Here is a 103,873-nt window from a genome sequence, read left to right as displayed (position 1 = left end):
TATAAAAAGTCAAAATTTCTAAATATTATTTTTTTTCTATTGCTAACATCCTTTTGTCCAATCTGTAATCACATTTTCAAAACACTATACACAATTATAGTGTATACACTATATTGTTTTCACACAATATTCAGTAAATTAACACATTTCTAAAATGCTTAGTTTACCCCATACCAAAATCATAGATCTTTCTTATCTTTTTTAACACAGCATGACAGAAATGAAGACCTAATGTTCCAAACTTTAAATACAGTGTAAAGCCTCTCTACTTCTGCAACAACAGCAACTCAGAAGTATTGAAAAATATCTCTATATAAAATATTGTAACAACTGATAAGCATTTTTAATTAACAGATCACTAAAATATTTAGAAATAGCTGATTCCAGTCTCAGTTGGAGGAATAGTCAGGTGTAGATTCTCTTTCCATTACATCAACACAGTAAAAAATTCCTCTTTGAATTGGTTTTGTGGATGCAGAACAACACAAAGAATCAAAGAGAGTAAAAAAAAATGCCTGGGAGAAGAAGAGGAATAGTTGTAGGAGGGAGAGGAGTACTTGGATCAGAAGAAGATAGGTAAGAGAGAAGAAGAGGTAAGGGAGGGTGTAAGAATGTGTGCTGGACTGTATATTTTTCGGTTTGTTTGTTTCTCTCTCTTACACATGTGGAACCTCTGAAAGCTTATTTCTGCTATGGAATATAAAGGGTAATTATGACACAGTTGTCTCACAGTTCTGACTTTAATTTCTTGCCATTTTGAATCTGATAAAGTTAGAATTGCAAGATGTAAACTCGTAACTCCAAGAACAGAAGTCAAAATTGTGAGATAAAAAGTTTAAAATTACTGTTTTTTTTTTAAATCCTGAAACAAGCTTGCATAGTAACTAAAGGCCATGTATGCTGTAATGTTGACAAGAACGAACACATTCAACACGTAAAATTGTTTTAGTTGAAGGTAACTACATTACTAAAATTGAATTGAATTTTTGAACAATGAAACATTTTTCTATTGTCTATGCAAGTAGAACTGAAACGTCTATGTAAAACATGGAGAAGAAAGCAATGCCGTTTTTGTAAAGCCATCAACTGTAGTATTTTGACAGTCAGTGTTCTATTATTGATGTTCCTATTGGATAGAAAGTAGTGCTAATGTTTTTTCCAAATGACTTGATTTTGAATTGGGTTTGCTGTGTTTTGATAGAGTTAGCATATGTAGAAAAAGGTATTCAGCATTTTGAAATGTAGAGTTTGTATTCATTTAACAAAATGTGGTTTTGGCCATAAAATTAACTATTTGGCTAAGTGTGTGATGTAGTTGTGTTGCTGTGTTAAGAATTTAGAAAAAGTACTTTTAAGTAATGGTAAACACTTGTTAATTGAAAAAAACTGTAATAAAAAAGACATTAAAAAAAACAACTAAATTAATTGAATCTATAAATGAAAACATTTAATAAAAAATTTACTTTATTTACTTATTTACTAAAACTAAAACAAGGAAAAATATAAATTCAAAATGTGAATTTAAAATACACTTAAAAACATTCAAAATATCTAAAAACTGCAATAATATCTCAAAGATACTAAAATAAAAATTATTAGATACTAACAAGATCTTCTTTAAATGAGGAATACAAATCTCAGGACTTTTTATATATAGGAGATTAAAATAAATAAAGGCAATTGAATTAAATATTATTTTTGTGATAATGGTTAAGTGATCATCTCTGACTCATTTCGAAGTGGAAAACTTTTTGGTGTGTTTCTCAAGAATCAGTGCTGGATTAAAAAAAAGAAAAGAAAAAAAAAAAGCTCTTTGTAGTAGCAGGATGTCACGTGTCCATAACACAACACACAAATGAAAACCAGCCTGAAACCAGACCTACCTATAGACAACATAAAAGAGATTTTACAGATCCACTTTGCCTTGAGGACATTAAATGTGAAGTCAGTGTTTCTCAGATGTTTCCAGCCCTCCTTGTGTTTAACTGGTTACAATGAAGCTGGACTGTCCCTGAACCTCATTCTGTTTAAACAAAACAGGATTTATCTTAGAGTTTTGGCTGCTTCATTTCCCACAATTCAGCGTTAAATCAAGGGGAGTTTTTGGCTGAACGGCACCGGACTGAAAATTTCATCCAATTGAAGGCACATGCTGAATATAAAAATGATATACTTCAATGCAGGAGAACATGCTATAAATAATTAAGTCACATGTACAGGGCATGTATTGTTACATACCAAGTATGCACCTTCAACACAAAGTATAAGCAAGAGTAATCATAATACTTGGCTCAGCAAACATGTCATGTAGATAACAGATGTTGAAATATGAAGTCTTACCAACTGATAAGATAAAACTATTAAAGATATCTGCACGGTGAACTTCGAACAGTTTCAAAAGATTTCATTCATTTCTGTTTTGAGCTCATTTACAGCAAGAGCAGAAACATTACAAAAGATGCTGTACAACTTTATTATTATTTATTATGAACTGTATAAACAAATATAAAACATACCAAGAAAAGAATATATATATATATATATATATATATATATATATATATATATATATATATATATATATTATGTGTGTGTGTGTGTGTGTGTTTGTGCATCAGTTAAATGCTATACACTCAAAACTTCTTATAAAGTCACGGATGCCAATCAATACAAAATAATAATTGGCCTAAAAAATAATTGGTTCATGTAAAATATCTGGAGCTCTAAGAATTATAAGTGGTTCAAAATGATACAATTTAGAAGAAAAAGTTCAGTAGCTTCAATTTAATCAGACGATATTTTTTCCTTTTGTCTTGACATATATTGTACGATGTTCATTTATGCAACTTAATGCACATTATTTTTTTATAATGCATATTTCACAACCAGTTTTATAAAATGATGTATTATTCATGATGAGGTTGTGTTCTTTCTCTCTCTCTCTCTCTCTCTCTATATATATACACACACACTCTCTTAAAAATAAAGGTCCTTCACAATGCCATAGAAGAACCTTTTTGTCTAAATGATTCCATTAAGAACCTTTGAAGAACCTTTCTGACAAAAGGTCCTTGTGGCAAAAGAATGTTCTTTAGATTATAAAAAGGTAAGAAATAGATGGTTCTTTAAAGAACATTTGACTGAATGGTTTATAGTTAAACCAAAAATGGTTCTTCTATTGCATTGCTTGAAGAACCTTTTGAAGCAACTTTATTTTTAAGAGTGTATATATGCACAATCTTACAGCAATCCTCCAAAAATACTCAACATTGCTCTGGAACATTCCACTAAAAACAATAGTTGCATTTCACACACATTGGCAACAGCATATAGGTGTAAACATGAGCCACAATCTTCTTCACATTCAGTGTGCAAGTCACTCTATGAGCTCAGTCCTCATTTATTTTAAGGCCATCCGGTTTTCTGTGACTCAATTAGAGTCACAAGAGAGTCTCTGTTCCACATAGAAGCAAAAAACAGGGAGACATCATTCATTTTCACTAAATATGTCCATAAAAAATGGCAGCATTAGCAACTCACAGTAGACAGCAGGTTCTGTTGTACAGGGTTCAGATGAGCGATTGTCAACAACTTGAAACTAAGAAAGGAATGTATTTTTCAATAAACAACATGTATGAGAGGGGAGAGAAAAAAAATTAATTAAAAAAAAGGATTGGTTTTCCTCCATTAATAATGAGCGAGTTGGAAAACTTTTATTTTTAATTATTAAAAAGTTTGCGCACATTAATAACAAAAAAGATGAGAGGGGACGTTAAAATATGTGCCAGATTACATTATTTATTTTCAAAGAGGAGAAATATTTGACGTTTTCCTTTTTAGCGGTAGAAAAATATTGAGAAAAGACAGTTCTTAAGAGTCTACGTTAAATCTAAAGATAATAATTCATTTTAAGATAAATAATTCAGCTCATGCTAGTGCAAATTGTATGAGGAATGCGTTTGTAGGATTTTAAGAAGAGATAGCACTACTTTTTCTTCACAGGAAAAGTACAGACACTCAGTAATTGTATTCCAATTTGCATAGATATTATTATTAAAATTAATATTTCAATGTCACCTGCACAATCAGTCTTAACGACTTGGTGATCAATTAGATTTTCAGCACTCAATGCTGAATTTCGCTTCGAGCTCCGAATTAACATAAATTAGAATTAGATAAAACAAGGTAAATTAGAGTAAATAATAAGTGTAAATTGAGACAAAATCCCAGAAAAATTTTCTTTGGAGAGATACAGGTATAATGGTTTTAATGGACCAATGATTAAAACGCACCGTCCGATTAAAACAATTTTCTCATACGCGAAGACGCGTCGTGAAGAAAATAAAACTAACCTGATTCTTGAATTCACTGGTGATTTTGAGAGGCGTTTTCCACTGTAAATAAAACTAAACAATCATGATACTGTGGAAACATTCATCCCGATAATGTAGGTACAACATTTTCCAAGTCCATTGTAATCTACAATTGTCAGTTTCTTGTCATGAAGGGTAGCTCCGCCCCTTGAGAATCCTCATTGGTTCAGAATCAGCATATAGCTTTACGATTGGCTGGGATTTTAACATTACAAGCAGCATTTTCATGTTCTAGTAATGGGAAGTTCGGATCATTATACTGACTCGGACCTTTGATTCTCGTTCAGCAAAATGAACGAATGCTTTTTCAAGTCATTTAGTTAATTTCGTCCAATTCAGCAGAATATAATTAAATTGATACATGTTAATATTCAAATTCCCCAACACATCGAATGCAAACATTGACAAAAGATTGAACGACTCGGACCCCAGGACTCAGAAGATGAACTAATCATTTCTCTTTCCGGTACAGATTGCGTAGCCTCTAGTCAAGTCTATGGGGTTGTCACGTGATGAACGAACAACTCGAACCCGAAGACTCAGGAGGTGAACCAAAGCCACTAGAAAGCAAGCCTGCAACCTTTAGCCAAAAAAGCATAACGGCTAAAGATAAAGCTTCCGGTTTGCCAGTACATGGGAAAGGAGACCAGAGGCCTTTTTTTATTTTTATAGGAAACAGCTGATCATTTAATGAATCGACAGCCTATCAGCTAATCTCCAACATATTTTACACTAAACAATACTTCTGGATTGAACTATTTTTTGAGTTTACACCCCAAAAAAATAAATTTTATAAGAGAAGTCACTGACTATTTGGGACAGGTGGGATACAGCTTTCAGCATTTCTCATTCATTCCTATGGCATCCGTAAACGACGATTGAGTGTCGCACAACTCTGACTGAAATTCTGTCTGTAATGTGATTGGTTAAGGCATTGATATTTATATGTAGATGCCTCATTAGTGACTTTTACCATGGGCCACTAAACGCAAGCCGTCTATTCTAAACAAGCTATTGGATGTTGCGCATGCACGGTCAACACGAAATAAACAAATCCCTCGCTCAGACAACTCGTCGCGTAGATCCCGAATCATATTAAAGATTCATTCAGCCAAGAACGATCCATCACTATGACGTTCAATTGGTTAAAACACAGGTGTGATAATATTAATTGATAAACAGCTGTTTAACGTATTAAATCGGATAGTTAACGTTTACTGATCCTTACTGTTGGACGGTTAGTAAGACTCATTTTCATGAAATATACCGATATATATGTGCCTCGGTTAGCTAGTGGTTTTCAGAAAATTGCATCTTTATAAGAACGAGTTATGCAACGAAGAAATTACGAGTTTTCACGGTAGACTTAAGTAAATTAAACATAAAAAAGTCATATTTTATAAAAATGATTCATGGTATACAGAATTTCTTCTAGATGTGTGCGGATATAATAACTAGTTTACCAATATGTTAAGTTTAGAACAGTCCCTAAACCTACTGCCACAGGAAAATACAATTTCTTATATATATAATGAAGTCACTTTAATTCTGACAATGTGAGAAAGACCTGTTTTGCCAAATGTTCCATGCTTTGACTTCCCTTTCTGGATTTCTTTTTCAGAGAAACATTAACTCTTGTCTTTTGATGACTTAGAAAAGTTCACTTTCTTTCCCATGCCTAAAGAATCGCTTCCAACAGCAGAAGTACAGCTAGTCAGTAAATGTCAAGCGGTGGTTTTGAGGTTGTCATGGAAACAGACCAGTTCCCCTTGGAGAAGTTCGTCTTTGTGCTCGGATTACAATAAAGTCCCTCACGGTTCATCAGATGTCAGGTGATCTGTGCACTTGGCGTATATGAGCATGCATAAGACAAAATCTGGTATAAAGCACGATCTGTAGAGAAGTTTAAAATCGAATATTAAGTGTTAGTTGATGAATTCACTCGCTGTCTCTCTGTGTGTGAAATGGGAGCATTATCCTGTGGAAGAGAGCGCAGTCGGAGCCAGTGTACAGTGTGTGTGGCTGTCTGTATGAGACGTGCTGCAGCATCCAGTGCTTCTGTGGGACTGCTCTCACAGGTCAAAGGTCAGGCTCATACTGGCCCTCTGTGGGAGTAATGGTTTCTGTCTGTGTCTGTGATATGAAGGCTGGGCTTGCGCTCGCTGTCTTCGTTTTCAGCGTTTTCAACATCCTGGCAGAGAGGGGGGCGCTCTTTAAAGAAGTCCGAGATGTATCGCACCTGTGAGGAAGACGAGAAAGTCCTTATGTAGCTTGTAGATTTGAAGTACAGTGAAATAATAATAATAATATTTTAAATATCTATTATGTTTTATAATTATATTTTATTATTTATTAAAACATATTCTTTAAGGTCCTGCAGATTCTTCAGTTTTCCAGCATCTTTGCATATTTGAACCCTTTCCAGCAGTGACTTTACGATTTTGAGATACACCAAGTTTTCACCCCCAGCTCTTCATGCATCTTGTTTCCTTCTGGAGCATCAGTGAATGTTTGAATCTTTTTAAATAGTTGTGTTTGAGTCCCTCAAATGTCCTCGGTGTGATAAGATGTAACTCAAAATCGTAAAGTCACTGGTGGAAAGGGTTCAAATATGCAAAGAAGCTGGAAAACTGAAGAATCTGCAGGAGCTTAAAGATTTTTCTGAAGAACGCTGCTCAGTTTAACTGTTCAGAACAAACAAGGGACTCATGCACAACCATCACAAAACAGAAAGACAGTCGAGGATCATCAGGTAACAGAACACAGTACTAAGAACCAAGGGTTCCCAAACTTTTGAGTGGGGTTATTTTAATAATTTCAGCATTTTTTTTGTCTTGTGGAATAAATGTAAAAATATTTTATGTACAATATCTTACCCAGGACAGTACTAAATAAAAAATAACATGCATTTAGTATGATCTCTCATATTTACACAGATTCTGCAAGGGGTGCCCAAACTTTCGATCCCCACTGTATATATATGTGTATATATATATTTAACCTTTAACCAGGTAAAACGTCGATAAATAAATAAATAATACTATATTTTATTATAATTTTTTAATAAATATATTATAATAGATTTATTATTACATATTATATTTTATAATTATATATTTATTAAATAATATATTAGATCTATTTAACTTTTAATCAGGAATATTTATAAATACACACACACACTTCATTATATTATATATATATATATATACACTTTGTTTTATTTTCTCTGTTTAATCAATTAATTAATTTATAATATTATAATAGTTTATTTATAATGTTCTTTTTTTATTTTGTAGTTTACAAGACAGGCAGCACAAGTAGTTTCATATAAATAAGACCAATTTTGACTGACCAAAAACCAAATAATTTGTAATTAAATTGATTTAGAAAATTAGTAATAAAAGAAAAAAAGAGCATGTTTCCAGTATATTTAAGTTCATTATGATTTTTATAAAACAATTTGAAAAATAAATTAATTTCCAGATTCCTGGTGAAAGACTATAATAAATATTAAAAAAATAACATAAAATAAAGACCTGTTTTTTATCCCTATGACAGGTGTATACAGGTGCTGGTCGTATAATTAGAAAATCATTAAAAAGTTGATTTATTTCACTAATTCCATTCAAAAAGTGAAACTTGTATATTATATTCATTCATTACAAACAAACTGATATATTTCAAATGTTTATTTCTTTTAATTTTGATGATCATAAGTGACAATTAAGAAAAATCCCAAATTCAGTATCTCAGAAAATTAGAATATTGCGAAAAGATTAAATATTGAAGACACCAGGTGCCACAATCTAATCAGCAAATTAACTCAAAACACCTGCAAAGCCTTTAAATGGTCTCTCAGTCTAGTTGTGTAGGCTACACAATCATGGGGAAGACTGCTGACTTGACAGTTGTCTAAAAGACGAGAATTGACACCTTGCACAACGAGGGCAAGACACAAAAGGTCATTGCAAAAAAGATTAGCTGTTCACAGAGCTGTGTCCAAGCACATTAATAGAGAGATGAAGGGAAAGAAAATATGTGGTAGAAGAAGTGTACAAGCAATAGGGTTAACCACACCCTGAAGAGGATTGTGAAACAAAACCCATTAAAAAATGTGGGGGAGATTCACAAAGAGTGGACTGCAGCTAGAGTCAGTGCTTCAAGAACCACCACACACAGACGTGTGCAAGACATGGGATTCAGCTGTCACATTACTTGTGTCAAGCCACTGTTGAACAACAGACAACGTCAGAAGCGTCTAAAGACAAAAAGGACTGCACTGCTGCTGAGTGGTCCAAAGTTATGTTCTATGATGAAAGTAAATTTTGCATTTCCTTTGGAAATCAGGGTCCCAGAGTCTGGAGGAAGAGAGGAGAGGCACACAATACATGTTGCTTGAGGTCCAGAGTAAAGTTTCCACAGTCAGTGATGGCTTGGGGTTACCATGTCGTCTGCTGGTGTTGGTCCACTGTGTTTTCTGAGGTCCAAGGTCAACACAGCCGTACACCAGGAAGCTTTAGAGCACTTCATGCTTCCTGCTGCTGACCAACTTTATGGAGATACAGATTCTTCTTCCAGCAGGACATGGCACCTGCACACAGTGCCAAAGCTAACAGTACCTTGTTTAAGGACCATGGTATCCCTGTTCTTAATTGGCCAGAAAACTCGCCTGAAAATCTATGGGGAAATGTGAAGAGTAAGATGCGATATGCCAGACCCAACAATGCAGAAGAGCTGAAGGCCACTATCAGAGCAACCTGGGCTCTCATAACACCTGAGCAGTGCCACAGACTGATCGACTCCATGCCACGCTGCATTGCTGCAGTAATTCAGGCAAATGAGCCCCAACTAAGTGTTGAGTGCTGTACATGCTCATATTTTTCATGTTCATACTTTTCAGTTGGCCAAGATTTATAAAAATCCTTTCTTTGTATTGGTCTAAAGTAATATTCAAATTTTCTGAGATAACGAATTTGGGATTTTCCTTAGTTGTCAGTTATAATTATCAAAATTAAAGGAAATAAACATTGGAAATATTTCAGTCTGTGTGTAATGAATGAATATAATATACAAGTTTCATTTATTGAATGGAATTAGTGAAATAAATCAACTTTTTGACGATATTCTAATTATATGACCAGCACCTGTATATATATTCTTCATACAAATTCTTTGAAAATTACTGTAACATGGAGGACATTTTTTTGTATATTTATATACTCATTATTATTTTTCCAGTATTTTTTGTGTAATTTGGGCTTAATCATGGACATCATTTCAGAATGCAAAAAAAAAAAAGTAAAAAGTACTCCCAGTGTTTCTGAAACAGAATTTATTTTCTTTATATTCACACTATAATTTGTCCTGTAATTCATGAGATTCAGTGCACTCACTGTGAGGACTGCGACCAGCGCCCCTTGCAGGAGCCCCACGACCACATCGCTCCAGTGGTGCTTGTAGTCAGACACACGCGTGTATCCCACATAAATGGCAAAGGCCACCAGGAAGAACTGAATTGTGGGCCTGAGGAGGCGGGCCCACTTGGATGCCATACGTGCCTGGACATACAGCTACACAAAAAAACAAGAAAGGATTACACAATAAGTTACGCAATAAAAGAGAATATGGGAAGAAAATGGAAAATCAGTTTTGAGGGTTCAGTAGCAGGAAATTAAATGCAAAGTTATGGGAAAGCACCTTGTGTGAATATGACCTGACAACAACAGACACGTCTGAACAAGAGTGAAGCAACCAGAACACTATTAATTCTCCCTCATGTCACTGCAAACCTTATGCCTTTTTTCTTGTTTCGAACACTTCATAAGAGTTTTCAAAAAAGCAATCATGCTGTAAAAAAAGGCACACAGGTTTGAAATAAAATGAGGGTGAGTAAATGATAACGGAGTTATAATTAGTGGGGCACTGCTCCTTTAAGCACCGTACACTGTCTTGATTTAAAGTTGGAGACTGGGAATGTGTGCGGTCGTAGTTTAATGTCTCAGTGGTGCTTCCTGTTGCTCTGAGTGCTGTTCTTTATCTGTCTGTGTCAGCATGATTGCAGGAGAGGAAGACAACTGTGACAACTCACCGCCAAAAACAACATGCAGTACATCCCGAAGGAGGAGTGACCGGAGTAGAACGACAGCCTGGCGCAGCACAGTCCACGGAAGAAGGGCAGACCGGACAGGTACAAGACAACGACATAAGGACAAGGGAAAAGGAATCATTTAGAATGACACATTTATGGGTTATTCTTCACTTTCATACGGTTTCATCAGTGTTACAATATTTATTGCATATTCATAACAGCTTTGCAACAGCAAGTGCCTTTTAGTATGATGTGCAATGATTAGATTTTTTACTGATTGGTTTTGTAATAGGGATAGTTCAACCAAAAAGGAAAAATTCTGTCATTAGTTACTCTGAGATAATCAGTTTAGTGATATGTGTAAAAATCTTTAAGAATAAAATTTTTGATCCTGAAAAATTTGATCTTTGATCTTCACTTTTCTTATTTATATAGTAACCAAATATTATTATTATAAGCGTTATTACAACAATATTAATAACAGCAATTCTTGGTCAAAAGTGTTAATGTATTATTCAATACATTTTATTATTTTAATATAAAAATAATAATTATTATAATTATTAATTTATTATATTTATTATATTATTAATAAAAAATATATATTTTCAGATTTATTTATAATCTTCATTCAAGCAAGTCTAAGTAATTTTGTTATATGCTGTTTTTCTTTTTTTCATCTAATACTTATATTTTATTTTATTTCATCATTATTTCAATTACCAAAAACATTTTTTTAATAGTTTTAGTTAACAATAACATTACTGCGTGGAATAAAGTATAATTAAATAATTATTAATTATTTTTAATTAAAAATTATATAAAAAAATATATAAATAATATAAGTAAATAGACAAAAACATTTGAAATATATTTTAATCTATACTTAATAATAATAATAATAATAATAATAATAATAATAATACATTTAAAATTATAATTAAATAATAATAATAAATAAAAAAAATTCACCTTATTGACAAATCAGCATTACAGAACTCAAATATATCCTTACAGAAAAAAAAGTACTACAACCTTTCTAGTACGTGTACAAATCTATAATTATTTCAGGTCTCATGAGGACACGAGGCCTTTGAGAGCTCGAGTGAGACCTTTGAACTGTAAAGGTCAAAGCCTAAGAAAGCACAAATGTACTGGTCAAACAGGAAGTGTAACAACAGGTGACGAATATAAACAAATACAGGAAGTGAGGTTATCGGTTTACGACCTCTTTCACCGGCCCTTCCTTTCCTCTGCTTCTGTACCTGGATTCGGTCACATTGCGAAGGCTTCCCGTGCAGTTGATCACCAGAACGTAGCCCTTGCAATCTTCTGGAGCACACACCGCCATGAAGTTGGGCCGCAAGCGTCCGATGGTGTACTTGGCCATATCAGTCAGAGACTGGCTCACACACGCGCCGAACAGAAACGTCCCCACCACTTTATAGAGCGCCGCTGCGTACTGGTTAAAGTTCGAATTGGAGTGGAGACGTTTGGTGTAGACCAGGTAGGCCTCTCCGGAAATGATCTGCAAGTGAGAAAACAGCAGTGTTTAGGTTTAAGGTTTCTTAGGGTGAATGAGTAAAACACTTCAAAATAAAGGTTCTTCATTAGCATCTATAGTTACATGAAAAAAAAAATTATATTCATGGATGGAAAATCAATTCCATCCCACAATATGTTCTTCACACTCTTAAAAATAAAGCTTCTTTATTGGCATTGATGGTTGCATGAAGAATCTTAAAAATCCATTGAATCTTTCCATTCTACGGAATGTTCTTTATATTGGAAAACGGTTCTTTAGATTATTTAAATATTCTTTACACTGAGAAAAAGTGGGAAAAATTGCAATAGCTCATACATTTTTTATAATTTTCTTATGCACCTATGTGTTATGTAACATGCTTTTGAATTACCATTGTGTATCCGATGTGTTAGATGAAGATTCATTCTTAGTAATGAGAGTAAATGAAAGTCAGAGTATGAGTCTGTGTGATGTAGATGACTCATGTTTTGAATTGTATTCTCACTGATGAATCATGTTGAACCTATCACAATGTTCTTTCAGAAAAAGTGGACACAATACTGAACCAACCTGTATGTTTTTGCAACCAAATTACGCCATAGAAAATTCATTTCAGAATGAACGCTACTGGTTGGTTCTCAAAAGTAGTTCAACATCAAAGTGATCCTAATCCTTTTAGCCAGTTAAGATGAAACTAAAATGAATAGTTCACACAAAAATATGATTTCTGTGGTTATATATTCACCCTCATGTTTGGAACATAAAGGCCAATATGTGGTCACTTTGAGCTGAAGTTACTCAACAAAAGTAGCTCCTATTGAATTGTGCGCTACATTCTAACAAATTCATACAATAGCTCTGTGTGAAGAAAAAATGAAATCTTCCTCGTCAGTGAACCAATAACATGATTCAGTGAGTTGAACTCATGAAACAATTCAATTCTTTTGGTCTTCTAGATTTATGGTACATTTTTGTTTTTTTGGAGCTGTTCTTTCCAACATAGGCTCTGATTTCCAACAAATGCATCAAGATGTTTTGTTTCTTCTGGCCATATAACCATAATCTATAATATTGATTCCTCCAGAAATATGCACAGATCAAGCATCATTTAAAAGTGAAAACATTCAAAAAAAGGTTCTTAACAAATATGTGGGTGGATTTTGATGTGTGAGAACAACAGGAAATTGACTTTTTCACTAGAGGACGCATTATTATGAATTATGTACTTATATTTTGCCTGAGGGTGAGTACATTTCATATTCATTTCAAATGGAAAAGATAATGTGATACATTATTGGGTGGACTATTCCTTTAAGGGTTTGCTCAGCTGATTGGACAGTGGAGACTCACGATAATGATTGAGCAGGAAATGGTAACGGCCGCCATCATTTTGTGAGAGATGGTGTCTGGTCTGTAGGGATAACGGATGGTCTCGTCATCACAGTAAACGCCACGCAGGTACGGCTTGAACCTGATGGTCATTATGATGAACGGCATCGCCACTGAAACACAAACAACAGTGTTATTACTGGCCTCTGATGGCTGGCTTGGTAACACACATCAAATCAAATCAAATCATCTAGTGCATGTCTTTTGTTGAACAAAAAGAAAAATTATTATTTTTATAATAGGAAACAGAGAACATGCAAGTCGATCAGTATTTCTGTGATGCATACAGATATGAATGTGAAATCTGAAACAGCTAGTGTGCAACACGTCTGAAGGATTTCCACATCAAGAGACAAAGACTAATCATAAATGTCAAACACAACGCTGGATATTTCGGACACAGGAAGTCAGTGGGAATTATCGGCAGGGTCACGGCACCAGATGTGATTTCAACAGATGCCCACAACAGTATCTAGTAACCAGGAAAACATTGATTTATGACTCCAACGTGTGGAATTCCACTATCTTTTCTATCTGAAGTCATGAGAACCAGGAGAAGAAATATTTATAAACCCTAGCAGTTTCTCAAAGCCTGAATATTCCACACAGCACTTTTTCCACATCGAACAGTGAAGATGCCAGTCAGATTTATCACGGATTGTCGAGGGAAAATAACTCAGAGTTAAATATTTTTACTTCATCTACATATTTTTTATTCCCAAAACCATGGTAACTTTCCCAGGATCAAGACCTTGGAGTCCAGTCATTTATTATATTACTTGGATCCACACACAATTACTGAAGCAAATGTACTTAACCGAAAACAATATTTTTAAGTTTCATACTAAAGGCAATTATGCTATAGATTTATGCAGCACTGTTTTAAACACAAAGGTAATTCAAAGTGCTTTACAAGAGCATAAAAAAGGATGGATGAGAGAAAGAAAAAAAACATTTAAATATTAAAAACATTCTAAAATCATTCAAAAATATAAAATGAATTGGAAAATTGTATTATAAATTAAAAAATATAAACAATTAAAAACAAAGCTCTTGAGAAAATAAATTAAATTAAAAATTTTTTAAATGCTTTTAAAATTTAAATAAAATAAGAATAGAATTTTAAAATATTGTAACATTTGAGTGCAAGCTCTAGGATCATTTGTTTGCAAATTTCACTTCACATTCAGAAGAGTTTAAATACTTTCATAACTACTACACGTTTGTGTCGGAGAATGCAATTTTGGGGTTTTCTTATATATTTAAAATAATTATTCATTTAAATGGATAGTTCACCCAAAAATGAAAATTATTACACCATGCACTAATTCCCTCATGCTGTTTCAGTCCAACCCAAATGGATTTCTTTCTTCTGTTGAACATAATATTATTGAACATAATAGTATTTTAAAGAAAGTGGTTGATGGTCCCCATTGACTTACATAGTTTTTTTTCTTTTTGGGGGGCAAACTATCCATTTAAGAAGGATTTGGGGATTTAAGAAGCATTGTTAGGTCATCTGTGCACCCATAATCTATTTCCAACAAGAAAAATTCCCATTTTAGTTCCAACAAGAAATCCCAGGTTGTGTTGAGCAAGCAATCATTGTTTTCAGACATAAAAAACACAAGCTTTTTCTTGCACAAAAAGAAGTGTCCATAAACCCAGACAGGGCTGTAAAAAGCAAGAAAAAAAAGGTCCTACATTCATAACATTGACAATGGCACCAGCAGACATTTTAACAATGACTTTGACTGCAAAGCTGTCTTTTTAAACGGATGCAAAGAGATGACAATGAGCTTTGGGGGTCGTCTGTTGGGAACTCATAAAAGTTTAATTAGAACCTTACTGTGCCATTGAAGGCAGAGTCATCAGTTACCATAAACCTACAGTAGCCGTTTACTGCCTACATCAGCAGCTGCCATGTGAGATCATTTATACATGCACTACCAGACTAAAGTTTGTCATACTTAAGATTTGTATTTGTTTTAAAAGAAGTCTCTTAAGCTCACCAAAGCTGCATTTATATATGATTTTGTGAAATCCATGATACATTTTTTTCAGGATTTTTTCAGAACTGTTTCAAAATTTATCATGTGATACTGAAGACTGGAGTAATAATACTGAAAATTCAGCTTTGCATCACAGGAATAAAACACTTAAAAAAAACAACATTTAAATAGAAAACAAAAATCCACAATATTACTGTTTTTCTTCAAATAAATGTAGACTTGGTGAGCATGAGAGATTTCTTTCGAAAATGTTTGATTGTTTTATTTATTCCAAACTTTGACCAGTAGTGTACTATATAAAGAAACACTGATAACTCATGGTGAATTAGACTTCTGGCTAGTATTTTAGAAAGCAGTATAACCAGACTTTCACTAGGAGTGTTCGTAACATGCTTCTTACGTAGTTCACTAGATTTTAGACCAGAGCCACATTCTGACTCAGACAGATAACATTCAACTGAGTTATGAAAGGTCTGAACCTCAAGTTTCAGTAATGCAGCCCTTGATTTAATCAAGTTAAATGTTACTTCACACGAGACTCTCAAATCATGTGTGTGAAGGTCAAACTGTCCATTAAGAACACAACCGTCCACTACTACAGGTTATTCAGAGCCTTAAAGATTCACAAAGGCAGGTAAACTGTCTTTATCAGATCTCTATCTGAATGCCAAGACTGTAAAAACACAGAAACAACCTTTAACCTCATCTCAAGTATTTTCGCTCCCTTCCTTCTTTTCATTATCTGCCTTTTGCACATCTAACACTTCCTTCTTGTTTGAAGAGACCGTATAATTTGACTTTCCTCAGTTTAAAAAAATCACGTCATCTACAGCGAAACGTTCCACCTTTATAACAAGTTCAAGATGAAGATAACTAAGATGAGGGAAACCTGTTTGAAAACAGTCATTATTTTTCCATTTCCTTTTGTTGAGGTGATAAAGTTTGTTTAGTTCAGGCAACAGCCTCTCATTTATTTCCAAACCTTACGTACACATTACGATAGCACTTACTCACGTAAAGCGATATTGGCAAATCTCAACAGCATGACTGCTTTTATTTAACTATATTATTGCTCGTAACGAAAGCATTAAATTTGCACATAAATTCACATTAAATACAGTCAAATAAATAAACAAATTTGATATTTAATATCATTTTTTAAATCAGTTTACTGAAAAACTAACCATCCAAAGAAACGTCCAAAACAAAATACAATTCAAAACAATAAAAAAATAAATGAATCAACCTATATAAAACGACCAGTGTTTACTATTATTAAAGGGTTACATTAAGGTGTTTTTACAACAAATTATAAAAAGTGCTAATATAAAAAACTTAGCATACGACCTTGAATAAAAAGAAGGCTTAACATGCACTAATCATGGTACATGTAGACATTTCTAGAGCAGCTCTGATATTTAGCATGAAGGGTCTAAATGTCAGCATGGGAAAGAAAACTAAAATTCTTCAAGTAGGGTCTATTCTTCCTTTTGCACCCTGATGGTTAATGTAACATGGTTGAGCAGTCTTAGATCGGCACGTTCACTCTTACAGCTTGTGCTGAATACTGGTTTAACCTGAAGGATGTGAAACTTTCAGAGAAGATCACTGATGCAGTTTAGAGAACTGAGATACGAGAGCTAAAGATTTCAAACTGAATACTTTAGAAATAAAGGGTGGGATTTGATGGAGAACTGCAGTCAGTTGGCAGAGTTCAAGCGTTTTTTTTTTTTAGTAAGAGTGCAGCCAACTCAGAGGAGGCGGATCGCAGCACGCTCAGACTGGACAAACTAGAGGCAAACTACACTGTAAAAGTCCGTTAAAGAAGTTGCTGAAGTTACTTAAAGAAGTTATCTACACTGAAGTGATTTAAATGGGCTGTAACATTTTAGACTGCACAATTCATGTAAATAACAATCAGTATTTCCGTGGCCTAAAAACAATGAGGATCTCAACTGAAGTGATGCTTAAATTGAGGTCGCTTTAAAAACATATTGTTAAGGAATATATAAATGTATAAAATTTCACACGAAATACAGTCAAGCAATTTACATAACGGTGTAAATAAAGTATTTAACAAATACAGTGTTTGAAAATAAAAAACAACAAAATTATTCTCGGAACATATTTTCTGGGATCAGTTTATGGAAAACTTGTTGCTCACAGTTGCAAGGCTTTGTCCAAAATACAATTTTAAGCAAAACTAATAAAAATGATTTTGTATTTTAAAATAAAAAATAAGATAAAATAGTTTAATGTAAAATAAAAAATGTAATGAAAATGAAATATATTAAGCTTTATATATATATATATATATATATATATATATATATATATATATATATATATATATATATATATACAAATTATAACTAATAACAATTATTAAAGAATTATTATTTTTTATTTATTATTTAAACACCTTAAATTAAATCAAAATATTAATAAATACTATAAAAATGTATTCTAAAAAAATACTAAAATGGTATGGTAATCATAATACATTACTTTATTTTTTCGACCATCTGTAATATCATAAAGCATGCAAATGGTTCATTAATATTGCATGGTTATTCAGTACCATGATACAAAACAAAAACCATTGCACTGCCATAACACCACGGTACATTTCTATTTCTTTTCTACCAGCTCCACAGGGCTAATGGTTCCTAAATGTCCAGCACGAATATATGTGTGTGTGTGTGTGGGGGGCATACACATTATATTTGGAGGAACATACCAGCCACATGAGGCCATGATGATAAACAAACGTCCAAGAGAACCAGAGCATTTCAAAATGTCAACAAATGATGACATTCGGCTTACAGAAGTATCTTTGTGGCATCAGGAAATGTCTGTCTAGTAGAAGAAAGACAGGTTCCTGTCTTGCCATCTGAACAGGTGTCTCACTTAATTCGTCCTTTGTGTGTGTGTGTGTTTAATGTCACCTGAAACAAACACGCACCAGATGGGATCTTTTTTTAATTTCTGGACTCTTATACTACTTTGTGAGGGAATTGTGTTCCAGCTAAATACAGCTAAATTCCCACTTGTGTCCACACTTAAATCTCCGGGTTTAACCACAGGTCAGAGTTAGTCATTAATGGGGGAGATCACCCATGAGTTTGTAGATGAGTTTGTTTCTTCAAGCGAAAAATTTTGGAGAAATGTAGCATTCCATCATTTGCTCACCAATGGATCCTCTGCAGTGAATGGGTGCCGTCAGAATGAGAGTCCAAACAGCTGACTGAAACATCTATCTGTTCCTATGAAGAAACAAACTCATTTACATCTTCGATGGCCTGAAGAGGAGAACCTTTTCATTGAATGTTCATTTTTAGGTGAACTATTCATTTAATGGTATAAAGTCCTCATGCTGCATTAAAATACTGCTAACTGTTTAGGCTAATTAAAATGCAGTGCATACTTGTAATGCATTATGATTGGCATTCTGCTAATGCATGCATGAAAATCAAGGAATCATATTTCTGCATACAGTTTTGGTTCTTGGTTCTTTAACATTTATAATGAGGATGGTATGATGGAAATTTTGGTCCACGCATCATTCTTGGCTAAAACACACTGTAAAATAAATCCAGATGAAATGTAGCTTACACAAAACAAAACACACCTCACGTCTTTTCAATCTGAACATGATATGGGCATCTCAAGTCATTTACTGTAAGAGGATGATTCTGAACTCAGAACATACATCTGTTTTAACTCTTTCCACAGAGAGAAATAAAACCTGTCCATTCACATTACATGAAGACTGAACTCCTACAAGCAGCACTCATTAAAGAACTACTTCAAGATTATATAGGCAAATATATCACTGCAGCATATCTCAAAAATGAAGGCCTAAACATATATTAACAATGTAACCTACAGTTCTTAAGTCTGGAATTGCTATGATTTTAATGCTTTTGAAATAAGTCTCAAAAATACAGTAAATATTGTGAAAGATAGTTGCAATTTAAAATAAGTGTTTTCTATTTGAATACATTTTAAAATGTCATTTATTGCTGTGACCAAAGCTGTATTTTCAGCATCATTACTCCAGTGTCCAGTGTCACACGATCCTTCAGAGATCATTTTAATATGTTGCTCAAGAAACATTTCTCATAGTTGAAAACAGTTGTGATGCTTTGTGGAAATCAAGATAAACATTTTTCTTTTTCAGGATTCTTTGAGGAATAGAAAGAACAGCATGTATTTGGAACAGAAATATGTTGATCAATTTAATGCATATAAAAAATTAAAAAAAATCGTGTTGACCTCAAACTTTTGAATGTGACTGATTGCATACTTGTGTAAATTCTTTGTTTCTGGCATAGAAGTTATTGCTTGTTATTTCTGCATGTCTTGTAATGAAATCAGTCCATCCAACTCCAGTCAGGGACTTTATCAAAATATTCTCAAACTGTCAGTAAATTTATCTAAATGTCATTCCTGCAAACAAAACAAACGGCCCTCCCCTGTAATCAGAAGAGATTAGCTTGTTTCTTATTTGCTGCAGTGGTTTGTCCTGAAGGTCAGGGACGCACTGAGTTCCCATAAGTCCTCCCCGGAGAGCAAAACTCACACACCGCTCCGGCCATATAGTGGATCGACTGCATGGCAGGCATATTTTGAGGTTATTACAGTGCCGAGTGATCGGGAGCTACGCCAAAGGATCATTTGCCTTTGCGGTCTCGTGGGTCCCAACTCACAGAATAAGAAGTGCTATTGTATTAGGGCCTTTCACAATGCCATGAGGTCTTCGTGTTTTAGACAGGATGGAAAAACAGCCAAGAATTTACAATTGGACAGAGTTTGCTCTCCTTTTGGCCTTTGACTCTGTTCTGCGTTTCCCATGGCCAGAGAAATTTGAAATTATATATGTTATTGGTCTTCCCAGGCTCAACAAAGCCAAAATACACGGCATATCACAATAGTATCCATGTTCAACAGCAGCCAAAGAGAACTTATTTTAAAAGACAGCTGTTCAGGAGAAATCGTTTTCTTTCACAATCGCTTGAAGAATGTGGCTGCATTCAGCCAAAATGAAGGTTTTACAATAATGGAAAACTAGAGAGAATGTGCTGCCACGCTGGAATGAAGAAGAGATATGACAACATTTCAACAGTAATGCTGGCTGAGACAGAGATGATAAAAATCTTCCGGAAGATTGCAAAAAAAAGCTCTTGCATCAGCTTCTAATTTCCTTAAACTCATTTACTGAACATTTTGGAATGTCTTTGATTTAATAAACACTAGGTATTATTATTTCTTTTTTTTTTGTATAAATTAATGCTTTTGTTCAGGAAGAATGCACTGATCAAATTAATCAAAAGTGAGAGTAAAGACATTCAGAATGTTCTTTCAAACTTTTTATTCATTAAAAAAAATCCCGAAAATGTAAAAATCATGGTGTATAAAAATATGAAGCAGCACAACTGTTTCAACACCAATAACAATCGGGAAATTCAGTATATTAGAATGATTTCTGAAGAAGTAATGATGCTGAAAATTCAGCTTTGATCACAGTAATAAAATATTTGAAAATATATTCAAATAGAAAACACATTTTAAATTGTAATAATATATTACTGTTCTGCTGATTTTACTGTATTTTTTTCTTTTTTTCTAAGAAAGCAAAATTAGAGAACAATTACCTGACAACATTTAAGAGACAAGCAGAAAGAAGAGCTGAGGTCAACACTCATCATACACTATTATGAACCCTATGGAAGATTTTCTGCTGGCTATTCAATGCCAATTTACAGTCTTTAACATTTGCATATTTAATTATTAGTTAGCCAAACCCCAAAGCACTTCTCAATCAATCTGTGCAACTTGCATCATGCTGACACACTGTGCAACTAACAGACACCCTTCAGAGTCTCTAGTTAGCACCAATCAGAGAGAAGGGGTCACTAAACAACAAACATTGATCAGTGTCCCTGGATAAATATTAGCCATTTTGCAACTGTTGTTTAGCAAGAAGAAAATAAGCTGTGAGGCTGTGACTCGCTTCAGCACAGTTTAGACTGGATGAAACAAACGTAAAAAACATTTCACTTCTGCTGTTTCAAAGAGTGAAAGATGTTAAAGGAGAGGAAATCTTTCAGGATTACTGCATAAGAAACTGCATTCACAAAGAGTTAACAAAAAATACAGTTAAAACTGTAATATTGTGAAAAATCATTAGAATTGTAAAAGGTTTTCTATTTGAATATATTGAAAAATGTATTTCTGTGATCAATGCTGAATTTTCAGTTTTTAGTGTCACATGATCTTTCAGAAATCATTCTAATATGCTGATTTGCTACTCAAGAAAGATTTCTGATTATTATCAATGTTGAAAACATTAATTTGTTTTGTGGAGACCCTCATATTTTCATGATTCTTTGATGAAAAAGAAATATTTATTTGAAATAGCTATCTTTAATAACATAAAAAATGCCTTTACTAACTTTTTGATCAATTTAATGCATCTTTGCTGCACAAAATCAGTAATTTCTTTACAATAATCATAAAAATAAAATACGATAAATTGAAAACAAAAAGAAACGTTTATATATATATATATATATATATATATATATATATATATATATATATATATATATATATATATATATATATATATATATATATATATACATATTAAATATATAAATAAATGTATTCAGTTCTCACCTTTGAATTTGCAGGGCTCTTCATCATAACAAACACAACAGAAATATAACAACTATACACCCCCAAAACCAAATGAATAAACACCCGATAGAAACGTCAGATCAACCTTAGAAACACTGTCGTTTGCCAAAAGAAGTTCCAATTTAAACCAAAGACACACAAACCGTCTAATTCCAGTACCTTTTAAAGTTCCACTAATAACTTTCTATCCCAGGTCTTTAGAAGACCATCTACTGTACATTCTGGTGCTTTAAAGAACCTAGAAACCAAAACACTGATCAACAGAACTTGTAATGAGACATCAAGAACATCTTTGAAACTAAAGTTCTGTAAAGAATCTTCAGGACTCAGGAGAGCTGTATTCAATAGTTCTGTTCCAACGTTTTAACTTGAGCTTTCTAAACACCTGGGTTATGATGTTCTACAATTCTGCCTACACGGGACGCTCACTAGGTTTTAGAACAGAACTAGTTCCTCAACAGTTAGATTCAAACGTTCCTTTCAGTTCTTGAACTGCTCACGCGTGTGTGTGAGAGTGAGAGTGAAAGTGTGTGTGTGTGTGAGTAATACTCGGTGGTATGTGTTCACAGAACTTGGCGTTAAACCTGACACATCTAATCCACACAGGAAAGGACAGAGCCCGTTCCCTCTTCCAATCCTCCTTTCTTTCCCTCCTTACCTCATCCTGTTCCTTTCTTTCTTTCCCTCATCTCCAAATATCGCCATCCACATTTCTCCAGCTCTCTTCTGATCCCTCGTTCAATCTGTCATGTGGTGTGTGGTTTTTGTTTCATGCATTCCGAATGTTCAGCAGAGTGAACTCAGACTGATTATCAGATTCATTCAAATTACTAAACAACACACACACACACACACACACACACACACACACACACACACACACACACACACACACACAGAAACACATGTTCTTTAACATTCATTCTATACTACACATTCATGTTACTTCTGTGATGTCAGCTGGTCTAGCTGGTCTGGTTGGCTAGTTTTAAAATAGTTTTGGCCATTTGTTAGCCTGAGAAACAAGCTGTCTAACTAGCTAAACATCGGTTTGGTCAGGCTAGGAAACCGGTTAATACTTGTTAACCAGCTTAAGCTAGTTTAATCACTTCTTTTAGCAGGGAGTTTGTAGTATTTGAGAGATACGACCACATCTTGAGATCACAAATTCCTTGGCTATGAACTATTCACATTAGCTTTGTTAACAAGTTCACATCTAACTAAATTCATCATCTTCAAATGTACTTTTAATTAAAGCAACACTCCACCTAAAAAAAAAAGGCAAATTTTCCAACTCCTCTAGAGTTAAACAGTTGAGTTTTACCGTTTTCGAATCCATTCAGCCGATCTCCGGGTCTGGCGGTAGCACAATTAGCTTAGCTTAGCATAGATCATTGAATCTGATTAGACCATTAGCATCTCGCTCAAAAATAACCAAAGAGTTTCTATATTTTTCCTATTTAAAACTTGTCTCTTCTGTAGTTACATCGTGTACTAAGACTGATGGAAAATGAAAAGTTGTGATTTTCTAGGCTGATATGGCTGGGAACTATAGTCTTATTCCAGCGTGATAATCAAGGAGCTTTGCTGCTGTACCATGGTACCATAATATTTAACAAAATTAACATTGTTTAACATTTTTTTTTTCAATTAAAATAAATGATACCTTGTTGAGCATAAGAGCAAAACATTTAAAAATCTTACCAAACTCAAACTTGTATTTTTCATGTAATCAGAACTAACTATTTACTTCCTTAAAACCTGTTCCTGGTCTTATTGTGTACGATTCATTAGTGTAATGAGTTTTTTTTTTTTTTTTTGCAAAAAGGATGCATGGATGTACACTTCAAAAATATGGACATAATACATCATCTGAGCACCTTTGACAATCTATTTTTAACATACTATACTATAATGCAGGAATCTTAATTCTGTAAACTTAATATAGTATTAGTGCAAAATTTGGAATAAAACCAGAAACCTTCCATTATGTACTATACTGTTATTTTTGCCCACAAAGATACTGTAATTGCTTGAACATTTAAATGAAAGAATAAGAACCGATCTGCAGACTTGCACAGATGTGGAGGGGAAATTGAAGCATGGCTTAAAAGTAAAGGAAGGAAAGCATCTGATAAGCATTAAAGATGGAGCCTCTAATCGCACAGCACAACAGTTTCTTTGAAAATCAGAGGATTTTGCTTAAATCAGTTTGGCATGTTTTATGATGTTATCTGGCCGGGCCGACTCAAACTAATTCAGAGAGAGGAGAACAAAACACTCCAAATCAAATGTTAGGAGCGTGTCCTCACTGCTCAGCCTCATGTGTATAAAATAAAACTAAATATTTGATTCAATATGCTGATGACAAATTGTACCGGACCATCACAAACAAACCTTTCTCACAGATATTCACAGGGTGTGTACAGAAGAGGAATGCAAACCTTCTCAGGTCCAGATCACGTTTTTTAAAGTATTAAAGGGACCAGAAGTGAAAATGTCACTATTTATTCTTACGTCATTCAAAAATTTTAAATGACCTTCTTTCTTCAGCAGAACCATATTTTAAAAGAAAGTCACCCAGATTTGGAACAAAATGAGGGTCAATTTTCTTCTAATCAAACTCTATAGTCCAGATAGTTAGTTCAGAAATCCTGTGATTAACATTTCTTAAGGAGGCTTGGATGTATGTGAATTCTATTCATACTTCAAGTAGATGGAGCATTTCCAGTAAGTCAAAGAGAATCATGGGACATGGGAAACAGAGAGACAAGAGAAGAGACTCAACCTCTGCATCCAGTGACGGACTTTACGAGTCAAACACTAAAACTGCTGATGCAAAGGACAGAGGACATACGGTAATAAAGCTTCTTTATTGGCATCTATTGTTCCATTAAGAACCTTTAACATCCATGGAATCTTTCCATTCCTCAAAATGTTCTTTATATGGTGGGGAAAAAGTATCATGTGTTTTCAAGAACTATTCATTGAAAGGTTCTTTTGGGAACCCAAAATGGTTCTTCTATTACATCGCAGTGAAAACCCCCTTTAGTTTCAGAGTGAGGCTTTAAGACACGATTCAGGATTTGAAATCTGATATTTTGTCTTCCAGTTTCAGTATGAAGAGCTTTGAAATGTTTCTACAGCCAACGATGTGAGTGTAGAGGTTCTGAGGGGTGTGGACGTCTGAGAATTTACTCAAATGTCACAAACAATGCAAAGTGCCAATCCAACCGCTGCAGATTTTCCACTACCAAATCCCACAAAGGCCTACAAATGAGCCGTGAACTAGAAACAGAAAGGCTGGTAGAGCAGAGATACATCATTTTCATGGATTATTAGCACCTGAGCTGGGCTACAAATAAATCTTCCTGCCAAAAATGAAAAATATCCTTCTGATCTGAAGGGAGAAAGTTCCACATACATCTCCTATTTCGGAAATGTAATAGTCCAGCCCCAGATATCTAGATTTTGCTCAGATATATGGATGCATGATTTGGGGAAATAAAAACTCACACCAAGTTTCTGTGCTTGTTTGTAGGGCCTCACAATTTGGCAAACAAATGTTGTAATTATACATCAATATTATGTTTTTTGTTGTTTTAATATTTGTACTACATAATTATTTATTATTATTATTATATGGAATAATAAAACAAGAAATATTACAATTACTATTACACTAAAAAAATATAAATGTTATTTTAATCATTAAAAAAATATTTTTACAGTACTGTAAAATTACAATACCAATATTATCACCGTCATAATGTCTTGATTTTCAAAAGCTAAAGCTTTTATTTTTGTGGAAAGCTGTATGATTTATAAGTACTTCTTATTTTAAATTTGGGATGATAGTGTTATGTCCATCTGAGACACTGAAAACACTGGATCACAAGCTGCTCGGGTGTAAAAACACGCCATGCTTCGCTTCACTCTGAAACAAGCAGCACATATATTGATTTAATTAAATCTCACTAAGCCATATCACAATTTCATTTATAATAATTGTGCACACCTACTTCAATATAAGCATACAATGGGTTTTTGCATTAAACTGCACACAGTCCGCATAATCAGACACATGCACAAATATTTGCAGTGGTCCGGACAGATGTGTAAATGGGCACGAGCAGATCTCCAGTGCTGACAGCAGAGAATAGTGTGAAACTCTCCTGAAGCTGAACTTGCACAGACCTGATTCTACAGCAAGCCCTGACACGCAGAGTCGCATCACAATTACAGATGCAAACTGCACAGCAAGAACGCACAGACAAACAAGCATGGGATTCACTGCTTTGGTCCACATTGTTTGAGTGTGTCTTTCCTGTCAGTGCATGTTGATGTCTTCCCACTGAAAGGCACAGGTGGGCTTTACCTGTAAGCCACACCCACACTGACAGGAAATGTCCTTTACACAATCAACTCTGCTCTCTAAATAGAAATGTGTCTTGTTTACACTTGTTTTAAGGTAATAGTTCCCCCAAAATGTTTAATTTTGTTGTTATTTATTCAAATAAGAGAAATAGATAAATAAATAAAAATAAAGACTAAAACTGCAGCAGTATGGTTCTGGAAGCAAAAAAAAAAATAATCACATACATTTTCTCTGCATGGGAATTAATTTTTAACAATAACTTACCTATAACAACATACCTTTTGTGAGCTACAAGGTTGATCATTTATGGTAAATGCTTTCGTTGAAGCTGTCAGTCTGCATTATTTCAACAGGTTTTTTCTTGCAATAGAGTATTATGAGGCAGCCGCATCCTTTTAATTTTGTGCCGCTGTTGATATTTCACTCATATTATGTGTTCATAACCAGCCCTGTCTCATCTGAAGACAAGGTACCATTAAACTTCCTCATTCTGTTCTTCATTTGCATGAAGCTAATAAACATGCAATTACTATAGTATATGGTTTGCATGTGATTTTCCTGAAATGTGGGGTATTTTCATAACAATAAAAAATGTTTACTTGAGGAATATTAATCAGGTGTAAATATAAGCTTAGAAGAAAAGAGCCCCTTTTAGCTGTCATGTTGTATTTAAATTGATGTTCAACTGGTTTGTTTTTGTCCAATTTATCAGCTTTTTATAAACATTTTCTTCAATCATCTAATTATCAGAACACCTAAAATACATTGCATGTAAAAAGCCAGTTGAAGGGTGGGTTTAATATGTGATTATGATCAGGATGGACCACCTCTGCCTCATTTCCAACTTATTAAAGCATTTTTTGGGGGGAAATATTGAAAAAAAAACATCTGCAAATAAATCTCTACCAATCAGAGTACCCCAATGAGAAAAATCACATTCAAATAAATCATTAGTTCGAGAAATCTTAGACTCGCTATGCTCTCAACTACTTAAATATTTTCATATATTTCCACATTTTGCAATAAACATAAATATCTTATTTAACATATTTAATGGGATAGTCCCCCCAAAAATGAACAGTTAATGGTAGCCACTGACATTCTTTTCTTTTTTCTCTCCCATACTATGGAAGTCAATGGCTACCGTCAGCCACTTGGTTACGACATTCTTCAAAATATCTTCTTTTGTGTTCTCCAGAGAGAGAAAAACTTGTACAGGTTTGGAAAAACTTGAGGGTGAATAAATGATGAGAGAATTTTCATTTTTGGGTGAACTACCCCTTTAAATCAATAGTTATATGCAATGCGTGCTGCATTGTAGGTCTTTCCTTCATTAAAACCATAGTCTTGTACCTTGATTTTCAAGTTTTCTGCTTCAAGTGAAAGTTTGCAATGTTGTGATTCACCTTGTAGTTTGGTGCTTATAACTCTGTAACAAAGACTTGTTTAAAATCCCAGTTGAAAAGGACTGCAAAAATACTTCCAGAACCAAGTTTGCTGAAAAGTGTACTGACAAATGTTGCACTCCGTATAAAAGTTGTTCACTCAATTTAAACACAAGTCCTTGTAGCATTTTGTTTGCTTCGTGTGAGGTACACAACTTGGGAACACAATTATCCACAATATTGTGTGCAAGACATCTGTCTATATTTACTGGCCTATTATTGTTCTTTTTTTGTCACATTCAAACGCAAATAATGACAGAATTGCCATTTCCACGTGAACTATAGCTTTAACTGAACAGATCCCAACACACCAATCCTGGCACTGAAATCATGATCTTGAAACTCATCTGTCCTCATCTGTCAGATTTTGCTGTGTCAGCAGCTGTTAATGAACACTTCCTGGATGTATATCTCAGTCACGCTAAAGTGAACCAAGTGAGACCGATTTACAAATGTTCTTCACTCAGTGCTGAGTCATCTGGACAGACCACACAGATGAACTGGAGCATATACTGTATGAGCTGGAGTATGTAGACGCCATTGTTCACTTCACCTATAATCATGCATTGATGGAGACACTCCTAAAGGTCGCCATTGTTACTGTGATATTTTATGCTTCAGAGGATACAGCTGAGTGCATCAGATAATGCTTGCATGGTTCAATTCACCGGTGTAACATTACAAGTGTTATTATGTGCTGCCTCATAATAGCTAGTGGGGAAATATAAACCTGAATCTTCAAATCAAAGACATACCAGCATAGGCATATGAAAAGAAGAAGTGTGAAAAAGTGAGGAGAATATGTCATCCAGAGTTATGATTGCTACAACTGAACTAATCGTTACGGAAATAAAGATTTCCAGTTCTTTTGTAAGACTGATTCATTTCCAATAAAGCGCTGCTGCATGTGTGAACAAGCTCTGAACTTATGAAAAGCTCCATGGTGTAATGATCTATAAATACATTTTTCAGAAGGTAAAATGACTGATAGATGAAACTCTAGTTTTGATGTAAACTGAATGGTTCTACCGTATTTCTAGGTCACTAAACAAGTAAACAAACCAGTGACATTGATCATGTTACTCAAACTAATTTTCTTGATTCCACCAAAGCTCAATATGCTCTTTGGAACAACTGAAATCATGATCATCATGCCATAAATCATTTGTAATGAAAATGTTAGTATTAGGTTATGTCAAATAAATGCATTTTCAAAAGTGACCCCAGACTTTTGGACTCCACTGTATACCATGGTACTGAATGATTCTCATAATCACATACCATTAACACATTATTACAAAGTTAAAAAAACAAAAACAAAAACAGCATGTAACCATCTTATAAATTAGTGAGGGAGTAATTTTCAATGTCTGATTTCTTTTATCTTGGTCACATTCTTGGTATGTTTTTTGTGATTTCTTCTTTTGTTGCTCTCTGGGACGAAATAAATAGTTGTCATTTATGATACACTTGGGAGGAATGTTGCACTAGACCTATAAATGTAACACTTCAGGCAATATACTGCTCTGCATTTACCTCATACAGTAAATACACTAAGGGTAAATTAGAGAGAGACAGTTTAAAATAGACCTATACACACACACACGCACGCACACAGGTGGAGGATACACACGCACACACGCACATAGGTGGAAACACTCACACACAGGTGGATTTCACAATCATCTGATCAGATCATGTAAGACAGAAATGCAGATGTACCAAAAGATCAGACTTACCCACGAGCACACACAAGATATCCATCAGCACCATAAACAACTTGTTCTTCTTGAGGTCTGGCATGACCGTGATCTGCTTGGCTCTTCTGGGGTTGACTGAAACTCAAGAGACTCGTGTGATAGTCAATGTTCTTCCGGGTGTCCTGTCACCTGCGTTAAGGTGCGCTGATGATGTAACGCGTCCGCGCTCGCGCTGCTTAATTTGACGGACTCGAGTCAACTAAACGCGTGAGGAGTGTGAAGTAGAACCACTAACAGTTTGAACTGACTTAACTCGCCCAGGTACACGCCCACCGCTGACGTCATCCGTGTTCTATCTCGTGCTCACACATACACAGACACGCACACTGTAGTTAGAGATATAATTCAAGATTAACCCGTTCAGACTAGAATTGTGTTACAAGCAAAAACAAATGTGACAGTATTTATGTATGTTATTTCTAGCGTCAATGTATCCTCAAATGACAATCACTTTTTAATTGTTACATGTGATGTCCATTATAATTAATATATTGTATAAGGTATTTTAAGAAAACCTTTCATAAATCAATAAGTATTGCAGTATTTGAGACACTGACCATTGTTACGCGCAAGCTGTCTGCCATTGAACAGTTTATTATAGGCTAAATGTAAAGACTAAAACAGTTATATAATAATTCAACAAAAAAATTGTAAGTAACAATATTTTGGCTATTTATTCTGAAAAATTGTTATAAAATATTTAAACTGCAGCTTAAATCTGAAAAGCATTATTTTCCCGATAACAAAATCCAACCTTTTGCTTTCATTTTGTAGGAAACCCTACACAATGTGTATGTATTTCAGTTGTGATTTTATTGTGATTACTTGTTAACGCAACAGCTATAGCAATAATGGGATGATATTTTAGTTTGAAGGACAAAATAAATAAATAAATATATTATTGTGCCCTTGTGTGAACCTTCTTCCTTCTTCCCAATGATGTTTTGTCAGGTTGTGCTATTGTTCTATTGACATTAGGGAAGTTAAATATAGAAATACCCAAAGTTAACAAATGTGTACACAAAAGTCTTTTACATTCATTTCTCCATGTATAAAAGATCTCCACTGCAGAGCAGAGCAGGCAAAGTGCAAAGACAAATTCACCTATGATCAATCGCCCCACCCCAGAAATATCAGTAAAAGTAACCAAAGTCCAACACATGCTGGCATTTCAAAGCGCTCAATACAGGGATGACTTCTATATATATATATATACTTTCAAATATTAACCTTCTTGACTTGAGATAACAATAACACAAGGTGATTTTTTTTTATTCACTTTATTAGACAAAAAACATGTGCTTTATCAGCATATATACATTCAGATCCTTGAGTTCCTCAATATCATTACAGGAATGACAAATATTGTGCTAAGCATTAATCCATTCCTTTTTTGAGCCATATTCACAGGCTTACACATTCCTGATGGAATGGTGGAATGCAAGAAGCATGTTAACGGTCTGCAGAGCTCTGGCAGGTCAGTGTGAATGTCCATCTATCGTCAACATTAGCACATTTCATCCACAATAAATACTGCTGCACTAGGTCTAGCACACGGCTGTTCTGCACCCGTCACCAAAGATCAACTCTCTGGAGCCGAATGTATGTGTGACACTGCCTCTGGCCCGTCTCTGTCCAAACAAAGAGGGACTTTATCTGGAATTCCATTTGCATGAAAGATTGTCCAGCGGTGGTGAACTCTGGACCAAAAAGCTACAGCATTCCCAACTTTCCATGTTCCCGATGCCGAGTGTCCCTCTCACTGTCCTTTCCTTTTCCACAGAATCTGGTTTATCTTCAGATACTGTTCACAAAAATAAACCTCTGACGTTATTTTGGAATTGCATTGCTCAAATCTTTTCATTAGGAAATGAAACAATGTCTATATAGCTCAGATCAGATGGGTTATGTTGTTTTTCACAGCTTTCCAGGTTACCATTCTGTCTGACTCACAGGCTAAAATAGCTTACATTCATACGTAGGCTGACAACACAAGTTTGGACATTTCATCAGGCAAAATAGATGTCTTCTGATGGGATCTTGTAAAAAGACTGGATCTAACATTTCAAGAAAGGTTCCAGTTTTTCTCTGGAATCTGTAGTTATGTCCAATATCCAAAACCAGTAAGATGTAGTTTTGTCTGATGTCCAAACCCAGTTAGAATTTAGTTTTGTCTGATATCCAGAACCAGTTTAAATCAAGTTTTCGTCTGATATCCATACCCAGTTAGAATTTAGTTTTGTCTGATATCCAAAAAGGCCAACAGAGGAAACTTGGACAGAGCAGAAAGCAGGAGATGACAGGTGTAACACAAGCAGCAGAGCTACATCAGAAATACACAATATAAAAACTAACCTAGGGAACGTGTTGTCACGTATGGAGCTGTTTGTCCTTTATCGTGTCGACAGAAATGGGAGGGTTTAAGTTGACTAATTATGTAATAAAAATTTAAACCAAATATCACAATATGAAACTAACATAATGTGAATACTTGTATTTTTCAAGCACCATTTGCTTATAAAAAATGAGAAAAGCTGTATTACGTCACCAGTAAAATTGCACTGTTTTTTCTCAGGAATAGCAAATATAGGCCAAGTTTCCATGCAATGAAAAGAAATATTCCAACACGGCACATTTTCTCCATGCATTTGGCAAATGGGTATCAGTGGTTAATGCACATTTGACTCGAGACCAGAGTGGTTTTGTGAGAAAGGTGTCATGTGGAAATGACTAGCGGTCCTCAGGCAGTGCCTTTACCTGTTGGATGCAATTGAATGCAAATCCTGTGCAATTGTTATTATTAACTGCAGCTGCCTACATTGGACACAGTTTATGCCGTTTCAACTATATGTCAATCAGGAAGCACACAGAGGGCTCATGTTTTGTTGGGCTGGAGAGAGTGGGACTGTGACACCCCAGTGTCGCACGACTCGTTATTTATGCTGCAATGAACCATAGTTGTGCTGGTGTCCTTCGGTAAAACCTGTAGGAAATGCGGACACTCATTCAGATCAAGAGTCCTGTACGTGTCTATGGTCTTAATGACCGGCGTGTAGGTCTGGGACACGTGGATGTAGCCACATAAATCAGCTTCATTACTTTTGCAGGAGAAGAGTGAATCAAACAAGAGATGGTCAGATGAAGGCTGGGGATCTTCTTTATATCCAGCAGGAATGACGTGGTCTGGTTTGGTGTAGCTCTGGTTGAGGAGATGTGTGTGGAAAGCTTGAGCTGGTGAGAGTTTGGGGTCCAGGAATGTTATAGCAGAAGTGCTGTCGTAGGTCTTGGCTTCAGGCTCATTGCTGTCATGTGGAGTGTGGGAGGTGAACACCTGGACAGGGACGTAGTCTTTCTCAACATAATCCTGATAGATTGTAGTCCAATCCACAGGGAGGATGGAGCTCATAGTGGACGTGGACGGTAGGTTATGCTGTTAAACATTGAAGAGAAAACTGAATTACACTGATCTTGCTGTCGTTTATATATATATTTATATATATATAGATTGACTTTCTGTAATACTGTACGAGATTCCCATTTGAACTGAGAGCATAAATTAAAATGTTAATTTTAGCATTGTATTTTTCAAGTGTACTATAATATAACTGTAATAAAAAATAATAATTTAAAAATATAATAGTATTTATATATATATATATATATATATATATATATATATATATATATATATATATATATGTGTGTGTGTGTGTGTGTGTGTGGGTGGGGATAAATAAACAAATAAGCTTTCCATTGAAGTATGGTTTATTAGGATTGGACAATATTTGGCAGAGATACAACTTTTTGTAAATCTGTAATCTGAGGGTGCAAAAAAAATACTGAGAAAATCATCTTTAAAGTTGTTAAAATGAATTATTAGCAATGCATATAGAAAAATGTAACTTATATATATATATATATAGATATATTAACAGTATTATAGCATTAAGGAAAAAATTCTGTTATTTTGACCCATACAATGTTTTTTTGCCTATTGTTAAAATATACCCCAGTGACTTAAGACTGGTTTTGTGCTCCATGGTCATATATTTTATATATATATATATATATATATATATATATATATATATATATATATACACATACATACATACATACATACTGTACACACACACACACACACACACACACACAGTAATCTCAATAAAATATAATATAATGACAATCCATAAAGCGCATTACTCTGAAATATAATTAATTAATTATTATCATTATTGATTAAAAACTGTGATTGATTGTGAATAAAAAAAGAAATACCAGGGTTGCTGGGATTGTTTGCAGCGCTGGACAATTTGGCCAAAAATATTTGTAATTACATATTTATACATATATTTGTATTTTATAATATATACAAGTGATATTTTAACCAGGATTTTAATTCTTCTTTTTTTTTCTTCCATACATCACGTGTGCTGGTTATTTCATGTCATGTATGCTCTTTTCTGACAGTTGTCTCTTTTTAACCAAGTCCATAATCTTTATTAAGGGGAAAACTGTTTGTAGTAGTGTTAATGATGCCAACTGAGCATATATTTTTAAAATTGTAAATAATGTAATAGCATGGAATAAAAGGAATCTAAATAGTATAAAACAATCTTTCCTGATAAAACAACTCCCCCTGCAGGCAGCAAGAGAAACAATTCAGTCACCAAACACAGCATTATTGATGCAATGAGGTATATGTTCCTCCTCCTAACAGCACGTGGGTTTTAATGCATTTCACAGACTAAGCTAAATAAATACATAACTATATTTGATATTACCTGATACAGTTTAGTGTTGGACCAGATGGACAGGCTGCTTTTTGAAGGGTCTGGTACAGTCGGGCACAGACACTGTTTAATCCTAAAACACAACAATAAACAGTGACTAGAAGAATGCATGTTAGTGCATGATGTCATATTAAACATACACTGAAACAGGGCCGAGTAGAGGTAATCCACATCCACTGAAAACGGACCACATTATAATAAATGAATAACTGAATCATAATTTGACATTCTCTTACCTCATCCTCAGGCATACTGGGATGATTAGAATCAGAAAGCACAGCAGAAGTGCACACATCAGTATGGGAATCACTTGTACATCCTCAAGCCCTGTGGGCACACACAGACAGGTTGAAAGATAACACTGTGTTTATATGGCAAGAATGTTGATAAATTCATCCAAATGGCATCATTCTTACCCACAACCACCATCTGACAGGGTCCCGCGGCGGCCCCTACTGCAGTATGAGCCATTACACAGATGTTATAGGTTCCTTCGGTCAGTTCACTGAGATGTATCAGTTCAACATGAGCTTCTACCTTCACACCTTCACAAAATGAGGCATCAAACTCAAACATGTTACTTCTTTCATCCTTTACCTGCCCTAATTTAATCCCACCCTTTTGATAAAATTGCTTTCCAAGATTTCAACATTGCTTTTCGCATCTTACTTTTTTCTTTGCCATGTATGCTGTAGATTACAGTATAGCTGTGGATGAAGCCATGAAGTTTCTCTAAAGGAACAGGGTCCCATTTCAGAAGCACACCACTGCTGCTCGTCTTCAGCACTGTCACATCTGGACCGACAGAGGGCGCTGAAACACAGGAACACAGCGATCACTGCATCCACGTGACAAACCTTTAAAGGGACAGTTCACCCAAAAATGAAAATGCAGTTGTTCCAAACCTGCATGAATTTCTTATTTGAACACGTAAGAGGATGTTTTGAACAATGTGGATTACCAAAGAGTTTACTGTTGGTTGCAATTGACTTACATGGTATTTTTGTCCATACTATAGAAGTAAATGAGTACCGTTAACTTTTTTGTTACCCCAAGAAATTCAACCAGGTTTGGAACAACTTAAGGGATAGTAAATGGTTGTTTTTAATGTGCCTTTATTTTCAGACAAACTTTAATTATGAAAACTTGGTAATGTTGTTATGTATGCATGTATGTATGTGTGTGTGTGTGTGTGTGTATTTAAATACATGTATGCCATGAGCTGGACTGATGTGTACATTGAAACATTATGCAAATCCATGAGCAGCTAGACATATTTTGTTTGTTAGTTTTTTGTTATTCATTATTATATTGACAGCCTTTGTGTAGTTAAAAACTTGTTCTTGTATCTTTGCATCTTAATGGGTAAGAAAATATCAGAAAATAAAATAAAAATAATACTGGAAAAAAAAGATTATGCATAATGGAGACTGGGGCACGTTGTCACATTATATGGGGTAAGTTGTCACAATGAGAACCTGCAGTCTATTGACAGTGATTTGAGATTAATACCTTATATGACATCAGATATACTAAATAAAAGCATATTTAAAAATATATAATATAATTTTTATAGACACAGACACATATCTTATCTTCCATGACATATTTAATCACAACTGCATGAAATATATTACAATGTGCCAGTGGTATTTGGATATTTTATAACAAAAATACAAAATTCATACATATTGTGTCTTTAAATACAATTAATAACTAATCTTAAAATACTTTTAATAAACAAACAAATTGTATTTAAAAAAAGAGGAAATCTAAGTGAAATATTTTTGATTGCTTTGTTATGTAAATCAATTTTAAAATCTAAAAAAGCAATATATCGTTGGTAATTATTTGTATATTTTTTAAGTCTATTTAAAAATATAGCTCTTCAAGTAGAAGGATTATGCTTAATGAAATTGTGCAATCATTTGACATACAGGTCAAACAGTATTTATGTACTGTAGCTAGAGTACAGTATATATAGATCTACTGTAACATGTGTGACAACTAGCCCCAGTCTCCCCTAAAGATAATGTTTCTCTTTGAATATATATATATTTTTTTTGTGAAATTTTTTTGAGCATGGCTTATGGCAAAACAGCAGATGAATACTACTGCATTACAACCACACCTTCAGTACCAATAAATGCACTGAATATTTTTCAGTGTAATATCTGACCTCCTTCCCGTGTGAAAGCAATGACTGACATGTCACTTCCTGCCTGTCGCCCATGCAGACTCACGACCGACAGATTATATGGGATTTCTGGCAGAAGACCTGAAACACACACATACATGGACTAACACACACACACACAATAAGAGACTTTTCTGTAGGAAAGAAAGGGATTTTTTTCAGACCTGTGAGAATAAAACTTCTTGCAGTTTCATTCATATGTTCCCAGTGCAGACTAGTTGGTTCAATGTAAGGCACAGAAGTCCATTGCACCACAAAGCCGCTCTCTGATTGGTTCGGTGCAGCTCTCCATTCCACCTTTATCTGAGTGTCGTCCAATGGGGTTACGCTGATAATCCGAGGGGGTGGGGGTTCTTCTAGGACAGGAAACAGGAGAGTTTGGGATAAATGACCACATGGTTTCCGATAATTCTGTTGTTTTTATGAACCTTTGTGTAGAATTCCCATGAAGCATCAACAACCAAAAGGAATTTGCTTTGTATTTTATGCAGGATGTTAGTCTTACATTCTGCTTGAAAACATGACTTGACCTGCCTGATGATTTTTTTTTTTTTTTGCAGAATAATAGAGAGAAAAAGAAGTAAACAAAGATAACTATAATTATATTATATTATATTGCATTATTGTCATGGTTTGCTATGGTGCAGGAACATGGAGCGATGGACGAGGAGACCAGGAGTACACAACCAAGGAATTTATTCATCGTGGGGAATCACACGTAGCACAAGGAGTTGACGTCAACAATACCGGACACTGGACTAAAGACAGGGAACACCATTTATACACTGAACTGGAGAATGGGAAGACGAGACACAACTGGGATCAATAATCAGCATGAGGACAAAAACTGGGTCACAGAGCACATGGGGAACAAAACACAACCAAAACACAGAACAGAGTCTGACAATTATATTATATTATATTATATTATATTATATTATATTATATTATATTATATTATATTATATACAGTAAAATGTATTAATGGAGCAAGTTGCATCAAGACCAGCCTGGACCAGCTAGAAACCATGTCATCAGTTGTTATAAGCTGAATTTGAATTCCACTGAAAATCCTAAACACATTGAAGCATGCCATCCGTGATTTACCTGCTTGTGTATGTGCAGGTATGGAGATGTGAGCTGGAGGTGACGTCCCGGCAGAGTTTGTCGCCGTCAGGCTGCAGTGACAGAGATCGTCAGAGACAGTGAGGACGCAGGAGTGTCTGGATGCGTTTACAGTGCCACAGGTCCACTGTGATGAACCCAGATCACTGCGACAGGACGCCGAGTAACTGAGCACAACACCATTGACCTCAGGCCAGGACACAGGCTGAAACAGACAAGAGATATTAGATGTTATGAATAATTAGTCATGTTTTAAAACAGGTTAAAGGAGAAAGAACCTAACTGCAGTCAGATGGTTAACCAGGCAAACCTTGAACCACACACAGTTGTATATCATATTTTTCTACTCGCAAAAAATAGTAATCAAATTATTTTGCATTACATTTGTTGAAAATATATTATAATCAAATCTTACTGAGTGTTTCAAGTACAAAAAAACAAAAAAACAAAAAGAAATTATGGGAAAAAAAATCACACACAGTTTTTAATATGTACTGTAAAAAACTAAATTAAATCATTTGAATTAAATAACAGTGACTAATAATTTCCAATCAGTATTTGTAAAACAGAATGGAAAATACATTTGCAATATATATATATTTTTTTATAATTAATCGCATTAAACATATTTAATAAAAAATGTTTACGATGACAACCCTTACAATTAGGTGAACCACACAGTAAATCAGCTTTATAAAGACTTATTTAAACATGACCGTAAATAAAAGTTTACTTTTCAGTGAGTATAAAGCAATGGAAATATCTAAGAATCAGTGTTACTTTAGTTTTTATATCATATTTTATCTTTTATTAATATTTTGAATTCATATTTTCCATTTTCCATTAAGTGTTTCTAGTAATATGGTTGTGTGTTTTTGTATTTTATTTATTTAACATCTCTGAATATGCATGAACATGCAAAGCAATGAATATAGATGAATTTAACTGGCACACAGTTAGTTGTGGGTTCTGTGTTCATTTCCTGTTCCAGATGTTCCAGCAGCTGTAGGCCAGGAATCATTACAGGTTGATTATGTTTTCAAAGGATATTGCAAGCAGTGACAGTATGGAGACAAAATGGCTTATTAAAACCTATTAAGTTCAGCTGAAGCCGCAGGTGAATAATTATTATTCCATCAAACTCAATAAATGAGTGAGGAGACGAACCAGCCAAAGGAATTAATTTCGGTTTATGATCATCTCAAGTGTGTGTGATTGTGCGTACAGAATAAATCTAACACACAGTAAAACCACAAATTCAGGCCCTTGATGCTGATTGTTCAGCTGCACTCAAAAACATGATATAGTATCAGCTGTGAAAGGAAGATACCACACCACAGCATAAAATATATTTCTTCAGGCCAAAATATTTTTCAAATATATACTAAATACACTCACCTAAAGGATTATTAGGAACACTTGTTCAATTTCTCATTAAGGCAATTATCTAATCAACCAATCATGGCAGTTGCTTCAATGCCTTTAGGGGTGTAGTCCTGGTCAAGACAATCTCCTGAACTCCAAACTGAACATCAGAATGGGAAAGAAAGGTGATTTAAGCAATTTTGAGCGTGGCATGGTTGTTGGTGCCAGACGGGCCAGTCTGAGTATTTCACAATCTGCTCAGTTACTGGGATTTTCACGCACAACCATTTCTAGGGTTTACAAAGAATGGTGTGAAAAGGGAAAAACATCCAGTATGCGGCAGTCCTGTGGGCGAAAATGCCTTGTTGATGCTAGACAGTTGAAGACTGGAAAAATGTTGCCTGGTCTGATGAGTCTCGATTTCTGTTGAGACATTCAGATAGTAGAGTCAGAATTTGGCGTAAACCGAATGAGAACATGGATCCATCATGCCTTGTTACCACTGTGCAGGCTGCTGCTGGTGGTGTAATGGTGTGGGGGACACTTTTGTGCATCCCACAAATCTCCATCAACTGCAAGATGCGATCCTATCAATATGGGCCAACATTTCTAAAGAATGTTTTCAGCACCTTGTTGAATCAATGCCACGTAGAATTAAGGCAGTTCTGAAGGTGAAAGGGGGTCAAACACAGTATTAGTATGGTGTTCCTAATAATCTTTTAGGTGAGTGTGTATCTAAACAGCATGACTTAAGGAAGTATATTTATTTACACCTCCAAATGCCAAAATATATTTAAAAAATTACATCAATTTACAAAAAATATACAATCTTTAAATATATATGGGTGCATAATTAAATGAATAAATTAATAAAGTTTGTCCTTTATGTACATTTAAAATATCCAATCTCAAAATAAATTTTCCAGCAGAGGGGTGATATTTAATGAAACTGCTTAAAGGGCTAGTTCTGTTTTAATCTTCTCACCCTTGAGTTATTCCAAACCCGTATAACTTTCTTTCTTTTTGTGGATCCTCCCCCAAAAAAAAAAAAATATTTTGAGGAACATCAGGGTCCAAACAACTTTTGATCCCTTTGACTTAAACTGCAGGGGCAGTCATGGTCTAATGCTTAGAGAGTCAGACTTGTAACCCAAAGGTTGTGGGATCAAGTCTCAGGTCTGGCAAGAATTGTAGGTGGAGGGAGTGAATAAGCAGTGCTCTCTCCACCTGCCATGACTGGGGTGAGACCCTTGAGCAAGAAGTGAACACCTCTGCTCTGGGTGTGTGTGTGTGTGTGTGTGTGTGTGTGTGTGTGTGTGTGCGTGCGTGTGCACATGTGCATGCATGTGCGCGCTTGTGGATGGGCTAAATGCAGAGCACTAATTCCCAGAATTGTCATTCATCAGAACTTTATTGTTTCCTGTCATTCTTTATGTTCCACAGAAGAAAGAAAGTCATACAGGTGGGATGTGAATGACATCATACAGGTGGGATGTGAATGACATGAGGGTAAATGATGACAGAACTTTAATTTTATTTCTGGGTCAACTTTAAAACTTAAAAATTAGTCAGATATGCAGATGGTTTAATCAGTAAATCAGGTGCTGAACTGAGGTAGGTGGTAAGTGTTGAGTGAGTGCAGAGAAAGGATGTGGTCATGCTGTTTGTCAGATTTAAGCTCAGAGGAAAATCTCAAAGAATGTTATTAAAACAGGAAGCAAAATGAATCTATTTACACGTCTATGTTCATGTTGTTGCTTTGTTTTTGTTCATATGTGGCAGGTAGAAACTTATAGTAAACATTTATTAAATATTAACAGTTATGTTCTTGTTTAGTTTTAATATATATTTTTCCAGTAACTACATTGTGACTGTGTCATCAAAAAGGAAAGAAAAAATACAAATGAGATCACATTTCAATGACATCAATTCACCTGCGAAGAAGTCCCTGATAATCTCACATGTGTTTCATCAAGAATTTCAGAAGAGATTTTGTTTAGACTTGACAAGATAACAAAGTCTGCGGTCAAGAGTCAGAGATCTCAGACAACTCAACTCAGACTCATGTCTGTCTGTGTTTAATTCTCAACTCATGATTTTAGCTGAGCCATTATTATTTAAAGCTGAACCAACATAACGGAGAACTACAACAATGCTCTTGGCAGAAAAATATGTTTTTCTGTTGGCTCGAGTCGCACTACCATCCTTTGAATCACATCCTCATTGTGCATATTTAGAAACAGTTTTCTATAGAGCATTAGCAAACCTTCCAGAGCAGGGTGAGGCGTCTCTTTCCAGCTTCTTCTGCAGGTTGGATGAGTCTCCAGAGCCGAGGAGCCGCAGACGGAGCTGAGGAACGATCAATCCAAACTCATCTTCATCCATACAGCCACATTCAACAACACTAACAAACTCAAATCACTCAATCAGACATCTCACTTGTAGTGTACTTCAAATCTTAAAAGTATATGTTTTTTTTTTTTTAAAAACTGTACTTGCAGAAAATATCATATAAATAAAATAAAAGGTATTTAAAGAGTACACTTTCATGACTGTTTCTTAACTGCTACTTTTTACTTAAGGGGTAAAATTAAAGAATTTACTTTAAAGTACACTTAAAATGTTTACGTTTTAATAATCTTTTGTCTTGCTTTGAAGTACACTTGTTTTGATGTGTTGACTAACATCATAAAGCACAGGTAAAGCACTTGATGATTACTAACTTTAGTGAGTTATTTGATGTTTAAGTTAATATGTTTTCAATATACTAAATTGCAAATCCTTCATTAGCAATGTGTAAGTAAAATTAAACCTTACATTAATACAAACTTAAGTATTTTCTTTAAAAGTATATTATTACCACATTAGCACTCTTTTAAGCATATGCTAATGTAAACTTATTTTTCACAAAATTGATATATGATTGAATAGACCATTAGGCCCAACTGCAGTCTAATGCAATATTTTATGTTATAATATCAAGTTATAGTTATTATATCTTTTATGTACTGCAAAATCATCATTTGAAATGTACGATTAAAAACAGATTTAAACACGACTTCAACAGAAATTATATTAAAGTATATTTTAGTATATCATAAATGCTTGTCAGTATATTCAGCAGTACACTTAACTTTGTACTTAAAAGTGTCAACAAAAAAACAACACTCTGAAGTTCAACTAATCGCATTTAATATAAATTTAAAACATAATATATTTTTATTTAATTGTAAATAACATGCAATTACAGTTAGTGTGCGAAAACGCTTAACTGTATTATTTCCGTAAAAAGTAGCTACTCTTTTTTCTAAGTATGCATGAGGGTACTTTTTTTCCCTGAAAGTTAGTACTGTTTTTACTAATTGTCTGTTCGGTAGCATGTGAAAATGAATACTCATTTTAAGAGTTAGTAAAGAGTCTCACCTTTCTCCGCTGTGGTTGTGTCTATAGAGGTCCACGAGCTCCAGTGAGCGTGTGCTCGACTGTCCTGAGCCCTCAGTCTCACTGTATACTTGGATCCTGGGTGAAGGTCACACAACTCCAATGTCTCCTTGGAAAACGCTTGTATAGTCTGGGATCGGGTCTACAGGAGAGAGTTTTATTAATAGTCTAATCTTATATATGGTCCAGCTATATCTCAGTTTTGTTAAACCTTGTGAAAAAGAAGTTCACTTTAGCATATTTAAAAAAAACTGAAATCTTTATATTTTAAAAGAATTTACTGAATGTAATGTTTTCGGACAGTTAATTCCATGCTATTTACAGTTATTTTAAAACTGTTATTAAATGCAATTATTTGATCTTAAGAGTGTTGTTTTGTCCTTGCATCTTCACATTTCATAATTACTTCCAATATATTAAAATGTACTGACAAATGTAATGAAACATGAATGTCATCTAATTAAATAAGCCAATATTTTTAATCAAACATTTGTAATGAAGTTTAGTACAGTTTGAATGTAAATTCTTCAAATGTAACTTCAAATGTAAATTCAGTAAAAAATAATAATCAATTTTGTGAGTGATTTAGTATGTTAGTCAACTCATCCTAATGAGTGTGCCTTTAAAGCATTATAAATGATTATTAAAACAATAATTTAAAGGGCAGTTGGAAGTAAAAGTATTAATTTAATACTTTTTAAAAGTGTACTTAAGTGGGTAAAGAAATACAGTCGTGAAAGCAAACTCTTTTTAAGTGCACTTAAGTAGTCTTTTATTTCTTTAATATTATTTTAACTAAAAGTAGTTAACTTTTTAATGCTTTTAAGACTTGTGGTACAGGTACATAACAAGTGCACATTCAGTACAGTTAAGTGCATTTCTTATTCAAAATGAAAATTCTGTCATTGTTTACTTTCTTTTTTCTGTGGAAGAAATTCTGTGTGAGATGTTTTGAAGAAGCTTGTAGAGCAAAAACACTACAAAAATGACTCTGAGGTCAAACAACAGCTTTGTGAGAGAAAAAGACCAATATATAAGTAATAATTATAAGTTTAAGTTTGAAGACATGAGGGTGAGTAAATGAGGAGAGAATTGTAATTTTAGGCGAATTTCAGGTGAACTATCTCTCTTATAGCTGTAATATTTTAGTCATATATGTACAAACCTGGTTGTGTGTCGTGTACTCCATTTGGAGCAGTATGTAGACTTTCTCATTCTTGGGAAAGATCTCAGCCATTCTCCAGTCCACCTGCAAGCACCCAGGCCTTCTCTCTGCTGGCTTGAGATCTTTTATCTCTGGAGGAGAAAGTTTCACTGCAGTAGAGAGAAAACATCATGAGAAGACAAGCACAAAGTACGATGAAAAATGACTGTAAACATCACAATAGATGGAAATTTACAGAACATTCTGTATGGTGTGTGTCACCAATATCGAAGCAATAAACAAAGTTTTCATGCAAACTTTTATTCTCTTTATAGTCGTTTTTTGCATTGTAGTAGTATGATTGTATGCTATTGCGAACACAGCTTCTACAGTCTGCAAAGAATTTGTTGGATGCACATTAATGTTGTTTCTTGATGTGTAGTACCTGCATTGACCCCCTTGAAGAAGTATGGTTGTGAGTGTATGGATCCATTGGGTGTGGACGCCAGCACATCTACGCAGAAACAGTGAAATGCTGAATCGATGGGATGAACGGAGCAGTTAGAGCCTCTGGTATTACAGACACCAACCGAGATGAAGCTGTGTTTAGTCTCACAAGAGGCTCTGGACAGAATAAGACAGGAATATTCACACTTACATGCTTGCAAATAAAAATAACCCAGAAAGCAAAACACTGATCTGAAGAACCTATAGTGCAACATCAAGAACTTGTTTAATCTGCAAAGGACTATATAGCAAATAAAGCTGCTTCAAAAACCATTGCAATGAGTCAATATGAAAACTGGCACTCAAACCACTCAAAACCATGCTGGCAGATTGCTAACTACTTTCAAATCAAGATAACAAGTTGGTTGGTTACTAGACTTAAACTAATAAAAAGATCAGTTTGTAAATCCCCTAAAAATAACAAAAGGGTGTTAATTGATGTATATGTAAATGAATTATAAATGAAAATCCAAATTAAAGGTGAAGTGATTTCCCATTGAATGTGACTCAAGTTAATGGTACTTTAAAATGTTTCCTGCTTATCAATTCCTTAACATTAATGCTTATCAATTATCAGTTTCATTGATCGGTACAAATTTGCATGTTGGTTGACAATAGTCACACAAGACACCTACTGAATCAATCGTCAGCAAAAGTAATGTGCAAAGTGAATTCCCATAAATATATTATTATTATTTAAAATGTATTACAATATAGTGTATGATTTATATAAACAGATACCACAGTATTGATGTGATACTTGTCCAAAACCCATGCAAATACATGATGATTTGGATGATTTTGTTAGTGTGAAATGTGGCTCACTTGTTAATCTGAAGTGTGTAGCTGCTGATGTTCAGGTGGTGGTCAGCTGTTTTCCAGGAGCAGGTGATGCTGGTGTATTGCATGATCACACATTGAGTGATTAACAATGCTGCTGCTGCTGTGGAGACAGTCATGTACAAAGAATTTAGTTTTTCTGAACACAAACACGTTTCACTGCTAATTAAAACTGCATACCATAACAACTTACATGTGGCCAGCCTGACATTTTTGAAATGCACTTGACATGGGAACATGGTTCAAAATCGTTTAGTTAAAATCTATTATATTATTAAGCATTTGAGTAATGTATCTTTCAGATTTAGCCCTCGGTGTGACAACCAACCCCATTCTGTCCTATACAGCCCAATTCAACACTGATTAGCAGAAGGCTGTGTGTGAACTGAACTATAACGTAAACAAACATACAGATCAGATTTCAGAAAAAGGGCAAGACATAGTCCAGTGCTGGGTATTGTACAGAAACTATTGACAGGACGCATATGTCTACAACATGAATTGAGGGAAGTATGTATGGTGTTTAATTTTTTACAGCTGTTTCACAACTGTGCACAACATTGTGTTGTTGTTTTGGGTAACAGAGATGACTCAGTGAAACACATTTCTTACAGTATCATATGGGGGAAACCTGAGCTACGGTTTTCACACATTTTGAAGAATCTTTTCTAATTAAATCTTTTTCTGTTAGATATTGCGTCAGGTTTAATATCAGTTAAGTTTGTGTAAGAATGTTACTGACCTCTGTTTGGTGGAGAGGAAGGATTTCAGTGAATAAATCAGTTTAGATCTGTTCCTCGCACAAAACTTATAGCTAATGTAACACATAGTAGCATATGCCTCGTATATTATTCAGCTGACCATACTTCCTCTTTTTCGGTTTTCTAAATGGCGTAAAATGTCCGAATTTTCTCTTTGTTTCGAACAGAGACTTGTTTTCATACCTGCTTAGATTAATGACTATAAAGTAGATTGACCAATACAGGCATAGTAAATAATCGAGCGATCATTGTGTGACAAATCAACTGTCAACCTGTTGTATATGAACTCCTTTATGGTGCTTTCTGGTCAATAAACTTTGTATAAAAATAAATAAAATAATAATATTCGAGAGCTTATTCATTCACTTCCTACAGGGGCTGTCCCTCCAACCTGTGCATTACCAGCCCGGGACGCTTACCTGTGTCCAGGACCCTGTTCATTACACACATCCAGAGGACAAGTCCAGCTTGGGGCAGCTTCATTTGGCTCATTTCTGACTTGAAGACTGTCTGCAGCTGAAAAAAATAAATACAAATCAAAGACATTTCAATTGAAATATTCAATTCACCGCTGATTCAAAGCCAAACTCTTGAGCAATGTTCCCCATTAAAACAGCCTCCTACGCAAACACATTGTCTCCAAATATCGCCGGCTGAAACCTGTATTTTTAGAATCTAAAAACATCTCAATTAAAAATGTTTCATAGGATTTACATTTAGTCATTTAGCAGACGCTTTTATCCAAAGCGACTTACAAAAGTTTGCTATTTATATGCATTAATATATAAATACATATAAGTAGGGTATATGATTTAAAATAGACAGATAAATAATATACTTATATTTAAATAAAGACAGTAGTATACACATAAAGCGCACCCATGCCCATCACTTTCAAACACTTTTTGGACAGATACGTCATAAAAATAAGCTCGTTTCTACTTTTTCTATTCACTAAGTCAAAGCACATTCTAAACCCACATCTGGCATGAATGAAAACGCAAATGATGCAAATCAAATGGAAGGACGGATCAGAAGCGTGAAGTAGACATGAACTCGTGAGGTACCTGTGCTGGATCAAGTTGAAGAAGCAGAGAGTTGGATTCTGTCGAATATTTACAGCCTTTAAGTGTCCGGAGATGCTGATGAGTCTGACATAGTGTCGACAGATGATCTGATCTGTCTCGCTGTTACGGTCTCATCCAAACACGGACATGCGCGGTGATGCGAAAAGCGCGTGGTTCACTACACGGTGTAGCTAGTTACATTTCATCATATTCTGTAGAACTGATAGAGTCAGTGTCAGTTTGATGTTATTTTGTGTCAATAAATATTTATTTTTATGTTTCTCATGCATCAAATAGTATAGTGCGATTGCAGTGAATTTGATTATGTCTGAATAACAATAATAATAATACGTTACATTGCTAATATTAATTATAAAACGGATAGTTCCGGTCCTTGATTCTGATTGGTTGAGCCACGTTCGAATATGTTGCAACCACTTCGTTGCAACCACAACTGATTCTGAGGAACCACATATTGTTTGGTGGAAGACCAGTGTTTTTTATGAATAAAGTTACACTTAATTTGCTCTGTTTTATTTTGTGAAACCAAGCTACTTATATGGAATAACCGTTTTATAAAAGCACTAAGCCCCGCGCAGCTGTGGTTAACAGTGAATTAATAACAGCTAAGGGGGTTTAGTCACTCCGCTTCACGTCGAGCCTAACAACACCACTCAGCTGTTATAAACTCACTGTAAACCACGACTTCTTGGGACTTCTTGCTTTAATAAATATCTTTTATTTTTCTATATAACATTTTATATAAACAATAAAAAAAATATTTAAATAGTTATGCATCAAATAGGCTACAATAAAAAATTGTGCGTATCTATTTAGGCTATTTCATAAACAGCTGAAACAAAACTGAGATGCATTTGTAAAATGCTCAAACTATAACAAAACTGCTCTTTTTTACACTGTAATTTCAAACTTTTCCTTCAAATGATTCACAAAGCCATTCACAGATACACTAAATGCTCATTACACACTGTACGATTATTAAAAAGAGTAGGCCTATACTGAAACATTTGATGCAATTAAGTTTTTCAGTGCAACTTCTTAAACATTAGTGATTATAATTTGGGGTCTTATAAAATGAGTCTTTCTGTTTGAAAATGCAATGGTTTAAGATATTTGACTAATAGAAAGAAAAAAGGAGTCTTAATTGAATTAAATTAGAATGTATTGAAAATGTTCAAATGAAACCTAATCCTCCTACGGGCAGGTAATGTTTAGAATATTATAACACGTTTTGCAGGAGATTTGTAACAGATCAGATGGGGTTTAGAGCCATGTTTAAATTGCTCAGACAGAGAGAGACTATGTTTGTTTTCTACTGCATCAGATGAAACACATTCATCATGGAGTTGCAAATCCCACTCAGTCAAAGCAACCTCAAAGCACCCTTGTGGAGATTCAAACACCACACATAATACAGTGATGAGGGAATATTTCTCACACTGTTATTATCCATGAACACACAACACTGGCACATTCTTTTATTTATATAAGAGTTACAAAACGACATGCAAAGCATACAACAACAGCAAAGCCTGAACAATATATCAGAAAAAGCTGATTCAAATCATACCTTATGGTGTAACTTAAACCAAACATTTGCATAATAATTGTCATCAGCTGATCAAAACAATTAAAAAAGAAGAAAGTGTTATTATGGACAGCAGTTTAGCATTAAAATGTCTTGGATTTGTTTTTGTTTTTTACAAACACACAGCTTTTCACTTCTCAAGACATTAATCACTAGAGTGATGTAGATTACTTGTGGATTATTGTGATGTTTAAATAAAAGTACATTTTTTATTTTTGGGTGAACCATACTTTTAAAAGTGCAAGTTGACTGCAGTCATTCATACAGTAACACACTTTGTTTCCTTGTGGAGTGATAAAAACAGTAAAAGTATGTGCTAGACTGACTCTGAATCAAATGAGTTATGCAACCTACCTGAAGTAAAATAACGTTGCCAAAAACTTGGAGTTTAAATAATCACAATGGCTCAGAAGAAGCAAGCATTTCAGATATCAACTTCCCTAAAGTCCCATTAGAACAGGTTATTGGAATACATACAGTAGGCTGTGGATTCTCATTCATTTACATGCAAATGAATGTTTTACCTCCCTCTGGGGTGTTGCACAAACATAATTACATTAACATTTGTAATGTGGTTTTAGGAACAGGCAGGAGAAACAACACAATTATTGCTCATCAAATACAACAGTACTTTCAACTTAGTAACTTGTAACATTGCACTGTGCAAAACCGATCCACAGATTGCAAATTTATATAGAAAGTTAGTATAGTTGATAATATTTATAGGTATAAACAAAGACTATTTGATATAAAAACACTTACAAATCTAAACTCATATGTAGTCATGTTTAAAGCTACGTATTCTAAAACACATTTATATTGAATATCTTTGTTTATTAATATTCATGTAAAATAATCTTAATAATTATCATTATACTAAACTGGCTTGTTTAATGGATTATAATAATTATATAATTATATAAATTATATAAATAATTATAATTAATAATCATCTCTAAAAGTCAGATGATTTTTATCTTTAAAAAATGTATTACTATGCAGTTTCCTTTAATTTGGAGCAAGATAAACTGGGGGAGTGACTTAAATGTGTCAGAGATGTGTCACTTTGCTCGAAGCTGATTGGTCATATTTCAGTTTGAGATCTCTAAACCAGAACATAACCTGCACAGCGTAAGTTACTAAGGTGATGAACACTGATTAAAGCACAGCTACCTTCATTATAACTAAAACTCAGAGTTGGTGCAAACTAAACATACACTCATCTGATTAGCCAGTTGAACAGGCTTCATAATGCAAGACCCTAAAATGAGTAACTTCCTGCTAAATGACATCAACAAAACCCGTTCAGGAGACAACGGGTAAAATAAGTTACAGAGGAATCATGCAATTCTTGCTTTGATGCATGTGATGCAACATTAATTTTCATGTTTAAATTATCATTTCTAATGTATGCTACAGTGCCTGTACACATATCACATAATTGCCAATTACTCACTTGCTTGATCGCTTAAACCAAACATAGCAGCAATATTCCAAGTCTCTCGTGAGTTCAGTTCTGATGAAGAATTAATGGGGAAGAATTTAAGATGACGTAAAAAAACAACAACATACAATCATCCTCAAGTAAATACATTAAAATGAGTCATTTGTTGTTTGATGAATACCAAAATGAATCATTTGTTAAATTGATATTGCATAGCTGAGTGGTTTCCAATTTGTAATAATAAAATAAATGTCATTTAGAATTACACATTGGTCCTTTTGGAAAGTCAATTGTCCAACTGCACACACAGCAAACAGAAACAATATGTGCATGCTGTAACTTACTAACTTTACATGCTGTAATCTGTAAATAAGGTTTCTTTTGTTTGGTATTTGGTAGCAAACAACACTGATTCTCATCATTCACTGAGTAAAAAAATAATAATGTTTTTAAAGTATTTTATGCTCAATAAGGCTTCATTAATTTGATCAAAAATACATTAAAAATGAAATATGATTACAATTTGAAAGTGTATTATAATTTATAATTACTCCAGTCTTCATGTATGAATGATGCTTCAGAAATCACTCAAATTTGCTGATTTTCTGCTCAAGAATGACTTCTTATTATGATAGAAAACAGTTGCATGTGCAGGTACATTGCCATTCAAACGTTTGGAATGCATTATACTAATTAAACATGACAGTAAATGAATTTAACAAAATATTTGTATTTCAAATAAATGTTGTTCATTGAACTTTCTATTCATCAAAGAATCACAAAAGAGCATGTATCATGATTCCCATGAAAATGTGAAGCAGCATAACTGTTTTCAACATTGATAATTGTCAGAAATGTTTCTTGAGCAGCAAATCAGCATATAAAAATTATTTCTGAAGAATCATGTGACACTGAAGACTGGAGTAATGATGCTGAAAATACAGCTGTGAATCACAGCAATAAATTACATTTTAAAATATATTCAAATAGAAATCAGCTAAGAATATTTCACAATATTACTGTTTTACTGTATTTAAAAAGTAATTTATGAAAATGTACTGAAAGAGCTTCATTAAAGTTGGCGTGATGGTGGCTGATGGTCCGTCACAAAAACCCATAGAGCACTGGTTACTTTCTGAGCTGTTGCAGACTGTATATGCAGTAGATGATCATTAACAGTATGAAAAGAGCAGTGACGCTTGAATCAGCGCTGCAGTGTCTCAACAGCAGTGGCTGTTTTAACTTTTAAGACCACAAGAACGCAGATGTGCCATCTGTCAAGCAATTTAAAAGGAAAAGCACATTTTGCAGAATGTGTTCGAGGGCCATATAACAGTCTGATGCAACGTTTTAAACTAGTAATGCAATGCGATAGACACAGTACTAAAAATAAATCAGGTGAACGATGATGAACATTAGAAGCCAGAAATGACCAGTCTGGAGATCTAACAATTTGAGTTTAGTTTCAGCGCTAGTTTAGTAGCATACCATATATTATTACAGTTTATGTTCAAATATTAAATTTGATTTCACTTCAGTAATTTTGCATTTCTTTTATACATTTCTTTGCATTTTCATACATTTTTTATATTTTTACATTTTATTCAGTAGTTTTAGTTTATTTAGCTTTGGTTATTTTAGCACTTCAACTTAAAAAAAATATTTTTTAGAAAGGTTAAAACTATGTACTTCCCTTGTGATGGGAATGGTTATAATTTGAGCATGTGGTAACACAGCATACAAATATCTGGACACACTTCCATAGCACAGATGTCATATCAAGTAATAATTTTGCACAGGCATGTTTTAGTTTCCTGTTGCATGAATTTGTCAAAGAACCCAGGACATGGCTCAATGAATGTCTGTAATGTACTTCATATTGAAACAGAAAGGTGTGGTGGGACACATTGAAGGGATTGTCCCAGTGTAAACTTGATTTTATCTCACACCTAATTAGGGAACATTGGGCCAAAAAAACACACACCTACTCCCTTTGAAAATTCACTACAAAGAGTGTAGTTTGCAAGAGGCCTCTAGTGAAATTACTTCTAATTTTACTAATTTTATATTTATTTTTAATGATTAATAATTTTTCACTCTATCTAATCTCCCTGCTATTTTCAATTAAATATAGAAAATATGTTAACGGCTCATATTAAAGCATAACCTTCTTTTCTTACTTCAAACTGTTCTAACTGGTAGTGGTGTAAAAAAAAGTATTTGCCCCATCTAAATTTTTGTGTTGTCAGATTGTGAGTTGTGGTAGTACTTAGACAGTGGTAAAGGTATTTGATCGGAGTTTTCATTGTCTTTGGGGTTAAAGCTTTCAATGACATAAAAAAAGACTCCAAAAGTCAATGAGGTGAAGAAGTTCAGCTAAGAGAAGTGGAACTCACTTCACAGAGGCAAGACTCTCATGTGTAACAACAGGAAGTGTTTACAGATGCTGAGGAGGAAATCATTTTTTCACACAAAAAAGTTTGCGGTTTGCAAAAAGGTTTTATTATTTAAAATAGTTTGTATGCTTTAATTTAGATCACAGACACGATGACGTAAACTGAAGCATATTATATATTTTTTGAATCCTTGCAGAACTGATTCAAATGATTCGCGATACCGCTCCGAACACCCGAACTGACTCAAATGATTCGCGAACCCGAACTCTCGAATTGATTAAAATGTTCCGCGAAGCCGCTCCGAACTCCCAAACTGACTTAAATGATTTGCGATCCCCAAATTGACTCAGTGATTCGCGAACCCGCTCCGAACTCCCTAACTGACTAAAATGATTTGCGATACCGCTCCGAACTCCAGAAATGACTCAAATGATTCGCGAACCCGCTACGAACTCTCGAATTGATTCAAATGATCCGCGAGGCCGCTCCGAACTCCCGAACTGACTCAAATGATTCGCGATCCTGCTCCAAACTCCCAAACTGACTCAATGATTCGCGAACCCGCTCCGAACTCCCGAACTGACTCAAATGATTCGCGATCCTGCTCCGAACTCCCAAACTGACTCAAATGATTCGCGAACCCGCTCCGAACTCTCGAATTGATTCAAATGATCTGCGAAGCCGCTCCGAACTCCCGAACTGATTCAAATGATTTGCGATCCCCAAACTGACGCAAATGATTCGCGAATCCGCTCCGAACTCCCGAACTGAAATGATTCGCGATCCCGCTCCGAACTCCCGAACTGATTCAAATGATTCGCGATCTCCAAACTGACTCAAACGATTCGCGAACCCGCTACAAACTCCTGAACTGACTCAAATGATTCGCGAACCCGCTCCGAACTCCCGAACTGGTTCAAATGATTCATGCTTCATACTCCGAACTAGGAAGAATTAGGAAGCGTGCATTGTGATGGGTGCTCTGAAAAGCGGCAGCGCAGGCAAAGGATTAAAATCTCTGTTAAAGGTAAAGGATTAAAACCTCTACATGGAGAGGAGGCAGTATGCTCAAGAGCTATATTTGGAAGTGGTGGTAATGAGTACCCACTTAAAGCACTGCCTTGCCCACATCTCAAACGTAGGAACAGAATCTGCTTTCCACACATGTAAGATCAGCTGTTTAGCAAGCAACATGCAAAGCGAAATAGCCTGTGATTGATATTTACTACAAAAGGCATTCTCTGCACCTAGAAGTCCAATACAGGGCTCAGATTCCAAGTCGACAGAATATACTTAAGAAAGAAATTTAAATATACATTTCTAAAATGGCTGAATCTTAATACATGACCATAAAGAATGAAACAAGGTACCTTCTAATGTTTTACATTTATTACAGAGTGGAGAGATAAATCCCAGAGTGGGATAAATTTTATGAAGCTTTGATTTAGAATAATGAAGCCTATGAATTATCTTGAACTGAATCAGATTATGTCTAGCATTTATAGCACAAGTATGTATATTTCTTAAACACTCATCCGCATCCCACATGTCAACATGAATATTAAAACCCATTTCCATTAGGCTCTTTATAAAGCGTATCATATTTGACGCACCAGTTTTTAATGCCTCTAAATGATCAACAATCAAACAATCAGTTTACTTCATCCCTTCTATCATCGATTGATATTTCATACTTTTTATCAAGTAAAAGGCCTTTTAGTATAGTTGTAAAAATATCCAGCTTCAGCTAATGGTTCATGTGTCTTTTTGTTTTGAAATTTTGTTCAATTTTATAAAGTAAACTTGAAATTGAAATCATGAGTACTGATTGTGATCATCAGGCTTTTGATGAATGTTTATTTGTTGATGTACCATCATATTTTGGAGCACTGCATTGTTTGCCCCCACAATACAGAGCTTTAATCATTAAACAAGGCATTTAAATATCATCTTACGAAGGAGAAATAGAGTGACGACTGATATTAAGTATCTATCAGGATTTATTTGTGGCATATAAATATCAGCAACTGCACCAAATGGCATAGTGTGGGCCCCTGATTAAAACTGAAGGATGTTATTCCTCTTCAAGTTTGAGCTCCATTTTCTCACTTTCCATTTAAACTATATGTAGTATATTGTTTTCTTAGTATTTTTCCATATGTCAGGCATTACAGGGTTCAAGAACCAGTGAAGAACTTTATTAGGTGTGCAAGATGGAGCAGAAATGTATTTCTGCATTATAAGAGTTAGTGCATGTACTTACAGTGTCCAGCAGAGGTCGATCAGGCTGCCATCCATCAGCTGACATGTGAGGCAGTGCAAGTGAACACACTCTTCAGAGAGATATATATATATATATATATATATATATATATATATATATATATATATATATATATATATATATAGTAAAGTAGTACTGTAGTTGACTATGATCGTGATTGCTTCCAGTTTCTTTCCCTACTTCAAATCAACTATATGACACCAGAGAGAGCTGGCTTCATGTTTTCTAATTACAGATGCCATCGTCAGTGAAGAACACAGTTAAAGCCTTGCTCTGAGCTCTGAGTTTGAGTTTATGTTTGAATGGAACCATGAGGACAGTGAGTAAGTCGGACTGGGAGAGCGTTATAACATGAAGATGTCAGTTGTTTTGCTGCAGTGTGATTCTCTAAACATATACTGAACTTATGAAATGTGCATCATGGGACACTGTTGAAGGGAAATTACTGTTTGTGTATTTTAACGAAGATAAAATGGAATGAATATGAGTTTAACTCTCATCGTCTATTGCATATTCACATTAATATAAGGCTGAGGTGGGTAAACTGACAATAAAACTTGATATACAGTCCTGCGTGGAGCTCATATTCCTTTGAAGAAAAAGTTTCATCTGTTCATGGGAACAGATTTGGAGAAATTTAGCATTGCATCACTTGCACACCAGTGGATCTTCTGCAGTGAATGGGTGCCGTCAGAATGAGAGTCCAAACAGCTGATAAAATCATCACAATAATCCACAAGTAATCCACACCACTCCAGTCCATCAATTAATGTCTTGTTAAAAGAAAGGTTGCATGTAAGAAACAAATTCATAATTAAGGCGTTTTTACCGTAATACTATTTCTGTGATATTAAAACATAATCTATAATAGCGCTTCCTCCAGTGAAAAAGTACGTCTCCTGTTGTCCTCTTACATCAAAACGGATTTGGACTGTTTTGGCTTGTAAAAGGTGCTTGATCTGTGCATATTTCTCTTCTGATTCAGACGAGATGACTTCAATATTATTGATAGAGGACTCATATTTTAGCAAGAAACAATGGTTGGAATTCAAAAACATCTTAATGATGGACTTGTACAAACATGCAGCTTTTCACTACTCAAGACGTTAACAGATGGACTGAGGTAGTGTGGGTTACTTTTGGATTATTGTGATGTTTTGATCAACTGTGTGGACTCTCATTCTGACGGCACCCATTCACTGCAGAGCAACCTTTGGTGAACAAGTGATGCAATGTCAAATATCCTCAAATCTGTTGATGAAAAAACAAACTCATCTAAATCTACATTTTCAGTAAATGTTTAAACTATTCCTTTAAGAACTGTAGCTTTATAGTAAGTAATGGAAATCCCATTAGTCACCTGTTCTCCTCAAAGAAATGGCTTGGTTATTTGCTCTGGGCGAGCTGCTCCCAGCGAGAAGTCAGTTCTGTGGAGAAAATGTACATGACCAAAGATTATGATATAACATTTCCACAAAATCATTCAGTAAATGAATAGATTCTCATACAGAAAGCAGTAGTGGTGTTCTTTGACCTGGTTGGTAGTTGATCAAGCCAGTATACTGAGCGCCTATAAATATATATATAAAAAATAAAAATATATATTGCATCAATGCACAAAGACAAATGGGTGGTTTGAACACATATAACTGGTGTATTTCATCATATACAAAAGTATACAATTTGGCAGACATGAGCATGGATGATTCACTAAAAAGGATGCATAAGTTATGTGCTGTTTGAAAGAGTCAAGAGCCCCCCAGTGGGCAGATATGCCAGTTCATTTATAAAACTAGGTCAAACACGACAGAGGCTTTGACATGTGTGAGAGAATGGCAGTCTTCATTTTCCTGGGAATCAGCAGTTCAGTTTTTCCTCTGTAGAGGATGTAACCACAGATTTATGTCCTTGTGTTCGATTTACTTTTCTTAACTGATTTTCAAAACATATTTTCAAGTGACTTTGCAAAGCTGTTTTACAAGAAAGACATCAATGTCATGCATGTCCTCTCTATGGGATATTGTGCATACATTTTCATATTTCACATGGATCACATGGAGAAATTTCTCTGAAAATGTACTGAATTATAATGTTACGTAATAATGAACTCACTGGGATGTTTGTTAGGCTATATATATATAACCTCCTAGCCATTCAACTGAAGATGTATGATACTCGCTTTTGATTGGCCAAATGCAGTGTATATTTGTACAATGACCTCAAAACGAATCTCCTGCACTGCTCACAGCACAAATTATTTTCACAACAATTCCAATTTCTATCAGTACTTTTAATATCTGTTTATCATCGCTTGTGCTTTAATGTCTAAACTAATAAAATATTCTGAATGTATAGGCTATGTACAAACGAGTATTTAAAGCAGACATTATATAAGAGTGATTGTTGCTTTATGCAAATATAAATTCCAGACTCTTGTGAACTATGCAGGACTAAACCCTGAACATCAGTGTGTTTGAACATGCTGAAGTATGCTAGATGAGCACAAATCACCACACATGTAGACACAAGTTAAATAGTTACCACAGTATTTGTATTGCCTAATAATTCAATACCAAGGTGAAATATGACATTCTTCTAGATGTAAAATTCAGAAATGCATTAAGAAAAGACTGCAAAACATCAGTTCACCCCATGTTTGCATAGACATTTGTAATGTCTTCTGACAGCTTTGGTTCAGGCATTTAATGAGTTTAAGATGGCTAGCTTTTGTCCCTCCAGCGGTTGAAGCATAAAACTACATGTACACACACGGGTAGATAAAACTATGAACACTTGAATATTAAATATACAGATACAGACTTAAAAAATACATGATTTGAGGTGTTATTCCTTCTATGCAGAAACATTACGGGTCATGTTTAAAACTTTGGGTTAGGACTAGGAGCTATTCCTTTAATAAACAACACTAATAATCTATTATAGTACTTATGTTACCATGTTTATATGTTAGTAATTCTGCAGGAAGTTTAACTTGTCCACACCCTTCATTTGCCCTTCTCTGCTTTCTGAAACGTGAAGGTATTGTTGGACTGGATTCTAGGATCACTGTTGCCGTGTTGACCAAGGCAGTTTCCTGGTGGTTGTTCAGGAATTTTCTTTGACCCGAAACGGATTAAATGTTCCTGCTTCAGCGAACAGTACACCTATACACACACACACACACACACACACACACACATGCTGCACACAAGTGAACAATTACAGCCAAAAAAAAATTTTTCAGGAAGCAAACAAAAATAAGAAAATCTCAACCCCAAATCTGTCTTCCACATGTGCACATCAAAAAAAAAGAAATATTGCATAATGTCAGCAATTTTAAGATAAACATTACATGAAATATTCAGAGAACGTGTATGTTTGGTTATGTGACTGTGACCATGTCTTTTACATTTTTCACCATTTTAATTACTTTTTTTCCGTTTTATATTTCTATCATTATAACAGCAAATGAGAATTTAAGAACATTTAATATTATAGCAAAAATTCTGTTAAGAGTTTAGCATGTCACATAACTACCCAAATGTAAACGCCATTATCAATATTAATCTTAAATAACCAGCCTATTTGATCTTGACAGTCATAACCTCAACTAGACAATGCAAGGATGCAGGACAGTCGGTTATTTAAAGTGTGACTCACTCAGGACAGTGTTGGCACTTGTTTCCTCAGGATAACATGTCAGAATGCAAAGAGGCAATGTTTAAATACTCCCGAGGGATTCGCTACTGTCACAGTAACACAAGAACACAAATCAAATATACACAACAGAGCCTCAAGATCCTGGCCTATCATTTACATATGTAAGAGTAACTTTCTGGCCTTAGGATTGTGTTTTGAAGCAACCAGTAATTGTTGCTCTAGAAAAAGGCACAAACAACAAATGAGAGCACAGTTACCCAGCTGGATGTGTGACAGTCATCTGTGACAGTGTGATGTGTGAGATGTTTCAGATGGGACTTAGTCTGGACAGCATATATCAGCTGTGTTGAGTCTGATTCACTCAACCCAAAAGCATTAGCGCTCGGAGTCAACAACAGAGTGTGTATAAGCTCGGTCACATGGAGGATGTCTGACCTATTTTACTTTTTACTGTGTGCTGCATGAATGCTTTATGAGGAGAAACCCTTCTTCTGCTGAGAGACACGGATCATCCTTTAGCCCAGAAATGTCACATCCAGTCAGGATCCAACCATACAGATGACAATTCAACAGACACACACTTTATTTTATTTTTTTTAGAAAACATCTAATTTATTCCAAAGAAATTCAAACCTTGAAAACAGCATATATAAAAAACAAAAACAGACTAAAATCAGTAATCATGAACAATAGCTACCGTGTGGATCTCTATAGGAATAGAAACCCTGTGTAGAAGTCTAAACGCAGTAGTGTGTGTGTGTTCAGTGGACGTGCAAGTAAACCGATCCCAAAACCACACTGATTTGAAAGCTTTATACTAGAACACACACTAAACAACAGGATATTGTGTTTCTTTTGAGGAAAATGCTTGAGTTTCATCTGGATTTTTAAACATACAGATGCATCTTATGATTATAGGTGACCTTATTTTAAATATCACTTAAGCCCAGATTAACTCAGAAGAGATGGTCCATGTAAGGTTTCTCACGAAGCTTTAAGTATTGCTAAGAAGTCCTCAGAAACGAGCCGGCGACACTGAGTGGTATCTGATGGAGAAGCCAAATGCCCCAGTAATGACCGCTTCCTGTCATGCTACAACACCAGAACACTGAAGCAAATGAAAGTGCAGCTTTAGATACTCAGAAGACATCACTTCCTGTTTTTGTCATCCTCTGCACCTTGAGATACTGGGAGCAGAACAAATCTGTGTTTGCAGAGGGTCATCCGGACAAGCGAAAGTCTCATTCGTAAACATTCCAGTGTCGGATTTTTCCTGCGTTACCGCTAAACCATGCTTCTTGTTAGTACCAAAAGGAAGTTAAGGGCTGGCTTCCTGTTCCTAAAGAGAAGCCCTCGTTATTGTTTACAGTCTCTCAAAATTATAATTCAGTCATTATTCACCCACACGTCATTCCAAACCAGCGTGACTTTACATAGTGGAACACAAAAAAAGAGATATTTGTAGAATGGAACTTAATTTCCAATACAATGAAAGTGGATGGTGACCATCGCCATTAATCTCTAAAAAAAACAGAAAGCCATAGAAAAACAATACCATAGAAGTCGATTTTTTCCACATAAGCAAAAACTAAATTATCTAAATCATAACTGACATAAACATGCATAACTATGACATAACTCAAAATTACCAAATCAGTTATTAGGTATAAGTATGATAAGACAACTGAATTATAATCATAATTAAGGTTTTATCTCTTAATTTAAACTTTTTTAGTATGTCAGAAAAGTACCAAAAGCATCACAAATGTATCCTTTTGTAAGTAAAAACAATAGGTTTGTGTGACAAACAGACCAAAACTATAATAACGAGTTATTAATTGTATATTTGCCTCTGCCCTATTTCAAATATGCAGAAACACAAATCAAGTGATGCAACATAGTAACATTTATATATGGCAGTTAAAATGTGGTGTTAATAATAATTCACATAAAAATGAGAAATTTATATAAAAAGTGGAATTACAAGGTAAGAGATTAAATTGTGCAAACAAATGAGAATCGAGAGTTGCAACATTGCATTTTTTTCCTTCACACAAAGCTATTGAGTGGCTTTAGAAGACTTACATGGACTACATTAATGGCGATTTTGTCCTTTTTAGAGCATAACAGCCATGGTCAGCATCCACTTTCATTAACATCATTCAAAAGATCTTCTTTTGTGTTCAACAGAAGAAAGTCATACTGGTTCAAAATGACATGATAATAATGACATTTCAGGTGAATTACTTCACTTTTTAAAGCAAGAAATCCTACAGAGGATGGGATTCGTACTGTACATCATTGCTTTTAAGTATTTAGTAAAAGCTTTATAAATACTTTGGTCGGGCTACATTTTATCCCTTAAATTTGAAAACTATCATTTGAAGAGTTTAGAGCACAGAAGAGAGTAATAAGAGTTCCCAGTGTGATGCGAAGACACTTTAGAGTCCAGTGGTGTGTAAAATATTCTTCACATGTGTGCAGCACATCAATACAGTGTCTGTACAGGCCGACTGTGTTTTCATTCACACACCTGGAAAACCTTATTCCCACTCCACACACAAATCAAACTCTTGAAGAGCCTGCGATATGTGATTGAAAATGAAGCACTATAGTAGCCGTCTGAGTGAAGACCGTGCGAGTGTGTGTGTGTGTGTGTGTGGTCTCAGAGCGTCTGCACCAGCACCGGGAACAGCAGGGACAGATGTTCGGCTCCACGGATGGGCAGTTTGTTCGTGGTGTAGTAATGAATGACTTCAGGGATGGAGTCAAACGGAAAACTGTTCTCTCCCAGGATGAACTTCCCATCACGAGACTGCGAGAACTTAATGTGCATGAACCCGTGACAGCTCCTGAAGAGAGACGGAGGGGGGACAGAGAAAGTCTTTGAGTTTATTGCTTTGTACGGCTGACCTGGAACATGTATTCTGTCTTCTGACTGATAGTTGATATTTGTTCAACAAGTAAACAGGCTTTTAGTATAATCGCACAAACATCCAACTTCAGCTTGATCAAACTAAGCATATAAATGTCATCTTAAGATATTATTGGGAGATACATATATTCATATGCACTTTATGTCAGTAGTCTGTTATAGATATTTGATTTATATTCATTAAAAGATGTCAGAACTTCATCCTACTTTCTAGACATATACATTTCATAATCTGCACCAAATTGCATATTTTTGCTCTGTTTTGAGATTCAGAGTCAAATTACAGAGGGGTGAAAATGACTTCAGCATCATAATACTTTTACACAGAGACTTGTAGGTATATTAGTAAAATCTGTTGACTAGCAGTCTTAGTTTAATTATGTACCAATGGTGATCATTCAAAAATTGGGATATAGCACTTTTCAAGATTTTTTTCTCCAAAGTTTGCATGCCATAAACGTCTGATGTATCAAATATAATTTTTTAAAAATGTTGCTAAAGGTTCAATAATAAAAAAAAAAAAAATACATTGATTTATTTCAAGGCAGAAGTTACTAAAGTCACTTAAAGTTAAAGTTACTAAAATAATTACAAATAAATAATGAAATATAAATATAATATATATTTTTTAAGTATAAATATAAAAAAGCACATAGCAAAATTACTCAAAATTAAAATAAAAACCAATTAAAAGATTAATAAACAATATAAGTAGTACTAAAATAACACTGAAATGGAAGCAGTAAAGAAATTGGAGATATGTGAAAATGCAAGTCAAGAATACAATTATTAAAGGTTTATGGTTTCTGAGTGATATTGCAAGGAAAAATAATTAAATGAGATAAAGTACTTAATTTACTGGATCTTTTCACAATAGGAATTATGACAATAATTAATATATAAACAATTATATTTTTTATGTATTAAATGAGTATATATTGTCAATTATACAATTAAAATACAATTAAAAGACAAAATTAAAATATCATGATGTAAGATTTTGCTCATATTGCTCACCCCCATAAAACTGAAAACAAGCCACACTATTTTTTTTTTTGGGGGGGGGGGGGGGGGGGGGGCACTACATCATTAATAACATGCTAAACATATTCAGACCCACACAAAACACCTCAAACCTGAATATATTAGACAGAGCTAGAATAGCTAGATGGAACTGCCCTCCAGCAGTAGAATATGCATGCAGCATGAGGGGGAAAGAAATCAGAGCAGATCTAGATAGAAAAAAATAAACAGAGGTTGCACCAGCTGGCTGCTAGTGCATTGCTAGGGTGTTCAGGCTGGTTGCTAGTTAGTTGCTTAGTGGCCAATATCCAATTAAAACCACTCTCAAGTCTCTATAGCATTTTGAATTCTAGATGACTCTGGTCCCTCCTTCAATGCAAACTAATGGAATTCTATTGTCAATATTGTAATAAAACAAATATCAGATGTTTCTTTTAGAGCAGCTGTAGTACAACATACAAAAATGTACATTTAGAGTAATTACAGTAGTCCATAATCATGTCAATATTTTGTGTCTAGAGAATCACTAAAGACTGATGGAGAAAGAGATACATGAACCTAGATTAGCAGAAACAATATGCTCTATTTACAGCGTCACTGTTTCATGAAACAAAAGTGAATGTGGGACAAATACTTCAATTACTATACCTCTGAAAACAACCACAACACAGCTAGTGGTTTCATTTACGGCACACTAATGGAACGCCCAGATCATTTGTTTCTAGAAAGATGTCATTTTGTACTCAGGGACTGAACCAGACCTGAGGTGATCAGTGAACTGCAGCAGACATTGATTAAAAAAATGAAAGAGACAAAACTGTCTACTTGTGAGGGAATGACTAAGCTACTCATTCCACAGAGCAGTGTGAATGATGGCACTGGATGAGTTTTTGGGTTGTAAGACAGTACCTGAGAGACAGCGAGTAGTCGTTTCTGCTGGTCTGGCTTTTCCTTACCAGGTAACTGCACTCCTTACACAGCGTAAGCAGAGATTCAGCTTCTGAGCGAGTCAATGCACCGTGGTACCATCTGAAACACACACACACACACGGGCCACTATTAGGGTTTTCACAGAACCAATCCTTCAAAACATATCTTTAAACTTACGATCTGCAAAGGATTGCAAACATATGTCCAAATACTCAATTAAATGTCAAAGTAATTTACGAATTTTTTCCACAAAAACATTTTTTTGTCATTTCCTGTGGTTGTTTGGATGTAGAAAAACACATGTAGCAGAAAACATATGATTCATGTTTGAATTTTCTTCAGTCAGTGGCCATAAATCTTCATAATTCCACCCTTGACATCAGGATAAGGCATAAATAATGTCTTCTGAATCATCTGTACAGGCGATAAAGCACTAAGAATTTAAAAATAGTTGTAATTTGGCTCAGAGGAAGGCACAAATCTTATCTTTGTGGCAGTTTTTCTTGTGATGCTTTGAAATACATCCCATTTTGTGAGAAAGTGTGCAGAGTGCAAAACATGCACGTTTCTTTTAAATTAGCAGCCCAGAATGTGTAATTAAAGGGACAGTTCACCCAATAATGAAAAATCACCCCATGATTTACTGACCTTCAGCATGACTTTGTTATTTCAGATGAATACATTCGGACTTATAAAGTAATGTTTCACCATACCACATCATAAGGTGTAATCATCTGACAATAATGTCATGATGTTATTTGTGCTTAAATAGTACAACTGTGCACTTGTACATCTGCCAGGTTCCTGTGTTAAATACATTCATGTGTAAACACATACACCTGTTTCTCCAGGGGCAGTGTGGGATCCACCCTCTCTCCCAGGATGGGCTTGTGAAGACTGGTGGCTCTGCTGAATGGAGGGCTGATTCTGGACGCACCTGTCTTCATCGGTGCCTCGTCATGGGGCAGTGTACATTGTTCCCAGTCTCTGGCTTCAAAACTTACTATAACACATTCAAAAAAGGGTCAGACTTTAGTTTGGGGACCAATTCTCACTATTAACTGACTTTCAACCACATTTTTTGCCTTAATAAATTCCTAATTTGCTGCTTTGCTGCTTACACTTATTAATAGTCAGCAAAGTAGTTGTTAAGTCTACTGTATGTATGGGGTAGGATAACAGGATCTAGTATATGGTCAAAATAAGACATTAGAATGTGCTTTATAAGTGCTAATAAACAACCGATATGCTAAAAATATACACGTTATTAAGCAACTAGTTAATAGTGAGAACTTAAGCTTACTTAAAAAACAATTATAAACAACCTTTTTAAATTGCAAGCAAAAAGAGCAGGTTAAAAAAATATGCATATACATTAAAAATGAACAAACTGAGTGTTTACTACTAAAACAAATATTTATTATTACATTTTTGACAAGTTTATTTTTATTTTTTTTTTACAATTACTTGAATTATTATTTAAATATGGGTCACACTTTATTTTAAGATCCAATTCTCATTATTAATTAACCATTAACTATTACTTTTGCCTCAATTAATTCCTAATTTGCTGCTTATTAATAGTTTATAATGTAGTTGTTAAGTTTAGAGTATTGGGTAAGAGTATAGAGGTCATGCATTATATGTACTTTATAAGCACTAATAAACAGCCAATATGTTAATAATAGGCATGCTAATAAGCAACTAGTTATTAGTGAGAATTGGACCTTATACTAAAGTGTTATCAAAATATGATTTACTTTTTATAAACCTATACAAATTTTAAAAATGCATTATTGCTGCAAAGGTTACTACAAAACAATTATAAAATATAAAAATGCAATCAAAAAGATATACATTAATTTCAAATATTACACATTTTTATAAGTAAAATTGTATATTTTTTATTAATAATTAAATGTGATTTAATTGCTTTACCCCCCCCCCCTCCACCAGCCTCCCATAAAATTATAGATGTATTAAATTATGCAGTATATCTTCAAATTAAATTATATTTTGGAAATTAGTGAAACTAAAAACAGTTAAGAACAACTACATTTTATTTTTTTTAAATGGCATTACCATTATATATTTATGATTAAGGGTTTGTTTAAATCACTATCCCTCATTATAAGCAATAAAGCAAACAACACTAGTTACTCTCTCCCAGCAGCACTGTTCCTGCTGGCTTGGTAAAGAAGCTCTAGTCAAGTTTATGAGGAATATGCATCTGACAGAGCGTGAAAAATTCACAAGCAACTGGCAATCTGATCAGAAGTGGTGAAATGCGAGAGATGATCTAAATGTGTGTGTGGAATGTGATGCAGCGCAGAAGTCCCACAGTGGATCTGATCTTTCTGCATGACTGCTCTACTTCTCTCCTCTACTCCCGTCTCCATCAACAACCTCCACACATCCCTCTCCTCACAACACAATCACAGATATCTTCCTTTCTCAAGTGCAAGATAAAAGACAGACTGCACCTTCAGATCATTTTATTCAAAGCAGACAAATCCAATGTTTAAAGCTGCGACTGACAACTACCATGGCTTAGAATTTATCTGTTGATGCATCAAACTTTAGTCAGGGTTCAAAACTTAACTACAATTTTTAAATTATAATTAATATTAAAATTATAAAAAATATAGTGAAGTATAGTTAAATTAGTTTATTTAATAATAATCAATACTATTCATTATTATAAACTGCAAATCTATAAAGAAATACTACTAATATTAAACTAATATTACTAATAATAAAACTTTATTATTTAATAAGTTATTTGATTTATTATTAGTATTTATTTTAAAATACAGAAATTAATGTATTGTTATTGATAGTAAGTAGTATATTACTATTGCTATCATACTATCAAGTAAACGATTTAGATATGCATTATTGTATAATATTATTTTTATTATTTATATATATATATATATATATATATATATATATATATATATATATATATATATATATATATATATATATATATATATATATAAAATTGGATAATTATGGCTGTTTTAATTTCTTTGCTTTCAACTGCTAAACCTCAGAGCTTTTATTTTGGCAGAAAACCAACGGAAGCTGCTCTAAAACACCAGCCAAATGTCAAAGAACACTTTTAATATTTGCCATCTGCTGACTGTTCATTTTGTAACCTGCCTGTAGTGTAGTCAACTACATTTTCAAAAGAGGATGAAATGGAGCCCATCTCTACCCAGCAAAATGTCTTACCAGCGAAGGCTTTGGAGATGTTGTCTTTCTTCCACTCCCAGGGCTGGTCGTACTCATCCGCCGGCCTCTCGTCGTCCTGGGGCAGACGGCGCTCTCTCTCGTCCTCCACTGGGGCGGTCTGGGGCCGAACTCTCTCCTCGTACGGGCTGTCGTAGAGCTGTGGGCTGTTTCTACCGTCATCTGTGCTGTGCTGGAGCTCTGACATATGACAAACACAGTAAAGAGATAGTTTCAGGTGACTTTGTTTCTTCAGTAGAACACAAACTGAAATTTTTAGCAGTCTATCAGTCTTATAATGTAAGTGGATGGGAATCACGGCTAAAACATATTAAAAAATAAAAAATAAAAAACGCAGACTTAAAAGTGCATTACCGCCAGCTTTCTCTCAAGTGGACCATTGACACTCCTAATTGAGATTGTAGATAGAGTGTCAACGGTCCATTTGACAGAAAGGTGGCGGTAATGCACTTTTAAGTCTGCAATCCACCATAAAGCAAGAAGAAGATGATGCCTCAGGCACCTGCTAGAGAACATGCTCAGGAGAGTTCTAACAGGTCAGACATTGCATGAATCAGAGGTAATATATATATATATATATTAGGGGTGTCCATGGTTAACCGGTTAACTGATTAACCGTTAAAAATTGTGTAACCGAGTGAAACATTTTGCTCGGTTAAGTGACGTCAATGGCGTGAATTGAATTTAGTTGTAATACATTTTTGCACCACCAGAGACCGCCAGAGCGCTCCCAGACATTTGTAATGTCCACAAGAAGAAGTCATTTTTCTAATATGAAGCGGGCTAATACGAGTGACGGGGCAAAATGCAAGTATTGCTTAGATATACTTCAAGTACAACATCGTTGTTGTAATCTCAACAGCCAACACCCGGGCATCATTAGGCCGGTCAGGACACACTGGATGCGTGGCGTGTCTGTTTTTAATTCGGTTCCCATGTTAACAGGTTAGAGCTTGCCGACTGCCTGCGTGAGACGCGCGGCTCAGGCGTGGCTCGACGCGTGCATGCTAGAAATAGAACCGACGCCTTGTTGGAAGCGTTTTCAGGCAAAGTATAATAGGAAAATATGTTTATATGTCATTTTGTACAAAAATACATATTAATTCATGACATTTTGATATTTGAAAGTCTATAGGTTGACATAAATTCAGATATAAATGTAATTTAAATAAATAATTATCGATTTTCAAATATTGTACGTGTCAAACATAGTCATAGTCATAGCCTTAGCGAGGCGGCCGCGGAGTCTGCTTGTTACCTTTTGCCTTATACATTTTAGGCTTATTCTCAAATTCAGATTGTGTTAATGGGCGGCATTATTAGGCAGTTTTAATAGGACAATTTGACCGGAGAGATTAAATTTTGTCGGACATTCCTTTTTTTTTTTTTTCGGCCAATGTCCGGAAATTACTATGGTTATGGTTACTATGGCACACTATGGTTAACCGAGTATTAACCGCTAAGGGCCTCGGTTAACGGTTAATGAAAAACTTGAGAACGTGCAGCCCTAATATATATATATATATATATATATATATATATATATATATATATATATATATATATATACTGTTCAGATTCTTGCACAGGCCAATCATTTTGTGTCTTTACACATCAATGTATCGTCACGAGCTGCAGGGTTTAGTTTGGTTTTGTTTGAGAATGTTTTTTTATTTTTTTATTGTATGTTTTAGCCGTGATTCCCATCCACTTACAATATAAGACATTTGGACTGCAATGGTGAGTGAATAAGGACTGGAGTTGTCAAGCTCTGAAAAACATCCAAATGTTACCGCAGACCAGACCACAAATTACAACATACTGGAATAACAATGGTTGATTGTATGCTCTCTTTGGGATTCTAAAAGGTCTAGTGGGAAATTGCTGTACCGCTTATGAATTGCTGGGCCTCAAACGGCTCCATGTAACTGCTGCAGGCTTCGACCGCGTTCTGCTCCCAGCCGGGTCTGGGCCGCAGGTCCGGTCTGGCGTCAAACGGGTCTGAGTAATCAGTCTCCCTGACCACAGGAGCCGAGGGAACCACCTGGTGAAAAGAATAAAGATAATAATGATCATATGATTCAGAAACGAAGATAACTGCAGAGTTTTACACAGTATGCTATTTTGCTAGCTCATGTTAACAGACGAAGCATTTTCAATCCAGCATTTTCATCCACTACGGTTATTAAAGTTAACTAGTAAAAAAGAAGAAAAAAAAGGAACTGATGGACTAAAATAATATAAAACTGAAATATAATTAAACACTACATTGACTTTGAGATGTACTATTATTACACAGCAAAATTACTAAAACTAATTACTAAAATAAAAAATAAATTAAAAAAACAATACTAAATTAGTCAAACTTGAATTTTTTTTATAGTAATACAAATTAAATTGTAAATTTAATAAAAAAAAAAAAAAACCACATAAAAAGAAAAGAAAATGTAAAGACCGCAGCTCTTGAACCGTTTGTTCAACAAACAAAATCATGGTCTTTTTTGAAAGCAGACACTTGAAAGAATACGTCGTAAATAATCCTAAAAGGTAGTCAAAAGGACTTATTTTATGTTTCTTTTTTGTCCAGACTGAATTACATTATGCTTAAATTGCACAAAAAAGCGCATCACTTTTTTTTTCCACTGAAGAACAAAGAGATAAATTAAACAAAATTTGGAGTGACGTAACATTTTCATTTGTAGACACACAATCCATTTAAAACCGAAACGAGTGAGAGAGGGGGTTGGTGTGAGGGTCTATAAAACCCGCAGGCATTGGGATTAAATGTATTTGGGTTAATGAAATTGATCCCCAACACTCACACCCTTCACCTCTGCTGAGAAAAGACAATTATTACCGGCCGAGCTCAGGAAACAGGAGCAAATTGTGTGTCTGTTTGGTTTGTTATGACCTCTGCAAAACAAACTCAAATCATGACATGTGCATCGAAAAAATCAACTCAAAACAACCAGACATCAACATAATCATAGTAAAACATCCACTGCGACTCTCATAGCCGCCTCATTTGATATATTGATCTATTCATGATGGAACAAATTAACAGGAGGGTCTTTACGCCAAGATAAACAACCACTAATGTGCTGGTAAAAATAATTTCATATAAACAAACATTTGTCATTATTATGACATTCAATTACAGATAACAAGAGGAACACTGCTTGAAATCACAATTCTTCATCAGGATAATCAAAAAAATACACTACTAAACTATGTTTTTGCACTTTCTGGGATAGGTTCATGCCCAATTCCAATCACTTTTCCATGTATCCATCCACACAGGAAACCTTTCAAAGCACATCATTCTTACTGATAACAGTCCAGTAAGAGGCATTTAAGCTCTTTTTATGTACATGTATATATAAACATGAACTTACAGGAGCCTGCGGTTCCTCAAAGGTCACGATGTTCAGCGGTATTTTGCTATTCCCAAATTCCTGAGATTCCACTTTTATCAGTCTGTGTTTGGGAGACACAATCTTCACCTCCACACCGTTGGAAAGCACCGCGCCAAACGCAGGGAACGGTTCCACCGACCCTGAGCCGTTCAGCACCCGGTTCTCCGAGGGTTCGTACGGGTCCTCAAAGTCCAGCTCTCTCTGTGCCCTGTAGGCCCGTAGGATCTCACTTTCAGTGTAGTCTGGTTTCGGGGGCTGCGGCGGTCCTTTCCTGCTGCCAAAACTTAGGTGATCTCTAAACCACTTTGCCATGGGTCTACGACCAAGACAAGAATAAAACAATCAAAATCAAAACAAATAAAAGTTATAAGAGCTGTTATGCTTCTAAAAAGGACTTTATCCTAGTTCTTCCATGGAACACCATCCATAAATCCTGAAACACCTAACTAATAAGTTACTTATTACTCACAGTGTGTCAATAAATGGAAAATATGATATTGTGCAATAGCTCACCTCAGTTTCCCCAATGCATCGATGCTTTAGAACATCCAACGCCTATTTGCTGGCAATTAAATTTATTTGGAAAGCAAAAGCACACATCCTAAAAAAGGGAAGAAATGTAAAAGAAATTACTCCCATGGACCAGTTCCACTGGAAAAGACATTTTACAGTGATAACATAAACACAAAAATAATTTACTCAACCTAATGTTGTTCCAAAGCCTTATTACTTTTATTCTCCCTCAAAAGTAGTTATTTAGCAGAATGACAATAGTGAACTAAATTTAGGTCTTTTTCTCACAGAAATCTCTCACCAAATTAGTAATATAAGCAACTTTTATGATGCTCATTGTCCTTTTTAAAAACAAAGATTCAAAGTCCCGTTCACTTTCGTTGGATGAAAAACTGGAGGTAAATGGAGACTGAGTTTGTTAGTCGCTCACATTTTGCCAAACAACTTTTTTGTTTCATGGAAGATGGAAAACAATAGGATTTGGAACAAAATCAGTGTTAGTGAACCGTAAATAATTGTAACTATTGGCGAGCGGTTCCTTTAAACAAACACACCTCGTCTCATATATATATATATATATATATATATATATATATATATATATATATATATATATATATATATATATATATATATATATATATAAATATAGCTTTTAATGCTTTTGTACTTTGTGCATAAATTAAACACAATGATGATGTCATATAAATGAAAACAAATCAACATTATTCCAAAAAGAAAGTTTCACACACACAAACTCGCTCTGCTCAATCTTGGCAAAGAATCCGGTCAAAATAATAACATGCCCCAGCTATACACACCCACTTTCTTATCGTCCACATTTAATTCAACACATAACAGAGCGATTTTAATGTTTCTTAGACTGAAATAGACAAAAAACTATCATTATAGATTAAAACTAACGTTAGCAACCAGGCTAACATGTGTAAACTCCTCTGGTTCACATTATAGTGGCTTTATTTGTTGACAATGTGATCATATACACGCTTACTAGAGTGAATTAAACACAGAAGACGAATACTGAACTAATTTGGAGCACAAAAGTAAAACGAACAAGCCGCATTTGTTAGCCGGCTTCTTGCTTGCTATTATTGCAATGCGCGATCCCGATAGATACTCACAGACGAGCGCGTGCAAATTTTTCATCTATTACGACAGTATTAACTCGTAAAAAGAGCTCAGAAACCCCCAAATCCAGAAAACATTAGCCAAATACTCACCTCTCAATGATGCACCGATGAAACTGAGTTTTTAAAGCTACTGTGAGGGGAATCTCAAAAAGTGAAGAGCGTGTGCACGTGCAGATGGATGGATGACTTGCATCGGATTGCATTGGCTGTTGCAGCTGAGCAACACGCAAGCTCGACTTGTTGTTGAAGCCCACTGGAGAGTTGCATCGTCTTTGTTCTTGCTGAGGCATTTTTTTTTCACATGCTGGCTCGTGCTTCGGCTTTGCTTTGTTTAGAATCAATGTTGCATGTCTACAAAGTGCAGTTGATAAATTGAAGGGTTTTTAGATGAAATAAAGAAATTAAGTGCAATGAAATGCATATAAACATGGGGCTCTGGTTAACCTCAAACTTAAATAAGCCATCCACTTCACCTCCTCCATACAGAGGTCAACTTGTACGGTTAGAAGGTCACCAGCACTTTGGTGGATCAATATGGGAGATGGTGAATAATGGCTATCCACAAATTGGACTGCATTAACATCACATTAGCAAGTGTTACCTTGAAAACACCAAAACAAGCAACTGATGCCATTAGCAGAATGTCAAAAGAAGCAACTTTGGCAAAATAAATTATGGTAAATTCTTACTTCTTTTTTTAGAATTGCAAGATCTAAACTCAGAAATGCACAAAATCAAGATTATGAAAAGTCACAATTACCATTATCATTTTTTTATTGACTACTTTATGGCTTTTTCCTCAGAATTGTGAGATATAAGCTCACATAATAAGTCCTTTTTATATTCCATGGCAGAAATGGCTTTCCATAGTTTAATGCTGCTCAAAGATGGCATAAATGCAAAACAATGTGATGCAATTAAAGCTATATTCTCTGATACTAGGGGCTGAGGTGGGTGTAAGCCAACATGATTCAGTCTGGCTTTTATGCTGCGTTGTGCGTACACTGGATTTTGAGGGGGCACAAAGCAGCCTTAACTCGGCAGTGTAAAAACATCTTTTGGGAAGCTCACAATATAGAAAATATTTGATAAATAATAATATATTTGAAATATATTTCAAATATTTGCTAAAAACCAAACACAACTGAAAAAAATAATCTTTGCTCGGGAACAAAACACAAGGAACTTTTTATTAGTTTGAAGTTTAAAAGGATGAAATGGGATGGTATGGGATTAGAGATGATCAGTTGAAATTAGATTCAGATTCACTTTTCTCTACTGAAACCCTCAAATGCATTTCCTTGTATTGATTGAGCTAAAATGGAGAATCAAATACTACATTATAGAGTGCATAATACATTAGAAGCACATTATAGAGTACATTAGCGATATCAGGATGACGCAGATCTAATAGACTTCAGGAATTCCAGACAATAATAACTTCTCCTAAACAATGCTCCTCCAGCTAAAAAGTTAATCGCTGAAAAATATAAATCTCCCGAATTGCTCTTTTAAAGAGTCCAGGTTATGGAAACTTAAAGTGGTCTGTGAAAAGAGAGGTGGTCATTTTTGCAGGTCTGAAAAAAAAAAAAAAAAAAAAAATATTAATAAAAAAAAATTAGGTTTCCAGCCTAGTCAGAGTTGCTGTCATCGCTGTCTGTATATGCCCCCAAGAGGCTGAGAGAAGAACCGCTCTGAGATGTGATTGGCTGTTCTCTAGAAGCTGAGGAGGACTCAGGTTTGGCAGCACCTGCACCTGAATGATCCAGAAAGACAGAGAAAACTGGTTAACAAAGAGCAAATCCCTAAACTCTGTTTGGTACATAAATACAACATCAGGGCTCATGGTGGAAATTGTAGTGAGTTTTTATCATAAGCATCAAGTCCCTTAATTTAATTTTTTTTGGCCTCACCACTTGTATGTATATATATATATAATTATATTTCTCTAGAATCAAGAAATGGAACAGATATGGAGTGTGCAAACTAGAGATGTTCCGATACCCTTTTTCTCTTCCCGATACCGATTCCGATACCTGGGCTCAGGGTATCGGGCGATACAGAGTACTGATCCGATACCGATACAGCTGTATATACACTACTAGCCCTGTGTAAATTGCTAGAAATATTCTATGGTGTGCTTCAGACTGATCTCTTAATAAAACATGAACAAATACATGGTGAACTACTGTATTCATTACAGTATTCTTATTATCTGACATGAATTTGACAGTATTATTTATTTTCTTAAGCGGAAAATAACTTGCAAATGCAGCCAAAAATCTAACATAGCTAAATCTACTGTAGGCTACAACAGTAGCTTAATATATTGTCAATTTACTCATGTTAAACCAAACATTTATTTTAATGGGCTGCCATGAAGATCTTTGAGTGTCTGTGTTTATGATATGACAGTTTTCTCAAATGAAACGGTAAATTCTCATAAAGTGACGGTTTATGCGTTCGTGTCCTTACATTGTAACACAAAGTCAGCAGAGACTACAAAACAGCAAGCTTCTGCACATCTGCGCCCGTCACCCACAGAGATGTAGAATTTGCAGAAGTAATATTTAAAAAGTATTTTGCAGTTTAATTTTCACAGACACTAGTATATATTCGGCTACTGTCTGGAGCCCTGCGCTTTGACTAACACGGAAGCGACTGAACGCAGCTGCGGGTACCGAATATACTCAGGAGTCGGTAACTACCGGTACTACAGAGACATACTGCTAACCACTGATCTATGATATAGAAGCGGCTTCACTGTATGTTGGCAGTTTAGAATGCGATGAGTGATCCAGTGATATATAGATCAGTGCTGCTAACGCATTTTCATTTCTTCTTCGCTGCTCTAAACGGGTTGCTTGTGGCAACACAGCACAACTTCCTGTGTTTGCAATGCATTCTGAGCAGCGAAGAAGAACCTTGCAGCGGTTAGGCAAAGCTAGTGGTAATAACTAGGTCTTGTAATTAAAAATGGTATCGGATCGGTATATGGGTTCATGTACTCGCCGATGCCGATGCCAGAATTTGTTGTGGTATCGGAGATATTTCCGATACTAGTATCGGAATCGGAACAACTCTAGTGCAAACCATTATATATTTAAAAAATAAAACAATAATATTAGTTAAACAAGTCAATAAAATAACTGCAATTTTGACATTAAATAATAATAGATATTAATTAAAATAATTAAATGTATAATTAATAAAACAATAAAACAAGTTAATTATAAAATAATACATTTTAGAATGCATTTATTCATATTAGTTTAGTAAATAATAATAAATAATAATAATACAATTCGAATTATTATATTAATAAAAGTAATAATATTAATAAAACAAGCTAATATTAAAATAATCATTCACTTGCAATTTTGTTTTATTAAAAACATTATTATAAAAAATGTATACACAGCACCATTTAAAAATCTGGAGTCGGTAAGATTTTTTTTTTACCTCTTAACTATCACCACCCATTTTTGAATACAGACTTGAAAGTGTACTATACAAACTTCAATTGTTATAATTCATGAACTCTTCTGAATACAGACCTAACGTTGGTCTCTTTTTAAAAATACTGTAATAGACATTTAAAAAAATATTACTTTTATAGGCTTACAAAAATCTATTTCAAATAAATGCTGTTCTTTTGAACTTCCAATTCATCAAAGAAGCCTGAAAAAGGGATCACAATTTCCCCCAAAATATGAAGCGTCACAGCTGTTGTTAACATTGAAATAAAAATACATGTTTTTGAGTAGCAAATTAGCATATTACAATGATTTCTGAATGATCACGTGACACTGAAGACTGGAGTAATGATGCTGAAAGTTCAGCTTTGATCACAGGAATAAATTACATTTTAAAATATATTACAAATCAAAAGAACATAACATCAGCAAACGAAAAATTGGCCAAAAAAGCTCAAAAATAATTTATTTTCTGAGTGGCCACAAATAAAGTAAATTTAAAAAAGTGTGTCTGGCTCGCTATCATTAAGTGTAAAACAACCTTTTCCTCTGATTTTTTATTTTTAGAACAGAGTGGAGCACTATCATTATTATAAAAGGATGTATTACTGGTAATAAATGTATTAAATGTAATACACCCCGCACTTCCTTTACAGCCTGACTTTCCCCGACACTGTTGAGAACCCACTCATTCAGTGGTCTGAATAGATCATGAACCTGTTTGTGTGTCCGCAGCCTCTCGTGGTGCAGCGGAGGCAGCTTTAGAGGCAGAATCTGCTGGTTTCTTCCTCACCACCAGAGACCCCAGAGATCTCTTTTCTCCCAGACCTCCGACACTCCTCTCCCAGCTCTCCAGCTTCTGTTTCTTTACACCCACAGACGATGATCCCTGTGGAGACAAGCAGGAAAACAGCACAAAAACTAATCAGAGAAACAGATGGGACATTAAAACAGAAAAACACATGCAAGCTCAAAGAACAACTGAATTTTGTTCCACAGATCATATAAACTATTATGTACAGGTGACCATAATTGTGAGTGTTTATTTTGCAGTAATGCCTGGCTGACTATGCATTATCCTGCTTAAGACTTATAACTATATATAAATAAACAAATGCAGCATGACCAATCACAGTAGAGTATTCAGAGACATGTATTAAGACATTCTAATGCAATACCTTTTTTTTTTAAAACGCAAAATACTTTTTCCCAATCATAATATATAAAAGTAACTAAAATAAAATGTAAAAATCTGTCAAGGTCAAATCAAACAAACTAGATTTGAATCTACCGAGGTTGAGGCTGCAGTGTTTCTCTGCACCTGTGATCCCGTGTTCACGTCTTTGGTGAGGATGTCGGTGGGGTTATCAGCTGTGTGTTTCCTGCCTCTTTCGTTTGCATCTTCTGCCTCGTCTTCAGAGTCTGAGTCCCTCAGTCGTTTGACCAGAGCTCTCTCCAACATCTCCCTATGAGGAGCAAGAGAAAAGAAGTCTAAACCACACTTTATAATATAATCCATGCTTCTTTATCTTGACATTACATGCTTTAAAAAAACTAGTTGTGAATGCACATTGAATGCACATGGTGTAATTATTGTCACGTGTAAGTGTACATGGCAAAAATGAACACAATTATGCCTTTCAAACACCAACATATGAATAGCTTCATTTTGTACATGAACCATATTTTATGTGCAGTAATCCAGGGCTGCACAATTTCAGGGAAAAATCGTATTGATTTAAAACAACAATTGAAAAAAATAAAATAAAACAGGTTTGCTTTGTTTGTATGGCCGCACAATTTAGCCAATAATTGATATGGCTATAAAATAATAATAATATTGTTATAACTTAATAAAAATAAAAATATAAAAATTACTAAAAACATAACATGTAATGTTACTATTGTACAATTCACTGCAAAATAAAAATAAATAATATTTTTTACATTACAACTTTAAAATGACAGTACTAATATAATTTTTATAGCTTGCTTAATTTTTAATTTTCAATCATTTAATTTTCAAATGTTAAACCATTAAACTTTTAGCAGAAATGGCACTGTAAGCTCAAATATTCCATCATACAGTGTATGAAGCAAAAAGGCCAAAAGCTTCCTAAAGATTAAAGGGGTCTTACTTGGTCTCTCGCTCGTCTTCCTCCTGCTCTCTCTCTTTCTGTCTCCGCTCCATATCTTTATACTTGTCCAGCATGCCTTCAAAGTCCACCTGCGCCTGCCTCTGGTTCAGCTCCTTCAGCTCCTGCAGGTTCTCCAGCACCTCCATCTCCAACTTTGAGTCTCGTGTGCGGTTCTCCAGGACCTGTGACGGCATTCAGGGACGTTATGTTTTAAGTTAGTATGCGCTTTTGTTTGCTTCCTAAGACTTTAAGATGCTGTGAAGGCTTTTATCTATGTAAAATGTGGAACACAGTTATAAAAAATGTAATAATGCTTATATTACACTAAACATTTCTGGGGAAAGTAGAAAAAAAAAAGACAAATTCAACACAAATAGCACAAAATAAAGCAATAAATCCATAACAAAACGTCTAAAGTCATAAAATACACAAGTAGTCTAAAGCTTCTATCAGACCTTCATGGGGTTATTGAGTTCCTCGTCTTCTCGCTCCTGCTGGATCTTTTTCTCCTCCTCTTCGATCAGTTTCTCAGCCTGAAAATTACGTGTTGCACCATGTTCCATGACATAATCGGTGTTCTCTGGATCTGTCTGTGAAACACAGCAATTAGACGAGGTGCAACCAAACAAACAAGCAAGGACAAGAATAAAAACACCTTAAGTGTTTGTCTGTCGATTATAAAGAGTATGATGTTTATTCTAGTACTTTGAAGGTGATCTCAGCCAAACATCTGGTGCATTTAATGTAGAATCTGAAAATGAGAAGCCCAAGGTACAGTTCGTTCTGGACGGTCTCTTTACGGGCATTAAACTTCTTCCCTTTGTAAATGTATTCTCCACACGTTTTACACCTGTGTAACAACAAGCATTAATATTTTAAAAGGTGACAATCCCTCATCAATCAAAACACAGTTTTTTGCTCACAACGTAGAGTTTAAATACTTTCATATTCACTTATCTTGTTTTTGCAGTTACATATGGTTAAAAGACAAAAGATGGTTTTCAAGCATTAAAACAAAAACCAATGACCATCATATATAATATATATATATATATATATATATATATATATATATATATATACACATATACACACACACACACACAAACAAACTCGGAATGATGATGGAACATTATTTCCCCCATTTTGTGTTATTTTATCCTGTCAAATAATTTTACATAGTTTAACTATTTGAAGGCACTTTTTCAACTCACCTCATATTAAATGGTGCCATCAATCTAACGACATACTGACGGTCTTTGGGCAGTTTGAGTTTAGGGATTTTAGACGGATCGAAATCCGGTGGATAGTATTTCTGAGGAAAAACAAGAAGAGATGCTGAAAGTTGGCAGTTTAATCACAGTAATGAACATTGTAAATACAAACTTATTTCAAAGTTCATCTTAACAGGTGTATTCAAGCTTATTTCAACATATGTACACGATGGGCATCGAAAACATTACTTAACATGAAACATTTATCTATATGACTTGTATTTAATAAAAGTAGGCTATACGCTAAATTTGCTAACTTCATTAGCACGGTGATTTCTTAGATATTACTCCTCCAATCCACCGTAAACCGTAACACAACAATAATATAAAATTAAAGAAAGAGGTACTTACATTCAAAACCTTTCTTTCCGACATGGCTCTCTTTGAATTACTAAAATGTAAACTAAAAACGCTAAATTACTGCTAATCTGTGTGTTTCTACACCTCTTCCTCGACGTCATGCGCTGTGTGTAGAGGTCTCTCACGCGCCGCAGTGCTGCCACCACCGGCAGAGCACCGATATTACAGGCGATTATATGTTTATATGTTTTACAGTCTATGGGCAACACACAGAATAACATACTTATATTTAGAATAACATAGACACGATCAAATGAATTTGAGTTTATATGTCTATGGTCAGCAGCGGCAATCCACCTGTCACTCAAGTGGCCACGCCCTTAATTATGCAGAACTTTAAGGCTTAATATAATTTAAACGGATTTTAGTTATAAAAAAAATTCACCCCACTCACAGTTGTCATGAAGGGCAAAATTAGCAATATAGACCGAAATCATTTTTTGAACCAGGCTGTAAACGTTTTTTTCTGCTGTAAAGTTGGGCATTTTAACATGGGGAGTCTATGGGACTGACTCTCTTCTGCAGCCAGCCTCAAGCGGCCAGTCGATGAATTGCAGTTTTAGTCACTTCCTTCACGAGAGAGAGCGCGAGGTTGCCGCCGGTTGCCGCTCGGTCCAAAGTCATGAATGCGCGTGCTGAGACATCAGCCGAACAAATACTGCCCTCTAGTGTTGCACAGAGGCGAATTCAACTAAAATCTAAATTACTGAAGCCTCATAACCTCAATGGATTTAAAAGCATTTAAAAATATATATTTTTATAATTAATAATTGCATGAAAACCCATTTCCAGTATTGGTTATGCATCTTTATTTGTTATTTATTTTTAATATATGTACTTATTTGTGATTTTTTTTGTACATATGTAACACTTAAAAATAAATAATAATAATACAAAACAATTGTAGAGGTCAAGTTTGACCAGCAACCATGGCCTTAAATAAAATAAAATTTTAAATAAAAAAAACATTTATAACATTTGACCAGCAATCATGGCCTTTTTTTTTTAACATATAATTACATAATTATTCACTAAAAGTCACTATGTTCTAAACATAAAAGACAAACAGGACATTTAAGTGATAAACATGGGTAATGTTTAATTCAATAAAATACTGAACATGGCAGCAGAATCTGAAAAGACCCAAACCGGGGCAACACAACATACATTTACTACATCAGCAGCAGTAAAAAAAAAAAAACCTCCATCATTCCTGATCCCTTGTGAGAATCCAGCCACCTTTGAGCTGGCAAAGGATCATGGGAAACTCCTCAGGTAGTCCTAACATACAAATAATTGTTAGGGTTTCTTTATGTGAAACAGAGAAATATAACAAGAGTAAAAGATGCTTCAACTAGCATCAGTTAGCAGATCTGCTGACATTACTTATATACATCACACATCAACACCTGATAGCATAAAAGTTTGGCTTCAACTACATTTGCACAACTTGCACTGCAATACTTTATTTTTCAAATCCCTGATTTGATAATAGAGAAAACCAACTTAATACAATTGATAAGATGGAGACGAGGGAAGAAGATACATGTACCACACAAACAAACATACACACACTAAATAAAACAGGGTTGCATGTCCTCAGAGAACAGTTCATCTGAACCACAGAAGCCATTGAACCTGCAGATGCTTGACTCAAAGCTAAACACTTTATAAAACGCATCGAGCACCTTCTGTTAAAAACAAAAACACAAGAAAATTTCTTTAAATCACAGAAAAGCAGCTGGATATTAAATTATATTGCTACCACACAACAGAATAAAATACTTTAGATATAAAAAGTCACACTATCTGAGGTATATCTGATCACTGAGCACATGACGGTTGAGATTCAGTGATCGTATATGTTTTACGCTGACTAATCTGATAAAGTCATGAGATGACTGAAGAGTACAGCACTACGGACATTCGGTCTCCAACGCTGAAGTTATTGCGGGAAACAGGCGAGCCGTGAGATATCGCCACTGTTGAGATGTGAATCAAGAAATGCCTGGGTCATATTTTACCCCCCAAAAACAATAAGAAATTGAATGATGCAGAAAGAGACTGGAGCATATTTTAAGACTGTCTGATTTTTTTATATTGTGAAATTACTTTATGACATTTCAGGTCATTTTTTCCTCTTCAATGTAATGGAAAAAAATATTCTTATTACTGTGATGCAAGAAAAAATATATTTAAATTGTTAAACAATTGTAAATATATGTAGGTCATTTTGTTGTATTTAACATCAATTTACAAAAATCTGCATTACAGTAATGATAATTTGGGGGAGAACATTGTAGCTTAATTATGACATTAATGATTTAAAAGCCCAAAAAATAACTTTGTTTTCTGCTAAATTAAATGTTGTGTCAGGAGAATAACATTTTCAAAATATTTAGAAAAATTTTTGCTTAATTATGACATTTATGATAAGAAATTTATTTTCTGCTAGACTAAATGTTGCATAAAGACAATAATGCCTATTTCAGGACCATTATGGTGTTTTTATATTCTGACATTATTTAGTTGATAAATGAGCCATTTTAGAACGGCACAAGAAAGGATCTTTATTTTTTGCTAAATTAGTAAAGCCTGTTTAGGACCATTATCATTTTTGTTATTAATACGGTGACATTATTTATGACATTTTAGCTCTTTGGATTGTCATTATGGTAATGCAAAAAAAACATTTTCATCATTACTGTGATGGCAGAAAAAATATATTTAAATGGAAAAAACAACAATGTACATTTTTTTTTTTTTTTGCATTACAGTAATGATAATATGCATTGTCCCAAAAGCTTTATTTTCTACAAAATGAAATGCTGCATAAAGAGAATAAAGCTAATACTAAGATCATTTTGATTTGTTTTAAATTGCAACATTATATATAAGAAAACAATTCATATTAGTAAAAAAAAAAAAAAAATTCTCATTACTGTGATGCAAGGAAAAATATATTTGTAAAGCACATCTGTACAAATATTTAATGTTGTTTTCTTTTACCAAATTCCTTACGCTAATATAAAAGTGTTAAAAAAAATCTATGTGTGATATTTTCATTCAAATATTTGTTTTCCATTATGCTAATGATGTGCTAAAATGTGCTTAACAGCTATGAAATAATCCCGCAATGCAAAAAATCTTCTCCCCAAAAATAAGCTTTACTCTCACTGAGCAAAATTTTCATGAATGTATAATTCTATATTTTTTTATTTCGATTTTATGACTTCTGACCCAGATTTTTCTTTGTGAGATTCACCAAACTGCTGAGAACTATTGCTGTAAGAGTGAGCGGTCACACAATCACATGCACGGAGTTTACCTGAGTAGTGTAGTGGACAAACATCACACACTTTCCTGATGTACCGAAACATTTAGCCGTGACTGAAATCAAACCGCAGAACTAATACTTCAACTGCAGCTCTTGTCACTCAGAAACAACGAGTGCTGAAACATGATGGCACGTCTGACTTCAGATACTTTAACATAAGCAAGATGCTACATTAAAACCAATCCGACGCTCCGAAAGGCAACTCGTATCATAACAGTCCCGCTGCCCTCAGCTTCCAGTGTCCCAGACAACTGCCGGAAATAGCAAAAATAACATCCCACGAGACATTTCAAAGGGAAAAAGGGTACATTAAAACTACATTAAAATTCACCGAGTACAAAAAGGACCATGTGTGCTCTTGGAAGGTTGTGTAACAGTCATCAGATCGTCGCGTAATCTTGAAAAAAACAGTGGGTAGAGAATTATGGATGGAGGTATTCATGGAGTGAAGGCAAAAAACAACTTAAAAATGGCATTTAAACCGATGAGGTAACGTGTGCTCATATCCCAGCAGTCTGAAACAATCCCCTGAATGCTCTCCGAGATTTTGAGGTTTTGTGTGTGTGCCTTCCTCTTGGAGGAGTACAGTAGATGAATGTGCTGGTGAAAGCCATCCAACGATGCAAGAAGAAATGAGATACATGACGATTCAGAGATCAAATTAGCAGCAAAGTTCACATTTACTGGAGTGATGAACACAGTGGTTCGCAGTCCCTGATGTTTGGAGGCGGGCGTTCAGGTGCTGGACTCTTTGGGAGGAAGGTCCGTGTCGCTGTCGGACGTCATCATGGAGACCAGGCACTCCGAGGTAGACGTGTTGATGGTGTTGCTTGTCTTCGAGAGGGTGGAGATACGTTCCTCCACGCAGCCCGCTGACAGACGCGCCTCTGCGTCGTGGTCCCAGCACTCCTCGATGGTCTCACACAACTGACCCAAACCCTGACCAAACCACAGAGAAAGAGGTCAAGATAAGAAAGGATTTCGACATTGTAAAAAACCTGCAACTGTAAAATGACAATACTAATATTTATGACCGTCTTGATTATTTTCAAATAAGTACTTCTTCTGAGATTCTCACCGGATGTTTGATCCAACAGTCTTTAAAAACCGGCCGCATCTTCTTGTGGACCACCACATCTTGAAGGTCTTCCAGTGAGGGGTGTTGGCCCACCTCCTCCTCAAAGGGCAGCTGATACTCACCTACAGGACCTGAGTGAGACAGCAACAGCATTTTTTTTTTTTTATTCAACACCTTACTCCCAGAATTGTAATTTGAGGATTGAGACTCACCATCGGAGGCGGTGCAGCGAGACACCAGCTCCCACAGCACCAGTCCTAGAGCGTACATGTCGATCCTTAGGAAAGCATCCCTTTGGAAATTAATGGCTCCCTCCAGCACCTCCGGAGCCATGTAACGCCACGTTCCCACCTGCAGCAGGACAGAAAACACAAACAGTGATTCACGAGACTCAGCCTCTCACCACCATCCCAGCCGAGTTTGGGGACCATCTTAATGTGCTTCAAATTTACACTTATTTGACCTTAAAATGACTAAATGATAAATAAAAGCCTCATGTTTCTTGCATATATTTAGCAGATGCTTTTATTCAGATCCACATACAAATAAGGCACGTTGCAAGCACTATTTTATTTAATACTTTAACACCATGGCACTTTATCATAAGAACAGCAATATTTACAGTGCAGTGCAAAGTATTAGACAGATTAGACTCGTTTTGCAATGTTAAGCAGCACAACTATTCTGATAAACATTGCCGATAAAAAAAATAAAAAAATCAGAGCAGCAAATCAGCATATTAGAATGATTTCTGAAGATCATGTGACACTGAAGACTGGAGTAATGATGCTGAAAATTCAGCTGTGCATCACAGAAATTAATTACATTAAAATTATATATATATATATATATATATATATATATAACAACAAAAACAGTTATTTTAATTGTTATAATATTTCACAATATTACAGTTTTACCGTATTTTTGATCAAATAAAAGAGACGTCTTTCAAAAACATAAAATTTTACCACCCCAAATCTGAACAGTAGTCTTCCTTGGTACCGAAGGATTTATTTGTATTATTTTTTTTTTTAGGTAAATTCATTGCATGCATTCAAATATTTAGCATGGATATGAAGAAGCAGCTGGACTGAGATGTAGTCTTTGAGACACTCACCTGGCCGTGTGTATCTCCAGGCGGTTTCCCAGGCTCAAAGCAGACAGCCAACCCAAAGTCTGCAATCACTGCGGTCAAATCCGTCTTGAGCAGGACATTCTTACTCTTGAAATCTCTGCAAAACAACAACCTCAAATCAGCCACTGTCTACATATGACTACACAGCAAGAGCATTAAAATTTACAAATGTATTTTTTAAAAGTGCACAGCAAATGCTCAAAGATCCAGTTCCTTCCAGATCTGTATCGCTCTTGTAAAAGCTCCGTCTCATGTACCTGTGAGCGATGGCAGGTTTGGGTCCCTCTGCTCGATAAGGAAGGTCTTCATGAAGGTATGCCAGGCCACGGGACATACTTGCTGAAATATGGCACAACTGAGGCCAGCTCACCGGGTTCCCCTTCAGGTAATCTGTTAGCGAACCCTGCAATGTGTGGAGTTAGGGTTTGGGATTAAGGATTGTGCCATTTTTTATTTAATAAAATTAATTTAAACTGAAATATCTAATAATTCATAAATAAAAAAAATACAATTTTATATATATATATATATATATATATATATATATATATATATATATATATATATATATATATATATATATATATATATATATATATATATATAATTATTTTTTTATTTATTAATTTTATATATATATCTCATTTTAATTAACTTCTATTTACTAGCTTGATGTACTAAGAAAACTAAACCAGAAGAAAAAAAAAAAACCACAATTTAGACATTTAAAAAAAATTAAAATAAAATACAACAACAAAAACAACACAAAAAATTTGTTAACTAAAATTTAAATACAGTATTCAATGCAACTTACAAATATGAATAATGACAAGCACTTTACCATAAGTGCAACAATATTTACAGCACACAATGGCAAGGTAAGTATAAAACATTAGCCTAGTGTTTCTTTAAATTTGCATTTATAGTTTTTGACTAAGTGCAGATTATTGTTGGTTTTTATCTATTCATTCTGAATTGATGCACTTGAGTACCAACAATTAATATTTATATGCAGAACTGTTTTTATCTGGTGCATATTTGAAAAATGATTTGGTCCATTTCACCCCATAGTATGGTTTTGTTATTTCTCTAGGGACATTTTGGGGGAAAATAAGCCCTCACTGACCCTCTCGTGGAATTCTGTGACCAGCCACAACTCCATCTGAAGGTTCGTGCCACGTTTTTCTGCTGAGATGTAGCGCAGAATATTCTCGTGTTTAAAACCCTCGGTGAGGAAAATGTCTCTCTCGTTTTGCCATGACTGCTTGTCCTGTAAATGAACACATTCAGAATCAAACATCATACACACAAAATTCATTTGAGAACAGACACACACAAGTGTTCCTCTCTTCAAAATGCATGAATGGAATATTTACCTGGATGGGAAATATTTTCACCGCCACATATTCACTCAGTAACTGGGCTTTCCAGACGCAGCCAAAGCGCCCCCGGGCTTTCAACTCCAGCAACTGCAGCGGCTTCAGGCCAACCAGAGGAGACGGTGGAGGAACACCAGCATCCTGATCAAGAGTGTCCAAATAAAGCTCATTCAAACACACAGATAAAACACTGTATCTGATGAGCAGTACAACTTAATCAAAGTGGCATAAAATGACATTTTGTGGTAAAAATTTGATATTTGGGACTAAATTACATCTAACTACAAAATATACATAAAAAATCTTTTCAACAATCACTCATCTGATAGAAAACTACAAGCATATCCCAATAACAATCTTTTTAATGTTTTTTTAAGGTCTCTTATGCTCACCAAGACTGCATTTAGTTGACAATAAATACACAAAAAATTGCAATATTGTTTTTCTGAATATAACAGGAGTGCTGCATTATATTTTTTGTGAAAACTGTGATACAAAGATATCCGGAGTTGTCAGACCTGGCCGATGTCGACGTGTCTGTAGGGTGGTTTTCGTTGGTGGTACGTCCAGCAGGCGAGCATCAGCGCCAGAGAGAGAATGGCCAAAGGAAGAAGAGAATAAACCAGCACACCCCACAGAGACGGCCCGGGCTGAGGAGGCTGGATCTTTACTGGGAGAAAACACACATCAGCAATAATCAGGTGTAAAAAAAAAAACACATGAAGCCATTATAAAATGATCCAGCTTTGGCTGAGCATCAGTTTTACATCAATGCACCAACTCTCGTATCTACCATCACCAACAGTTACACAACTAAAATATAATACTTAGAAGAATTGATTGTTAATAAATGTAAATATGTATCATATTGCTATTGACAATTACTGTATAAAAGCAAAAGGTTATGGTTTAAGGAAGTTTTGGCATTTAAGCTTAACCATGGTAAAATCAGTGTAACATACAACAGATTCCTTTATTCAAACTGACAAATTCAACAAAAACACTGACAATTACGAGGATTTAAATGCTAAAAACCGTTCAAAGTTGCACAGCTCATATAAAGAACCTGAAGAATGGGCCACACGGCAGTGAGGAGACATATTGTCTGGTTTACCTGCAGGAGTGATGGCTTCTGGGAGGTGTGTGAACTTCTCATTGCAATAGTTTCCTTCACAGCAGCAGAAGAACACCTGTGGACTCTCCTCCGTAGCCACACACTCCTGCCTGCTCACACACACACACACACACACACACACACACACAGAGAGAGAGAGAGAGAGAGAGAGAGAGACAACGGTGATGAAAGGGGTGGATCTAAAAATAGGAAACTGGCACTGACTGATGAGTTCTTCACTGAAGGAATTGCTAAATTAGAGAAATAAATCTAAATGTAGTAACTTGGATGTCTGCAAGGAAACCACACAGCACATATGCAAAAACACATCATTTTCAGCAATTCAAAACAGTTTACAGTGATCAGTGTCTAATGTGACCAACATTTGCATGTTTTCACTTGAGAGGATCTGGGAATATGGGAAACTGCTGGTTTCAGAGCCATTAACCAATAAAGGGACACTGTTATCATTTACATCAGCTTATTATTCTCCACCAAAGCTATCCAAGCACTTTTATTTTCTAAAAAATATTTAAAATGTGATTTTATTTACAAATATCATAAGCAAGAGTTAATTGACATGGGGTCAGATTTGAATACTTGAAGAAATTAGTCCTTTATTCAGCAAGGATGCATTACATTTATCAAAAGTGACAGTAAAGACATTTATAATATTTCAAATAAATGCTGTTCTTTTGAACTTTCTATTCACCAAATAACCCTGAATTTTTTTATAATGTTTTTACAATAATGTGAAGCAGTGAAATTGTTTTCAACATTGATAATAATCAGAAAAGTTTCTTGAGAAACAGCATATTAGAATGATTTCTGAAGATCATGTGACACTGAAGACTGGAATAATAATGCTAAAAATGTAGCTTTGCATCATATGAATAAATTACATTAAAAAAATTATAACAGAAAACAGTTAAATTGTAATAATATATTTTTTTTTACAGTATTTTAAGTCATAAATGCAGCTTTGGTGGATATAAGATACTTAATATATTCAAAAATCTTACTGACCGCACACTCGGTCAAACAATATGGTTAAATAACTTCTGACCATTACATCCAATGAAGCTTGTAATATGTAAAGATGTTCAATTAAATAACTTTGCATTTTAAAACATTCTTCAATCCATAAACAAAACTTGAAGACAAAGATTGATGTGCTTCATTTGTTTGGCACCATATCAATGAAAGAAGGTAGTGGAATCAAACAGTGCCATTATATGAAGGAGGTTCTGATGTTACCGGTCATAACAGTTGAAGTCGTCGAGCCAGCAGCCTTTTCTGACCAGGCGGATGGTTCCAGTCGAGTTTAACCAGGAGGCGTAACAGTGCAGCCTCTTGTCTTTCTCCCCCTCACACCTCTCAAAACCGCTCTGATTGGTTTTCTCCGTCCGCCAGTTATCATTGTAGTAGACGCACTCTCTAGTCTCCACCTCCGCCTGACTGCCTCCTGACAGAAAACACAGAATAGAAGCAGATTAAAACAAGCATTATCTTTACCAAGCAGTTGCTGGTATCCATTGATTGCCATAGTATGGGAAGAATAAAAATACTATGGAAGTCAATGGCTGTCAACATTCTTCAAAATATCTTCTTTTGTGTTTAACAGAAGAAAGAAACCCATACAGGTTTGGAACAACATATATATGCAAACGAATGATGCATTGCAAATGATTTGAAACCAATTAAAAATGTTTTGCTTGTTTATTTTTAAAATGTAGGGTAACAAGTTTTATATTTTATTATGCATTAGACATTAAAAGTGTGGCTGCTTTTGTGGTTGGATTCATCTAGGTATTAAATCATCAAATAACTACACAAACATTTTCAGCCGCAAATGATTTTCTAAGATCACAAGCAACATTTACCTGTCAATCAAAACCTAATGAGATGTTTAAACACTTAAAACCCCCTCATCAGAAACCCCAGTGTGTGTTCAACTAGCCATCAAACCTCCGTACCCAAACACACAGCCACAAACCACAGGCTTCATGGGTAGATGATTTAAGACCAGTGAATGGAGTTTCTGTGGTCTTTAAGAAAACCACCAAATCAAATCCAGATGTTGAATCAGCTGTCAGAAGGCACGTCTTGTCGTCTTTGTATAACCGACCCTGGGCATCACTGCACACTATTGCACAAAGAACTGGGTCAGGGATGTGAGATGATTACATAGCGTAAGATCCACATTTCAGACGAGCAGAAAGACCTCCTAAGGTCAGACTGAAATGGGGGAAGATAGCAGATTATGATATAATGCTGGATAGGGAACACAAGCAAAAAGGTTTCTGCTCATTGCATTTGTTAAAAATAAATAAAAACAAAGCCTGCCCCTTTAAATTTGACATATAGCTGCCACCACCCTTCCCCCCTAAAGCTCTACATATTTATTTTAGTAATTGATCTTTATTTGTTTTGTCTTTTTAAATACAACTGAACTCAATGCTTCATACATTATTATTAATACTAATCTTTTTTTTAAGCCTATAAATAAGAAACAAGCTTTTATTGGTCTTTAATCTTTTAATAAAGATTTTTGGCCAAATATTACTTACAAATAATGTGATTTATTTGTCTTAATATTATTTATTTCTTTATTTTACATCACTGGCACTGAACCGTATTATTTTGACACAGCTGACACTTAACCTGAAGATTTTTTTAAACAAATAATTATTTGTCTTTTTGATTTCTTCAACCCAAAGCTCAACCTCTTAAATATCAACTAAATAATAAATATATAAATAATATTAACTCTTGTTTTTTTAAATACAACTAACCTCAATGCTTGGAACATTATTATTATTATTATATTATTATGATTACTGTTTTTCTGACACCATTAAACTGAATGATAAATTTAGAATTATTAAAAGTTTTTATTTGTATTTATTCTTCATGCAATTTATAAGCAATTGTCATTTAAAAATAATCAACTGGACCTAAACTATTATTATTTTTAAATAAATTTATTGTAACTTAATTTTATCTTTTTTTTTTTTTGGGATGCCACTTAACATTACTGAATAATGTTTTTTCTTGTCTTTTTAAACAAAACTAATCTCAGTGCTTGTACATTATTATTAATCACTTTAACTAAAAATTATTATGTTTCTGTTCCAAGGGAGCAAAAAAAAGCAGATTACACATAATGTTTGATAGGCTACACAAGCAAGGAGATTTATGCACATTACATACTTAAAAAAAAAAACAACAAAAAACAAAGCCTGTCCCTTTAAATTTGACGTGTATCCTCCGGCCACCCTTCCCCCTGCAAACATGACCCCACCTACTCACTAAAGCACCCAGAATCAGAGAGAAGGGGCTACAGAAGCTTTAACACCAGAGCTCATGTTATGAGATGGAGTTCATCATGCTTTTAATAGCTAAACACTCACTGATATATCAATGTATGGCTTCTTTGTCACTGATACTGTGTGTCACATGATAAGAGCAAATTACATCAGCAGCCCCCTACTTAAAACCCACAGCACTCCACTTTCCTCGTTCACACACACACACACACACATACACAGAATAAGTGAATTTCTAAGATCCCCTGTGGTGCACTTTCCCAGATTTTACCTTTCTTCACCCCATCACCACCCTGCAGCTGACACACACACACACACACACACTGATCTAGAGGGTGTATCAAAGACTCTTTTGTTTTGAGGGGGTTTCCTCCTCACAAGCACCCGTAAAGGACTCCATTACAAATCAGCTTTCATGATAAGAAGATTTCCTCACTGGTCCCATAAAACAATGATCAAAATCAATACCTCAACATCAATAACTGAACAAAGCACAATGCTTTGTCTGCTGGTCAAATAAACAGACTGGACTAAAAGTGAAATCTAAAGTAGGAACATAAAAGGACAGTTTTGAATGTATTTGATGCACAACAACAACAACAACAAAAAGTAAGTCAAAGTATATGTATATGTATAAGTGTGTGTTTGTGTGTGTGTGTGTGTGTATACATATACATAACACACTTTTAGGCAAATAACACACACACACACAAATATTTAATAAAAAGAAAAGGACCTTGTCTAAACTTCTATTATTTTGTTATTTATTTATTTAGACTCATTCTCTATTTCTTTTTTTATAACAGTTGGCCTGCTGCTTTTATTATACCCAAATAATATTTTAACCTTTTTTCACTTAACCCAAAGTCCAATGCATTATTAATATTAACTAATCTTTATTTGCCTCGTCTATTTTTAATACAACTCAGTGCTCAACCCATTATTGTTTAACCATTTATTTGTTATTAACTTTGTCTTTCTGACAGATTAAAATCGATGCTCAACTTTGTATATTTCATTATGATTTTAGAATAATTTGACATATTTTACATTTGGATACCACTGGCTCTGAACGTGATACATCAAATATTATCTGTATTTTTATTACAACTAATTTTGTTTAAATTGTGTTATAGTGCACCACTGTTTAGAACGAGCAAAACTAATCTGCCATGACATAATAATAATAATAAAGATGCTTTAAATATAAAATAAATGTGCCTTTTGGCAGGCGATGTTTCTCCACAAATGATCACAAACAAGGATTAAAAGCACTGACCATATACAAGGCAACACTCTAAAATGAAAACAAACCAATTTGGGAAACCAAACGAAACATGAAAACATGAGGTGAAACCGTGAGTTGTTTCTTGGAGATCAATTGTTTCAACAAACCAACTGTTTAACTTTTGTTCTCTGTGCATTTAACAATCAGAAACATAATACAAACTATCATAAACCAACCAACACGGGATTGATCGAACCTAAACAACGAAATAGATCAAAACACACACAAGTGAGATAAAGAATGATCGATTAATTCGGGTTACACTGGAGAAACACTCAAATGGTTTGGTAACTCTGGATGGGTCTCAAAACCTAGCGCGCTGCATACATAGATAGCATTAAGTGCTTCACTTGCAAACTAGCATGCTGTTCAGACAGGCATCATGACTAGGTTTAGTAACACAACCAGTCACACAAGATACTATCTTTTTGATTGAAGATGAAGCAAATCTCTGTAAACGCACGCCTTACCTGTGCACAAGACGAGTGCAAAAGTCAGCCAGGTAACAAACATGTTCCTTCCTTCGGGGATCCTGGCGATAAATGTCGTCCTTTATGCCGTGAAAGCATTTAAGAATGAAATGAAACACATGAACGCGAAGGCCTGCGCGCAATTCTTCAGCGCTACAATAACAGCACGAGCTCTTCACAACAACAATGTATCGCTCGGAAAGAAGGTCCCTGCTGCCGCAAACATCCAGCATTTCATTCTGACCGGGCAGAAAGAGCAGCAGCATGGACGAGCTCTCGGTGCGAGCCTGAGTTTGGACGCTTGGAGCAGAAGCGAAGCCCCCTTGTGTGGGTCCGTGTTTCTTCCCTCAGCCGGGGAAGTTGGAGGGGGCAGGAGGGACTGACTTGCGAAATACTGAACGGCGTCCAAGATGGCTCCTGAGAGCCACAGCAGCGGTGCCAGCGGGAAACCCGGATGTTCATCAGTGCCACTGGACCCACTGCTGCTTCATCATCAGGCCAGTGAAAGCAAAACTGTCAAGAGAAATACTCATAAACGTGTACTATAAGCTTGAATTGCAACTGAACTATTTACAGTACATTAAAACAATAAATCAATTAAATCAAATACAAATTATGCTACAAAATTGAAAAAATAATATAAACTTTTAATATTTTGTATATATATATATATATATATATATATATATATATATATATATATATATATATATATATATATATATATATATTCAGAATGAATCAGAAGAATGAGCTTTATTGCCAGGTATGTTTACACATACGAGGAATTTGTTTGTTTTCTTGACAGAAGCTCAGCAGTGCAACAGAATAACAGCGACAGAACAAAAAACACATAATAAAAGAATAAAAAATACAAAAAATACAAACACGTAGGTAAGGAATGACAATATACAAATTGACAATGTATGGCAGATATATTACAAAAAGAAGTTATGCATGTACAGGTATATTATGTGCAAAATTTAAGTGTACACTATGAATGCGTGTTAGATAAATAATTGTATGTTTATTTAAATATAAATAGTATAGTGAGATCCAGAGTTTTCATCAAGTGTTCATAAGATGGATTGCCTAAGGAAAGAAACTGTTCCTGTGTCTGGTCGTTCTGGTGCTCAGTGCTCTGTAGCGTCGACCAGATGCCAATAGTTCAAAGAGGGAGTGTGCTGGATGTGAGGGGTCCAGAGTGTTTTTGTCAGCCCTTTTGCTCAGTCTGGATAAGTACAGCATATTTGCATTGGATAAAAGCATCTGCTAAATGACTAAATATAAATGTAATAATTTAATGATATTTCTGCCATTGCATTATTTAAAAATACTTTAAAATTAAACTGGAGCTACTGGAGAATATTAATATCACATCCTAATCAAAGCTCATTAATAAATAACAGACAATACAATTATTTCATTTCAAAATACATCACATTATTTATTTATTTATTTTTGGATATATGCTGCTTCATCACTGGCCCAAAATGTCTAAAACATAGCCTATTTATATTATTTACACTAATATCTGAAAAATAGGCTATAACATTAAAGTAGCATACAAATGTATCCATAATGTTTACTTAAAAAAGTAACAAATACATTAATTACATTTAATTAAAAATATTAAAATTAAACAGTGTTGACTTTGTAGATAATTCATGTTACATGTAAAACTTATAAGAATAATAAAATGGTCTTATATTTGAACAAAACATTTTGAAGAAAATTATACTATTTTAGCAGTCCACCATTTTAAAATATATAAATATGTAAAATAAAATATATAATTAAATGATATACATTGATAAGTCTGAAACACTAAAATAAAAAAGTACAAATAATGTGCTTGATTTATTATATTATTTAAAATAAAATAAAACTGTTTTTTCGATACAAGTTATGGCAATCCCACTCAAAATAATAATAATAATAATAATAATAAAATAGGGTCCCAAAAGCCTGAACAATGAACAAGTACACTACTTTAGTAGTTGATGGGCTTTTTACAAATGAGTAAAATCAAATACTACAGATGTGCTCATCTGCACTATTTCAACTATATTATGTATTTTAAAACACATTAAAATTAGCCCTGCTTCACCACTGACTCAAATATAAAACCTATAAAGCTAAACTATACTAAAGTAAATGTCTGTGTTCAATTTGTGTTAATTTGTATTGTTCAAACTGTGAAACAAATACATACAAACATGTCACCTGCAACTAAAACACATTATTTTATGACCTGGACAGACTTCTGAAAGTCAGAGCTGATCTTAGGCATGTCACTCGTTTCTTCTCTACAACCAATCAACGACACAAAGAGTGAGAGAACCCCATAGTGCTGCTTGGCCCCAGAGGTCACGGCTTTGTTCGTCCTGTTCCCACCCACTAACAAAAACTTCAGAGGGTCACATTCCTCCCCCAGACCTCGGATACTCAGCTGTCACGAACAAACCCAGGATATTCCCCTCTCACAAACTTTCTAATACAAAGACTCGCACTGTTGGCAAAGTGAGGAGCAAACAGGGCCACTGTGTTTTTGTGTTACCTTGAGCTTAAATGAGCTGCTCAGAGAAGATTCTGTGAAGTGAACTGAAGAAAAAAGATGCATCAGATTCCAGAAGATCACAACAGGTGTCAAATATATATTAAAGGAAAAATTCACCCAAAAATGTTTAATTTGTTGACTATTTACTCATCCTTAGGACACTCAATATGTGTATGAGTTTCTTTGTTCAACCGAACAGATTTAGAGATATTTAGCATCACATCAATCACTCAGCAATAGATGCTCTGCAGTGAATGGGTGCCGTCAGAATGAGAGTCCAAACAGCTGATAAAAACATCATAATGATCCACTAGTAATCCACACCACTCCTGGGCATCTAATAACATTTTTGTAAAGTGAAAAGCTCTGTGTTTTTAGAAAACAAATCCATCATTATGACATTTCTAACTTCAAACGGTTGCTTCAGGCTTAAATAAAAAATGCTTCTTGTATGAATTAAGAAAAAATATGCACTGGTATATGTGGTTATATATGTTTAGAGGTAATAGAGAATGCTTTATTAAAAAAAAGTGTGTTTTTACATGTCAGCGAATGTTTGGAAATCTGAAAGAGAGAGAGAGAAAGAGAACAGCAACTTCTTCACTTTTATTTCAACTCATTGCCTCAATACAAATACAAAATAAAACATACAAGAATATTTATTTGCTAATTGCATTTTCTTCTCAAATAACTGATTCATAATTGAATAATAAAAAGTTTCAGTAATGTAAATCAAAGTTAAGGTTCATTTGGTTTATCATTTGGGGTAAGTATACTTTGAAACATTGAATTTCTTTTGAGAGTGAGGCAGTTTTGGGATGTGAAAGTTTAGAAATAGTTGACCACCCTGCGGATAGACTGGATGTTGGGTTCCTCGGCTTGCCAGTCCATAAATGAGCAGTAGTTTCCTCTTTCCACAACGTACATGCGGCCACGATAGTTTGGCTCCTCGTACATGACCCAGCTAAACCGGCGGAGAGAAAGAAACATTTGATTTATTTTGTTTATTTGCAATTGGTTCTCATGTGTGAATGACTTTAAAAATGAATGACTGCTGTTGCATTTGTGCATCATTTAAATTGTATTATTTTAGGCTGCAATTTCTCAATCAATAAATGCAAAATGATATATATAATTCAAGATTTATGGGACCTTGGGATATTTTATGCTTTCAGTCTTGGATTGCCTTATAAAACATTGTTTGATGTTAGGCCATGCAGAACTTACGCTCCGTCTCCATAGACTTTAACGGAGTTGAGGCAGTTCTTGCTGAATCCGGAGCTCTGGAGGAAGGGACAGTCGTCACACAGTTCAACACACTGACCGGTGAAGTTCTGACCCTCAAAAAGCTCCATCCTGTAGTGCTCCCCATGCTGACAGACACAGACAAGCACACTGAGTGTCACATTTGAAAACAAATCATACAGTCAAGACAGAAGATCTCAGAGGTCAGACGTTTGACCCTTGACAGCATGACAGACAGACAAGTAACAGAAATACTTCCAGACTAGAATTAGCATATATTGTTTGCAGAATGCATATTTTCTTTGTGCATTGAATACTTGTTGACTAAAATAATCTAATGTGATTAGTATAATGCACAGCGTTAATTTAGATATTTAAATATTTTGATGTAGTTTTTATTTTTATATTGCTTTTGTTTTTGTAAGTTCTAGTAACTTTCATTATCTTTTTGAAACATATGTCTACATAGCTTTAAATTTTTATGTCTTTTAACATTCTATTAATTTTTTTATTTATGTTTGAGTTTAACTACAGTAAAATTACAGTACAGAAAATGAAAATAAGTTTTTTAGAGTTGTAAATAAAGAAAAGATTATTGGAGTATGTTTTACAGAAAAGAAAAAGAAAAAAAATCTAAATTTCACATTTCAAATGTATTTTAAGTTGGCATTACATTTACTTGTCTTTTTCTCTCAGTGTAGTTAGCAGTACACTATATCTTTTAATGAAGTCTTTTCATCCTCACCATTTTGATTGGCTTGCAGGAGCCCATATGATCATTGTGGCCATTCCAACGTTGGAAATCAGGATACTCTCCTTTTTCCAGCATGTACTGCTGTCCCTTGAAATCAGGATGGTCGAAACACACCCAGGCCCCGCTCTCCACGCGGATAGAGTTCACCCTGTTCATGAAACCACGGTCCTGGAAGTTTTCACAGTTGCCAAACACCTCCAGCTTCTGACCTGTGAAGCACTTCCCCTCGTAGAACACTATCTGGAAGATGACGGAGGCTTGATTTAGTGCCAATCACAGGAAAAACTCTTGATTTATTGAGGTTTTTGATTCAACTACAGTCACCAGTGGTGTAACAGACTCTACATGAGTTCACAGTGTGAGATTCATTAATCAGTGTCACGCTGTGAACACTTTCCATCTTGTGAAGTTTCTTACTCCATCTTGGCATTAAACCAGCAGAACAAATGGAGCAAATGAGAAAAATTTGACATTTTTCCACAGTGAGAATTGTAAGTCGAATATTATATACATTTCATAATATTTGAAGGTAAACTCAAGATCACAGTTTGATTCCTAAGAATAAGTCCAAAAATAAACAGCTGGCATCGCCAGGCTCAACAGTAATTTATGTTTCATAAAATGTAAAGTCTTTCATTTGTTTGTAATGCACATACATTTTTATGCCTTGAAGTTTGTCAAGACATAAAATTCAGATTTTTTTTTCTTATAATCTTTCACCACGGTAAAGTTATCTATTAGGCTGCAAAGTTGAGGCTTAGTTAAATTTGCAAAAATAGTTTATGATAATCAGGAAAGCATCAGCTAGAATTGGCTGAAAATCATAAAAAAAATCATAATGTTCCAAGCAAAAAGTTCATATATATATATATATATATATATATATTTATATATATATATATTTTTTTTTTTTGCTTGGAACATTATGATTCTTTTTAAGATTTTTCAGCTATTTTTCAGCTATTAGTGCAAATTAAAAAAAAATTATTAGATCCATGTTTCTTCATAAAAATAGCTATTTATTCATTTTACTTTATGTATTTTACTTATATATATTCCCAATTGTAAGTTGCTTTGGATAAAAGCATCTGCAAAATGATAATGTGAATGTTAAAAAAAGTTTAATTTATTATTATTATTATTATTTTAGTTTAGGCCAGTAAACATAAAGACAGAACAGATGCAAATGTGTTCTTATTGTTTTTGTTGTGTTCTGCAGCACAGAATGCGTGCACTGAGATATTTCATGTAAATATATGCATTCATTTAAGAGTGCATTAATTTCGGTGAATGAGATGCTTTTACTGGTATTGTAGCTATGCAACTACAGTTGTGCAAATTGCAAACTATGCAAAAAAAATATTGTGTATTTTTATATTAGTATGCAAATATCTATTACATATTTCAAAAGTACAGTATATATATGAAACTGTTTCAGCAGACGACAGACAATATTCCCTGAAATATACTTCTCACCTTCCCTGAATATTGTGACATCGTTCCCTGCCTGGATCCTGAGCAACTATCCAGTGGAGTGAGAGCGAGAAAAAGAAAGAGAGAACAAGCGGAGGGAAAAATCCGGACTGTCTGATATATGTGGCCTATACGCTCTGAGGTGTTATCGCGAGGTTTTGCCCACAAAAGTGGCACAATGGAGAGCTTAGCGGTTTCTGCATCATGGACAGTTTCTCTTACACTGCTCTGCTGATATCGGAGTTCAGGAGGGTGAGATGCACAATGGCACAATCAATTGTGTTAAAGCTCTGATTTACTGTCAGTGTTTGGGTGTGAGAACGACTGCTGCTGGAACACAGTCAAAACAACACAGCTGAAGAACATAAACACCACAAGAACTAGACCACAAGAGACGTACCACAAGAGATCTATCTATCAGTCTGTCTGTCTATCTATCTATCTATCTATCTATCTATCTATCTATCTATCTATCTATCTATCTATCTATCTATCTATCTATCTATCTGTCTATCTGTCTGTCTGTCTGTCTGTCTGTCTGTCTGTCTTACTGTCTATCTATCTATCTATCTATCTGTCTGTCTGTCTGTCTGTCTGTCTATCAGCGGTCTGTCTGTCTGTCTATCTGTCTGTCTATCTATCTATCTATCTATCTATCTATCTATCTATCTATCTATCTATCTATCTATCTATCTATCTATCTATCTATCTATCTATCTATCTATCTATCTATCTATCTATCTATCTATCTATCTATCTATTTGTTCGTCTTCATGACCCCAGCTGGGAAGCTGCAGGAAGGAAATTGCATACATGCGATTACAACATTGCACAACACCCTGCAAACACACAAAGTTACACACATAAAAAAGAGACATATTTTTCATTTTCTTGTGTCAAGACCATTGATTTTACTGTGCTGCATATGACAGGGCTTGGTTTGTTTGCAGAAAGAAAAAGAGAGAGAGGAGGTAGCTGATAAGAAACTGTGGGATAAAGGTGAAGTTTCATATAGAAATACAGACAGAAGAAGAACAGTTTCACTAAGGTGAGTTACACTTCACACACAGTTTTATTTATGAATGTTGATTTAATTTTTTTTTTATATATATATATTTTTACAATACATTAAAGCACATATCAGGGATGCATCATAAAGCACCATATAAACCTTTATTGATCTACTCTGGGAAATATCAGACTAATCACAGTAATTGTTCGTTTTTAGTACATTTATGATGCTTTGGTTTGCTTTCAATTGGTTGGTTTAGTATGTGTTTCAATACTATTTAGACTTATATTCCCAGTTTTCCTAAGATATTAAATGAAATAAGTCTCTCTTCTTCGGTTTGTTTCCCAGAAAGATGAAGTTCCTGGTATTGGCTGTTGTTCTCATGCTGGTTGTGACAGGCGGTGAGTGTGATTATTGATTTCCTGTCATAAATATTAAACTTTACATGCGGAAACATTAAAATTAGCAAATTACAGATTGATATGTATTGCTGTTATTAGTGAATATCGTCTGTAGAATGAACTATTGAAATAACCTAAACCCAGTAGGGTCTAAAAGTCTGGAAAAACAGTAAATTAAGTTTTAAATTAAGCACTGTACTGTACATCATCTTTATTTAATTATACATTAATTAAACTATTTACATTCTTTGATGTTAAAATTGGTATTGAGATCATCTATTATGCACTGAACATAATCATTCGATGCATATGCTTTGTGTGCTGAAATATGATTGGATAGAGCAACAGAAAATAAGAAATAGTTGAACTTTTGCATATAGCATGAGGGCAGGTTTTGCATTTCTGGTAAAAATATAAAAAACAAATTGTACTGATTATCTTTTTCATATCACTATACATTTCAAGTAAATATAAGAAAATATGCTGAACATCATAAGTAAAAATCCATGCAATGGTCTGAAGTCAAAAGCAGTGTGTGATTATTGATTTCTTGTCATAAAATGGACTTCAGATCATTCATGATGCATGAAAGGTCTGAAATGTCAACATGAGAGCAGCAAAAACGGTTCAAACCACGAGGTCAAAGACTTTTATACATACAGGGTTTATGTCCATGTAAGGGTGCATCTGCACAAATAGGAAATGTGAACTCAAATATTGTCCCGTGTGTTTATAAGGCTCGGCCCTGGACTGCCTGAACTGTGTCCCAGCAAAAGCAGGAGGGGCCTGTGAGGTCACCACCGTAACCTGCCCCTCAGACAAAGACGCATGTGCTGCTGCCAGGTTCCGCAGAAGTCCATGTGAGTGATTAAACCCACTCTGATCACCTTTAGACAATAACTAAGAGCTGCTGCTGTTAATGACATGACATTAACCATTTGTTAAATAATTAAATGTCTTGTGTTTGTGGTTTTGTTTGAAACAGACGGTCATTACCAGAAGTGCATGTCCATGTCAGGGTGTGAGATGGTGAAACAGAACGCTTACGTCAACATCAAGTGCTGTCAGAAGGATCTCTGCAACACTTTCGACTGATCTGCCACTGCCATAAATCAGCATGACTCACAAAACAGCTTTCAATATGATACATTACACATGTTTGTTTATAAATGTGCTTTTTTTGTTTAATATATAAAAAAGACAACATTTCAACATTAAATTCTTATTTGTGCAATGTTACAAAAACAGTCTGTTTCAAGGTGGTCATTAATATTAAAATAAACTAAGCATGCTAGCATTTTTGTTGATGATGTAATTTTGTTGATGATTTACTTGCTTTTTACCACATATCATACAAATACATACATTCTCACTTCACAGAAAATTGTTTGCCTGTGAAATATTTTAAAAACATATATACAGTATTACCAATAGCATGCAATAGGAGACTTTTTACAGGTAAAAAAGTGATTGAATCACAAATTAAAATATATAATGCAATATTATTAGTGCATATTATTGACATACCAGTTGAATATTACTAAGAAAATACAAAGTCTGGAAATGAACAAAGTTTTAGAATAAAAAAAAAAAAAGTAAAACAAATAAACAACATACATTGATAAATAATCGGCTGTTTATCTCAAATGAACAAAATAATAATAAAACAAGATTTAACATCTTTTAAAGTCATTTTGCTTTTAAAGTAAATGTCTCTTGATTTATGCATTTTTAGATATTTGTATAGAAAAGACAAAATAGAAAGAAAAATCAATTAACATTGGCTTTCAGTGACAGTGCACATAAAAAAAATCCCAATAACCAGCCAATTAAATATGATGAACTGCAACTTCTGTTTGTCTGCCATATTAGCTTTACATCACATGTTTGGATTACATTTTTTGTTACATAATTAATCACTGCTAGATCAAATGACTGTCATCGTTCATTTCATCTTTTCAGCCAGTTAACTAAGCCACGGGCAGAGCTAAATCAAACAGACATTAAAGCCTTGTGCACACATGGACCTTGGACTCAGAAGAAACATCTGCTCGCACTTACTGGAACATTTCTAATTCAGTAAATGCTTGTTGAACAGATTCAGACTCTAAACAGCAGAAAAAGTGCTTAATATATCAGAACAAACCTCTTACAGACAAATAATAATATTTCTCTTAGTCTCAAACCTGATATTTATCACCTGTCCCATCGGACTCTTGTGTTCCTCAACTTTAATATTTAACTTACATTAAACTTTTATATTTAGATTTACTCAATATTAAACTTTCCTGCCAGTCCTGATAATCAAAGAAAACATTAGTCATTTTTTATCAGAGTCACTGGAGGAAATACTGTTTAACTGACCTTCCTGTCCTTTGCTTCAGTGTTAGTTTAGTACAAATGAGATAGCAAAAGTTTGTCATTTTATTGTGGGTTTTGTCATATTTATTAGTTATTAGTATTAGTATATTATATATATTTTTAAAAAATATTAATTCAGTTTTATTATTTTTTATTTAGTACATAAAGTACTTTGGCAAAAAAAAAAAAGCAGAAATAATAGTTTTTTTTAAAAAAGTTTTATTATTATTATTATTATTATTATTATTATTATTATTATTTAAGTTTGAATTTAAGAAATTGAACAGTTGAAGGGGAACTAATGTTAACAATCATATTTATTTAGAAAAAGATTAAAGATTAAAGAAAAGGACTGTTGTTTTGCATTTCATTTAAATAAAAATGTAGGTTTTGCTGCCATGATTAACAACATTTTGTTTCCGATTAAGTTACTTACACAATAAAAAGATTAAATTTCAAATTAAACAAAGATTACTGTGTATGTAAAAAAAAAAAAAAAAAAAAAAAAAATATATATATATATATATATATATATATATATATATATATATATATATATATAGTCTTTCTATTACAACGTTCACATTTAACTAAATGCATTTCTAGCAATTTGTAATTATTTGTGAAATGTACTATTATTTTTCTTAGTGACAATTGTTTCATCTCTAAATTTATTATAGATTTTTACTGAACCTGTTTGAAAAAAATAACACTGAACTCGTGTGCATGTAAATGCATTGTCGGGAAAGAGGAAGACACAACCATAATAGTTTAGTTTGATACCCAAATGTAGAAAATATTTAAGAAAATTTCCGTAATGCAGTGCTTTAAGTGGGCGGTAAGCACTGGTACTCAGTACCACCACTTCCAAATATAGCTCTTGAGTGTACCGCCACCTCTCCATGTGCCCAGAACGTGCTTTTAGCCTACAGGTACTACATTCATTTGGACATCTGTTTTAATAGAGGTTTTAATCCTTTGCCTGCACTGCTGCTTTTCAGAGCACCCATCAAAATGCATGCTTCCTAATTCTTTCTAGTTCAGCGTATGGAGCGTGAATCATTTGAACCAGTTTGGGTGCTCGGAGCGGGTTCGCGAATCATTTGAGTCAGTTCGGGAGTTCGTAGCGGGTTCGCGAATCATTTGAGTCAGTTTGGAGATCGCGAATCATTTGAATCAGTTCGGGAATTCGGAGCGGGATCGCGAATCATTTGAGTTAGTTTGGGGATCGCAAATCATTTGAATCAGTTCGGGAGTTCGGAGCGACTTCGCGGATCATTTGAATCAATTCGTGAGTTCGGAGCGGGTTCACGAATCATTTGAGTCAGTTTGGGGATCGCAAATCATTTGAATCAGATCGGGAGTTCGGAGCGGCTTCGTGGATCATTTGAATCAATTCGAGAGTTTGTAGCAGGTTCGCGAATCATTTTAGTCATTTTGGGAGTTCGGAGCGGGATCGCGAATCATTTGAGTCAGTTTGGGAGTTCGGAGCGGGTTCGCGAATCATTGAGTCAATTTGGGGATCGCAAATCATTTGAATCAGTTTGGGAGTTCGGAGCGGCTTCGCGGATCATTTAAATCAATTCGAGAGTTCGGGTTCGAGAATCATTTGAGTCAGTTCGGGAGTTCGGCGCGGGATCGCGACTCATTTGAATCAGTTCGGGAGTTCGTAGCGGGTTCGCGAATCATTTGAGTCAGTTCGGGAGTTCAAAGCGGGTTCGCGAATCATTTGAGTCGGTTTGGGGATCGCGAATCATTTGAATCAGTTCGGGAGTTCGTAGCGGGTTCGCGAATCATTTGAGTCAGTTTGGGAGTTCTGAGCGTGATTAATTTGAGTCAGTTCGGGAGTTCGTAGCTGGTTCGCGAATCATTTGAGTCAGTTTGGAAGTTTGAATGCAGTAATGCAGTAGCTCTTTCTAAGGGTATTTTTTCTAAATCCTTTTGCACATTTTATTTATGTTCAGTAGTTCTTTCTAGCTCAAGCAAATCCACAAACTAATAAAAGGATTTATTATTAAAGTTGCCTGTTGACTGCTGTATATAAAAGCCCTTCAATATAGTTGTTGTTACCTCAGGGGATGAGGGGAGATATAAAAACAAAAAAACAAAAAGGAAATAAAATTTTTTTTGGCTATAATAGAGTACCGGC

At 34.7% G+C, this 103,873-nt stretch overlaps 7 protein-coding genes across 12 annotated transcripts; 1 reads left to right on the top strand and 6 right to left on the bottom strand.

Annotated features, from left to right (window-relative positions):
- Positions 1-2,769: 2,769 nt before the first annotated feature.
- On the bottom strand, positions 2,770-29,926 carry LOC127937531 (phospholipid phosphatase 2). Of its 3 annotated transcripts, none has more exons than XR_008148393.1 (7): positions 29,658-29,922; positions 13,340-13,491; positions 11,730-11,992; positions 10,465-10,522; positions 9,770-9,946; positions 2,848-6,612; positions 2,770-2,805 (listed from the first exon to the last, which is right to left on the bottom strand). XR_008148393.1 is itself a non-coding variant. In XM_052534287.1 (7 exons), exons 2-7 carry the CDS (start codon positions 18,644-18,646, stop codon positions 6,466-6,468), a joined length of 861 nt encoding a protein of 286 aa, XP_052390247.1. In that variant the 5' UTR covers positions 18,647-18,656; positions 29,658-29,926; the 3' UTR covers positions 2,770-6,465. The 3 variants fall into 3 exon arrangements, 2 of the variants coding, with proteins under 2 accessions (XP_052390247.1, XP_052390246.1); XM_052534287.1 differs by adding an exon at positions 18,583-18,656 and having other exon boundaries at positions 2,770-6,612; positions 29,658-29,926; XM_052534286.1 differs by having other exon boundaries at positions 2,770-6,612.
- Positions 29,927-30,951: 1,025 nt separating this feature from the next.
- On the bottom strand, positions 30,952-47,059 carry LOC127937505 (interleukin-6 receptor subunit beta). 2 transcript variants are annotated; one of them, XM_052534284.1, is made up of 15 exons: positions 46,919-47,059; positions 46,271-46,367; positions 45,076-45,193; positions 44,189-44,367; positions 43,765-43,913; positions 42,582-42,741; positions 41,425-41,507; positions 37,776-37,998; positions 36,833-37,024; positions 36,651-36,749; positions 35,141-35,284; positions 34,888-35,016; positions 34,708-34,798; positions 34,463-34,544; positions 30,952-33,108 (listed from the first exon to the last, which is right to left on the bottom strand). In XM_052534284.1, exons 2-15 carry the CDS (start codon positions 46,341-46,343, stop codon positions 32,554-32,556), a joined length of 2,277 nt encoding a protein of 758 aa, XP_052390244.1. In that variant the 5' UTR covers positions 46,344-46,367; positions 46,919-47,059; the 3' UTR covers positions 30,952-32,553. The 2 variants fall into 2 exon arrangements, with proteins under 2 accessions (XP_052390244.1, XP_052390245.1); XM_052534285.1 differs by having other exon boundaries at positions 36,833-37,021.
- Positions 47,060-58,876: 11,817 nt separating this feature from the next.
- On the bottom strand, positions 58,877-71,768 carry LOC127937479 (SH2 domain-containing adapter protein F-like). 2 transcript variants are annotated; one of them, XM_052534282.1, is made up of 8 exons: positions 71,628-71,768; positions 70,387-70,474; positions 69,853-70,189; positions 68,348-68,501; positions 66,440-66,637; positions 64,037-64,202; positions 63,179-63,298; positions 58,877-61,163 (listed from the first exon to the last, which is right to left on the bottom strand). In XM_052534282.1, exons 3-8 carry the CDS (start codon positions 70,183-70,185, stop codon positions 60,977-60,979), a joined length of 1,158 nt encoding a protein of 385 aa, XP_052390242.1. In that variant the 5' UTR covers positions 70,186-70,189; positions 70,387-70,474; positions 71,628-71,768; the 3' UTR covers positions 58,877-60,976. The 2 variants fall into 2 exon arrangements, with proteins under 2 accessions (XP_052390242.1, XP_052390243.1); XM_052534283.1 differs by lacking the exons at positions 70,387-70,474; positions 71,628-71,768 and having other exon boundaries at positions 69,853-70,303.
- Positions 71,769-72,696: 928 nt separating this feature from the next.
- Positions 72,697-78,945, bottom strand: LOC127937453 (splicing factor YJU2). Of its 2 annotated transcripts, none has more exons than XM_052534280.1 (8): positions 78,777-78,945; positions 78,366-78,466; positions 77,857-78,001; positions 77,607-77,741; positions 77,152-77,333; positions 76,305-76,479; positions 75,731-75,902; positions 72,697-73,293 (listed from the first exon to the last, which is right to left on the bottom strand). In XM_052534280.1, exons 1-8 carry the CDS (start codon positions 78,798-78,800, stop codon positions 73,169-73,171), a joined length of 1,059 nt encoding a protein of 352 aa, XP_052390240.1. In that variant the 5' UTR covers positions 78,801-78,945; the 3' UTR covers positions 72,697-73,168. The 2 variants fall into 2 exon arrangements, with proteins under 2 accessions (XP_052390240.1, XP_052390241.1); XM_052534281.1 differs by having other exon boundaries at positions 76,335-76,479.
- Positions 78,946-79,858: 913 nt separating this feature from the next.
- On the bottom strand, positions 79,859-92,417 carry LOC127937437 (activin receptor type-2B-like). The gene is made up of 11 exons (XM_052534279.1): positions 91,919-92,417; positions 88,089-88,296; positions 86,832-86,941; positions 86,236-86,387; positions 85,715-85,858; positions 85,465-85,608; positions 84,596-84,741; positions 84,321-84,435; positions 83,413-83,551; positions 83,201-83,331; positions 79,859-83,061 (listed from the first exon to the last, which is right to left on the bottom strand). Exons 1-11 carry the CDS (start codon positions 91,959-91,961, stop codon positions 82,858-82,860), a joined length of 1,536 nt encoding a protein of 511 aa, XP_052390239.1. The 5' UTR covers positions 91,962-92,417; the 3' UTR covers positions 79,859-82,857.
- Positions 92,418-95,069: 2,652 nt separating this feature from the next.
- On the bottom strand, positions 95,070-98,095 carry crygn1 (crystallin, gamma N1). Its single transcript, XM_052534276.1, has 4 exons — positions 97,954-98,095; positions 96,469-96,717; positions 95,706-95,851; positions 95,070-95,442 (listed from the first exon to the last, which is right to left on the bottom strand). Exons 1-4 carry the CDS (start codon positions 97,972-97,974, stop codon positions 95,307-95,309), a joined length of 552 nt encoding a protein of 183 aa, XP_052390236.1. The 5' UTR covers positions 97,975-98,095; the 3' UTR covers positions 95,070-95,306.
- Positions 98,096-98,826: 731 nt separating this feature from the next.
- Positions 98,827-100,660, top strand: LOC127937421 (CD59 glycoprotein). Its single transcript, XM_052534278.1, has 4 exons — positions 98,827-98,998; positions 99,311-99,363; positions 100,101-100,223; positions 100,349-100,660. The coding sequence occupies exons 2-4, from the start codon at positions 99,315-99,317 to the stop codon at positions 100,456-100,458; spliced, it is 282 nt and encodes a 93-aa protein (XP_052390238.1). The 5' UTR covers positions 98,827-98,998; positions 99,311-99,314; the 3' UTR covers positions 100,459-100,660.
- Positions 100,661-103,873: the final 3,213 nt, after the last annotated feature.

The sequence above is a fragment of the Carassius gibelio genome, chromosome A2, assembly GCF_023724105.1.
Source record: "Carassius gibelio isolate Cgi1373 ecotype wild population from Czech Republic chromosome A2, carGib1.2-hapl.c, whole genome shotgun sequence".
NCBI lineage: Eukaryota > Metazoa > Chordata > Actinopteri > Cypriniformes > Cyprinidae > Carassius > Carassius gibelio.
The sequence above is the reverse complement of the archived record's forward strand: the minus strand, read 5'-3'. Positions and strand labels throughout refer to the sequence as shown.

Coding starts and splice junctions, on each gene's coding strand:
- LOC127937531 (XM_052534287.1), bottom strand. CDS start 18,646: ATGTTTCAGTCAGCTGTTTGGACTCTCATTCTGACGGCACCCATTCAC. Junction 13,492..18,582: donor TCACTGCAGAGGATCCATTG/GTGAGCAAATGA, acceptor TTTGTGTTTCAG/TGGCGATGCCGTTCATCATA. Junction 6,613..9,769: donor CGCTGGTCGCAGTCCTCACA/GTGAGTGCACTG, acceptor TCTTCCTCACAG/GTGCGATACATCTCGGACTT.
- LOC127937505 (XM_052534284.1), bottom strand. CDS start 46,343: ATGAGCCAAATGAAGCTGCCCCAAGCTGGACTTGTCCTCTGGATGTGT. Junction 41,508..42,581: donor CACAACCACAGCGGAGAAAG/GTGAGACTCTTT, acceptor ATCGTTCCTCAG/CTCCGTCTGCGGCTCCTCGG. Junction 36,750..36,832: donor AAGAAGTTTTATTCTCACAG/GTCTGAAAAAAA, acceptor TGTGTGTTTCAG/GTCTTCTGCCAGAAATCCCA.
- LOC127937479 (XM_052534282.1), bottom strand. CDS start 70,185: ATGGCAAAGTGGTTTAGAGATCACCTAAGTTTTGGCAGCAGGAAAGGA. Junction 66,638..68,347: donor GGCCCAGCAATTCATAAGCG/GTACAGCAATTT, acceptor GTCATATGTCAG/AGCTCCAGCACAGCACAGAT. Junction 63,299..64,036: donor CTGCCCCTGGAGAAACAGGT/GTATGTGTTTAC, acceptor TGTGTGTTTCAG/ATGGTACCACGGTGCATTGA.
- LOC127937453 (XM_052534280.1), bottom strand. CDS start 78,800: ATGTCGGAAAGAAAGGTTTTGAAT. Junction 78,002..78,365: donor ATGGCACCATTTAATATGAG/GTGAGTTGAAAA, acceptor GTTGTTACACAG/GTGTAAAACGTGTGGAGAAT. Junction 73,294..75,730: donor GGCTGCGGACACACAAACAG/GTTCATGATCTA, acceptor TGGATCATTCAG/GTGCAGGTGCTGCCAAACCT.
- LOC127937437 (XM_052534279.1), bottom strand. CDS start 91,961: ATGTTTGTTACCTGGCTGACTTTTGCACTCGTCTTGTGCACAG. Junction 86,388..86,831: donor AGAAGCCATCACTCCTGCAG/GTAAACCAGACA, acceptor GTTTTCTCCCAG/TAAAGATCCAGCCTCCTCAG. Junction 83,552..84,320: donor CTGGAGATACACACGGCCAG/GTGAGTGTCTCA, acceptor GTCCTGCTGCAG/GTGGGAACGTGGCGTTACAT.
- crygn1 (XM_052534276.1), bottom strand. CDS start 97,974: ATGTCACAATATTCAGGGAAG. Junction 96,718..97,953: donor TGTCACAATATTCAGGGAAG/GTGAGAAGTATA, acceptor GTCATCTTCCAG/ATAGTGTTCTACGAGGGGAA. Junction 95,852..96,468: donor CCTGCAAGCCAATCAAAATG/GTGAGGATGAAA, acceptor TGTGTCTGTCAG/CATGGGGAGCACTACAGGAT.
- LOC127937421 (XM_052534278.1), top strand. CDS start 99,315: ATGAAGTTCCTGGTATTGGCTGTTGTTCTCATGCTGGTTGTGACAGGC. Junction 99,364..100,100: donor CATGCTGGTTGTGACAGGCG/GTGAGTGTGATT, acceptor TGTGTTTATAAG/GCTCGGCCCTGGACTGCCTG. Junction 100,224..100,348: donor CAGGTTCCGCAGAAGTCCAT/GTGAGTGATTAA, acceptor TGTTTGAAACAG/ACGGTCATTACCAGAAGTGC.